The sequence below is a fragment of the Aethalodelphis obliquidens genome, unplaced genomic scaffold (assembly GCF_003676395.1).
Source record: "Aethalodelphis obliquidens isolate GAN/ISIS:26980383/991018 unplaced genomic scaffold, ASM367639v1 scaffold66, whole genome shotgun sequence".
Taxonomy (NCBI): Eukaryota; Metazoa; Chordata; class Mammalia; order Artiodactyla; family Delphinidae; genus Aethalodelphis; species Aethalodelphis obliquidens.
The window spans coordinates 4323135-4467313 of record NW_020838010.1 but is presented as its reverse complement, the minus strand read 5'-3'; the positions used below and the strand labels follow the sequence as shown (position 1 = coordinate 4467313).

The 144179-nt window shown below is 37.8% G+C and overlaps 2 protein-coding genes and 1 pseudogene across 2 annotated transcripts; 2 read left to right on the top strand and 1 right to left on the bottom strand.

Annotated features, from left to right (window-relative positions):
* The first annotated feature begins 30563 nt into the window (after positions 1 to 30563).
* Positions 30564 to 31686, top strand: LOC113611005 (short transient receptor potential channel 5-like). Its single transcript, XM_027089555.1, has one exon. It carries the CDS (start codon positions 31134 to 31136, stop codon positions 31605 to 31607), a length of 474 nt encoding a protein of 157 aa, XP_026945356.1. The 5' UTR covers positions 30564 to 31133; the 3' UTR covers positions 31608 to 31686.
* Positions 31687 to 48237: 16551 nt separating this feature from the next.
* On the bottom strand, positions 48238 to 122977 carry ALG13 (ALG13 UDP-N-acetylglucosaminyltransferase subunit). The gene is given in 30 exon segments (XM_027089530.1): positions 48238 to 49157; positions 60851 to 61034; positions 62796 to 62836; positions 66870 to 67055; positions 75208 to 75376; positions 76656 to 76727; positions 80432 to 80487; positions 80584 to 80616; positions 83111 to 83231; positions 83600 to 83756; positions 83942 to 84055; positions 84632 to 84878; positions 85634 to 85761; positions 86787 to 86887; positions 87212 to 87276; positions 88898 to 89006; positions 90303 to 90378; positions 92510 to 92672; positions 92873 to 92954; positions 98043 to 98115; positions 99528 to 99574; positions 100334 to 100384; positions 102414 to 102497; positions 103054 to 103195; positions 103197 to 103425; positions 116694 to 116775; positions 117935 to 118046; positions 120554 to 120692; positions 121724 to 121886; positions 122869 to 122977. Coding segments are annotated over 30 exon segments (3570 nt in total). The 5' UTR covers positions 122950 to 122977; the 3' UTR covers positions 48238 to 48894.
* Positions 122978 to 142699: 19722 nt separating this feature from the next.
* On the top strand, positions 142700 to 143814 carry LOC113611004 (heterogeneous nuclear ribonucleoprotein A1-like; annotated as a pseudogene).
* The last annotated feature ends 365 nt before the right edge of the window (positions 143815 to 144179 follow it).

Below are 144179 nucleotides of genomic sequence, written 5' to 3'. Positions count from 1 at the left end.
CCATCACCTGTGAGTACCCTCTGTATTAAATCTCCATGCTTGAAAGGCTTAAAGTGATTTCTGTTTTTCTGGCTACCCCCCAAGCAGTACCTATCTGATTGCGTTGTTGTGAGGTTGATTTAGAAATTACACATTGAGCTGAGCCTTGAGGTCAAATCTGGAAAGACAGAAAAGTGAGGCTGGCTTTCAGATCTCATTTCTGGCAGGGAAATAGCTTGCACACCAGCAAGGATTGGCCTGGTGTTTATGGGGGGGCAGTAAGAGTGTAGGAGCTGGCCTCGCTCCTTTCTACCTCCCATTCTTTGATTCCGCATGAAAATATCTTCAGATGGGAAGGAAGTCTTTCCTGTGCCAACAGGAAACATGTCCCAGCAAGGAGGAGAAGCATGAAGCAGAGTTACATCTCTAGGAGCTGGATGATGAAGTTTAGAGCCTGCCTTTAGAAAAATAGTTTTTAAAGATGGGATCTGCTTTTGTGGCTTCCCACATCCCCATGCTGAGCCCTCATGCTGCTGTCTACCTGGCTTAGCACAGCACCCCGGGTTGACTGCCTTACCTTACCCAGACCTTACCTGGACAAGCCCCTTGCCTCTACCTCTAGTCCCAAGCTGAGGTCTTTCTCAGTTTCCTAAGGCTTAGAAAAATCAGTAACAAGAATACAGTGAATATCTGGCATAGATACAAGCCTTTATTAAATCCCAGGCACCTTCTATCTCATATCATTATAACTACTATAAAAAATGGTTCTGAAGAACCTAGAAGCAGGACAGGAATAAAGATGCAGACATAGAGAATGGACTTGAGGGCATGGGGAAGGGGAAGGGTGAGCTGGGCTGAAGTGAGAGAGTGGCATGGACATATATACACTACCAAATGTAAAATCGATAGCTAGTGGGAAACAGCCGCATAGCACAGGGAGATCAGCTCGGTGCTTTGTGACCACCTAGAGGGGTGGGATAGGAAGGGTGGGAGGGAGGGAGATGCAAGAGGGAAGGGATATGGGGATATATGTATACATATAGCTGATTCACTTTGTTATACAGCAGAAACTAACACACCGTTGTAAGGCAATTATACTCCAATAAAGATGTTAAAAAAATAATAACTACCATTTATTGAGCACTTATAATGTGCCAGACATGATACAAAGCACTTTTCATGAATATTTTCTCATTAAATCCTTACAACTACCTGAGGTAGGTACTATTAACAATTCAATTTTATAGGTGAGGAAACTGAGGCACAGAGGTCAAAGTGACTGGCCCAAGGGCACACTCTTCATAAGGGCCCCAGCAGGTCTGTCTGATCCAAAGTAATAATGAAACCATACCTCCTCCTTTCCTGCCTGCATCCCAACCCCTCAGGCCCTGGTGCAAGCCTTCCACACAACCTCAGACTCCCCCCAGCTTCACCCTTCTACTTGGTTCACTGACTCACAAACTCTCCCCTGTCTTCTAACCAGAGGGATCCTCTAAGAAGACTTCTCCTTGTTTCTGGAGACTAAGTGACTTATTCTGTTTTCCTCAGCTGAGATTTCCTGCCCCCCAGCCCCCAACACAGACACACACACACACACACACACACACGGTCTCCTTTTCTTTCCTTTTTTTTTTTTGCCCACCAGACTTCAAACTTCTGGTTTCTTCTTAGTTCTGTCCCTAATACCCCCAGCCTCCCCAAATGAACAGACAACCCACCTGAAATCATCACACCCACAGAGGGTAAAAAGTTCAGAGCTACGAAGCTTATTGGCATGACAAGAACTCCTCGTTCAACTTACACATCCTGCCTTGGGCCCTCTCAGCCCTGTTCCCTCCCAGACAGCTCTTGGATGCTTGAAAGCCTCACTTGAAATTATACCCACACCAGCAAATGGACTGACTATCCACCCTCCAGCTTCAGGGGAGGAGAGAGGAGCATTCTCTCCGCAAACGCTGCAGGGGGCGCCAAAGGCTGACTTTTCAGACTTCCAGCCCTGCCTGGGCCTGGCCCTCCCCCTGGTGGTCTAACACAGAAATGGATTCCTGTTGATTCTCATCAACACCCACTCGTGGTTTTGTCAGCGAGCTGTCTGAGAGCCCGCATCTGCTGGGGATGAGAGCACTCTGCCTCAGAATAGTGAGGGTTATACTTTGGCAGGTCTCTGCTGAGCCCTGGATGCCTGCCTGCTGCTGCCTGGTAATGATTTTGGTGCCCGACAAAGATGCAAGTGGAAACGGGAAGAGGACAAGTGAAGGGAAGTGGGTTTTCTTTCCCTGTGCTAAAGGACAACCAAACAGGGCAGATGCCTGGGCTGCTTCTCTGCATCCCAGACTCACCTGTCCTGGATCTTCATCAGGAACATCAGTAGTTGTCATGGAGACTCTATCTTGGGTAACTCAAACAGAAACAGGACCAACTATGTAAGTGATGGGTAGGGTCTAATGTCCAAAGAATACCTCTGCTCTTCTGCTAGCTGATTCCTTTACTCCTTCATCCATTCACTTAACAGTAACTATCTCTTGGATGGATAAATGAACGAATTTAACAAATGATTATTGAGAGACTACCATGTACTCTACTACGTTCTTGGCACTGGGGATACAGTAGGTAACAGGGGAGCAAGAAAGATGTGGTCCCTGTTCTCATGGGGTTGACAGTCATGGAACTGCAGTTTCAAGTTTCACTATTTGCATTTCAATTCTTTACTTTAAGATGGCACTTTACCTTTTTCAGGTCATGGATTGCTTTGATAATCTGATGAAGCAAAACATGCATACAATTTAGCATAAATCTCAGAGGACTCATAGACATCCTCCCACTGTCCTGCTGAAATCCCTCACCTTAGGACCTTGTCCCCAGTTATAACGCAAATATGTTTTAAGTTGTTAGTAGGTGACTTATGACTCAGGGTGAGTTCAATCCCTTACTGAGATCAGGTTTTCACGGGGAGCCAAGCGAGTGAGGAAAATGTACCTGAAGAAGACTGGAGATAGGACACCAATAAGAGAAAGAGATTGGAGGCACTGGAGGAAAATGTCACCATCATCACAATTTTGCAAAGGATCAGGTCTGTGCAACAGTCCCCAAGCCAAAGGTGCCTTCAACCACTACATAAAATAACAACTATGGATGGACAACATGGAAACAAGCTGAGAAGACCTGGCCTTCCTATGGATTGGTCTCTGAATGTTCTCTTCATAGGCTACAAATAATATTGGTGGAAAAGTCAAATGTCCGTGGCCCAAAGGCCATGGTTGAGGAATGTGTTCTTCTTGGCTTCTGCCTTGATCCTTGTTCTGGGCACCAAGAATCAATTGACTGGAAAGCTATCTGATACAAATGTTCTTTAATTTCTGAGCAGCTTGAGGTTTAGAAACTAAACCTGAGATCTGAGTGATTAATATTAATTAGGTCTCTCTCTTGCTGTGGTCACCAGAGCCCTGTGTTGTAGCCCGGTTCAGCGTGAGAGACAGCCTGGGCCAGGAGGTGGCCTTTAGCTACAACACAGAAGCCAAAATACCCCAGAGGAGCCTCGGAGGTTACGACCTACTGCAATACTCTGCTTTTTACTTGAGATCTGACAGCAAAATTACATTATGTCAGCTGTCAAGGTAAATCTGCCTTTGTTTAAAAGAGGAACATAGAAGCGATCTAAGAGTAGAAATGGGGTGAGGGGAGGTAATTATATTTCTCTTTCTTATTCTCCTTTCTTCCATCATAGGATTATCTTGCTTTTTCCTCTGTTCTCTTTCCCAATTTCCCCTGTTTGAACTTTTAGAAGTACCTGGGCCTATAAAACTGTGAACTAATCACAAAGTCTCGATGAGAAATATATTTATCTCAAAGCTGCTCTTAATAAATGTGGCATATTGGGAATCACCCATAGTGAAAGGGAAGTACGATAGGCCTTCTCATTCATTAGAAAATCAGCGCCAATTATTAAAGAAGTCTTGAATGACTGGAATTAGAATCCTCTCACTGACTCCATCAGAGTTCCCATTGGCCTAGCCCTCCAGACTTCCGGAAGCACAGAGAAGTTTCCATCACCCGATGAATCTTCTAGGAGGTTATGCCACAGTGTTTTTCTCTTGATACTAATGCAGAGATACTTTATACTGGAGTCCCTCCAGTCTTAACCAGGATACATGGTCTGACACATAGTAGGCTCTCACTTAATATCTATTGAATAAATGAACAAAGTAATGATTTTTTTCTAATTCTTTTCTTTATTTTTGGCCATGCCACACGGCTTGTGGGATCTTAGTTCCCCGACCAGGGATCAAACCCAGGCCCCCGGCAGTGGAAGTGCAGAGTCCTAACCACTGGACCGCCAGGGAATTCCCAAAATTAATGAATCTTTAATGCATATGACTTCCCAGAACATTTTAAAGTGTGAAAATAGAGCAACTGACAAGCTGACCAAACCTAAGCTTATTGTCCTCTAGCTTAGGGGTTGACGTTTTTTTCTCTAAAGGGGCAGATAGTGAATATTTTAGGCCTTGTGAACTGTAAGACCACTGTCACCACTATCCAATGCTGTTCTTAAAATGCAGAAGAAGCCATAGAAAATACATTAAAAAGTGGGCATGGCTCTGTGCCAATAAAACTTTATTTATGGGCCCTGAAATTGGAAATTCATATAATTTTTGTCTCAAAAAAATTTTTTTTAAAGATTTAATTTTAGTTTTGGCTGCATTGGGTCTTCGTTGCTGCACGCGTGGGCATTCTCTAGTTGCGGCAAGTGGGCTCAGTAGTTGTGGTGCGGGCTCTAGAGCGCAGGCTCAGTAGTTGTGGCGCACGGGCTTCATTGCTCCACAGCATGTGGGATCTTTCTGGACCAGGGATGAAACCCATGTCCCCTGCATTGGCAGGCGGATTCTTATCCACTGCGCCACCAGGGAAGTCCCTGTCTCAAAGAATATTATTCTAACTTTTGATTTTTATTCAACCATTTAAAAATGTAACAACCATTCCTAGCACGCAGGCTATCCAAAACCAAGTGGCAGGCCGACCATGGTTTGCCAACTTCTACTCTAGTTATTTCAAAATATGTCTCTTTCTACCTTTGTAGACCGAAGCTCTGTGAAGACAGGGGCTCTGCTTTAGGTTTTCTTTACATTCGCCTGATGCCTAGTAAAATGTGGGACACATAGTAGGTACCCAACACATACTTCTTCACTAATTGATAGGGAGAAGCTTGGGAAAATCTCTGATCTATAGTTTGTCAACCATGTTTTAAAAAATACATAATGTGAGTTTATATCCTTTGCAAGTGTTTAGTGTTTGGAGTTGAATAAATTGTATGGCAATGGGGAGGGGCATTATCTAACTGAAAGGAAATCTGCCTAGATGATGGATTTCATAATTATAGTTAATACCTTGCTTTATACTCTACTAAGCACACTTGCGTATAGTGTCTTGTTTGATCCTCACAAGAACTCTGTGAATGTACGCACGACTATCTGCATGTTACAGGTGAGGAAACGGGTTTCCAAAGGTTGAGACTTGCCCAGGGTTCCACGGCAAGTTTGTTCATTCGTTAATTCATTCTTTCTACAAGGACTTGAGCATCTGCTATGCGTAAGGAGTTAGGTCAGGGTGAACTCAGGCCCAGTGACTCCTCAGGAGGTGATATTTACAAGAAATCTAAAAGCTAGAAGTATGGCCTGGGAGGTTAAAAGGAAGCTCCCGATCAGTGAGGCGGGAAGTTAGACGGCACATGCTATGACAATCTGAGTACGTGAGACCAGTAATAATCCCACATGGGGACAGACCTGTAGATTTTTCCACAACCAGGTGATAAGACACACCTCTCACTTCTTCCCAGGCTCAGAAATGGAAGCCCTGATGGGCTTAGTCTCCGTTATTTCTGAAAACTGCTGGGTGAGCTCAGCAAATCCCCATGCTCACCACCATCTGACTGCCTCTGTCCTCCCAAAGGAAAAGCTTCCTCACTCCCCAACTGCAAGATGCAGGCAGGCAGAACAATCTGTGCCTGCTTGACTGAAAGGTTCTATTTACCTTTCTGGAGACGCCCAGAAAAGGTGACAAGCAGTTCAGTGGGTTTCAGGACTGCCACATCTGCTATGAATGGCGCTACCAGAATTGTGCAGTGTCTGACCTGCAGCGCTGAAAGCAAGAACCCTGCAAATGTCACTTCTGTAGCAGAGAAACTGAAGGAAACAAGCAGGAGAGAAACCGGGGCAGGCAGAGGCCTGGCCAAGTGTATATAGAGGGATCTGTTTGTCAAAATCTCGGAACCGTGGTCAGGCTCCGTTTCTGTTTCTGTCATGTAGGAGAAAACATGCTGCTCGTTGTGAAATCCCACTCAGTGCACTTCCCCAAGCGACAGTGTACCTGAGCACTTAAGAGCTATGGTTCTAGAGTCAACTCAATCCAGATTTGTTTCTAGCTGTGTGTCCTTAGACAAATGTCTTCACTCTGGTGAGCCTTATTGATCAAATGGAAATAGTAACAGAACCTACCTCAGCAGGCTGTTGTGAAGATGAAATAAGATGATATACTTGAAAACCGATACATAATATTACTGATGCTCCCTTCACTTCATATCTGCCTTTGGCTCTCCAATTCATTCCTTCTACAAAAATCTATTGTACACCTGCTCCACGCCAGGCTTTAGGACTGCAGAACTGAAAAGGACAAAATGCCTAATTTCAGTGGAATTTTCTTCTAGTGGGGAGCCTAAGAATAAGCAAACATAGGCGAAACAATTCAGGTGATTTGTGGCAATTGGTATGAGAGAAGAGAACAGGGCGCTGTGAGATAGAGTAACGAAGGCACCCGCTCTAAATTGGTGGCTCAGGGAAGGTCTCTTTGAGGAGATGATATTTGAGCTGAGGACTAAGAGATAAGAACAAGCCAGCGCTCTTCTCCTATCTAGGAAAAACACAGCAATCAAAATATAAAAGGGAAAAAATTTCCCCCAATCCCTCATGCCTTCCTTCACTCTAGGGAGGCTCTTGGAGGAGTAAAGCGTTGAGTTGCAATTTAATTGGGGACGTGAGAGAGGGCACAAGGAGCGTTTGTTTCGGGGTATTGGTGAGCCCAGACCAAGGCAGGAGAGTGAGGAACAGACACAGGGATTTGAATGAGGATGCGGAGAAGGTCAGGCTCCCTAGAGCTCCTGATGGGGGAGGGGGTGTAGCAGGATGTCAAAGAGAGCTTGAGCTTTCCAGGCGTTAGCCCACTGAATCCTGTGAGGAATGCTCCTGTTTGAGCACTATACCCACAGATAGTAAGTGAACCAAGTGAGTGGCAGATTTGAGTGGAAGCTAGGGTCAGAAGACTTGGATTCTAGAGCTGCTTTACCACGAACTAGATGTGTGACCCTCAAGAGGCAATTTCTCTCTCCAGACCTCAGTTGCCACATCTGCACTGGATAATCGATGTCCTGACAACTTCGCAGGTGGGTGTGAGAATCAAATGAGAGAAAGTATGTTAAAGTGCTTGGGAAAGCGTAAAGCTCTAGATAAATGTAAAGAACTAGCTGTCTGATGTCCCATTCCCAGAGGCAAGCTAAGAGGTTGAACATTTGGCATTTCATTTTCTGGTCCATTATGTTTGAAACTGGCCAGAAAGGCACTTATGTAGAGAAGACAGTAGCTCCAGAAAGCACTTAGAGAGTCCCCATCCCATGACGGCCAGCACCCCTGGTCAGGAGGGAGGGAGGACAATTCTTTCACCACGTGAGCTCACTGTGGCCTGGGAGTCCAATTAGAGCTTATTTCCTTTGAGAACCACTGAAATATCACAGGAATATTTGTTTGCAGTGACAGAGTGGAGGCCTACAGAAAGCAACATGGTTTATTTCCAAGTCTGAACTAGGATATACTTCTTTTATGTTACCCAGAAGCTTCTACAGTGCTGTTCCTTCTGACCTTGCATAGGCTACGGCATCCTGCTCCCAACTTCGCTCTTCATCCTATTCCTCAATCAAAACTTACCCATACTGTGCTCTACTGAGGCGCCACCTTCCTCATATAACAATGGAGAGTGGCGGTGTCTACTGGGAGAGAACCACATTTTAAAATTTGTATCATCCAATCTCCCTGAGGCCTTTTTTTCTTCCCCCCACACTCCCAGCCCACCTTGTAGTAAGACAGGGAAGACAAGAAGAGGAGAAAAGCTGAAACTCTTCTGCATGACTACAGATGACGTAGTGAGGGACTGAAGAAGCACTGTGATCCTATTGGTTGATTTCATGAGAAATTATGAATTAAAAACTGCCCAACTTTCATTCTGCCTCTCAGAAAGTAGATGATTTATTTGAAGGCAACAGAGTGGGTCAGAGGTGGAGTGCGGAGGAGGGAATTCCGGGAATCCAGTGCCCTCACTGATTTGTTTCCTACTTTTCCTGCCACGTCCCTTGGAATCAGAGTGGGAAAGATAATTAAGCTCTATTGTTTATAACCTGTGTTGTTTTCATGAGCACACTTGTGTTCCATACCCTAAATGGTCTCTAAAGAAGACCCAGACTACTTGTGAGGACTTTGCAGGACCATTTTAGAAGATGGAAAGCAGATCCTTCTGCGTCTCAGGGACCTAAGGCACTGGATCAATTTGCAGTTGTCTTTTGTTCTGCCACTTTCATTGTCCTCAGTACGAGACAGCCTGCTAAAGACAGCACGGATGGGCCTGGAGGACGTTATACTGAGTGAAATAAGTCAGAGAAAGACAAATACTGCATGATCTCACTTACATGTGGAATCTTAAAAAAGAAAAAAAAAGAAACTCATAGAAAAAGAGAGAGGATTTGTGGTGACCAGAGGCAAGGGGTGGGGGGGAGGGGGAATTGGATGAAGGTGGTCAAAAGATACAAACTTCCAGTTGTAAGATAAGTCCTGGGGATGTAATGTACAAATGACAACTGTAGTTAACACCACTGTATATGGTATATTTGACAACTGCTAAGAGAGTAGATCCTAAAAAGTTGGCACCGCAAGGTATCTATATGAGGTGACGGATGTTCACCAAACTTATTGTGGTAATCGTGATGTATATGTCATTATGCTGTATACCTTAAATTTCTACAGTGCTGTATGTCAATTACATCTGACTAAAACAGAAAGAAAAAAATAAATTCTGCAGAGAATGTTAAATAAACATGATCACAGCATCCCCCCCAAAGAAAGACCAGAGAGTGCCAAGCCTGAGTAACCACCAGGCAACCCCTCCCTTCCCATTCACTAGCTGAAAGGTCATCTCTTTGGCTGTTCAGTGCACACGTTAAGAATGCCTAGGGAGACTATCAGTTACTAATTCTGCCTTTGTTCCTCCTTCCTTCCCCTGTCATCTCTCCATAGTAGCCCAGTAAGCCAGTTTTTTCCATATTGCTGGGCGGCCTAATAACATTATCTTCGGGGGTGCACAAATTATACCTTCTACCTACTGTCCCAATGACAGAGGGATGTTAGGGGTTGGCCATGGGAAGACAGGGACAGGTAGGAATGAGGAAGACCTGCTGTTTCATTGCTTTGGCCTGCTGAATACATCTGGACCAGCAGGCAGAATCCCAGAATTAGTGTTTCTGAAAGGATGGTTAACAATCACCTGTGTGAAAATCACCCAAAGAAGCTTGTGAAACAGTGTAGATTCTCGAGCCCCCCCCATCCCCACAGCATCAGTTTCTGCAGGTCTGAGGTGAGACCCAGGCATCTGCATTTTCGCAAGCACCCCAGGCGAGTCTAATAGCCCCTGAAATTTGAGAACTGCTAATGTAAATAAATCTTGAGTAGTTCATTCGACTTCAATGACTACGCTCAACCTCTCTACTCTTTCTGACTTTTCTTACTATTGCCTCTCGGGGGAAAGTTTTTCTCCCTCCATCTCTGCCTGGAGAAATCCTGCCACTCTCTCCAGGCCCAGCTCAAATACAACCTCTTTTGTCGCTCCTTCCCTGCTCTCTGGTCTCTGTCTGCAAACAGCTGGGATTGCTCATGAAGCAAGGAGATGGGGGACTGGTTGGTATCAGTAATGACATGTGAGGGGAGCTGGGACCCTGAGGATGGGAGAGCTGGGTGGAGCTAGTGTGTGGGTTCTGAGCTTTGCCCTGAGGTTAAGCACCCGAATTTGTGCACTGGAGCTGAGGTTGTTACAGGGTCTGGAAACTTTGTAACCAGTAAAAAAGTAACACCAAGTCCTTGAGAAATCAGAGCGGCAGTTTCAACCACCTAGCAACATAATTGGGGGAGGGATTAGTGGCCGTTTTATTCCTCGGGGTGGGGCAGGAGGCAGACATAATGGCTGCTCAAAGGACAACTGCAAGTCGTCAGGAGGAAGGAGGACCTGTTTGTAACACCCACTGAGGGGTCTCTTGCAGTCTGGGGCTATTGGGGGCCATCAGTACTAGGGTACAGGAAGTGTTGGGGGCAATGGATGGGCAGGGAGCTGAAGCTGGAGGGAGGGCTCTCTTTTTGACCTTTATGTTTTGCAGCTGAGTTTGTGTGCTTGGATTGAAGTTACCACAGGGCTCTAAACGAGATAAACCAATATCAAAGTAATTCCCAGGAGGCCCCAGAATGATTAAAACAGGAAATTCTAGCCACTTAGCAGCCTTGGGGAAGAGAGGCAGGTTGCTGACTACTTAGCAACTGGCTCGGCACTAGACCACTGCACATGCGCACTAAGTTGGAGGCGAGCGCATGGCGGGGGATGGTAATTCTCGCTGAGAGCACTTTCTCTACTGCAGGGCCTCCAAGAGGTTGTGGGAGGTCTGGACCACTTCAATATTTTGAAGATCCCTTTCTAATGTTTAAGTGAATGAAAACAAAAATGGAGTTACAAAAACGATGATATATTTTAAATGCTTACATCTTTTTAAAATTGCCCTGAGGCAAAACCACAATACAGTATATGTCTAGGGAGGTCCAGAAATCTGCATTTTTAACAAATGCCCCATATGATTCTGATGCACACCAACATTTGAGAAGCATGCCCTGAATTCCAACAGAAGAAAGCAGTCCAAAGTGAGGTAGACTTCTGTTGAGATGCCAGGGAAATGTATTGTCTCACCTCAACATGGAGTGTGTATGTCATGGCAATTCGTATTGCTTTCCCATCGTAGGGAAACAGAGTTAGTCTTATGCCCAGATGAACTAAGCAGCTACTAGTTAATGGGAAGGATGCCAAAATATCCCCCTCCTCAATATACACCTCCAACCAGCCTGCCAGTGGGCCCAAGACTCCTGGAAGTAGCTTTCCTCCTTAAAGGCTCTGCTCTGCTGTGTCTCTGCCTGTCACTCTTCCTTTGCATTATGTTTTAAAGCTTTCCAATTTGCTAGAACAAGATGGTTGCTGGCAGGAGATCTGAGAGAGTGCATAAGAATTTATCAAAAGCTGGTAGGAAATTGGCCTTGTAGTTTGATTGCAAGAAAAATAACCTTGAGCTCGGATTTGCTGAGGAATGTGAAATTGAACAGACATGTTCACTTGACCTAGCTGTGGCCATGTGTTCAGGATCTGAGCAAGTCAACAACATTTGAGGGTATGATCTACAGTCACAGTACATTACACTGGCACTGCAAAAGGAGCTACATAGAAGCTCTCGCCTGCTCTATAGGAGCTGACGTTATCAAAGGCAATGCAGGACACACACATGATTAGAACATATATGTAAGGCTATGTGTCATTAAGGTCACATCACGGTAGCACGAAAGTCCTGAAAATTTTGGAAACTCGGAAGAGGAAGAACCACAGGCTATGATTGTGTAGGTTATATCTTACACAAAAGCACCCAGGCAGGCGCTGATGATCTCGGAGAATGTTCAAAAGTCATAGCTGGGTATAGAGGGTAGGGCAGAGTGTGGGAAAGGGCATCATCACCAAACAGTGAACATTTTAAAAAGTCAATGTCGGATTTGTCTAACATATAAGGTGAAAGGCTAGCTCCATATGGATGAATGAAAATCTCTTGGGCATCATACATTTAGTGAAGTTTTAGACAACTATGACTACAAAAACCACATCTGTAATCTTACGATTCAAAGTAGATCAAGGGTTGAAAAGAAAACAGATTTCCACATTCCAAATTATAATGTTGTCCATATTATGCACTGCTAAAATCCCAACACCTCTCACCTAGCAGGCAGTCAATATATACTGTTTGAATGAAAGAACGTCTGAATGAATAAGTATCTTATTCATCACTTTACAGCTCACACTGTTTAACCAGTCCTGCCAGGTGGTCTGTTATTTCCCAGTCTTCAGGATTCAGGTGCTACCTCTGTATTCGAATTGTGTTCTGTGTGGTATTCCCACCACCATTAGAGGACAGTCATTTTGCTATACCCAGCATCTAGCAGAGTACCTGCAACATAGTAGTTGTTCAACACAAGAATCAAAAAGTGAATGGTGAGGGCTTCCCTGGTGGTGCAGTGGTTAAGAATCCGCCTGCCAATGCAGGGGACATGGGTTCGAGCCCTGGTCCAGGAAGATCCCACATGCCGCAGAGCAACTAAGCCCGTGCACCACAACTACTGAGCCTGCGCTCTAGAGCCCGCGAGCCACAACTACTGAGCCCATGCACCATATCTACTGAAGCCCGCACACCTAGAGCCCGTGCTCCACAACAAGAGAAGCCACTGCAATGAGAAGCCCGCGCACCGCAACGAAGAGTAGCCCCTGCTCGCCGCAACTAGAGAAAGCCCGCGTGCAGCAACGAAGACACAACACAGCCACAAATAAATTAAGTTAAAAAAATGAATGGTGGGAATGCAAATTGGTGCAGCTACTATGGAGAACAGTATGGAAGCTCCTTAAAAAACTAAAAATAGAGTTACTATATGATCCAGCAATCCCACTCCTGGGTATATATCCAGAAAAGACAAAAGCTCTAATTTGAAAAGATACATGCACCCTAATGTTCATAGCAGCACTCTTTACAATAGCCAAGACATGGAAGCAACCTAAATGTCCATCAACGGATGAGTGGTAAAAGAAGACGTGGTGTATATAAACAATGGAATATTACTCAGCCATAAAAAAGAATGAAATAATGCCATTGGCAGCAACATGGATGGACCTAGAGATAATCACACTAAGTGAAGTAATTCAGACAGAGAAAGACAAATATTATATATCACTTATATGTGGAATCTAAAAATAGTACAAATTAACTTATTCACAAAACAGAAACAGACTCATGGACATAGAAAACAAACTTACAGTTACCAAAGGGGAAGGGAGAAGAGGGGTATATGGGGAGTGTGGGATTAACAGAGGCACACTACTATATATAAAATAGAGGAACTAGAAGGGTCTACTGTATAACACAGGGAGCTATATTCAATATCTTATAATAAACTATAATGGAAAAGAATCAATAAAAGAATATAGACATATACATATATATATATATGTATAACCAAATCACTTTGCTGTACACCTGAAATGAGCACAATATTGTAAATCAATTATACTTCAATAAAAGTAAAAATTTTTTAAATTTTAAAAATGAATGGATAGGTAGACAATGAATTGATACATGATAAATGAGTGGGAAAAGACTTTTGAGAGGATAATTTGCAATAACTTCTCTGCTAATTATTTACATAGTAAATCCCAATCTGAGGTCACCTGAGCACAAGGGTAATAGAATGGTATCACCTGGGGTTCTTGAGCTGTTTTTTTAAAATGTTTAGCCAAAATCATATCCTCACCTGATTTGAGTAAGTGCAATGAGTGGGCACCAGAAAGCCTCTTAAGCTAAAAAAGAAAACAAAAAAAACAACAACTATGGTTTACAACTTGGCCCATTGCATGTTTCTATTCTTTGTCAAAATCAGTTAGAAAACTATTTTTTAAAGGACCTAACTGCTTATTGTTTAAAACACATACAAACAAACAAAAAGCTAACTCACACAGGGATTTTAAAAAATTAAAAGCAGTGAGACCATTTCCAGATACCAGGACATCCAGCCCAATTTATTAGAAAATAGCTGAATACGCATAGGAGCTATATCATCATTCTCCCTTTTGAACTTATCTAGAGATGACAAGAATCTAAAGACCCTGTGTTTAAAAATGTGACTCACTTCATTTTAAGAAATACTTACCAAATACCAACTTTATTTCAAGAGCTAGAGAAACATTCCACAGATGAAAGACTGGCTATTCTGGGCCATCAACGGGTAAAATGAAAATTCAAAGTTCGTTTCCGGTATTATAGGCTCAGAAATGTAGGAGAAGGGATCAACAGCTATATAGCTCTTACTATGTACCAGGCAGTAGCCCAGGCATTTTACATTGACTTCTACAACAAATCAGTGTGATAGAGATTTTCCTTTATTTTAACAGCTGAGAAAACCATGACTCAGATTTTGATTGACTGCTCTGAGGACACACAGCTGATAAGTAGCAGAGCAGTACTTCAAACCCTGTTTTGTTTGACTCCAAAACCCCTGCTCTTTCCACAATGGCAGGCTGAATCTCACTATTTCATATTGCCCTTGCCTCCTATCTTCCTCTGCATTACAAGTTGCCTACAACAACATTGTCTCTCAAGGCAGGATTTTAGGGCAGTGATACTTACTAGAGCCATAAGTGTGTCTTAGTTCAAGGTCTTATCAAGGGCATTCAGACCTTGTGCAGGCACACCCTCTAATCAATTTGTAGAGAAAAAAAATCTATGTATCTTATATATTCTTAGGTTGACATCTAGATTATTCATCATAAGTTTAAACAGTTGCAAAGGATGTAATTTCTGGAATATGGTAAATATTGACATTTAAAATAAAACTATCCAATTACTCATTTAAACGTATCCAATGGAATCTGAATACCATAGTGATTTGTTACTCATAACCATGTATTTAAAAAATAAATGGCTAAACTCTTCTTTCTTTAAGGCCAGAGAGTTTACACCATTCCTTGCTCTCCTTGAATTCTTATTTGCATTCCACATCCCCACAGGATTTTACCCCAACGTTATAAATTTTTTGTGTTTTAAAGTCTTTATAAATTATTGATTACCTTATATTTCTTCATAACAGAAGTATAAATTGAATTTTAATTTTTTATTTTCTGTGGCCAGAAGGTAATAAATGTTGAAACATTTCTTCTGAATATCGTTATTATTCAATTATTAGCAGTACAAAACTGCTCAAAAGAACACAAATATAATACAAATTTTGATAAATAACAATTAAGCATAAAAATACATATTTACTGGAAATGAATGCATTTCTTAAAGATGTTAGTGGGGCTTTTCTTCCAGCTAGTTATTATAGCCACAGAATATTGAGTAATATTCAGGAACAAGATTCAGCATCAATTATATATTTAGTTTCCATTTTTATAAAAGCACTAAGAAAACTTTTTCATATCAATAAGCATATGTGAATGAATAGAGTTTTATTATGTCATTGTCACTCAATTTCCTTGAACTCTGAGTTAATGTCAAAAAGTTATACAATGATTTTTCATATTATTTTTAGGGAATTCCCTGGAGGTCCAGTGGTTAGGACTCTGCACTTTCACTACTGAGGGCCCAGGTTCAATCCCTGGTCAGGGAATTAAGATCCCACAAGCCACATGGTGAAGGCAAAAAAGCTTAAAATAAAAAAATAATATTTTTAGGGACTTCCCTGGTGGTCCAGTAGTTAAGACCCCGCACTCCCAATGCAGGGGGCCCAGGTTCCATCCGTGGTCAGGGAACTAGATCCCGCATGCCGCAACTAAGAGTTTGCCTACTGCAACTAAAGATCCCGCATGCCACAAGGAAGATCCCACACGTGGCAATGAAGATCCCGTGCCACAACTAAGACCCAGCAGAGCCAAATTAATTAATTAATTAAAAATAAAAAGATTGGTTCAACCTCATTAAAAATAATAATATTTTTAACAATCTGAAAACTTGCTTCGGTTCTCTTTAAACTTTATTGAAGGCAAGTAATTAGAAACCACATGACTTAGAAAAGGATTTTTACCCAAGATGACAGTCATTCAGTTTCTCAATTCCTGGAAAGTAATACTGTGGTAGGAAGCTTCTGAGATGGCCCCCAATGATACCCACTTCCTGATATTTGAATCCTATGCAGTATTCTCCCCTTGAGTGTGGGCTAGACCTATGGACGCCTAACAAATAGATTATGGCAAAAGTGATGTCACTTGAGAGATTAGGTTATAACAATGGCTTTTCTCTCTCACATCCTCGGAGGGAAGCATGCTGCCATTTTATGAGCTGGCTGATGGAGAGGCCCACTCCAGAAAGAACTGAGAGAGGTCTCTGGCCAATATGCCAGCAATGGACTATGGTCCTCAGTCCAACAGCCCACAAGGAGCTGAATCCTGTCAACAACCATACAACCATGCAAGCGAGCTTGGAACAGAATACCCTCTCAGTTCACGCTTCTGATGAGACCCCACCTCTGGCCAACAACTGGATTATACCATTGTAAGAGATCTTGAGCCAGAGGCACACAACTTGCCACACCCAGATTCCTGACCCACAAAAACTGTAAGATAATAAATATTTGTTGATTTAAGGTGCTAAATTTGGGGACAAAACCAAAAAGTCTTTACTAAGACTTGCCAAATAATTATTAAATGTACCAGTTACTGTTTTACCTAGAGGCACTTTGGTTAACCCAACATACTAAACAGAGTTCATGGAATGAAAAATAGAAATTTTATGAATTTTAATACAGCTTAACCACTAGAGCATTCTTTATGAAATGCTTTTTTCTTATCACATTTTAAATATAATTTTACCAAAATTTTGGAGCTTCAGATTTAGCAATTGATAAAAAAGATCTGTCATATAACCTAACTAGCAAAGCCAGTCATCATTTCCAAATCAACTGGATAAATCATATTTCTTTTGTCTCAAAAAGGATCACTTGGGCTTCCCTGGTGGCTCAGTGGTTAAGAATCCACCTGCCAATGCAGGGGACACGGGTTCGAGCCCTGGTCCAGGAAGATCCCACATGCCATGGAGCAACTAAGCCCGTGCGCCACAACTACTGAGCCTGCGCTCTAGAGCCCGTGAGCCACAACTACTGAAGCCCACGTGCCTACAGCCTGTGCTCCGCAACAAGAGAAGCCACCGCAATGAGAAGCCCCCGCACCACAACGAAGAGTAGCCCCCGCTCGCCGCAACTAGAGAAAACCCATGTGCAGCAATGAAGACCCAACGCAGCCAAAAATAAATAAATTAATTTTTAAGAAAAGGATGACTTCATTTTTCAATTCAATAAGTATATCAATACTTATTCCTATGATGATCATTTCACTTGTAAATTCTAGCACTAGGATGGACAAATTAAAATATAGAAGATAGGTAGATGGATAGATAGATAGATAGATAGATAGATGGTAGCTAGAGCATGCAGGCTTCTTATGAGTTTGTCATCTGGATGAAATAAAGTGAGTTCAGTATTTCTTTTAGCCCTATCTTTTTGCTTTACTTTCACAGAATTCTCTCTGAGTGATTTCTTTTTTTTTATCTTTGACAATAGCTGGAGAATGGAGAGGTGAGGTTGTTAAAACTGTCATCACTCCTGCCATCCCAGTATAAATTATCTCAAAACTCCAACATCAGCCTGTTTCTAATGCCAAGCCTCACCCTTAGTTTTTTTTAAAATAAATTTATTTACTTGTTTGTTTTTATTTTTGGCTGTGTTGGGTCTTCATTGCTGCGTGCGGGCTTTCTCTAGTTGCGGTGAGCAGGGGCTACTCTTCGTTGCGGTGCACAGGCTTCTCATTGTCGTGGCTTCTCTTGTTGTGGAGCGCGGTCTCTAGGCGCCCGGGCTTCAGTAGTTGTGGCTCACAGGCTCTAGAGTGCAGGCTCAGTAGTTGTGGCGCATGGGCTTAGTTGCTCCATGGCATGTGGAGTCTTCCTGGGCCAGGGATCGAACCCATGTCCCCTACATTGGCAGGAGGATTTTTAACCACTGCATCACCAGGGAGGCCCCCCACCCTTAATTCTTAAATGGGCAAAATATATGAATCAACATTTCTCCAAATAAGATACACAAATGGCTGATGAGCACATGATAACATGCTCAATGTCATTCAGCATTAAGGAAATGTAAATCAAAACCAGAATGAGATACAACGTCATACCCACTTGCATAACTACAAAAAAAAACATGAACTGTGACGAGTTTTGGTGAGGATGTGGAAAAATCGGAACTTTTATACATTGCTGGTGGGAATGTAAAATGGTGCAGCCACTTTAAAAAATAGTGTGACAATTCCTCATAAAGTTAAAAGTAGGGTTAGTATATAACTGAGCAATTCCACTCCTAGGTATGTCCCCAAGAAAATTAAAAATATATATCCACACAAAAACTTGCACACAAATATTCATAGCAGCATTATTCATAATAGCAAAGTGGAAACAACCCAAATGACCATCAACTGATGAATAGATTAAAAAGATGTAGTATATCCATACAATGAAATATAATATTATTCAACCATAGGAAAGAATGAAGTATTGGCAGATGCTACAACATGGATGAACCTTGAAAACATGCTAAGAGAAAGAATCCACACACAAAGGACAAATATTATATAATTCATTTATATGAAATGTTCAAAATAGACAAATCCATAGAAACAAAAGTAGATTAGTGGTTGATAGGGGCTCTGGAGAGGGGAGAGAGTGCTGGGAATTGACTGCTAATGGATACAGGGTCTTTTAGGAGTGATGAAAATGTTCTAGAATAGACAGAGGTGATGGTTTCTCAACTCTGTAAATGTATTCAAAACTACTGAATTGTATGCTTTAAAAGATGAGGACAGCAACATTGTTATCTGTGATATCTAAGAAACCACTGCCTAACATAAGGTCATGAAAATTATTCCTATGTATTCTTCTGAGAGTTTATTTTATGGTAACAGCTTTATTGAGATATAATCCAGATACCATAAAATTCATTTTTAAAAGCATACAATTCATGTTGTTTAAGGGTACAAACTTGCAACTAGTAGTAAGTCCTAGAGATCTAATGCACAAATATTTTTGATAACTGTATTGTAATAAATATTACCATGTTTTAACTGTATTGTAATAAATATTACCATGTTTAAAAAATATTTTTGATAACTGTATTGTAATATAATTTCTTTCTATGGTAATTCCATATATTTTGTTTTCACGTAGCCCAATTTATCTTTGAACTACTTGAAATTATTTAACTAACAGGAACGCAAAAGAGAGGATGAGTGTTAGTGCTCTTTGTTATATATTCATTTTATATATTTAAAGTAGAGTTATGTGTGCATATAAAATTTATTACTCTAATCATTGCAGCAACTCTTCCAATTCTCAAGTAACTTTGGGAAGAATTTATAATTTTACAATGCCTTAATAAAAGATGTTTCAACATCTCAAAAAAATGGTAATATATGTGCTTCTTTATTAACTCATGAAATAACAAAATCTAGCATTGAGTCTAATAAGTACCTTAAATTCAACCTAGAGCTTCGTTTTCCTTTTGAACTTGTTACTCACTTAACCCAAAGCCATTTAGTCCCTCCTAGAGAACATAGAGGTATACCTGATTTATCCATTAAGAGCTGGCTAACGGCTGTTCAGATACAGGCAATGGGAATCTCAGAAATCAACAGAATCCTCTACTTCAGTGGTTCTTTACCATTTGGGGGAGGGCAGATTCCTTTGAGAATATGATGAAAGCCCAGAAAAATGCAAAACACCCAATATTTCACATACAATTTTAATACATTTATTGACTTCGTTAACTTCATCCATAGAACCAGGTTTAAAAATCCCTATTCTGTGTGGTGCTGTTTTTGAACATGATCTGCTAATCCTTTAATATCATAGCTAAGCACTGCTACATTGGAGAGCAAAGTGAAAGTCTTCATAGAATATCTGAAAGGGCAAGGAGCAAATTCTAGGTTTCACTGACTGAATGTTCACTCAAAAACCACCCCAAGACAAATACTGTAAGGCATAGCTCTCCTTTTTAAGATCTCATGTGCTAGTAAAGAAATATTTTTTTCTCCCTTACACTGTGCACTTTTGACAGTGGAGACTATATTGTCTAACCCTCTTATTTGGCATTGTTTTAAGTTAAAAGTTTGTGGATATAAGTCACAAGTTAATGTGGCCTCTGAAACAAAGCTCTTACTGTTGTATACATATGATGGGGCCCAAGAACTTATTTTTAGAACATTTGAAAGTAAATTACCAATATCACACATTTCACACAAATATTGTCGTATATATTCAACTACATTATCACAGTACCATATCTCACTCAAGAAATTTAACATTGATACACTATAATTATAATTTGGAGTCCATATTTAAATTTCCCTTGTCTTTTCAAATGTGTCATTTACAGATGATAAACTGCAAGAACATTGAAGATGTGTCACTATGCACACACAGAGCCACTAGCAAAGAGTGAGAGACTTACTGATTCAAGGCATTTAATGAAATCCCTGTGCAATCATTATCTGACTACGAGGCTAACAGAGACTTCAATGGCTGCACATAACAAAGAATACAGATTTTACAAAATCAGTCAAGGATAGTCACTAAACAAACACTAAAAACTGAACTCTAGAAGAAGGGGATCAGATTTCCAGAGTAATCATATTAAATTGTTTAAAATGTCTAGTTTCAGCAAAAAACTACAAAACATCCACACACACACAGAAAGTATGGTCTGTACACAGGAAAAAAGATGTCATAGAAACAGTCCTTGAGGAAGCCCAGATGTTGGCTTTGGTAAAGACTGAACCAGCTATTTTAAATATCTTCAAATAACTAAAGGAAAACATCTAAAGAATTAAAGGAAAGTATGAGAATGATGTCTCACCAAATAGAGAATATTAATAAAGTGACAGAAATTATTTAAGAAAAGAATCAAATTGAATTTCTGGATTTGAAAAGTGCTATAACAGAATGAAAAATTCACTAGAAGGGCCTAACAGCAGATTTGAGCTGGCAGAAAGGATTAGCAAACTTGAAGATAATTCAATTACCATTGTCTAGACTGAGGATCAGAAGGAAAAACAGGATGAATAAAAATGAACAGAGCTTAAGAGACCTGTGAGACACCATTAAATGGCCAACATACACATAATGGGAGTCTCAGAAGTAGAAAAGAGAAAAAAAGAACAGAAAGGATATTTGAAGAAATAATGAGTAAAAACTTCTCAAAAATAGTCTACATATCCAAGAGCTCAAATATTTCCTAATAGGATAAACACAAAAAAATTCACTTCTTAGTCAACCTCTCAAAGACAAAGAAAAAATCTTGAAAGCAGGAAAATTAAAAGATAACTGATTTCCCATCAGAAACAATGGGCACTAGAAGTCAGTGTGATGACATATACAAAATGTTTAAAGCAAAAGACTGACAACCAAGAATTCTTTATCCAGCAAAAATATCCTTAAATGAGGGAAAAATAGACATTGTCAAGTACACAAAGACTGAGAGAAATAATGGCCAGAAGACCAGTCCTACAAGAAATGCTAAAAAGAGTTCTTCAGGCTGAAATGAAAGAACACTAGAGAGTAGGAAGAAAGAAAGAAAGAAAGAAAGAAAGAGCACCAGAAAAGGTAATTGCATAGATAAATATAAAAGACAACACAAATCTTATTTGGGGGGAACTTTTTTTTCTCTCTAACTTGAAAGATAACTGCATAATCCAATAATTATACGAGTGTTTTGATGGGGTTATAATGTATAATATATAAAGGAACAGTTTGTATATCAGTAATAGCACAAAGGAGGAGGGAAGGAATGGAGCTATATGGTTGCAAAGTTTTTACATATGATTGGAGTCAGGTTGGTATTAATCCAAAGCAGATTGTATTTTAAGATGTCAATTGTAATCCCTGAGCCAAGCACTAAGAAAATAATTATTTAATATAGTAAATTAAACAAGAGAATTAAAAGGTATATTAGAAAATATCTATTAACACAAAAGAAATCAATAATGGAGGAATAGAGGAACAAAAAAGACATGCAACATATAGAAAATGGCAAAATGGCAGATGTAAATCCTACTTTATCAGTAATTACTTTAAATGTAACTAGATTAAGCAAATCAGTTAAAAGGCAGAGATTGCCAGACTCTGTATAAGAGACACACATGTTCTAACTGTATGCTGTCTACAAGAGACACATTTTAGATTCAAAGATACAAATAGAATGTAAGTAAGAGTGGGAAAAGATATATGATGCAAACAGTAACCAAAAGAGAGCTAAGTGGCTATAATAATTATCAGACAAAATAGAACTTAAGACAAAATTTGTTACTAGAGAAAACAAAGGACATTTTATAACTATAAAAAGGTGAATCTATCATGAATATTTAACAATTATTAACACATTTCCACCTATCTACAGAGCTGAAAAATACATGAAGCAAAAACTGACAGAACTGAAGGGAGAAATAGAAATTTAACAATAAGAGTTGAAGAATTTATTACCCCACTTTCAGTAACAGACAGAACTAGATAAATGACCAAAAAGGAAATAGAATACTTGGACAACACTATAAGCCAACTAGACCTAATGGACATCTATTTATAGAACATGTCATACAACAACAGCAGAATATATGTTCTTCTGAACTGCACATGGAATATTCTCCAGGATAGATTATATGTTAGCTCATAAAATAAACCTCCCTAATTTTTTTAAAGGATTGAAATAATAAAAAGTATGTTCTGCAAACATACTTGGGAATATAATGAAATTAAATTAGATATCAAAAACAAAATAAAATTTCAGAAATTCACACATAAATGGATAGTAGAGAAGACACTGCAAAATAACCACTAGTTCAAAGAAGAAATCACAAAGGAAGTTAGAAAATACTTTGAGATGAATGAAAGGGAGAGTACAGTATATGCCAAGCTTCCTCAGAAACATTTATAATTGTAAATCTTATGTTAAAAAGGAAATAAGATTTCAAATCAATAACTTAAATTTCCACCTTTATGAAACTAGAAAAAGAACAGCAAACTAAGTTCAAAGCAAGCAGAAAGAAAAACATAGTAAATTGTTTATTAGTAAAATATTTATAGATTTAGCTCTCCATATTTAAGTCATGACTCATTTTGAGTTAACTTTTGTATTTGTGTGAAGTAAGGATCAAGGTTCTTTTTCTTTTCTTCTTGTGGAAGTCCAACTATTCCAAGACAATTTGTCGAAAAGAAAAGATTATCCTTTCCAAGTTGAATTGCCTTGACACCTTTCTTGAAAGTCAATTGTATATATGCATATGCATGCATTTATTTCTGGACTGTCTTGTTTTGTTCCATTGATCTTCAATGCCAATTTGTTCTTTTTCAAAATTAACTACTTTACATCTTTTGTATTTATATATAAATTTGAGAAGCAGCTTGTCAATTTCTTCAAAAATGCCAACTGAGATTTGACTGAAATTGTATTGAATCTCTAAATCAATTTGGAAAGAATTGCCATCCTAACTATATTTAGTCTTCCAATTCATGAATATGCCGTATCTCTATATTTATTTAAGTCTTCTTTAATTTATCTCAGTAATCTTTCACAGTTTTCAGTGTTAAAAAACATGTATATTTTTGTCATACTTATTCCTAAGGATTTTATATTTTAAATGAAACTGTTTTTAAATTAATATTTCCTCATTGTTTATTGCTGCTATATAGAATATGACTGATTTGTAACTGGTTCTGTTTGATAGATTTTTTTCTTCTCATTATGTGTCATATTTTCCTGCTTCTTGGCATTTGTGATAAATTTTTATTGGATACCAGACATTGTGAATTTTACCTTATTGGGTGCTGGCTATTTTTGTATTGTTTTAAATATTCTTGAGCTTTATTCTGGAAATAGTTTGATCCCACTGAGGCTTGCTTTTAAGCTTTGTTTGGCAGAACTAAATACACCTTTAGTCTAGGGCAGTTCTGTACAATAAAAATTTTATGCAAGTCACAAATATGTGCCACATATGTTACATTTTCTAGTAGCCACATTAAAATATAGTGAAGAGAAACTGGTAAAATTAATTTTAATTATATATAAATACATTACATATATATTATATTGATACCCAAACCAGAAAAAACAGTACAGAAAATTAAAAGTTATAGACCAATATCTTTTATGAACATAGACATGGAAATCCTCAACAAAGCATTAGCATATTGAATCCAGCAATGTATAAAAAGAACACACCATAACCAAATGGGATTTATCCCAGGAATGCAAAGTAATCCATTATATTAATAGTCAAAAGAAGCAAAACCCTATGATCATATCAATTGATGCAGAAAAAGTGTCTGACAAACTTCAACATACATTTATGATTTTTTTTTAAAAATGTCTTGGCAAACTTGGAATAGAATGTAACTTGCACAACCTGAACCACAGAACCTACAGCTGACTAAATGGTGAAAGATTGAAGGCTTTCTAAGATCAATTAAAAATGTATATCTGCTTTCAGTACTTCTATCCCACATTGTACTGGAGATCCTAGACAATGCAATAAGGGAAGGAAAAACATTAAAGCCATACAGATTGGAAAGGAAGAATAAAACTATCTCATGATTCTGTATAAAGAAAACCCTAAAGAATCTATTAAAAACTTGATAGAATAAAAAAATGAATTTAGCAAGGCCACAGACTACAAGGTCAATACACAAAAATCAACCATATACTAACAATAAACAATTGGAAAGAAATTTTAAAAGACAGTACCATTGTAAATTGTTGCAAAGGAAATGTAATACTTAGGTATAAGCTTAACAAATCATTATAGGACTTACACAGTAAAAACTACAAAACATGGATGAAAGAAATGACATACTCTGTTCATTGATTGGAAGATTCAGCAGAATAAATATGCTTTCACTCAGCATAAGGTTTTCAAGGTTCATCCATGTTGTGGTATGTATCAATACTTCATTCCTTTTTAAGGCTGGATAATAATAATAATGTACCACATTTTGTTTACCCTTTTATCAGTTGATGAATATTTGGGTTGTTTCTACTCTTTGGCTATTATGAATAATGCTGCTGAACATTTGTGTACAATTCTTTGTGTAGAATGTGTTTTCATTTCTCTTGGGTATGTAGCAAGGAGTGCAATTGCTGGGTCATATGGTAACTCTATGTTTAACCATTTGAGGAATTGCCATATTGTTTTCCAAAGTAGCTGCACCATTTCATATTCCCACAAGCAGTATGTGGATCTACAGATCCTCACCTACACTGGTTATTATTTGTCTTTTTAAAATTATTATATCTATCCTAGCAAGTATAAAATGGTATCTCATTGTGGTTTTGATTTGAGTATACCTAATGACCAATGATGTTGGGCATCTTTTCATGTGCTTGTTGGCCATTTGTATGTCTTCTTTCTGGAAATGTCTATTCAAGTGCTTTGCCCATTTTTAAATTGGTTTATTTGTATTTTTATTGTTGAATTATAATTGTTTTTTTATAAAGGCACAAGTCCCTTACCAGACATATGATATTTAATTACTTTCTCTTATTCTGTGGGTTTTCTCTTCATTTTCTTCATGGTGTCCTTTGAAGTACAAAGTTTTTAACTTTGATTAAGTCCAATTTGACAATTTTTTTCCTTTTGTTCCTTGGCTTTTGGTGTCATCTCTAAGAAACCATTGTTTTACCCAAGGTCATGAGGATTTACTCCTAAATTTTCTTCTTAAAGTTTTATAGTTTTTATCTATTAAATTTAGTTCTGTGATTCATTCTGAGTTGAATTTTGTATGTGGTATGAGGTAGGAGTCCAACTTCATTCTTTTGAATGTGGATGGACAGTAGTCCCAGCAAGCCCAACTGATTGCCAAAGGTGCAAAAGCAACTCAGTGGAAGAACAATAGCCTTTTCAGCAAATGGCAAATAGATACCCACAGGCAAAACAAACAAACAAACAAACAAAAAATCCTCCATGTAAACTTCACTCCTTAAGCAAAAATGAGCTCAAAGTTGATCATAGAGCTAAATGCAAATCTTACAACTATAAAACTTGAAGAGGAAAACATAAGAGAAATCTTCATGACCTCGGGTTAGGTAAAGAGTTCTTAGACATAATACCAAAAGCATAATCCATTAAAAATTTGATAAATTTGACTTCATTGAAATTAAGACACTTTGCTCTATGAAAGACACCATTAAGTAAATGAAAAGATAACACGCAAACTGAGAGAACACATTTGCAATTTACATTCCTGACAAAGAGCTAGTATCCAGAATATATTTTAAAACTATCTAAGTCCACCTGTAAGCAAGCAAAGTACCCAATAAAAATGGGCAAAGGATCTGAACAGACACCTCACCACAGAGGATATCTATATAGCACATAAGCATATGAAAAGATGCTCAACTTCATTCTAATTTGGGAAATGCAAATTAAAATCATAATGAGATACCACTACTTAATCTGTTAGAATAGTTAAACTTTAAAAAACTTGACAAATGCTAAGAAGGATACAGAGCAAGTGGTGAGAATGAAAGATGGTATAGCCACTCTGGAAAAGAGTTTGGCAGTTTATTATAAAGTTAAATGTACACTTACTTCATGATCCAGCAATATCACTCCTAGATATTTAAGCCAGGGGAATTAAACTTATGTTCACAGAAAGACCTGTACATGAATGTTCACAGCAGCTTTATTCACAATTATTAAAAACTGGAAACAACCCAAATGTTCTTTAATGGGTGAATGAATAAGCAAACTGTGGTACATCCACACAACAAAAAACTACTCAGCGATAAAAGGGAATAGATTATCGATACTTACAAAACCAGATGAATCTCGAAGATATTAATGCTGAGTGAAATAAGCCAGTCCCAGAAGGTTACCTACTGTATGATTCCATTTATATGACATTTTGGAAAAAGTAAACTAAAGGAATGGAGAATGGAGCAGTGGTTGCCAGGGGGGGTTCGAGAGAGTTTGATTACAAAGGGACAACATTATGGAATTTGGGGTGTTGATGGAACTGTTGTGTATCCTGATTGTGGTGGTGATTACATTAGTCCTTCCAGGTCTTAAAAATCCTAGAAATGTATGCCTGTGTGTGTGTGTGTGTGTGTGTGTGTATCTTAATTATGACAGTGCTTACACGGGTATATACACTCATCAAAACTCATTGAACACTTAAAATAGATGAATTTTACTCTGTGTAAATCATACCTCAATAATGTTGATTTTTAAAAAAAACAAAGTCTCTCCACACCAATCCTACTCCTTAAAAATAACTACTAATGACAATTTAGCGTGTACCTCTCTAGAACATGTAAGCATGTAATATAAAGGGGTTTTCAGTTGGATAAAGGGTATCATTTTACACAATATATATTGCTCTTTATCTTGCTTTTTTCACTTAGAGGTCTTATAAATATATGGACAAATGCATATATATGATATGTGTTTCTACATATAAAATGTTGATAGAGCTACTATATTTTTTAATAGTTTGATTATAAGTCATTTTGTGGATGTGACATCATTTATTTAAGCAGTCTCCCACTGTTGGATATTTAGGTTGTTGCCAGTTGTTTTGCTCTTACAAGCTGCAGTGCTAGCGGACAGCCCTGCGCATACATCTTTTTGCAAGTATATGGATAAGATAAATTTCTAATTGTAGGATTACTGCATCGTAAGGTAAGTGTAATTTGAATTTTTATAGCTACTGACAGATTGCCCTCTGTAGAAGCAAGTAGAACTTTGAGAATGAGTCAGGGGTGCATTTTGCATTTTGCCATCCCAAATCACTGAACTTCTCTCTTTCATAGGATCATGCCGATATTGAGTGGAAGTTTGCAAGGACGAAGCTCTGGATGAGTTACTTCGATGAAGGCGGCACCTTGCCACCTCCTTTCAACATCATCCCCAGCCCCAAGTCATTTCTATACCTTGGTAACTGGTTCAACAACACCTTCTGCCCCCAAAGAGACCCTGATGGTAGACGGAGAAGGCACAACTTGAGAAGCTTCACAGTAAGGCTTTTAAAAATTATGTTTCTTTGTAAACACAACTGTTTTCTCCTTTTCCTCCTTTGTAACATTCCCTATCTTGAACATCTTAAAACTACTCCAACCTACAGATGCTTTGGGGGTTTTTCAGGCAGTAGCTCCTGTGTCATGTTCCAGTCCTAACGTTTAGAAATATATTCGAGTGGATGGGCTGCTGGGAGACTGCTGATGTAACCTCTCTTGTCCGTTTTCAATGACAGGAACGCCATGCTGACAGCCTGATACAGAATCAACATTACCAGGTAAAGCTTCTTCATAGGGACTAAGCACAATAGTTCTTGGTCAGTTGTGTGAACTTGGACAAATCACTTACCCTCACTGATCCTCAGTTTCCTCGTCTGTAAAATAAGGATGATAAAACTTAAACTGTAGTTGTGAGAACTGAGTGGCGAGTATGTATATATGGTTGTGTGTTTGTGTGTGTGTGTGTGTGTGTGTGTGTGTCCTGGCACAGTGCCTGACACATTGCATTAAGTGGTAGCTATCATCATCACCATTACTAACACAAAGCAGGGTGACTATGTGTATACCATTCCCAGAGGCTAAGTTAAAAGAGGCCACCCCTGTAAAGGAGAAGTATAGATTGCCTCTAAGAAAAAGTATCTTGATTATGTAATTAGTGGACATTGAAATCATCAGACTCTGTGACACTGAAGACTGACTTTCTCAACTTTATAAAAGGAAGAAAAACTCTCATCTTACTAGGAAGGTTCAAGTTTAATCTAGCCTGGAGGGAAAGGATATTGACGTGACCATTCAAGTATTATTCTGCTCTCATTATTCCATGAATGTGTATCCCTGTTTACCTTATGCTTGGGTGGAAAATTTTCCTTTCGGGTAACTTTGATCTCACTGGCCCACTCTGCCACCAAATTTGGACACATAATAAATTCTTCATTTATCCAATGGACTTAACTGGGGGGTTTTGTAGAAAATGCCTGGATCCTGTGAGGATTTTCCAATGCAAAGACAGTCTAAGTGTATTTTATTTCCTGGGTATGTTTCTTATTTTACTGAGAGTCCAAGAAGGAAACTGAATGCTTCTTCATGTTTTTGTTTAAATTCCAGGAAGTTATCAGGAATTTAGTCAAAAGATATGTGGCAGCTATGATAAGAAATTCCAAAACAAATGAGGGACTCACAGAAGAAAATTTTAAGGTAATTTGATCATAAAGTGGTTTAATTCTTCATTCACATTTCTTAAGCATCATTTAATCTTCACAGTGTTTGAGGTTTCTGGTGATGGAATTTCAACAGCCTGTAATACAGCAAAACCAGCTACAATTCTTATTCTCTCTCTTAGAATAGTCTGTCATCCAGTAGATGGATAGATTTTTACCAATGTCTGTCACACCACAATCAGCTTTATGAATAATAAAAATATACATTCTTTTAATATTCTGGGTTTTTCTCAGTATGGGAATTGAGTGCTTTAAATGATATGGCATGGGTGTGTGATGAGAAGAAAGATAGCGAAGGGAAGATGCCTAGAGATTTAAAGGCCTTCTTTAAATAAGATAAAGACAAAAATTCTATTATTAAATCTAACATTTATGAAACCCTACCATTACACATTTTTGGCTGTCACATTGGGATGCTATTGGCATCTAGTGAGTAGAGACCAGGGTTGTTGCTAAAAATCCTACAATGCACAGGACAGCTCCCTACAGCGAAGAATTACCACACTCAACATGTCAATTGGTTGAGAAACCCTATCCTAGAACACATATATGTTTTCTAAGGAACATAAGAAGGCTGTTATCCTAATCCATAGACATAACTCATCAATTGAGGGCCTGCTATATGCCAAACACTCTGCTAGGTGCTGGGGCACAGTCATGAGCAAGATATAACCAGCCCCTACTCTCTCGTGGAGTCACACACAATAATAATAGAGGCGAATGACTGAGTATTCTAACAGGATCAACACAGGGTGCTGTAGAGACATAGAAATGGGGGGACACCCAACTGGGACTTGGGGATTCGAGGCAGGCTTTCCAGAGGAAGCCATGTTTAAGCTGAGGTTTGAAGGAAGAGCCAGATAAAACAGTTGGGGAGAAGAGTGTTCCAGACAGAGAAAACAGCACGTGCAAAGGCCCAGAGGCAAGAGAGAATGTGTCCATACAGGTGGACAGTAAAAAGCCTGGGGAAAGAGCAGGAAGGAATGAAATGGGAGAGATAGACATGTACCAGACCTTGAAAAACCTTGTAGTCTGTGGTATGGCATTTTTCCTTTTTCCTAAGGTCAGCGACAAGTTACTAAAAAGTGTTAAGCAAGAGGACGACATGATCAGATATAAACTTTTCAAAGATGGTTTTTAAAAGCGTGATCTAGTATCTAGGCAGCCAGTTAGAGATAGAAGACATTTCACAGGCACTTGAATAAACAAGGTCCCCTGGCCCAAAACAGCAGTCTCATCTCCTGACATTCCACTTCCCTAGTTTTATTCCTGAGAGTCCTAAAAGCTTTTTCCTCTTCAGTAGTACTTTTTTTTTTTACATCTTTATTGGAGTATAATTGCTTTACAATGGCGTGTTAGTTTCTGCTTTATAACAAAGTGAATCAGTTATACATATACATATGTTCCCATATCTCTTCCCTCTTGCGTCTCCCTCCCTCCCATTTAGATTCCAATGAGAGCCCTGCTCTAATACCCTCATTGTTGGTTACCATTTCAGTCTGTTGGCGTGCTCCTGATAGGTTCTGAAATCAACTTTACCAACTGCACATTTTTTTCCCAATGGCCCGCTCTGCCCACAGCATTGTTAATATGTTCTTCTTGTGCTTGAATAATGTGAGATTCTTCTGGTAGCTCATGTACCTTGTGATTTGCAGTGAGGCAAAACCTGGAACATTCCGAAGGATGCCCAATGTGCCTATTTTGAACTAAAGACCAAGCTTCTTAACATAACGTGTCTTCTCTCTTGCCCTAGGAATTAAAGCAGGACATTTCCAGCTTTCGATATGAAGTGCTTGACCTCTTAGGAAATAGGAAGCACCAAAGGAGAAGTTTTTCCACTAGCAGCACCGAACTCTCTCAGAGAGATGATACCAATGATGGCAGTGGCGGGGCTCGGGCCAAATCCAAGAGTGTCTCTTTCAATTTAGGCTGCAAGAAAAAAGCCTGCCATGGGCCACCTCTCATCAGGACCATGCCAAGAGTTGGTGGTGCCCAAGGGAAGTCAAAAGCTGAGTCATCAAGCAAACGCTCCTTCATGGGTCCCTCTCTCAAGAAACTGGGTCTCCTATTCTCCAAGTTTAATGGTCATATGTCTGAACCCAGTTCAGAGCCGATGTACACAATTTCTGATGGAATCGTTCAGCCGCACTATATGTGGCAGGACATCAAATATTCTCAGATGGAGAAAGGGAAAGCAGAGTCCTGTTCTCAAAGTGAAATTAACCTCAGTGAGGTAGAATTAGGTGAAGCCCGGGGCCCCGCTCAGAGCAGTGAATGCCCTCTAGCCTGTTCCAGCTCTCTTCACTGCGCATCCAGCATCTGCTCCTCAAATTCTAAACTTTTAGACTCCTCAGAGGATGTATTTGAAACTTGGGGAGAGGCTTGTGACCTGCTCATGCACAAATGGGGTGACGGACAGGAAGAACAAGTTACAACTCGGCTCTAAGTCAAGCCGGTATCACCTGTTCTGGAACTCAGAAAATTTCTGATTTCTTTCCTCTCAGAGGTGACATAGAATATGATTCCCTCACTGCCCCCCACTAGACAGGAGAGTGAAACTCCTCTTGTTTTCACCATCTTTTATAGCCACATTCTTCATTTTTTGTTCTTGTTATTATTATTACTATTATTTGCTTTTTATACCTACAAACACTAAGTCCATTTCAAAACCAACTGAAGGGGTGTTTGCCCCTAATCAGCAGAGGTGCAGTCGGGTGCTTAACCCTTTGGCTTTGCTTTTCTTACCCTTGCTTCCTTGAAGCTCCAGGTGCCACTTTGCTACTGTCGCTGCCGCACAGATTCCTGACCTTCCTCGGGATCTCACACCATTTCCCCACAGGGCTGAGGGCTGTGCTCAGCAGTCCCCACCAGCTATCAGATAAGGCAAACTAACTTGCCTATCTTTGTTGCCCTTCAGTGCTCCATGCTGCCCATTCTGGTTCAATGAACAGCATCAAAGGGAAACTGAATAGACTCCAAAGAACTGTCAGCTTGTGGTTTCTAGGTATAACTGGACTTCGTGTTGTTTTTGCTTTTAAATACTACAACTTCTCCTTATCATGGGGGCTGTTGAATTTGTTTCTTAAAGATTTGTGAGTTTCCTAATGTATGCCAATGAATATTTACCCCATAGTATATGTCATATCTAATAAGTTAGTGAATTCCTTTCCTGTGTTTGTGTGTTTCAGTTAGCTTACTACATTTTAAAATTTGATAGTATCAAGATTAGTATTTAGGATGTGTACTGTTTTTTAAAAACTTCTACTGTACTCTAATCAACAGTCACTACATCTCATACATTGGCAAGAAAAAATAATTAGCTGGTATATTTATAGGGTCCTATCTACTGTTGATAGTTTTAATCATCACTGCTATCAAAAGCATTTCTAAGATAAAAGCCTGGATTTGAAAATATTTTTTTAACAGAAAAATGACATCTTGTTGAGGTGTCAGAATCTGAAAACAGCACCTTCATTTTAATTAATTGCTTTCTGATAAAACAACAACAACAACAAAAAAACAATTTTAGGTCTAGATAACTTGATTCAAGTTGCAGTTTTAATGTTCAGTGGGGGCAGTGGAAGTGCGTGTGTAAACTCATGTTAGATATACAACATAACAACCCTAGTGAATTCATGGAACTATAGACATGATCCAAATTCTACTGTCTTCAAAGAAAATTGCATTATACATCAAAACAAATTATTTTCCACAGCTTAGGAGCACCTCATCAGAACACATAGGTAAATGTTAAAAAATGAAGCCCATAATGCATATGGTCACCATGTTAGATCCAGTAACCATCAACTGATTACCTGCTAAACAAGGGCGGTTCTTCCCAATGTTAGCACAAAGGTATCCCCAACTTACACAATAACACATGACCCGAAATAGCCCAAGGTCTGGGTCATGGTGATTAAATTAATGGGTAGCTCAAAAAAGTAAGAAACTTAATTAGTTGTCACCCTGTTCTTGTATTCAATAAATGTCAACAGTAATAGGAAACCATCTAAATTCATGTATATACTTTCTGGCAAAATTAAGTGAAATGAAGCTTTCTCAAACAATGCAAATACGCTTCCAAAATAGTTTTTGACAGTGTAGTTTCTGTTATTTGAATTGATTCCCATTCTAGCCCTAACTTTGGTGACTAACAAAATATTCTACATGAAAAAGACACAAACTAGGGATGATGGGGAAACAAGAGGAGGTGTTGAAGAACAAAGCTCAGATCCAAGAAAAAGTGATCAAGAGAACAAGCTGCATCAGGTCCATTTGGTAAGACATTATCACAAAATAATTCCTCGATCATGCCTAACGTGATCATTTACTCAAATCCAACTTCTCTCCTGCTTCTCTAAGTGGGACTATCATAAGTGGCCCTGACATCAGTAACAGGTTACTTTCCAGAAGGAAGGTTTCTAAAGTTACAGAGTCAACTTTCTCAACTGTCAAATTCACTTTGAATGATAAATAGCACCTGGGCTACATCCCTAACTCATACTGATGGCACCAGAAACCAATATATGGCCCTATATCATCAAAAAAAAAGAAAGTATGTCTTTCTCACAAATGCATGTACTTGTGATGACCTAGGTTTCATTGTTCCGGCAGTTACTTTATCGATTTGTTGGAAAACAAGGGTAGCCAGAGATAGAGCCATGGTCCAAAATACACTCTTCTCTCAGTTATGTTCTAAAGAGAGAATATGTGTAAATCATAATAGCCAATCTCTACTACTGAAAGAAACCAGTGTCATATTTCATGGGCAGTACATTCCTTTTCAGATCTTCTCAGGGTTACTGTCTTTATGACTCGGGCTTAAGATTTCACTAGCTGTGCTGAGGCCTAGCTATGTTGGGGATTGAAGCCAGTTAGCTGTTAAAGCTAATCACCTATTGTCCTAACTTCCGTGATGGTGACACCAACATTTTTATCAACTCTAACTCTAGTAGAAAGTAGGAAGGGAAGGAGATTTGTGTTCACCTCTCTAACCTCTGGATCAGCTACTATCAATAAAGATATTTCAAATCAAATGTTTAAGTATGTTCTCTGACCCCAGAGAAGGTATAAGCCAACTTGAGAGTAAATTTATAAACATAAAAGAGCTAAAAGAGAAACTTAGTGAGGATCTACTCAATTCTATCGTCTTATTTTACAAATACAAAAAAAAAAAAAAAGGAGGTCCAGAGAAGGATAATGACTTGCTCAAGGTCACAGAACCAGTCAATAAACCCAAATCTTCTAGATTATGGAAACAAGGCATTTATTATTAAGCACACATATTATGTTATACATAGGAGATGTGGAAATGGATTGGCCACTATAGATACCTTTTTGTTCATTTGCCCAAAATGCCACGAACTCCACAAATTTCAGACTGACATATTTATACGTAAAGTTAAAAATGTGTTCCAAAGTCAAATACAATTATAAATGGTACAAGAATCATTTACTTTTTGTCTAAGTATCTATACCAGGGTTCACCTCCATTACAGGTGAATTTCTTATCATTTCTGGCCACCTATTTTATTTGTTTGATTCCATCATAATTACATTAAAGCCTCCCTGATCATTAGTAAGGGTAAAAATATTATTGAATACAAAGAAAATGTCTGAATCATATTCAGAAATGGCCATTGTTGAAGTATGTCCTCCACTTCTAGCTTTAAATCCAGTGAAGTACAAAGAAAAAGGAATGATTCAAAATCATCATTTTTGGAAGATGCCAAATTTTATAGGCATATAAATCTCCAGGTTATACTTCTGTCCACTTATATGGAAATACTTGAAATTTTCTGGTTCTTTCTGCCTCTCATAGTAATTTTTCATTCCACTCTGACCTGATTTAGGAAATTTCAGCTAAGTCCAAAACATCTAAACATCTGTCTGCAATTTGATTAAAGACACACACACACACACACACACACACACACACAAACCCTACAGCCTCTACGTTTTGAATGACTTAAATAATGAACAAATACTTTTTCAATAAGAACTTTATAGTTATTATGGCAGTGTAAAACCTCCTCTGCAAATTTCATTGGGGACTTCACTGAAAAATATGAGTCGATACCTTAGCCAGATAATATAAATAACCATATGATGTTCATATTGCCTTGTGGGTAAGACTCAAGTGGTGTTTTAACTAACAGTTTAAGTGGCCCAGACCTTGGTTTGTTCAACCATCAGGTGAAAAGTACTTGAAGTTAGGCAGACATTCTTTCTTGTTTAAAAGTACACAAGAAAAACTGATCATGTTATTTTGGTAATCACATTTTCAAAACAGTGTTAATAGATAGCATGTATAGACATAGCCAACGTAAGTGGATGTAATTGTTTGGATCATTTAAAATACTCTTCACACCTACTTCTCACCTCCCTCCAACCCCGAACCCTGTGGCTTTGCCTCAAACCTGTGTGTATTTTAGATTCTTTGGCTTGCTTTATCTAGATAATTGTTCCAAATATCCACTTTGTCGGTGTAGAACTAGGCATTGGGAACAGAGTACCCCAATTCAGTGTGAGCATTACTTTAGTACAGAGAAATGCTATTTCTACTGTATTTCCAATGACCCTTTCCATCACTTTTTCCAACAGATGTGCGTTTTGGCTTGCACTGTTTTGGGGATGTTTGTAAAAGTGAGAAGAACCTTGTCTGTGCACACACACACATGCAATGAAACTTAATAGCGTTTGATCGCTCTGGCTTGGCCTTTCATCCTTTTTTGGTAATTACTAAATCATTTTGAAGGGAGGGGGAGCAGGGAGAACTTCAATGGAAAGAAAATTCCTGAGATGTGATGAGGAATTGCTAAAATGAACTGCCAAAGCAGCATCCACTGTAGTACAACTGTTAATATTGAGAGCTCTCAGGATTTGGGGTTTCTGGTTTGAAGAATAAAGCTTGTAGGTCAGAAGAAAGAACCTACCTGTAAAAATAAAAATATATATTTTTGGTGAATTAAGTAAGTCTGTATACTTCAGATTTACTGCATACTTGAGATATGACTATTCATATGTTGATATGTGGCCTAGGATTTTCATCTGTATGCTGCATGGTGGTCCAGAGAAGAAGGTGCTGGTAGGCGGTTTTGAGAGCTTTAAGAAATGGAATGTTTATTAAGAAACAAAGGAGTTGATTGCTGGAATGATACAGGCAGCTGGCTAGTAGTATTTTTAAGCTCTGGAGTAGATTTATATCTTTTTTTTAACATCTTTATTGGAGTATAATTGCTTTACATTGTTGTGTTAGTTTCTGCTATATGTATACATATATTCTCATATCCCCTCCCTCTTGCGTCTCCCTCCCACCCTCCCTATCCCATCCCTCTAGGTGGTCACAAAGCACCAAGCCGCTGTTTCCCACTAGCTATCTATTTTCCATTTGGTAGTGTATATATGTCAAATGCTACTTGTTAGTTTACTGGATCTGAGTTGTGGTCTTTTCCTAAAGATATACCATCAGTGCTTGTGGTACTTGAGAGACATGTACATATTAAGAATTATTAATGTTTAAATATAAAATTAAGTGGAATGCCCTTATGCCAAAAGCTTATCTGATGTGAAAGTTGTGACAGCTCTGTAGAAACTTCCCATTGCTACACAAATGAAAGGCAATTTGTATAGTAACAAAAAGAGCCGGCAACTTTTGATCATCGTAATCAACCTTCATAAATCCATGACTGTGGCACGCATCTGCCCTAACCTCATCCCTCACCCTCAAAAAGAAAAGCCTTCTTTACAATGCCAAATGACTTGATAGAACCACAGAAGACTAAATGAAGAAATAATGGTCTACAGCGTGAATGCCATTTTCAGCAACGTGCAGAGTATTTTGCCCTTTGACTTTATCTATGAGCAGGTTCCAGAGCAACCTAACATCCCAGGAGCTGCACTTCAGCACATGCACATACTAAGACATCACCCTTGGTGGCAGTGTGCCTTTTATTTTGGCCTATGGTAGCCAACCATCTGCAAGTACAGTTAAGCTGGGCTTGGCCACTGTGTCTTTTGCCACAATGTTCAACATACCCCACAATACACATTGCGACAGATTGCCTTCCAACCTAGAAACCCTCTTGACAGTTCTCTGGTCTTATACAACCTTTAAAACTGACCCTTGGATGACAAGACAAAAAAGAGGCTTTGGATTTTTGTGGGGAGTGCTTGAGGTACTTAGATGGTGTGGTAAAGAGGCAAACGGAAAAGCTTTCAAAGCACGGACTAGTACGGATAAGCACTTTAAAATGTAGGGCTAAATCACCATACTGTCAAACTTTCTAGATAACCAAATTGAGGTGGCGTTCCCCGATTCTTTTTTTAAAAATGTAGTTTCTGGATTAAAACATCATCATTTCTCCCTCAACAAAATCCAGAAGTGCAACAGTATATGAAAACTAGCTCTGAACAAACTGTAAATCATTTTTCAAAGGTTGAGTTATATTTCGGTTGAATTTCAGATCATAGCACATTCTCACCTTGTGACCACTGTATTCCTAAATTCAACACATCAGACTCATAGTAAGGTTACATTTTAAATTGTGCAATATCACTGACTGGCTTTTATAAATATGCACTTATGACCAATTACTGGAAGGACTGATTTCCCCAAATTTTATCTAAGAAATAAAATGAATTTGCCAAAACCCTACAGAAAAGAGAAATAAAAGGTAAAAGTGGGAGAGGGTAGTATGGGAGAACGCTAGATTCTATACCTGATGTCATATTTTAGCCTCAAAAATTTAGAATAAACATATAAAATGAGATTATAAAATGAGACTGATATTTTCATAAACATGGCAGAATTAATGTGCCCAAATTAATGTTGTTCTTCAAAGCAGTCACCTTAAGCTGCACCCATATTCGAATGCTGATATTACTCAAACCATTGTGGACTTCTGCTTTTGGGAGGATGGTCAAAATCCACAATACAACCTCTCAATACCCTCAATGGTAGAAAATCATAATCTTGTAAGATTAAATTCTTAGAAACAGTCAAAACTAACTTTAGATCCATATTTGGTAAAAATTGGGGCAATCAAGCTGAGTTCTACTTTTTCTGGTAAAAAAATATTTTTCAAGTGCTATCACACAATAGGCACCTTGATAGGCACAATTATAAAATACCAAGACAGTTTCTTGTGGGGTTTGTGAAGTGACCTGAAACTGCTCTTTGGAATCTAGTTTTTTCCTTATCAACGTTGAGGAATAATTTGTGTACAACTACCTGCATCCATTTAAAGTGTACAATTCAGTGAGTCTTCACTGTTGTATACACCGCTAGGACCACCACCAAAATCAAGATACAAAAATTTCCATCACCCCCAAATGAGGCCTTGTTCCTCTTTCAATTCTGGAATCTATTATAGTTTCAAACATGATTGGAACAGCGGCAGCCTTATTGGAGTAAGTTTACAGCCTCCCAAGGAGGAAACATTAAAGAACACCATATTTAGATATAGAATCTCCACTGATTTGGGAACAACCATGACTTAACCCTTGAAATATCTGTGTTTAAACAGTAAAACACATTCCAACTTCCAATGGCTTATGTTGTAAGTAAACTCAGTATTGGCTTCCCAAACCTTATTTGATCCATAAGAAATCACACTTTATAATAGAGGCTCTGACAACTAGACTGTTAGCAGGGAAAGGGCAGTAGGAAAAGCCCTGGCCTTCCCAGGAAATTGAGGGGAGGTTTTGGATTCAGGAGGAGCTCTGGTAACAGAAGTAGGAGGCGGCTCTAATGGGAGGATGGCAACAGCTAGCTGAATTTTCAGGTCATTTGAAAATCACATGTTCACACTAGGTAGTTCCCGTATAAGATCCAGTCATATTATTTGAAGTACAGATTCATCCATTTTTGGTCACATCTCATAGGACTTCCTTTTACAACATATATTAAGCAATCAGTTTAAATAACCAAAGCAATGTAGCTTGTAGTCCAATAAGCAGAGTGATAACTGTGTTTAGTATACTTGGGCAGGAGAAGCAGTCAGAATTCTTGAGTGTCTAGTAGGATTCATTGGAACGAATGGCACTAAAATGAATGTTGTGGGAGCTCATGAGGAAACCTCTAAACCCAAAGGGTTAACACATTAGTCTGTATTTTTCTTAATGTTAAAGGCAATCCAATTTGATAAATTAACTTAAAATTTTTAACTGGTCAAATTACTCTTCTAACATAGTACAAGTCAACCCATATGTTCTCTTATTTCAACTATAAAGACAAAGACCTTCTCAAGGACATTTCAGTTCAGATAGGGATAAACATCCTTCTCAAGTGAAAGCATTTTAATTTGTCTGTTTCTTATAACATAGGAATGCATACCAGTGGTAGGATTCAAGAATCACTATTTAAACTCTTCACAGGATTCAAGAGTTCTCAAAAACAGGTTGAAATTGAGGATGAAGAATTTCTACCTATTCAGAACAATGAATGTAGTTTGGAGCCAACATTTCCTAGACAATAAAGAATACTTTTAGAAAACAGGCAGTGTTTAATTCACTTTCTTAGCCTAGTTGGAGGCCCCAATCACACATCACCATACAGAAAATGTATGCATTGAACTTAAGGTTAAAATTGTATCTCCCGAGCTTAATCACAAAAAGGGGAAATTCCAAATGTGTTTGTGTAAATGGCATTTGGCTTTGCAGACTACTATTTTAAAAGCTAAAGCCTCCTTAAGTAACTATTACTTTTATTTAAATATTTTCTGTAGGAAGTGCAAAGTTACTGTCATTAAATGTGTTAAAAAGAATCTTGTACAATAAAATGATTTTGTGTCTTTAGCTTCAGTATAAACAAAAATAAAGCATTTACTTTTTTCCTCCAAAATGTATGGCTGCTCAGATTTAAGGTGACTGTTCCTCCCTTTTCCAACATAATCATTTATAGCCATCTATTATTAATAAACATTTGTGAACAACAGTGGATCTTACACTATCATTTAACCAGCAGACACACTTAAGGGAGACCTCCACAGTCCAATATATTTTGAAAAGTTCATGACTGAGAATAAACATTATTACTATCATTCTTTTATATTTCCCATTAAACAAAGCTGTATTAAATATTTAGAAAATTGAATAAGCATTCATAAAGAACTTTGAGATGATGACATGAAGGGACCAATACAGCTATAAAGCTATGGTGTACGACACTGACAAACCTCACTGGCCTTGTCCTGAAAACTTCTGAGTAACCAAAGAATGATACATGTCGTACAGAGCAGTTTCAATCTGTGGGTCAGTGAGAAGACACATAAATTGAGGTTAAGCTGGTCATTATTCAGCCAGTATAATCTGAGTACATTTGGGTAATATTTTCTGAAGTTATCAGTTGACATTTCTTTTAAAGTTTTTTCTGTAGTCATGGACTTTTCAGCAATTAACTTTCCCCTAATTAATTCAGATTCCTGAAGTTTTGTCTTTTATTTTAATTAACTTTTAGGCCACCAGAACACCGGTTAGCATACCAGAACAGCTTCACTTTCAGCCAAGTAACTCAGTTGCAAGTCCTGGCCTTTTTTTTTTTTTTAAAGTCATGGTTTTTTTTTTTTACATCTTTATTGCAGTATAATTGCTTTACAATGGTGTGGTAGTTTCTGCTTTATAACAAAGTGAATCAATTATACATATACATTATGTTCCCATATCTCTTCCCTCTTGCGTCTCCCTCCCTCCCACCCTCCCTATCCTACCCCTCTAGGTGGTCACAAAGCACCGAGCTGATCTCCCTGTGCTATGCAGCTGCTTCCCACTAGCTATCTACCTTACGTTTGGTAGTGTATATATGTCCATGCCACTCTCGCACTTTGTCACAGCTTACCCTTCCCCCTCCCCATATCCTCAAGTCCATTCTCTAGTAGGTCTCTGTCTTTATTCCCGTCTTGCCCCTAGGTTCTTCATGACCTTTTTTTCCCTTAGATTCCATATATATGTGTTAGCATAAGGTATTTGTCTTTCTCTTTCTGACTTACTTCACTCTGTATGACAGACTCTAGGTCCATCCACCTCACTACAAATAACTCAATTTGTTTCTTTTTATGGCTGAGTAATATTCCATTGTATATATGTGCCACATCTTCTTTATCCATTCATCTGTTGATGGACACTTAGGTTGCTTGCATGCCCTGGCTATTGTAAATAGAGCTGCAATGAACATTTTGGTACATGACTCTTTGAATTATGGTTTTCTCAGGGTATATGCCCAGTAGTGGGATTGCTGGGTCGTATGGTAGTTCTATTTTTAGTTTTTTGAGGAACCTCCATACTGTTCTCCATAGTGGCTATATCAATTTACATTCCCACCAACAGTGCAAGAGTGTTCCCTTTTCTCCACACCCTCTCCAGCACTTGTTGTTTCTAGATTTTTTGATGATGGCCATTCTGACCAGTGTGAGATGATATCTCATTGTAGTTTTGATTAGCATTTCTCTAATGATGATGTTGAGCAGTCTTTCATGTGTTTGTTGGCAATCTGTATATCTTCTTTGGAGAAATGTCTATTTAGGTCTTCTGCCCATTTTTGAATTGTGTTTTTTTTTTTTTTTTTTTTTTTGTTGTGGTACGGGGGCCTCTCACCGTTGTGGCCTCTCCCGTTGTGGAGCACAGGCTCCAGACGCGCAGGCTCAGCAGCCATGGCTCACGGGCCCAGCCGCTCCACGGCATGTGGGATCTTCCTGGACTGGGGCACGAACCCGTGTTCCTTGCATCGGCAGGCGGACTCTCAACCACTGTGCCACCAGGGAAGCCCTGGGTTGTGTTTTTGATATTGAGCTGCGTGAGCTGCTTGCATATTTTGGAGATTAATCCCTTGTAAGGTGCTTTGTTTGCACAGATTTTCTCCCATTCTGAGGGTTGTCCTTCCATCTTGTTTATGGTTTTCTTTGCTGTGCAAAAGCTTTGAAATTTCATTAGGTCCCATTTGTTTATTTTTGCTTTTATTTCCATTTCTCTAGGAGGTGGGTCAACAAGGATCTTGCTGTGATTTATGTCATAGAGTGTTCTGCCTATGTTTTCCTCTAAGAGTTTGATAGTGTCTGGCCTTACATTTAGCTCTTTAATCCATTTTGAGTTTATTTTTGTGTATGGTGTTAGGGAGTGTTCTAATTTCATACTTTTACATGTACCTGTCCAGTTTTCCCAGCACCACTTATTGAAGAGGCTGTCCTTTCTCCACTGCATATTCTTGCCTCCTTTATCAAAGATAAGGTGACCATATGTGCATGGGTTTATCTCTGGGCTTTCTATCCTGTTCCATTGATCTATGTTTCTGTTTTTGTGCCAGTACCATACTGTCTTGATTACTGTAGCTTTGTAGTATAGTCTGAAGTCAGGGAGCCTGATTCTTCCAGCTCCATTTTTCGTTCTCAAGATTTCTTTGGCTATTCGGGGTCTTTTGTGTTTCCATACAAATTGTGAAATTTTTTGTTCTAGTTCTGTGAAAAATATGGCCTTTTTAAAAAATAAATTTATTTTTGGCCACGTTGGGTTTTCATTGCTGCACGCGGGCTTGCTCTAGTTGTGGTGAGCAGGGGTACTCTTTGTTGCGGTGCATGGGCTTCTCATTGTGGTGGCTTCTCTTGTTGCAGGGCACAGGCTCTAGGTGCGCAGGCTTCAGTAGTTGTGGCACACGGTCTCAGGAGTTGTGGCTTGTGGGCTCTAGAGCGCAGGCTCACTAGTTGTGGCACACGGGCTTAGCTGCTCTGCGGCACGTGGGATCTTCCCGGACCAGGGCTCAAACCCATGTCCCCTGCATTGGTAGGCAGATTCTTAACCACTGCACCACCAGGGAAGCCCTGGCCTAATTATTTTAAGTGTGATTGGGTGTATAACATTTATACATTGGTTAGATAAAACAATCTGAAAAGCAGTAATATATCTGGAAAAGATGTGCAACCAGTATAAGCAAATTCCAACAACTCAATAATAAAAACACAATTTGAACGCATTTCAAAAAGGAATATATACAACTAGCAAATAAGCACGTGAAGAGGTGTTAAACATAATCATAGGGAAATGCAAATTAAAACCACAATGAGATACCACTTACTACCAAACCCACCAGAATGGCTACAATCAAAAAGACCAATACCACCAAATGCTGACGGGGATGAACAATTGGAATTCTCATATACTGCTGGTGGAGTATAAAATGGTACAATCACTTTGGAAAAATCTCCTTCATTTCCATACTAAACATATACCTAACCTATGACCCAGTAATTCCAAGAGGAATGAAAACAAATGCTCAAACGACTTGTACAAAAATGTTCACAGCAGCTTCACGCGTATCTAAAAACTAGAAATGGCTCAGGTATCCATCAACAGGAGAATGGCATTTTTGTACAATGAAATGCTGCTCAGCAATAAAAAGAACTATTGACACATACAACATGGATGAATCCCAAATACCTTATGTTGAAGAATCCTTACACAAAGGAGCACATACTCTGATTCATTTATACACAGTTTAAAAAACAAACTATGATAGGAGAAAAATCAGAAGAAAAAGCGGTTGCCTAGGGGACGGGGATCGGGTAAGCAGGGACTGACTGGGAAAAGCATGAGAGAATTTTCTGGAGTGATGAAAATGCTATCTTGATAAAGGTTTGGGTTTCACAGATGTGTGATTTGTCAAAATTCATTGCATCAAACACTTAAGATTTGTGCATTTCATCACATGTAAACTTTACCTCAAAAAGAAAAGAACCTTTAAAAAAGAACCTTTAACAAATACTGAACTCTAGTTAACAATATCCATGCTGAGATGTTTAGGGGTGAGGTGCATTTAAGTCTGCAATTTTCTTTGTAATCATCAAAAAATAGGATTTATAGATGGTTATGCGAAAAGGTTAAGTGTAGTAAAATGTTAATTATATGATCTAGGTAGTGGATATACAGATATACATTGCACACTTATTTCAACTTTCATGTTTAAAATTTTTCATAATAAAATGTTGGAAAAAAATAAGCAGTGAGTAAAAGAGCAGAACTAGGTTAACAAAAGCCAAATCTATACCGTGCTTCAAAACAAGTAGGAGGAAGAAAACTTCTTGAGTAGCTGAAGCTCTTTTAGCAGAGCTAAAAGAATGAAAGAAAATTAAAACAAAGTTCAACTGCTGATGCAAGCAAAGCAACTGAATATAAAATAGTTTGTTTTTCCGTGGGACTATATATGTGGTAGAACTTTTATTTCTTTTATTGTGGTAAGAACATTTACCATGAGATTACCCTCTTAAGAGATTTTTAAGCGTAAAATACAGTATTGTTATCTACAGGCACAAAGCTGTAGAACAGATCTCTGGAACTTATCTTGCATAACTGAAATTTATCAAGATAAAAATTGTTACTCTGATCTGTTTAATACACCAGCAAGGAAATAAAAGGTTTTTTAAGTCAAGAACTTTAATACCCTAGTATTAGGGTAGAATTTTTTTTCTATAATTCTGCAAATGATTTGAAAAAGCTGTACTATAGTTTAGAAAAAGCCATAAGATCTGCAAGAAAAGGTTTGTTAGTTGATTAGGTGAAGGGACTGATCACCTATATAACACCAATACATCAATAACTATTATTAATATTTGGCTAAAATGATCTTAACATTTTATTCATTGACTGGCCTGAATTCATAAGAATTGATTCAGTTTAATCTCAATATTGTAGAATTACTCTCCACCCCTCCTCTCATAAAAGGTTTAGCCAGTGGCAGGAGCCACCTACCAGACAAAAAAAAAAAAAAGCTCTTCAACACTAAAGGATTCCTGGTTTCCAAGCTCCCCTCTGGCAGCCATAAGGAGAAAAGTGAACTCAGAAGTGGTGGTGGTGGTGATTATTAGAAAACAATGAAGCAGTTAAACCTGAAGTGGTTCACTCAGCTCAATTAGTTTCAACTATAAATAAATGTCATGGTTTAATATAATTTAGTTTTACATGTAGCTAGTGAATATTCTTGAGAATTACAGGACTTTAAGAATCAGTTGCCTATACTATAGGCTTCCCCCAACCCCCAGATAGCTTAACAAGGGTACCTATGAACCTTATGTGACAGTGTCTCTAAGATCTTGTTTCTTTTCAGGATTCAAGGCAAAATGTTTAAAAACCTGAACTTTTACTAACTTTATAAACATTACCTCTCCAGATGGCCAGTTACCAAGGTAGTTTTTCTTCAACTATTATGAAAGATTTCAAACACAAAAGTAGAGGGAATAGCACAATGAACTCAATCTTCAACAGTTATTATTCAACAGTTACAAACATGCAGCTTATCTTCATCTATAAACCCCACCCCCCCCAGATTATTTTGAGATGATACCCAGATTTATCATTCTCAAGCAGTTTTAGTCACTCAGTAGGGTAGTTACCTAAACTCAGGTCCATCCTTTCCTGAAGCTCCATCTTTCCACATACAGGCACCCCACACATCCCTGAAACTGCCTTTGATGACTGAGGCAGGAGAGAAGACAAGTGTTCTAAATCAAGTTGCTCCAACTGAAATTTAACATTCTAGCTAAGATGGGGGAAACAAGAGGTTGCCTTTTGCTGTATTAGTTCTCCTGAATTCTTTTTATTATAAATGGAAATATAAATGGCCTCAAAGAGATTTCATGTAAAATGGACAAAATTTGACCCAGATTTAGAAAAATCTAGATTAAGTTCATGCCCTACCCTTCTCCAATGGACTATTTCATTATTCATGGAGATTTACGTCTGAATTAAGTTCTGAATGTATGGTGTTCGCATAAAAAAATCATGATTTGTTTATACTTTTACTTCCAAAGCTAATTAAAAGGTTATGCCTTGATTATAGGCTCTAAGGAAATGAAAGATGTTTTAAATTCACAAGTCTTGAATTTCAACAGTAAAACAGATTCAATATTTTCATCTGCTCTTAATCAAGGCAGAAAACCACAATTAGTTTTGAGAATAAATATACACAGCATAAAAATGAATTCTAATTGTTCTTCCTCACTATGGAAATGATCCAGCTTTCTACCTTTGGTGTAAACCAGATTTATCTCAGGAAGGCGGTGAAAGTAAAGGGTCCAGAACAAACCACAGTGCCTTTATATCCTCCTTCCCCCAACAATTCTCAATGGTTGAAAGTTGGGTATAACAACAGAAAAAAAGACAAAGATGTCTTTTGTAATATCAAAAGCAACTACAGAGGTTATATGTAAAAAGTCTACCACTGTGCTTATACTATAGGTTGATTAAACATGTTAAGTCTTAGGTTTTTTGTTTTTTGTTTTTTACCAGAAAGACCACTTTATTTTTAACCCAGAAGCTGCCTTCAAAAACCACTGCAGGGCTTCCCTGGTGGCGCAGTGGTTGAGAGTCCGCCTGCCGATGCAGGGGACACGGGTTCGTGCCCCAGTCCGGGAAGATCCCACATGCCGCGGAGCGGCTGGGCCCCATGAGCCATGGCCGCTGAGCCTGCACGTCCGGAGCCTGTGCTCCGCAGCGGGAGAGGCCACAACAGTGAGAGGCCCGCGTACCCCCCCCCCCCAAAAAAAAAAAAACCCCCTGCAGACTTCTGCTGCAGTACAGGTTACCTTCACCCTCCCAACTCACAAAACAATAGGAGGGTCAGGGCTCACTCCTTGATTATTTCTTAGAGAAGTGTGACTGTAAAGCATAAACAAGTGGACTAGTATGATTTAAACAGACCATTCATACCATTAATTTCAACACTGGTAACAACAATTAGGTTGATCCTGGGTTTTTAAGTTAATAATAAGCATCTCATTAAACTGCATTAAATTAGTAATGGAAATCAAGGCAAGGCAGCAACCTACAAGTTTAAAAAATAAACAAATCAACGGGAAGCCTAAGGCAAATGTACTTATCTCAAAACCACACAATTTCCAGATCCACATTCTCAAGATAGACTACAACCTTCTAAAACACTGCTTAGAAGCTAATTAGTGAACCACTGACAGTTGAAGATACAGGACAATCACTTGCTGTGAGTTATGTACATTTCAGAAATGCTGGCATATTTGAAAAATGTTGGAGAGGGGTTGTTCCATGTTTCAAACTTGACTAAAATAAACCTTTGAACATAAAACAATCTGCAGGCTGCACAAATTGAGAACCCAGGAGGTTAGCAGAAAAAAAGCTGAAACATTAATACAGAGGTTGTTAGAAAGATCAGTGCACTGTTGCCCATCTTTCTTTATTAAAGTTGTCAGATGCCAACTTGTAGAGCAAGGACTTGTAAAGATCCAGGATGCAAAACCGAAACACTACCAGTTCCATGTCTATTACGAAGCAGAAGCCTTAACTAATACACTGACTGATTTGAAGCTCATTGTTATCAATCATCTTGAGAACAGTATACTGAAGACAGGATATCTTCTTTGCAATGGATTCCACTCTAGTTCTTTAACCTGTTCAAGCACCTTGAGCCCTGAGTCTCAATTGGTTCTTTTTGCCTGGGGTATAGCTGAAAGGTGGGAAAGAACAGAATGGTTCACAAGCATAAATAACTTTTAAAGGAGGCAATATAAGTAGGTTTTGCGGCAACCAAAGAACACTTTTAAAATAGCTATTTGTAGGTGAGACAGAGCAAAGCATTCATGATGAATTACCCCTCAGAGGAGAACTGAATGCATAGAGAAAATCTTGTAGTCTTTGAGTAGATGAAAGAGAGAGAAGGGAGAAGGCAGAAGGGCTTATAAAATGTGTCTCACAGAAAGCTGAAGACAAGGCAGGCCTGAAGAGATACAAGATAAATCTAAACAACAATTTAAAGATTCAACAACCATTAGAAATATAGGACAATGAGAAAGTAAGTCTAGATTAAAGTTCCCTAAGAGAATTAACAGATTTTTTTTTAAAAAACAGAAACACAACTTAAAGGGACATTCTTTAGGGAAAAGAACTGGATATGGTAGTATGCATTGCAATGTCTTGAGATTAAATAACATTTCAACTGACCCTGCCAATCCATGCTATAAATTCACATTTTCTGGCAACCAAAATACTAGGGGGAAAACATATGGGAACAATCAAATGTCTGGTACTCTGTGCTGCCATGAAAAAGCAAAAGAAAATCTCACTCATTTTAGCAATTTTAAATGCTAATTTTTATTTACTGCTAAATGTGCAAAGGACATCAATACTGTGCAGGAAAATGGTTACATAAATCCAATATTAAACAACAGCACATGGGATAAATCTAAAGCAGAGCACCATGTGCCTTCAGAACTGATTAATATCATAGAACACAACTCAGATCAGACAATTCTTAAGAAACCTGAAGAGCACTCTCACTTAATATTAAGCTAGTTACCCAGAAGCAAATGCTCTTGGTTTTGTTGTTTCATTTTCTAGGAAAAAGTAGTTTTTCCAATTTTGCATGGTTTAATATTATGTGTGACATCGGAACCAAGGCAACAGTTTGTAAGATTTACTCCATTTATCAATTGGTACCATCAGCTAATACAAAGTTGACAAGCTGGCTGACAGGAAAACAGCTGAATACAATGAAATATGCTCAGATATGGGGCTAGTTGTACATTCACCTCAATGTCCTTATTCACAACCCAAAGAAATATTCCTTTATTTTAAAGTACTATTTTAAATCAAAAGGTAAAATAATCTTAAAGACAGATACAACAGTAACCACTCTAAATCACTTAAACACTAACATAAAACACTTTTTAAAAACCAAACAATACGAAAAATGGCAGTGCAAGAACACATCATACTGCTGAATCTTACATATTCTGAGGTACACAATGAGAAGGTGAGGGAGGTGAAGCAATATAGGCAAGTGGCCCAGGACTCATAGCACCACGAATTTGAGAACCAACATATGCTGCACTGACTGGATGCCAGGGGGCAACACAGGGATAATCTGGCACAACAGGAAGGCAGGAATCAAAACCTGGCAAAGGTCGCTGCCCACAGGGATCTGACATCACTGGATAATAGAATGCTCCATGAGGGACAGATGCAGGGTCAGCATTTGGAAAAGTACCTGAAACAAAGAAAGCATACAGTACACTTCATATACAAAGATTCATTAACATCAACATAAATGGATGTTCTTACAGGTAAAAATGAAATTTAGCATTAACTCCAAGAAAGATCATAGCAATTGCAGCAGGAGCACTTTAGGTATGAACATTAGTGACTAAAACAGGCTACTAAAAGATAATATGAAAATTTTCTAACTAAAAAAATTAAATATAGGAAGATGGCAGAAGAGTAGGATGCAGAGATCACCTTCCTCCCCACAGATACATCAGAAATACATCTACACCAGTGGGAGGGAGATGTGAAGGAACAAAGGTTTCCACACACTAGGAAGCCCCTTCGGGGGTGGAGACTGCAGGTGGCGGAGGGGGAAGTTTCGGAGCCGGGGAGGAGAGCGCAGCAACAGGAGTGCGGAGGGCAAAGCGGAGAGATTTCCGCACAGAGGATCGGTGCCGACCAGCACTCACAAGCCCGAGAGGCTTGTCTGCTCACCCGCCGGGGTGGGCGAGGCTGGGAGCTGAGGCTTGGGCTTCGGTCGGAGCGCCGGGAGAGGACTGGGGTTGGCGGCGTGAACACAGCCTGAAGGGGGTTAGTGCGCCACGGCTGGCCGGGAGGGAGGGAGTCCGGGGAAAAGTCTGGACCTGCCGAAGAGGCAAGAGACTTTTTCTTCCCTGTTTGTTTCCTGGTGTGTGAGGAAAGGGGATTAAGAGCGCTGCTTAAAGGAGCTCCAGAGATGGGCGCGAGCCGAGGCTATCAGCGCGGACCACAGCGACAGGCATGAGACGCTAAGGCCGCTGCTGCAGCCACCAAGAAGCCTGTGTGCGAGCACAGGTCACGATACACACCTGCCCTCCCGGGAGCCTGTGCAGCCCGCCACTGCCAGGGTCCCATGATCCAAGGACAACTCCCTCGGGAGAATGCACGGCACGCCTCAGGCTGGTGCAACGTCATGCCGGTCTCCGCCGACGAAGGCTCGCCCCGCACTCCATGCCCCTCCCGCCCCCCCCACCCCGGCCAGAGCAAGCCAGAGCCCCCAGATCAGCGACTCCTTTAACCCCGTCCTGTCTGAGCGAAGAACAGACGCCCTCCAGCGACCTACACGCAGAGGCGGGGCCAAATCCAAACCTGAGCCCCGGGAGCTGTGCGAACAAAGAAGAGAAACGGAAATCTTGCCCAGCAGCCTCAGGAGCAGCTGATTAAATCTCCACAATCAACTTGATGTACCCTGCATCTGCGGAACACCTGAATAGACAACGAATCATCCCATATTGAGGAGGTGGACGTTGAGAGCAAGATATATTATTTTGCCCCTTTTCCACTTTTTTGTGAGTATGTGTATGCTTCTCTGTGAGATTTTGTCTGTAGAGCTTTCCTTTCACCATCTGTCCTAGGGTTCTGTCCATCGGTTTTTTTGTTTTGTTTTACTTTAAAAATTGTTTTCTCTTAATAATTATTTTTTATTTTAATAACTATTTTATCTTACTTTATCTTATCCTCTCTTTCTTTCTACTTTTTCTCCCTTTTATTCTGAGCCGTGTGGATGAAAGGCTCTTGGTGCTGCAGTCAGGAGTCAGTGCTGTGCCTCTGAGGTGGGAGAGCCAACTTCAGGACACTGGTCCACAAGAGACCTCCCAGCTCCACGTACTATCAAACAGCAAAAATCTCCCAGAGATCTCCATCTCAACACCAACACCCAGCTTCATTCAACGACCAGCAAGCTACAGTGCGGGACACCCTATGCCAAAAAACTAGCAACACAGAAACACAACCCCACCCATTAGCAGAGAGGCTGGCTGCCTAAAATCATAAGTCCACAGACACCCCAAAACACACCACCAGACGGGGATGTGCCACCAGAAAGACAAGCTCCAGCCTCATCCACCAGAACACAGGCACCAGTCCCCTCCACCAGGAAGCCTACACAACCCATTGAACCAACCTTAGCCACTGGGGACAGACACCAAAAACAACGGGAACTAAGAACCTGCAGCCTGCAAAAAGGAGACCCCAAACACAGTAAGATAAGCAAAATGAGAAGACAGAAAAACACACAGCAGATGAACGAGCAAGATAAAAACCCACCAGACCTAACAAATGAAGAGGAAATAGGCAGTCTACCTGAAAAAGAATTCAGAATAATGATAGTAAAGATGATCCAAAATCTTGGAAACAGAATAGAGAAAATGCAAGAAACATTTAACAAGGACCTAGAAGAACTAAAGAGGAAACAAGCAACGAGGAACAACACAATAAATGAAATTAAAAGTACTCTAGAAGGGATCAATAGCAGAATAACTGAGGCAGAAGAACGGATAAGTGACCTGGAAGATAAAATAGTAGAAATAACTACTGCAGAGCAGAATAAAGAAAAAAGAATGAAAAGAACTGAGGACAGTCTCAGAGACCTCTGGGACAACATTAAACACACCAACATTCGGAGTACAGGGGTCCCAGAAGAAGAAGAGAAAAAGAAAGGGACTGAGAAAATATTTGAAGAGATTATAGTTGAAAACTTCCCTAATATGGGAAAGGAAATAGTTAATCAAGTCGAGGAAGCACAGAGGGTCCCACAGAGGATAAATCCAAGGAGAAACACGCCAAGACACATATTAATCAAACTGTCAAAAATTAAATACAAAGAAAACATATTAAAAGCACCAAAGGAAAAACAACAAATAAAACACAAGGGAATCCCCATAAGGTTAACACCTGATCTTTCAGCAGAAACTCTGCAAGCCAGAAGGGAGTAGCAGGACATATTTAAAGTGATGAAGGAGAACAACGTGCAACCAAGATTACTCTACCCAGCAAGGATCTCATTCAGATTTGATGGAGAAAGTAAAACCTTTGCAGACAAGGAAAAGCTGAGAGAGTTCAGCATCACCAAACCAGCTCTACAACAAACGCTAAAGGAACTTCTCGAGGCAAGAAACACAAGAGAAGGAAAAGACCTACAATAACAAACACAAAACAATTAAGAAAATGGGAATAGGAACGTACATATCGATGATTACCTTAAATGTAAATGGATTAAATGCACCCACCAAAAGACACAGACTGGCTGAATGGATACAAAAACAAGACCCATATATATGCTGTCTACAAGAGACCCACTTCAGACCTAGGGACACATACAGACTGAAAGTGAGGGGATGGAAAAAGATATTCCATGCAAATGGAAATCAAAAGAAAGCTGGAGTATCAATTCTCATATCAGACAAAATAGACTTTAAAATAAAGACTATTACAAGAGACAAAGAAGGACACTACATAATGATCAAGGGATCAATCCAAGAAGATGATATAACAATTGTAAATATTTATGCACCCAACATAGGAGCACCTCAATACATAAGGCAAATACTAACAGCCATAAAAGGGGAAATCGACAGTAACACATTCAGAATAGGGGACTTTAACACCCCACTTTCACCAATGGACAGATCATCCAAAATGAAAATAAATAAGGAAACACAAGCTTTAAATGATACATTAAACAAGATGGACTTAATTGATATTTATAGGACATTCCATCCAAAACAACAGAATACACATTTTTCTCAAGTGCTCATGGAATATTCTCCAGGATAGATCATATCTTGGGTCACAAATCAAGCCTTGGTAAATTTAAGAAAATTGAAATTGTATCAAGTTTCTTTTCCGACCACAACGCTATGAGACTAGGTATCAATTACAGGAAAAGATCTGTAAAAAATACAAACACATGGAGGCTAAACAATACACTACTTAATAACGAAGTGATCACAGAAGAAATCAAAGAGGAAATAAAAAAAATACCAAGAAACAAATGAAATGGAGACACGAAGACCCAAAACCTATGGGATGCAGCAAAAGCAGTTCTAAGAGGGAAGTTTAGAGCAATATAATCCTACCTTAGGAAACAGGAGACATCTCGAATAAACAACCTAACCTTGCACCTCAAGCAATTAGAGAAAGAAGAACAAAAAAACCCCAAAGTTAGCAGAAGGAAGGAAATCATAAATATCAGATCAGAAATAAATGAAAAAGAAATGAAGAAAACGATAGCAAACATCAATAAAACTAAAAACTGGTTCTTTGAGAAGATAAACAAAATTGATAAACCATTAGCAAGACTCATCAAGAAAAAAAGGGAGAAGACTCAAAGCAATAGAATTAGAAATGAAAAAGGAGAAGTAACAACTGACACTGCAGAAATGCAAAAGATCATGAGAGATTACTACAAGCAACTCTATGCCAATAAAATGAACAACTTCTTAGAAATGCACAACCTGCCTAGACTGAATCAGGAAGAAAAACAAAATATGAACAGACCAATCAAAAGTAATGAAATTGAAACTGTGATTAAAAATCTTGCAACAAACAAAAGCCCAGGACCAGATGGCTTCACAGGCGAACTCTATCAAACATTTAGAGACCAGCTAAAACCCATCCTTCTCAAGCTTTTCCAAAATATAGCAGAGGGAGAAACACTCCCAAACTCATTCTACGGGACCACCGTCACGTTGATACCAAAACCAGGTAAGGAATGTCACAAAGAAAGAAAACTACAGGCCAATATCACTGATGAACATAGATGCAAAAGTCCTCAACAAAATACTAGCAAACAGAATCCAACAGCACATTAAAAGGATCATACACCATGATCAAGTGGGGTTTATTCCAGGAATGCAAGGATTCTTCAATATACACAAATCAATCAACGTGATACACCATATTAACAAATTGAAGGAGAAAAACCATATGATCATCTCAATAGATGCAGAGAAAGCTTTTGACAAAATTCAACACCCCTTTACCATAAAAACCCTCTAGAAAGTAGGCATACAGGGAACTTTCCTCAACATAATAAAGGCCATATATGACAAACCCACAGCCAACATCGTCCTCAATGGTGAAAAACTGAAAGCATTTCCACTAACATCAGGAACAAGACAAGGTTGCCCACTCTCACCACTCTTATTCAACATAGTTTTGGAAGCTTTAGCCACAGCAATCAGAGAAGAAACGGAAATAAAAGGAATCCAAATCGGAAAAGAAGTAAAGCTTCACTGTTTGCAGATGACATGATACTATACATAGAGAATCCTAAAGATGCTACCAGAAAACTACGAGAGCTAATCAATGAATTTGGTAAAGTAGCAGGATACAAAATTAATGCACAGAAATCTCTGGCATTCTTATACACTAATGATGAAAAATCTGAAAGTGAAATCAAGAAAACACTCCCATTTACCATTGCAACAAAAAGAATAAAATATCTAGGAATACACCTACCTAAGGAGACAAAAGATCTGTATGCAGAAAATTATAAGACACTGATGAAAGAAATTAAAGATGATACAAATAGATGGAGAGATATACCATGTTCTTGGATTGGAAGAATCAACATTGTGAAAATGACTCTACTACCCAAGGCAATCTACAGATTCAATGCAATCCCTATCAAACTACCACTGGCATTTTTCACAGAACTAGAACAAAAAAATTTCACAATTTGTATGGAAACACAAAAGACCCCGAATAGCCAAAGCAATCTTGAGAATGAAAAACAGAGCTGGAGGAATCAGGCTCCCTGACTTCAGACTACACTACAAACCTACAGTAATCAAGACAGTATGGTACTGGCACAAAAACAGAAACATAGAATACGGTCACCTTATCTTTGATAAAGGAGGCAGGAAGGTACAGTGGAGAAAGGACAGCCTCTTCAATAAGTGGTGCTGGGAAAACTGGACAGCTACATGTAAAAGTATGAGATTAGATCACTCCCTAACACCATACACAAAAATAAGCTCCAAATGGATTAAAGACCTAACTGTAAGGCCAGAAACTATCAAACTCTTAGAGGAAAACATAGGCAGAACACTCTATGACATAAATCACAGCAAGATCCTTGTTGACCCACCCCCTAGAGAAATGGAAATAAAAACAAAAATAAACAAATGGGACCTAATGAAACTTCAAAGCTTTTGTACAGCATAGGAAACCATAAACAAGACCAAAAGACAACCCTCAGAATGGGAGAAAATATTTGCAAATGAAGCAACTGACAAAGGATTAATCTCCAAAATTTATAAGCAGCACGTGCAGCTCAATGACAAAAAAACAAACAATCCATTCCAAAAATGGGCAGAAGACCTATACAGACATTTCTCCAAAGAAGATATACAAACTGCCAACAAACACATGAAAGAATGCCCAACATCGTGATTAGAGAAATGCAAATCAAAACTACAATGAGATATCATCTCACACCAGTCAGAATGGCCATCATCAAAAAATCTAGAAACAATAAATGCTGGAGAGGGTGTGGAGAAAAGGGAAAACCCTTGCACTGCTGGTGGGAATGTGAATTGGTACAGCCACTATGGAGAACAGTATGGAGGTTCCTTAGAAAACTACAAATAGAACTACCATATGATCCAGCAATCCCACTACTGGGCATATACCCTGAGAAAACCATAATTCAAAACGAATCATGTACCAAAATGTTCATTGCAGCTCTATATACAATAGCCAGGAGATGGAAACAACCTAAGTGTCCATCATCGGATGAATGGATAAAGAAGATGTGGCACATATATACAATGGAATATTACTCAGCCATAAAAGGAAACGAACTTGAGCTATTTGTAATGAGGTGGATAGACCTAGAGTCTGTCATACAGAGTGAAGTAAGTCAGAAAGACAAAGACAAATACCGTATGCTAACACATATATATGGAATTTAAGAAAAAAAATGTCATGAAGAACCTAGGGGTAAGACAGGAATAAAGACACAGACCTACTACAGAATGGACTTTAGGATATGGGGAGGAGGAAGGGCAAGCTGTGACAAAGCGAGAGAGAGGCATGGACATAAATACACTACCAAACGTAAGGTAGATAGCTAGTGGGAAGCAGCCGCATAGCACAGGGAGATCAGCTCGGTGCTTTGTGACCGCCTGTAGGGGTGGGACAGGGAGGGTGGGAGGGAGGGAGACGTAAGAGGGAAGAGATATGGGAAAATATGTCTATGTATAACTGATTCACTTTGTTATAAAGCAGAAACTAAGACACCACTGTAAAGCAATTATACTCCAATAAAGATGTAAAAAAAAAAACCTACCTAAGGAGACAAAAGACCTGTAAGCAGAAAATTATAAGACACTGATGAAAGAAATTAAAGATGATACAAATAGATGGAGAGATATACCATGTTCTTGGATTGGAAGAATCAACATTGTGAAAATGACTCTACTACCCAAAGCAATCAACAGATTCAATGCAATCCCTATCAAACTACCACTGGAATTTTTCACAGAACTAGAACAAAAAATTTCACAATTTGTATGGAAAAACAAAAGACCCCGAATAGCCAAAGCAATCTTGAGAATGAAAAACAGAGCTGGAGGAATCAGGCTCCCTGACTTCAGACTATACTACAAAGCTACAGTAATCAAGACAGTATGGTACTGGCAAAAAACAGAAATATAGATCAGTGGAACAGGACAGAAAGCCCAGAGATAAACCCACGCACATATGGTCACCTTATCTTTTTTATTTTTTGCGGTACGCGGGCCTCTCACTGTTGTGGCCTCTCCCGTTGTGGAGCAAAGGCTCCGGATGCGCAGGCTCAGTGGCCATGGCTCACGGGCCCAGCCGCTCCGCAGCATGTGGGATCTTCCCAGACCGGGGCACGAACCCATATCCCCTGCATCGGCAGGCGGACTCTCAACAACTGCGCCACCAGGGAAGCCCCAGTCACCTTATCTTTGATAAAGGAGGCAGGAATGTACAGTGTAGAAAGGACAGCCTCTTCAATAAGTGGTGCTGCTAAAACTGGGCAGGTACATGTAAAAGTATGAGATTAGAACACTCTCTAACACCGTACACAAAAATAAGGTCAAAATGGATCAAAGACCTAAATGTAAGGCCAGAAACTATCAAACTCTTTGAGGAAAACAGAGGCAGGACACTCTATGACATAAATCACAGCAAGATCCTTTTTGACCCACCTGCTAGAGAAATGGAAATAAAAACAAAAATAAACAAATGGGACCTAATGAAACTTCAAAGCTTTTGCACAGCAAAGGAAACCATAAACGAGACCAAAAGACAACCCTCAGAATGGGAGAAAATATTTGCAAATGAAGCAACTGACAAAAGATTAATCTCCAAAATATACAAGCAGCTCATGTAGCTCAATAACAAAAAAACAAAGAACCCAAACCAAAAATGGGCAGAAGACCTAAACAGACATTTATCCAAAGAAGATATACAGATTGCCAACAAACACATGAAAGACTGCTCAACATCATTAATCATTAAAGAAATGCAAATCAAAACTACAGTGAGGTATCATCTCACACCAGTCAGAATGGCCATCATCAAAAAATCTAGAAACAATAATTGCTGGAGAGGGTGTGCAGGAAAGGGAACCCTCTTGCACTGTTGGTGGGAATGTAAATTGATACAGCCACCATGGAGAACAGTATGGAGGTTCCTCAAAAAACTAAAAATAGAACTACAATACGACCCAGCAATCCCACTACTGGGCATATACCCTGAGAAAACCATAATTCAAAAAGAGTCATGTACCACAATGTTCATTGCAGCTCTATTTACAATAGCCAGGACATGCAAGCAACCTAAGTGTCCATCAACAGATGAATGGATAAAGAAGATGTGGCACATATATACAATGGAATATTACTCAGCCATAAAAAGAAACAAATTGAGTTATTTGTAGTGAGGTGGATGGACCTAGAGTCTGTCATACAGAGTGAAGTAAGTCAGAAAAAGAAAGACAAATACTGTACACTAACACATATATATGGAATCTAAGAAAAAAAAAAAGGTCATGAAGAACCTAGGGGTAAGACGGGAAGAAAGACACAGACCTACTAGAGAATGGACTTGAGGATATGGGGAGGGGGAAGGGTAAGCTGGGACAAAGTGAGAGAGTTGCATGGCCATATATACACTACCAAACATAAGGTAGATAGCTAGTGGGAAGCAGCCGCATAGCACAGGGAGATCAGCTCGGTGCTTTGTGACCACCTAGAGGGGTAGGATAGGGAGGGTGGGAGGGAGGGAGACGCAAGAGGGAAGAGATATGGGAACATATGTATGGGAACATATGTATATGTATGACTGATTCACTTTGTTATAAAGCAGAAACTAACACACCACTGTAAAGCAATGATACTCCACTACAGATGTTAAAAAAAAGTAAAACTGAAAAATTAAATATATAAACGTATGTACAATGTGTCAAATGTATTCTACCTGGAGAGAGCTATGTTCCTGGGATGATTTAGATATCAACAGACTACACTAAGAAACGTTCTCTAGAGTCATTCTTGTCAATTCAGTTTTTATAAGAGTTCGTCACAATTATGTTTTCTAATAGTTTTGCAGTATAACACACACCATCCAAATAACCATTTTGTATTATTTTAGCAATTAAAAACTCAGGTGTTTTTACAGTCTTGTCTATACTTGAAGGCAAAACTCTGAAGACCATCCCAAAAGACCAAACTTTTAAGTGTCATCTCTTGAATGTCATGAACACGCTAGCATCATTTAAAATTTACAGCACTTTCACTACCATGCACCAGTTTCAATGGAAATAAATAGATGCTGTTCTGACCTTATTATAGTAACTATATAAATATTTTAAAAAAGGAGTCCCTCATTACTTGGGATAACTTACGTTCGTTTTGTGAAGTAAAGACTGGCACTGTCTCATGTTTACTACAATAAAAATAGTTCTATAAAAGGTACATGGAACAAAAATGTAATAAAGGTTGATACTTTCATTTTTATTACCATGGGCCACATCACAACACCACATGAAGAATAAGATTCTATAGTGCTAATATTCTAAAACTATTAATACTCTTTAAGGGAGGAGAGAAAGAAAATTCACATTCCTCACATGCACCAGAACAGTATACTTATACATATAAGGTTTCATATAGTTCTTATAACAACACTGGAAAATCATAAAATACATTATTTCCCACTTTACACAAAATCAGGCTTAGGGAGGTTAAGTAACTTAGCCAAAATCACAACCATCAAGTAGCAGTTGCTGGAATGGAAAACAGATTTGGTTAGGTTAGTCCACATCGTTTCTTCTACCTCCTGCTGATTCTAAGAAGGGCAGTCCAAAGATCCTACTCTAAATCCTTGAAAATGCCTCCCCATCTATATTATACTGTGAACTTATAGACAAAGCAACCATCCTTATGGTCTGGCACAGAGGTCTCAAACTTTTTGGTCTCAGGATCCCTTTACACTCTTAAAAATTGAGGATCCCAAATAGCTTTTGTTTATGTGCGTTCTATCTATCAATATTTACCACATTAGGAATTAATCTAAGTTAAAAATATTATCTCATGTAAAAATAAACCCATTATGTTAAACTCATTTTCCATAAAAATTTGTATTTTCCCCCCAAAAAATTGTGAGACCAGTGGCATTGTTTTACACTTGTGCAATCTCTAATGTATGGCTTAAGAGAAGACAGCTGGATTCTCATATCTGCTCCTGTATTTTATCTATTATGATACATTTAGTTTGAAATATATTAAGAAAATCTGGCTTCATACAGATATGTAGCTGGAAAAGAGAGAAGTCTTAATAATTAGGCTTTTCAGATAATTGTAGATATTCTTTGATGCTACACCACAACTAGGTAAGTGGTAATTTCTTAGAGGTCAGTAGCAATGTGGACTTTTCATACTTTGTTAACATTAAAATCCATTGTTTTATCTTGCATCTTGGATAGATATTTTACTAAATCATGCACAGGTAAGATTATACATTGGTAATTGGGAAAATATTATTTCACTGAGTTATACAGATCTACCAAATGTTGACACATTTCATTATACAATGTAAAACACCACATTCATTAATAGCCCCCCACCATCTATTTTATTAGAAGAGTTAATGAAGTATTGGAAGCTGTCAAGCTCATGGTGGTAGATAAAAATTAGAATTTTGGATAACATGTATTTGAGTGCTGGAATTTTTCTCTTTGACAAAAAATACTATCCGTTGCTTTTCTCGAAGTGATAAGGCTTAGGTGTTCATTTGAGAAAATGTCTGCCGGATCCCCAAGTCTGAATAACCATAGTCTGTCTATCACTCTTTCAAGTAAAAATAGTGTTCCATGAAAAGTCAGCTAGTTTAGCTCGAAACTCAAGCTTACAACCCTTTTCTTTAAAGTTAATCACTATACGTCAGTATGCAGAGAGCTTTATGAACACTTCCTATTTTGTCATACAGAATACTAAGTACAATTATTGAAAGAATAAAAATTTAGTAAAATAAGAATGTCTTTGATCAAACACAAAATAAATAAAACTGGCATTTTTATATCATGAGTGTGAAGACGCTAAGTACTAGCACAGTTTGGTGCCCCTGCCTTGATTTGTGCTTAGGTGCCAGCTATTCTACCCGCCACTAATTTTTGCACCCTTAATGCAAATCTAACACAGCAAAAAGGGACAAAATCCGTGTATTATGATGAATACTTTTAGCCTCATGGATCCCTTGAAAGGGTCTCAGGGACCCCAAAAGGTTCACATACCATGCTTTAAGAAATGCTGGTCTAGTATAATATCTGAAGGCTATTATTAAATTACACACAATAAAATCCAATTGTCTTTCTTGCAGGGAATCTCATTACATACTTACCATGTGCTGATACATCTGCCTGTGTGCCATCTCGTCTCCCCACCTCACTGTATAATTGAGGAATGGTTTGATTCACCAGAGGTGACGGCTCAGTACAGACTGGATAATTCTCTACATGAAGCTGCTGCTGCTCCTGCATCTGTGGCATACAGACCATGGAGTGCCACAAGCTGTGGTGATAGCACTTGGGCAAGAAAGGGAAAAAACACTTTACTATTCCTTTTCTTAAACTAGTACCATTCTTCACTGAAAAAAAAAGTTGGGCCATGATTTCCAGGTGGGATAACAATGACTTTTGAACTAAATGATATGACATTTAGAAAATCTATTCTCTATAACAACTTTAAGATCTTTCGCAGCCTCTGTATCTCATACGTGGACCTAGGAATTATTTTAGGAAAGCACCCTAAGGAAATTAGAGATATACACAATGATCTGTATACAAAGGTGTCTGTTATAGCATTGTTTTTAAAGGCAAAAAAAATTAACGACCTAAATATTCAACAACAAGAAACTGGATGAATGAATTATGATATATCCATGATGGAATAAAATACAGGCAGTAAAAAAAATCATGGTGTCAAATATTTAAGGAAAAAGTGTTCATATTGTTTAACTTAAAAGTTTACAAAATTACATAGTATAGTCCATATTTTATAAAATAAATAAATAAGCTGTAAGGAAATATACCAAAGTATACAGTGATTATACAGGTGATTTTGGTTTTCTTTACACATTAGTATTTTCCATATGCACCATAATGGATGCTATTACTTTTAATATTAGAAAATATTAAAATATCTATTCTACAATTCCTTGTATTCCCATGATGTAAAATATAGGAGACTATATTGTACAACACGGGGAATACAGCCAATATTTTATAATAACTATAAATGGAGCATAACCTTTAAAAATTGTGAATCACTATACTGTACACCCGTAACGTATAATGTGGTACAACTATACTTAAATTTAAAACAAACAAAAATACTAAAAATAAACAAATAATAAACTGCCTCCACCTTGTTTCCACAGGTGACTATAATAAACAAACATAACTGAAGGGGCAAGCACTTTATTTTTTCAATTCTTGAAACTGCATTTAGGAAATATAGTCTCAGAGAACAAAAACCCACTCTACTACTCTTAAATTATAAATGTGTGCCAGTCAGTAAAGATAGTTTTCTGGAAATGATATGTCCAATGTTTTAGGGAAATCAGTGTCTTGGAAAATCTGAGTATTATCCAGGAGACTATCTGGTTTACTATGTCATATGCCAAATCTTAAGATGCGTCATTCCTTTTCAGAAAATGTGTCATCTTATTATATCAGAAGTGTATTTCAGGGGGAAAATGATCCCTGAAAGTATAAAGTAAAAGGGCTCTTACCTGAAATCAGAGACACCTTTCAGTGATATTAAGATATCTGTCAGTACTCCCTTTCTACAACTCAGGGAAGTGGTAAAAATCAGTGTTTGGCAAATATCGATGAACACATGAGTGCTTTAAAAATAATACTGCTCTTTAAATGTCTTTGAATTAGTCGGATTACTTTTCACATAAAATGCAGAAATAGCCACAAAAATGTTTTAAGTAAACAGGATAAATAATCCATTTGTTATTTCGAGATAGAAAAACATAGTGAAGGGTTGGCATATGATGTTAAATATGGAGGCCAATATATGCTGAAGTTGTACTTCATAGGGCCCCCACTCATGACAGTTTACAACTCTTTTATAAGAGAAACTGAAGTATTGGGAGGTTAAAGTAGAAAACTGACCTGTGTCATCTTCAGAGATATAAAGACAGAAATAAATCTTTTAGGTCCCTCATAGTGTTCTTGGGTTTTAAGGTTCAAGAGTCTGATTATCAAAACGGCTTACGTTTTTAAGTTAGAGGTTTGTTTTTTTTTTAATCAAAGCAATTTTAACAGGACTCTTACCTGCAATCCCAGATTGAAATAGTACTGCAAAACTTTAGCATCTAAAATTAAAAATTTAAATCTTAGTGACTAGATGACATAAACAATTAAAACTTACCATTTAAAAGCTCTTCTCCTTCAGTATTAAGGTAGATACAACAAATGTTGTCTTCCCACATCAACACTACCCTCAATTCTACCTTATAGTAAATGACCATTTACCTACTACTATAGCTAAGATCGTTTTCTGAGCCAAGAAGGTTTAATCAACAAATACAGATTTTATTTCTATTCTTAATATTAGACAGATGTTACAGGAATACTACTCTGCAAATATTTAGAGAGACTCTAGTAAAGGCATTTTCTTGCTTGTCTCAAGACTAAAATTTTACTTTAATACAAACCTACTACAAAAGCAATCATGTTGGTCTTCAGAGCTAATACATAGTACAAACTAATGTTCTACAAATGCCAAGATTAGTGATGTCTACTAAGATAACTAGCACTGTTTGAAACAATTCACCTTGTCTTTATTTAACATGACTAACATACCACCACTAGGACTCCAAAAAGAGGAGGCAATGAGCAAGGTAACTCGAAATAAGTTATACTGTAAGGGGATAAAATTTCTTCAGACACAAAACTTTAGAGTACTTTACAAATGAACAAAATGTAGATGTATGAGAGAAGAGGGAATAGCCTTAGCATTTCAAGTATATCTCTAAATATATTTTTATTGATAGACCTGGGATTCACATATATTCTTATAAATAAGATAATGTAACTTGATTCCACTAACAAAAACTCTCAGAAAACCCCTCTTTCTTAAGTTGGAGACTCCCAATACATACAAATGTATTTACTGCCACTTTAAAAGAATGAGCTTGTATTTTGACTATTACGTGGGAATACAGTATAAAGCGTAATGCTCAAGCTAAAGAATATGAAAAGATGACAGCAGGAAGTAAATCCACAAATGGCATGGGATTCCACCCCTTGGTATTCACATACATCCACACAAAAAATCCATAGCAGTATTATTCTCAATAGCAAAAATGTGGAAACAACTCAAATGCCCATCAACTAATAGATAATAAAATACGGTATATCTATATAATGGAATGTTATTATATAGAATAACATTCATAGAATGAAATACTGACACGTTACAACATGGATGAACCTTGAAAACATTATGCCAAATGAAAGAAGCCAGCCTACAAAAGACCACATATTGTATGACTCCATCTACATGAAATGTCCAGAACAGGCAAATCTATAGAGAATAGTAAAAAAAAAAACAAAAAAAAACCAAAGCAGAATAATAGTTGCCAGGGTCAGAGAGAATGAGGAGTAACTGCTAATGGGTACAGGGTTTCTTTTTGGGGTGATGAAAATATTTTGGAATTAGACAGTGGTGATGGTTGTACAAATTTGTGAATATACTAAAAAGCACTGAATTATACACTTTACATGGATGACTTGCATGGTATATGAATTATATCTCAAGCTGTTAAAAAAAAAGTGGCAGGTAAGGACTATAAGAACTCAAAAACATCACTTTGAAATGCAACTGGGGGGTGGGATCATGAAAATGATAGGATTTAAATAGGAAGTTAGATGGAAGAGTAGAGGGGGAGAGAATTTGAGTAGAATCACCATGACAGCAAAGGCTTAGAAGTAGAAAACCAGATGCATGGAGTTCTTGTAAAAGTAGAAGGAGATAAGGTACAGTTTTGGAAAAATGACCAGCAATTTCTTACAAAACTAAACACACACCTATCTAGGCCCATCAATTCCACTCCTAGATATTTTCCCAAGGGAAATGAAAACACATGTTCACAAAGACTTTTACAAGCATGTTCATAGCAGCTTTATCATAACTGATCCAAACTAGAATATAGTCCACGTGTCCCTCAACAGGAGAATGGACAATCAACAGGAGAATGGACAAACTGTAGAGTACCCATACGACGAAATACTCAGCAATAAAAGCAAATAGACTACTGATAATATGCAGCAACATGGAAGAATCTCAAAAAACATTACATTGAGGTTAAGAAGCCTTCCATAAAGAGTACATACTGTATGATTATATTCACATGAAATTCTAAAACAGGTAAAACTAGGGCAGAAAAATATCAGAACAGTGGTTGTCTCTGGGGGGAAGTAGAGATGGGGTAGGGAAAGACTGGGAAGGGGCATGAAGGAACTTTGTGGGATAATGATGTTTTATAACTTGATGGGGATTTGGGTTACACAGGTGCATGTACGCATCTGTCAAAACTCAGCAAGTGTACATTTAAGATTTGTTCATTTCGGGCTTCTCTGGTGGCACAGTGGTTGAGAGTCCGCCTGCCGATGCAGGGGACACGGGTTCGTGCCCCAGTCCAGGAAGATCCCACATGCCGCGGAGCAGCTGGGCCTGTGAGCCACGGCCGCTGAGCCTGCGCGTCCGGAGCCTGTGCTCCGCAACGGGAGAGGCCACAACATGAGAGGCCTGCGTACCGCAAAAAAAAAAAAAAAAGATTTGTTCATTTCATTATATGTAAACTTTACATCAAAAGAAAAAATAGGGCTTCCCTGGTGGCGCAGTGGTTGAAAGTCCGCCTGCCGATGCAGGGGACGCGAGTTCGTGCCCGGGTCCAGGAGGGTCCCACATGCCGCGGAGCGGCTGGGCCTGTGGGCCATGGCCGCTGGGCCTGTGCGTCCGGAGCCTGTGCTCCGCAGCGGGAGAGTCCACAGCAGTGAGAGGCCCGCGTACAGCAAAAAACCCCCAAAAAAACGAAAAAATAAATACCAAACTCTAGTTAATGATATGAATGTTCAAGTTTTTAATGGGGAAGAATGATGTCTACAATTTACTTTGAAATGCACCAAAAAGATGGATTAATTGATGGACAAAGAGATGGACGGAGGAAAAGATGGAGAAATGCATGCTAATGCAAGTATAGTTAACTGTTAACAACAGAATATAGGTGGTGGATATATGAATATTCATTTTAAAATTCAAATTTCATGTATGTCTAAACATTTTCAAAATAAAATGCTGGAAAATGCAAAATCAGCATTATGTGCTGAGAAGATCTTGGGCAGGGGTAGGTAGGTGAGGGGAGAGGAGTAAAGGGATCATTGTTCAATGATACATTATTAATAAAATAGAAAACCAAGGAAAAGAGTCAATGTTTTGCATGGCCTAAAGAGAAGAAAGAAGGGAGATGAAGATGAGGAATTTCACTGTAGACAGACTGAGTCTGAAATAAAAGTAAGAAAGCCAAGTGAAAATGTCTAGCAAGTAGGTAGAAGCCAAGGCCAGATAGATTTAGAAATCATCCACATAAAGTTGATAATCAAGTTTTAAGGAAGGGAAGAAGAACAGAATGGAGTTGAAGATCCTGGTGACTACCTTAGGGGCTGAAAAAACCCAAAATAGAATAGAAAAGCAGCTAGAAAAATCAAGGGAATGTTACAGGAAAAAAAAAAGGTATGAATAAGCTACAAACAACTTTCGACTACAATTCTCTTTTGAGATACACTGCTAAACTGAGGGGTAACAAAAGACTTCCAATGGAAAGCTACTCAGTTTAATTAAGGAAACAACACATGGCTGAAATCCAAGGCAGATCAGAGCCCCCCCCACCCCAATTCCTCCCCCCAAAACCTTTTCCAATTCTTCAAAATTCAGTTGGAATCTTAAATATCAAGAATGCAACAATTTCATGCACTTGTGGTAGGCATTAAATAAAAGAAATGGAGAAAATTGTGTTATCAACTCCTGCTTTTCAAGAGAAATTATTGAGAGCAGATATCCAGTTGAGAATCTTCTTCAGGGCAGACATGTAGCTACCTTAGAAAAGCAGCGTGAGTCAGCTCAACCATACACTTCTTGATTATGCAGAAGATATTCTCAGCTTTCAGTTCCTTCTTTCCTTAGTCATTTACCTAGCATTATGCTCTCAAGTCAATTTCCGTTTGGTCCACCACCCTACCCTCATTGGTCAACCAAAGAGAGATATGCTCTAAAATTTAAAATTAAAAAACCAAAAAAAAAACCAGACCTAAATAACTCTCACCCAAGTCTCAAAATCTACTTACCTTGAGGCAGATCACTGCCACATGGATCACAGGAATAAGGTGGAGGTAGTGATGGTAAGTTTGAAGTGTCTGTCACCTCAAGAGAAGAAGGAGGAGGAGGTGGTGGTGGAGGAGGTGGAGGTGGTAGAGAGGCAGCCACAGCAGGAATAGGAGCAGCCAGGTATGGATAGGATGCTGAAGCAATGACTAAAAAGGAAACAAAACAAAGTAGCAATGTACAGCTGTAACATCTTATAAGCAGTAGCTCGTCCTCTATTTCTTTTGTGTTCCCAATATGGTCAAGCAACTCTGGGTCTTATGGTTTGACTTAAAAACAAAAACTTAGGGCTTCCCAGGTGGCGCAGTGGTTGAGAGTCCGCCTGCCGATGCAGGGGACACGGGTTCGTGCCCCGGTCCGGGAAGATCCCACGTGCCGCGGAGGGGCTGGGCCCGTGAGCCATGGCTGCTGAGCCTGTGCGTCCGGAGCCTGTGCTCCGCAAAGGGAGAGGCCAAAAAAGAGAGAGGCCCGTGTACAAAAAAAAAAAAAAAAAAAAAAAAAAAGAAGGTAAATTGCACATATTCTTTTAGACATGCCAGTTGAAAAGTAGGAGTTCATTACAAGTTATTTTGAGTTAAGGAAATTACTTGACATTAAAAAGGAAAAACAACTGTAAACTACAGAGGCTTGACTACCAAGATTTTGAACATCAGCTAAACATGTACGTAAATAAATACTACTAATGCAAAATTTTTACTGAGCTTAATACAAAGTTAAGGATGTTTTCAGCCATCTGCCAAATCGCAAGATGTAGAAGCTAATAAGAGAGACTAAATTGCACAGATTACAGATTTAAGCAGTCCTTGAAGGTTTCTACTTGGTAGCATCAGAGGAATATAGAGAACTCTAAATCGTAACAGTTCCATTTCTAAGGACCTACAGAATCTAAAACAGACAGGCTAGATGAACTATCTTATCCCTTTAACTTTCTATAACTGTTACTATAGTTTAAAAACCACAGTCACTTAGGAGTTTCACAGTTTTTGACATAAGAAATTCAAATACAATTATGTTTAAATATCAATACATTCCTCTATGATGATAAAGGCAGCAATGTGGTTCCAACCTAGTGAATATAAATTATCTCCACATATACATACTATGTTACATAAATTTGTTAAATTTTTTGATACCAACCCTTCAAGTTTAATTGAACATTTTAGCTGACTTAGAAATTCCAGTACTCAATTTTATCACTGTGTTGCCTGCATTATAATTTTACCCCTGAGAAGTATAGAAAGTTTGGGCTCATTGTTCAATAAAGGTTTAAATTTGGAGTTTTAGAACACTTAGTTTAGTAAAAGAACAGTCCACACAAGCTGAATTTGTTATTCTGGTAATTTAGCAAGAGGAATTTAAGGCCAAGTATTACAAGTAATCCACATTGCTTTCATTCATCAACAAATATACTAACAACACATTTATTTATACCCTTTATACAACTACAGGCTAATAGTAATAGGAAATCTAAATCTTAGGGTGATTTAAAACTTGATAACCAACTCTTTTGGGGTGATGAAACTGTTCTCTTGATTGTGGTGGTAGTTACACAATGTTATGCATTGTTAAAACTCATAGAACAGGGCACCAAAAAAAAAATTTTACTGTATCTAAATTAAACAGTAAATTTAAAAAATTTGCTCAAATAACTTTCGAGTTTTGGAGTTTTGTCATGCATGTAGAAATCTCCACTTTTACAGCTTTAGAAGAGGATTTAATTTTTAGAACACTTCCAAATGCTCTAAAGATTCATGGATTTGTTTTCTATAAAATAATGGCTTCAACAAAGCCACACTCTTATTCCTTTTAAACTAGCACTCAAATCACACCATTTTTTTCAAAAACAACTGGAATAAGTTCAATTAGCTAAAAATAGTAAAATGTGATTACGATTACAAGGTAAAAACCAAATACTAGACATAGAGGTAGCTAAGTAAGTTCTCCTGGGCCTGAGAGAATCAAGGACGGAAGAAATTTGGAGGTTACTTTGAACTCAACTTTTTTTTTTTTTGATAACTTAACATTACATTAAAATTAAGAATTTCTCTTCATCAAAAGGTACCACAGGAAAAATGAAAATATCAACAAAGTGAGAGAAAATATTTACAATACATATAACTGGTAACATATTAGCATCTAGGACAAACCTCCGGTTTCATTTGTCATGATTAACATATTGGGCGCAATAATTCTTTGTTGTGGAGGCTGTTTTAGCATCATCCCTGGCCTCAACTTATTAGATGCCAGTAGCTCTCCCCTGCCAAATTGTAGGACCACTGAAAATGTCTGCAGAAATTGTCAAATGTTTCCTAAGGGGCAAATTCTCCTCCAGCTGAGAATCACAGATGTAAACTAAGTGAAAAATGAAATAAGTCACGCAAAGACAGATACCCTACATCAGGGGTCCCCAACTGGTCGCGGCCTGTTAGGAACCGGGCTACAGCAGGAAGTGAGCAGCGGTCGAGCGAGCGAAGCTTCATCTGCCGCTCCCCATCGCTCCCCATCACTCGCGTTACCACCTGAAGCGCCCCCCCACCCTCACCCCCATCTGTGGAAAAACTGTCTTCCGTGAAACCGGTCCCCGGTGCCAAAAACGTTGGGGGCCAATGCTCTACATTATCACTTATATGTGGAATCTAAAAAATAAAACAAATGATTATAAAAAAAAAAGAAACAGATATAGAGAACTAGTGGTTGGTTACCCGTGGGGAGAGTGAAGAGGGGCAAAAAAGGGGTAGGGGATTAAGAGATACAAACTACTATGTATAAATTAATCAACAAGGATATATTGTACAGCACAGGGAAATATAGCCATTATTTAGTAATTGAACTCAACTTTTTTTTTTTTTTTTTTTTTTTTGGGGGTCCCGGGCCTCTCACTGTTTTGGCCTCTCCCATTGCGGAGCACAGGCTCCGGACGCACAGGCTCAGCGGCCATGGCTCACGGGCCCAGCCGCTCGGCGGCATGTGGGATCTTCCCGGACCGGGGCGCGAACCCATGTCCCCTGCATCAGCAGGCGGACTCTCAATCACTGTGCCACCAGGGAAGCCCTCAACTTTCTTTTAAAATGCATATTATAATACGTTCCATAAGAAAAAGCTTTTAAAACTTCCAGTTGCTCTAGAGATGCATGAGCATCTAATTCGCAGACTTAAAAGGGCTCTATGGGCTTACCAGGTACAGTTCAAGTGATGGACCCAGAACAATGGAAGCAAACTTTTCTAAAAGTGAATGGAAACCAATGAAATTCATTCAAAAAGCTTATTTCCTTGTCCATGCAGCTGCAGTCTGCTTCAGGACATTTCAGAAGAGAACGTGAATATACACAGTAAGACTCAGCTTCTCTAGAGATCAAAGGGCAGGGCCAGTACTAAAGTGCAGTGAGGTGCAAAATTTAAAGGGCCACCAAATTAAAGCAAAAAAAAAAATTCATGATGACTAAAATACCAAAATTATAAAAGATATGATCTAAGCTTGCACTTGCATGACCACAAGAGTGAGTGCCTCACTCACCTCACCCTAAGCCTGGCCCACAGTTCCTATCTTTTAAAAAAACTTTGATACTTTGTTTATCATGGATTCTTTTTTTGCATTAGTTTTGTTTTTTTTTAATAGTGCATTAAAGTATTATTTGTCTTTATCACTGTGGGGTTTTTTTTTGATACTCCCTTAAATTTTGTACCCAGAGCAGGTAAGTCACTAGCTCTGGCCCTGACAAAAGACTTGGAAACAGTTACCAAAAAACTCAGTTAACAGGATTTAATGCCTATGAAGACAATCATAATAAAAGCAATCATGGCATCTAGTTACCTGGCAGATAGGAAGTGACTTAAAGGAGGATGGGATGGGGCTGCCAGACAGACACATGAATAACAATGAGAAACCTGAGTTGTATCTAGAGGACAGGAACGACAAAGAGCAACTAAAAAGCAGCCATTACTTATTAGAGTTATAGTTGAGGTTCACAAGTGGCTCAACAAAAAGTAAAATGAAGGCCATACACATTTTTAGAAGTATCTACAAAAAAACATAAATCTGGCATTTAAAGGGTAATCTTTCAATGATTCTACATAAATGGGGTATTACAATGCCTGATTTCACCTGTCACTTGTTTTTTAAGCTCAGACATCTGCTGGAAGCAGATAGCCAACGTGTTCCCCTACAATTAGCACAAGTAGTAAAACCAGTATCTCCATTAACATTTCCAATGAAAAATTTCTGTGGTCATTAATGAACATATATTGCATGTTTTGTTCCAGGCACAGTGGCTAAGTACTTAATTTTTACATTATAAATAAAACAGATACAAAAAACAAATCAAACGAATTATTTTCAGGTGGTCACTATCCTTCAGGTGGACACTATCCAGGTTAAGAAAGAAAACTTTGCCAGCCATTTCAGAAAACTTCCATGCACTCCATCACAATCACCACCCTCTTACCCCCACCATAATCAACCACTATCCTGACTTTCATAGTAATCACTTCTTTGTAGTTTTAAGTGTTTTGTCACCCAAATGTGCATCCCTACACAGTTTTTAAAAACTGTATCTTGAACCTCTTTTAATCTATAGGTCCTTTCTCCATCCCTGTCATTTCCTTTCAATTTGTCTTTTGAAGACCCCTTGACCTGTTGAGTTTCCCAGTCTGGATTCTGCTGATTACATACTCATGGTGCATTTCAATGTGTTCTTGTATTTCCTGCAAATAGGCAGCTAGATCCAGAAGACTAGATCAGACTCAGGATTGATTCCTTTGGTAGTCTATAGGTAATGTCTCACTATCTTTGCAATCTTAGCAGCTATTGCTGTTTAATATGCATCCATTCAGTAACGACTGCAAAATGATTACATTCTGCCACTTCTTTTTCACTGATTAGAATACTAATATATAGAAATATTTCCCCTCATCTACTATTTGGTTACCCCGTATTATAGTTCATATAAGAAAGGCAGGATAAATACTTGATTCTTTCACTTTACTGTCCCGTTTTCAAGAACGTAAACTGGTTTCCTAACATCCTCTTAAGAGAACCAATTCTTTTTTCAGTTATGTATTCTTTTCAGATTATTTTCCATTATATGTTATTATTAGATATTGATTACAGTTCCCTGTGCTATACAGTAAATCCTTGTTTTTTAATCTATTTTATGTATAGTTGTGTATATATATATAGATAGATAGACAGATAGATAGATAGTTGTTAATCCCAAGGGAACCAATTTTTAAAATATCATCAGGAACTTTTAAATATATTTGACATGTTCCAATCTATTGCAATTATCATCATTGAAGCTCAAACTGTTCCATCTTTGGCCAGTGGGAACCTCTTCAAGATGGCTCGTGAGTCCTTTTGACACGACCCCCAGTACCTGTTGATAGCTTCCTTGCTATCTAGCATGACAAGATGATCCAGGCTAATCCTGAACATTTCCTGCCCAGACCTGGAACCAGAAATTTCTCCAAAAAGCTGTTTGTTTCTGTTTAAGTGAGAAGCAGCATTTCAACGTCACAAACTGAGTGCTAAAGATACTCATTGTTTCTGAGCCTTTTCAGTGGACAGAGCTAGGAAATACACAAATTTAAACATAAAATACCTCAAGTTCATACTGATACTTCTAATTCAAATGTGATACCATAAAAGTTTCTCCTTAACCTTTTTTAGTACATGTGTATTACCTTTCTTCCATACTAAGATCCCAATTTGCAAGGACACAGAGGGATAAAACTGGAATATCCCATACTCATTTGTTTTAGCCAACATTATAGTCTCTGAATAACAATCTAAGTATCTAGATAAAAGAACCTGATGTGTTTATTGAAAGCATTAAAAAATGCTTGGCACATGGTCTCTCAATTCTCCCATTTTTAAAAATAGCTATACTGTACCTATATTGTTCAAATATAAGGCTTTACATAGTATATCATCAACCTCTCAGCCCTCATTTTGTGTTAAGTATATATTTAATACTTACAATCAGGTCTTAAGCTAATGTCTTTTATTGTTTCAGTGGTCTAAAAGTCAAAATCATTCTCCAATACACTCTGTTCCTCCAATACAACTTCCTGTGATGGCAGAAATATTCTGTATCTGTGCTGTCCAATACAGTAGCCACTAGCCACGTGTGGCTTTGAGCACCTGGCATGTGGTTAGTGTGACCGAGCAACTGAAGACTTATTTTACTTAACTGTAATTAATTAAAATTTAAAGTGTCATACGTGGCTAGCAATTACCTTACTTGACAGCGTATCTTTATTAGATTCTTCAAGAAGGGCTCATGCAAATAATATTCTCTGAATTCTTATACATTACCCTTTAAGCCTGAAAATGTTTGACTGGATATAAAATCTTTGGTTCACATATCCTTTCATTATCTTAAATGTTACTCCATTTTCTTGTAGCATGAAGCATTGCTGTCAAAGTTTGACGATTATCATTTTATTTCCTTTATACTCCATAGGCTCTTTTTCTTTAAAGCCCAGTTGTTTTACTAGAATATCCTGGTGTTGGTTGCTCTGGCTCAATATTCTGCAGAGCACTGTTTCAGTATGTAGTTTTAAAGTTTTTTAATTTCAGGAAATTTTTCTGAATTATAGTTTTTAGTATTTATTCTTTTCCCTTACTTTGGTTTTCTTCTTTAGGAACTTCTATCAGTGTTGGATATCCTTTGCCTAACTTCAATATGTCACTTTTGAATCTTTCTCTTCGTTTTTTTCATTTTAGATTCCCCTCTTTCTTACATCTTTCTCTTAAAGCATTATCTGTTGTACATACTTGGTCATGTCCTTTATAGTTTAGTCTTCATTACCGAAATGACTTTCTTCTATTTCTAATGCTTTCCTGAGTTCTGTCACCTCATCCGAGTTTTTCTAATCCTGATTTGTTATTTTTAACATTTTGTGTTATTTTATTAATGTCTTTACCTCATTTTGAAATAGTTGTTGGTTTAGTTTAAGTTCTGTTTAGTGTGCACATTCTGACATGCTTTTACTGTCTAACAGGGATACTATTCTGTTTTCCTCTTAAAACACCTTTGTATGCAACCTTAGTGCTTTTCTTTCATTCATTTTTTTTAACATCTTTATTGGAGTAGAATTTCTTTACAATGGTGTGTTAGTTTCTGCTTTATAACAAAGTGAATCAGCAATACATATACATTCATTTTTATGTGAAATTATTTTTTATGAACTCTAGAACGAGATGAAATACAAGAAAGCGTTTCTAACTTCTTAGGGATCTCTATTGTTTTTGTAGTGTTTAAAAACATGACTGCTTTCCAGGATTCCTTGGCTCTGTTCTCTCAGCTTTAGTCTGGACCTGCTCTTTCCCTATCCTCATCAACTTTGATTCCACTCCCAGCAGTTTCTACCCAGTGAGGAATATTATCCTAAAAGGTAGCCCTGCCAGGTCAGTTTTCAGAGTTCTTAGGGGCAAAACTGTTCCACGTCCTTTAGTCCCTTTACCATGTACCCAAAGCACTCACCTAGTATTGGAGAGGTCAAATCCCTTCCCAGTCTTAGCTGTTCCTTCCAAATTGGCTGCCCCACTGTCCAGTGAATTCTTATTAGTTCTTTTGGGGTTCTTCTGTTCTCAGGTCCATCAGACAACATCCCCGATGCTTCTGTCTTATTGCTCCCACATTGACCCTGACAGCATGCAGGTCTTGTGACTGATGGTTTGTCCCTACCTGCTTAAATTCTGGGGTTCATGGGGAGACCTTGTCCCCTAGTTTTGTTGTTAAACATTGTCCCATGGGTATTGGTTTTGCTATTTCCATTTTTATTTGGGGACGCAGACTGAAAAGCTATGCTGTTGCTGCCACCACGTCCCCAGAATTCTGCTGAAAATTTTAAATTATATTAACTCAGTGGAATTTCACAACCACTTCATAAATTGGTACTATCAGTACCTCCAAGCTCACAGATAAGAAAGGTTCAATAATTTGTCCAAAATTACATAGCTAGTAAGTTGTAAAACCAAGATTCTAACCTGGATCTCTTAAATTCTAGAGCCAAACTTTTCAGGAATTAATTCTGTGAAGTGTGAAATACCTTTACCTTAATTTCTGTATAATAAAACTTAACTTGAAGTTTAAGAAACTAGTACAAGTCCTCTAAATTTTCAATGGGGTTAGCAAAACAATAGCTATGAAATCATACCAAAGCTAAATTTGCAAGAAAAAAAATTGAAATTTAATACTGGAGATTAAAGTAATCTTATCTAATCACTAGAATTGTTGTATGGGCATGTTCATGAATAGAAAAAGAGGCTTCCAAAGTAAGGAACCACTAATAACCTACCTGGCCTGCCTTGTGTAGGTGGAGATACAAATAGAGGCTGTATAGCATTCTGTGAGGAAATTGAAGTGGTACTACTAGCTTGATTAGCTGCTGCACAGTTAGGTAAGACTGGAGCTGGAACAATATTTGCACAGGAAGCTGCAACTGCTGCAGAATTCACCATCACCACCTGTAAGTGTGGAAGAAAGTTTAGAACTCTAAGTTTGGTTTCACAAACAATATTGGTCTCTTATCTGATCCTAAACTTCAGGAAATAGTATTCTAATAACTAAAACACCAAGAAGCCAATATTTATGTAAACCTAATACAGGAAGGTTATTTCTTTTAGAAGACCCCAGATGACTTTGAGAGATTTACTTTTTTATTTTAATATTTTTCTGGAAAGGTAATACATTAATATGATTCAAAAACCAAGTATAAAATTGTATACAATGAAAAGTTTCCTCCAACCCCTGTCCTCCATCTGCCTAGTTCCTCTCTCCACAAACAAGTAACCTCTGGGTTTCCTGAATACTATCCAGGAATTTATAGTACATATTTATTTTTACATGCATCTATGTTTCCCCACACACACTTAAAAAAAAAAAAACAAACAGAAAATGTTCTTTGCTTATTTTTTTTTTTAACTTCGTGAGACTGCAACTTGTTTCTCTGATTAGGCCACAGCATCCAATACAGGGCTGTGCACAGAAAGATGTTCAATAAATGGTAACAGATTCTTCTTCATGAACACCCTGTCCTCACCGTAGTCTCCATTTTCTTATTACCCACTGCAATGTGGCTGCTACCCTCTCTGGTTCTCAGAAACTGTATTCAAAGTCACAGTGGTCTCCATGGCAACAAATCATAGTAGACTCTTGTTAGTCCTTATGTTGCTTTACGGCTTGGCAGCAACTGACACTTGACTATTCCTTGAAACATTCTCTTCCTGGGGCTTCCATAATAATACACTCTCCTGCTTTTCCTCCCTCCTTGGCTATTCCTTCTCTACCCATTTTCTAAATGGTGATGCACAGGCTCTGTTCTAGATGCTGTTCTCAATCTCTTCCTTTTTCCAGGATGATCTTATTTACTCCTACGGTTTCAGCTACCTTTCTGATGCCAGCTTCCCATTCTATAAGAAAGCTTTACATTTTAAGTTTCAGGAAATGGCACAGACTTGACAGGTAATTTATATTAACTCACTCATTATATAAGAGGTTCAGAGTAGACTGAGTAGTCCAATGCCAGCACACAGAACAGTGTCTGGAACACAGCAGATGCTCCATCAATTTGTTAATAAATTTACTAATTCTTGTGCCAGGCACCAGGAAGTACAATAACAATTAACATAAGAATATAAGCAGCTTCTTTGAAGTATGATGAAGGGCAGAGAACAAAAAGAAAAAATTCATTTTCTTCTGTTTAGGCCACTGCAACTGACTGTAAAATAAAACTATAAAGATTACCTTCTGGGGGTAGTTGTATGAGGTAACTGTATCATGAGGAGACATAGGACATGGTCTTCTATCCTGAAGAGACTTTAATGAATACAGAAGTACAAATAAGGGGAAATCAAGAAATTAAACAATACATCAATAAAAGATCTGCTTTGTTTCAACATCTCCTAAAGATAAGTGAAAGTGATCTGTCCTAAAAGTATTCAAATTTGGAGGTGGCTACTATGATAATGCTCCAAAAGGTATCACCCTAGTGCCTGACTTAGGTGGCTGTTCTATTTCCCGTCTACAGAAATCCTGACCATATCCAACTCTAGTCCCAATGTAGATACTAAAATGTAATGGAGAATTGTAATTTAAACACTTTCTCAGTGTCCTCTCTTGCCTTAAAAAGCTCAAAATCAGTAGGGCCAGCAACAGTGTTGCTAAAAGAAAGCATTCCATCAAAAGGAACAACTTGGGACAAGGGTGGATAACTGGTTGGTCAGCTGCATCCTACCTAAGCAGGATGTAGTATAATCCAAACACCATTCCCCTTTGGCTCAAGACCTTGTCTTTGTGAAAGTAACAATGATTTTAAAAGGCTCAGAATTATGCATGACAGACTGTCATGACAGAAAAATAAACTAGCAGCAGAAGCTGGTAATAAGGACACAGAGGAAATCAGGTGAAACAATCACAGGAAACAAGAGGAACCACATTGGGACAAAGACAAGCCCAACTTAACATGGACCTAAGAGTGCATGTTTCGAAAGTCTGTGTTGAAGTACAGCCCAAGTACCGGCCAAAAAGCAAACTTTAGCCCTGGCTCAGAAGGCCCAGTGTGAATTCTAAACAATTCTAGAGAAGGATTTAGGCGAGAGTTGGGCGTGGAATTAAGAAGAAAAAATGTTCATAGTTTCTTAGAAGGTTCTGTGCCTGGAAATCTTTAAGTCCTGCATTGCTCTTCTCCCCTCAGAATGCTGTGAAAAAATTACTTAGAAAAATTACTTAGAAACTTGGTGACTGGAGAGTGGGAGTGGAGCATGTCATGAAGAGATTGAAACCTACTGGGGATGTATGATAAAGTAAGTTCAGAACAAAAAGGAACACGTGACAAGTGAGATTAAAGAGACAGAAAGAAAGTGTCTACTCCTGTCATCCCTGAAGGCGAGATTTTTACTTGCTTTTTCAACTTGGGTGGCTATTTCAAGAAATGGTGTAAAAAGCATGTGATATGAGAATAGTAATGACAGACTGAGAGGAAAAACTATTTCTCTAGCAGGGGCAAAGGAAGGAAAGGAGAAATAATGGGAAGAGAATAATACATCACAGTTTTCATCACCTTCCTAAGATGTATTGCCTAAACAGTAAAAACAAAAATTCAGTACATGAAGCTATCAAAGTTAAGATTAATCACAGAGAATAGAGGGTAGTCATTCAACTTCCTCACAAATATTCCAGCTCTCCTCCTAGGTACATGGGTAGGTTGCTCTTCCCGGCCTCATCTAATTAGGTATGGGCACATGACTTGTTTGGACAATGAAATATGAGCAGAAATATTGAGAGCCAGTGTTTAAATTCCCTATCTTCAGCTCTGCCAAGGTGACTGTGAAAGTACATGTCCATCAGCCTGGGTTCCTGAGTGACTCTGATGAACAAAGGCCTGCTACCAACCTGCACTGGACCTATAACATTAGCAAGAACAGCTGTGTTAAGCCGCTGAGATTTTGGTGGACTGTTGCTGCAGCGTAACCTAGCTTGACCAAAACAGTAATTGGTAACTAAAATTAGGGTGCTGCTGTAACAAAAACCTAACTTGAGAAGGAGATTATGAATTTGTAGCTCTTAAGGGAAGAGGTTTGGAAAACAGAATGTTAGTTTTGTGTTTTGATTACTGCTGGCAGAGTTTAGCAAGGTATTTTAAGACAGATGTGTACAGAAAAGTAGTTTGTAGGCAGGAATGAAAGGGAATAGAGTCCTTGATACTAGGACTTGTAGGGTTTGGAGAGGCAACCGCTTCAACTCAAAACTCTAAAAGATAAAACTGATAAATGCTTTGAACAACAAAGAGAAGGTAAAACTCGGCCTTGAAGGAAGACTCAAATCATTGTTAAAATATGATTGCACTAAAGTATCTCAAAGCAAGAGTCCCATTAAGGATATAACACCCAATGAATCCTTGCAGTTGGACAAAATGGCTCATGGAAAAGTATTCAAAGGTATGGCTCTTTCATCAATGCCTGATAAGCTAAAGGTATTTGCAATCAAGTAGAGACAGGGATAAGAATGCAAAGAATTATAGCAAATCTAAGTAGTATATTTATAAAAAAGAATTGTCAGTATGGCTATTGGCAAATGAAACTAATAGGAATCAGAGAAGCTGCACAATAAGTTACTCACATAGCCAAAGACACCATGAGCAGAACTAAAACTATCCAACTGAGATAAAACCACCCTTGGGCCCTCAATTTTCAATGAGTAAGAAGCAGGCTGAGAAAGCTGCTCAGTTGCCAAGAGGGATTATTCTCCAATGCCTACTTCAAATATAGCCAAGGAAGGAAGGGCCTTGGAGTACTCAAGAGCCCCAGAAAACAACGAACCAGGGAGCCTCTCCAGGGAACAGTCCCCATGCCTAGGTTGGGGGCCCTCAAAATGTCTGTCCAGCATGATGTCAGAATTGCTATGGGCCAGTAACTGTTTCTCCCATTCTGCCTGCATCTGAATGGGAAGTTCTACTGCAATTTTTCAGTCCCTGCTCTACCACTGGAGATCGGGTGTGTAGCGGGTAAATAACTTTGTAGATTTGGTTTAGGCCTCCAGATCAAGAGGAGCCACATCTGGACCAATACAAAGAGTACTACACACTTCCCAGAAACCCTGGGCTCTGAGCTTAATCACACTGAAGGGGATTTTGGGGTTGCCTCTCGTGAGGTGGAAGGAAGTATTTTGCCTGTGGGAGTTTCCACTGAATGTTGTAATCCTTAGTGCTGTTAAAATATTTCCAACTTTTTGACTTCTAGGCACAGAGAAGTTAGAGCCTTCAAGAGAAACATGCTCTGGCCGATGAAAAAGAAATGGAGGGCTTCCCTGGTGGCGCAGTGGTTGGGAGTCCGCCTGCCGGTGCAGGGGACGCGGGTTCGTGCCCCGGTCCGGGAGGATCCCGCGTGCCGCAGAGCGGCAGGGCCCGTGAGCCATGGCCGCTGAGCCTGCGCGTCCGGAGCCTGTGCTCCGCAATGGGAGAGGCCACAGCAGTGAGAGGCCCGCGTACCGCAAAAAAAAAAAAAAAAAAAGAAATGGAAAAGAAAGTGATATGTGTCGTCTCCAGGTAGAAACTGTAAGAGCCAGTGCACCATTCACTACCTTTTGTTTCCTGCCTTAGCAATCATGGATGGAGCTTCCATCAGCTTAAGTCCCTAAGCAGAGTCCTCCTGCAGACCTCCACTACACATGTAGCATAACCAAGAAGTAAACTCTTGTTATATTAAGTACCTGAGATTTATGGCCCATTGTTACTCTGTTAGAAAGATCATGATAAAATCCTCTAAAAAAATCATCATCGCCAATGTTCAAATTTCCTCTTGTATCAACACATATTCGGAACATCTCTATGATAATTTCTAGAAGGGGTGTGATCTCGGATGAGTTAATTTCTGGGCCTCAATTTCTTTATCTACAAAATGGGAATGATACCCTAATACCTCATAGGATTGTTCTGATTTAAATACATTTATATGTATAGCACTCAGAACAGTGTTCTAGTACACAGGAGCTATATGTGTTTGTCATTATTATTAAATACCTACCAAGTTTGCTGTAGATTCAGTTGTGCTGTAAACACCTGAAGTTTCATAGTCTTGTTCTAGAGGATACAGCCAAAGTAAAAATAATGAGCACTATTCTATAGTTTGAAATTTTATAAATAATGAGTATCAGATTTTACCTAGATCTCACTGACCTGAAGGATAAATATATTCTTCATGATATCCCCCTAGAAAAAAAAGACAGAAAAAGTGTGTTTATGTAGGAATTCTTGCTCAGAGAACCAGATGGCCAGCACTTGCTTCTTCTCAAGTTTTATGGATATATGTTCAAAACTAAAATGTATACATCCTTGAAACAAGTGATTTGAGCTTTCATACTACTCAACAGATATTAAAGCCAGAGACTGGCTGTAAACAGTACAAATTTCTCCTTTGAAAATTCCCTTAGTTCTTAAGAGTTCAGACAGACGTGAAAAACCCACTTGCGTCCAATTCTGGTGGTAGAGTATGGTGATTAACTTCACTGGCTCTGGAGTTAGGACTGTCTAGATTTGAATCCTGATTAACTATATCACTTTAGGCAGGTTATTTAATCTTTCTTAATTTCTTCACTGTAAAACAGGGTTAACAGTACCTAGCTCACAGTGGGGTGAAAAGAACACAGCATGATGCTTGGCATATAGTAAATGGTGATTATAAAGTAATCTGAGTATAATAACCAGTAGTTTGCTTAGGTGAAAGTTAAAGGAATATGGCACGCTTCATCAGTTTTTCAGCCTGATTCAGGTAAATAATACATTTACAATCAGTTTGTTCTCAAAATATGGCTTAGAGGACTGAAGTACTTTGCTCTAAGATTGCTACACCATTGAAATTCAGAGAAAGTCAATCTTCAACTGGATAGTTTTCCAGCAAATAACACCCCAAAGGTCAAAACTGGATTGATTCTTAAACATGTCACTTATCCAACACACATGCAGGTAACCCTCCAGACAACAGGATTTAAGGTGAGAATGAATATTTGGTTACTCTGAATATGCCACTATAGGTGAACAGTACATATGAAGATACCCACTGTGCTAAAAGGAAAAGTAAAAGGGTCATCCTGAGTAAAAGAGCAGAGAATACGCATACTCAGGCACATGCATGCACACTAAGTTCTTAGAAATATCTATTTTCTCCAACATAAGTAGCAGAAAGAATATCACAAGAAAATACATTGACCAGTAAGTCAAATCATTCAGACTGCCTCTTACCTCCTTAATCCACCCAATTCCTCCAGAATTGTTTCAGTAGGCATATTTCATTTTACAGAAAAGTGGTAAAAAAAAATAAGCACACCCAATGATGAGAGGCACTCTAACAACTATAAAGGTTATGTATACATGCTTTAGAGTCAGATAAACCCAAATTCAAAATTGATCTCTGCCAGTCACAAAGGACCACATATTGCATGATTCCTTTTATATGAAATGTCCAGAATAGGCAAATCCATTAAGACAGAAAGCAGACTGATGGTTACCTACCACTAGGGGCAGAGGGAGGGGATGCTGGGGGGTAATGAGGAATGACGGCTAATGAGTACAGGGTTTCTTTTTCTAAAATTGATTGTGGTGATGTATGCAACTTTGTGACTATACTAAAAACCACTGAATTGCACTTTAAACATTGAATTGTACACGTTAGGTTAATTGTATAGTATGTAGATTATATCTAAATAAAACTGTTATAAAAAAGATTAAATCTCTGCCACTTACCAAAAGTATGACTTTGGCCATGTCATTTACCCTCTGAACCTCAATTTCCTCATATAAAAAATAAAGAAGGGCTTCCCTAGTGGGAAGAATTGGTTAAGAATCCCCCTGCCAATGCAGGGGACAAGGGTTCGAGCCCTGGTCCAGGAAGATCCCACATGCCGCAGAGCAACTAAGCCCGTGCGCCCCAACTACTGAGCCTGCACTCTAGAGCCCGCGCGCACCAACTACTGAGCCTGCGCTCTAGAGCCCGTGCGCCCCAACTACTGAAGCCCGCACACCTAGAGCCCGTGCTCCACAAGAGAAGGCACCGCAATGAGAAGCCCATGCACCATAACGAAGAGTAGCCCCAGCTCGCCGCAACTAGATAAAGCCCGCACGCAGCAATAAAGACCCAATGCAGCCAAAAATAAATAAAAATAAATTTATTAAAAAATTTTTAATAAAAAAATAATAAAATAAAGATACCATATTCCTCAGAGTGATAAAATATTATATTGCTTAGTACAGCACATGGCCATTAGAACTCAATGAATAGTAATGTTTATAGATCAAGTAGATTTCTTTGGGCAACGAAATTATTTCACAGCAGTCTTGTAAAATAAGAGTCACATGAAAAGCCTAAAATAGTTATACAAATGGCGAGGACAACATGAATAGTTCCTCACTAATAAGGAACAGATATTTTCCATACTGAAATCTCACCAAATCAAAACTCACTGAAGACCTATGCAGAGAGCTGAAAGTTTTAACAATGTAGTGGCCTACAGAAATAGAAGTCTGTCTTTCTGAAAAATACCAAGACATCTTCAAAAACCTAGCAAGCTCTGATACAAGAACTGATAACTCTTTCAAAATGAGTTGCCAGACAGAGTGAGACCACCCCCCCAAACCAAAACTTTAGCCTTGTTGTGCTAATACCACAAGAATCATCTTTTAAAAAAATATTTAACTGGAACTGACTCACCATTGTCATTCTGGCCATCACCTTCCTCTGAATTCAGAGTCTGTTTGCCTGAGCTATGTCCTCGCCTTGCAACATGGTATCTCGAAGTAGCAGGAACCATTGTAGAGGGCCCTCCATGATTCTGTACCAAAGAAATACACACATACACATGCAGTTCTCCCTATATAGTCAGAGAAAAAGCTATAAATATTTTAAATTTACTTTAGAATCAAAAATATGTGAGGAAATAATGATCAAGAAAACAGAAGATTTTAGCCCATACTTATATAGGCAAGATTATTTGTCCACCTCTACTCCTCCTCTATAAGAACAGCTTAAAAACACATTCTCTGCAATTTTTAAAAGCTCTAGGATGAAAACTCATGTTTTCCAGGAGGGGCTTTATTTGGTCATTTGTAAAACAGCTAAAATGTATCCATATTACCTTCACTTAAAAAAGTACAATAAAAAAAGTAAATAGCTTTTTGAGTAAAATTTTGACCTACTTACAGGTAAAGTTGGATAAGCAGTCTCATCCCCTTCTTCAACTTCATAAAAAGTAATGGTTTCTTCCAAGCCCCTGGGTATCTGTCCATTCTCTGGAACAAAGCTAAACTGGCACTCCTTATTCATACAATGCATCTGGCGGTGACTACGTCTAAAGGAACTTAAGTAGTTTGCAGAGTGAGAAGGGGAAAAAAAGATAAAGTATGGTAGTAACTTGTTTCTAATTTCTAAGTAACAGTTCAAACATCTCAATGTTGACACTTTAAATTTTAGTCCATATATTTACTGCACAGCAACAAAGTCAGACTCACTCATTTTCTCTTTCAACACTTAAAATTCACTTACCGAGATCTATAAGAGAAGTTATCATAGCTCTGGCAGCACCTTTTACCTGGGCCAGGGTAAAAAGCAACTTTAGGGCTTGCCATGTTGTGCCTGTTTATAAAGCGAGGTGAATCTCTAAGAATAAAGGGGAAAAAAACCAGAACTCTTCATTTACTAGTGCTTGAGTAGTCAGTCTTTGTAGTTAAATAGAATTAACATATCCTTCTAAAAATGACCACATAGAAAGAGCTTTGCTTTCCTCACTACTGACATTAGGCCTATTCATTTTTTTTAAATTGCAGTATAGTTGCTTGACAATGTTGCGTTAATTTCTGCTGTACAGCAAAGTGATTCAGTTATACATATACATACATTCTTTTTTTATATTCTTTCCCATTACGGTTTGGCCTATTCGTTATTGACAGACACAGTGCCATATACATGGCACTCAGCTTGATGGCATTCTATCTTCTAGGATCTCTTCAACTGCTCCATCGTATTTTCCTAGACTATGAGAATACAAATCTTCAATAAATTTGACAAGAATTTAAGTATACATCAGTTCCATCCGTTACGCTCCCTTCAGGCAGAGATTATAAAAGAAATCTAAACTATTAAGATATTTCTAAATTCTACTGTAATTCTGCCCAGGAATTATTTCCAATGTCTAAACAGAGATGTACATTATCTTGAAAGTCAGTTAAGACCTACCTGGGCATGCCATATCCCCGACCTTGTCCCTGAGATGAATGTTGAGGATGAAAATGTTCATTAGACGTAACACCGCCAGCTGTCTGTGAGTAGTGCATTGGAGAATCATGCCCATAACGCATACTGTGCTGAAGCCTGGGTGGGAGGAGGGGGTCTCCCCTGCTGTAAGCCATAGTCATATAAACCTCTTTCCCTCTAATTTTCTTGAACATCTTCCTCCGTTGTTTCACGTCCATCTCTGACATAGCTTTCAAGCAAACAAAGAAGCAATAAGCTTCAAAACCAAAGCAAAAGGTCCAGTGTCTCCCACAAATGTCTAAGACTCTCAGATGTTTTACTTAGGAAAACCATATGAATACAGGGAAGGAACTTCTGTATTTTCAAAGGATGTACTAGGTCTTTCATTCAGAAGGGCAAAACCAGCAAGTAACTTCTGTATCAATGGACATCTCAGCACTACCTTTAGTATAGGCAACTTTGGTCATCAAAACATAGAGTCGGTCATCCAGTCATCTACGTTACTGTTATCCAAAAAATTATATCTATTAATAGACATATTAAGACGGCTGCTTCCAGCGTCTCTGGCTGCTTCTATGAGGTGTTTTCCTAGTTCTTTGAGAAATCTTTTCCTTCAAGTTTTAGAAATTAAAAGCCACTCCACCTTAAGCTTAAACAAAGTCACCTAAACAGTAGTTCTCAGCCAGGGACAATTTTGCCCCTCCCTTTCTTGAGGCACATTTGGCAATGTCTGGAGACATTTTTGGTTGTCATAACTTGGAGAAGGATGCTGCTGGCATCTAGTAGATAGAGACCAGGGATGCTAAGCATCCTACAATGCACAGGACAGCTCCCTACAACGAAGTATTATCCACCCTAAAAAGTCAGTAGTGCTGAAGCTGAGAAACTCTAACCCAGAATAAGACTTAATGTTCCAGCTTTTTTTTTTTAAGTGCAATGTAGGTAAATACAAGAGGAAAATAATAAAACCTTCAGCATACAAACCCATTTCTGGGACACAGCCCCAGGAAATTTTCTGGTAACCTCTTCCTTTCCTACTGGGTATAACATTCCCGGCAGGACCAGGTGTCACTTGTGTAACTGGTTTTAAGTTAGCCAGTGGAACAACATACCTTAAACGTAAAGATACCACCATTAAGCCATTGCAACACAGACTTAATTCTCATTTGATACATATACCTGATCCCTCCTGCTTCATTTTCAAGTGTTTTCTACTTAAACCTGTTAACACTAGCTTCCTCATTGAGGTTTTCTTTTTATGTTAAAAAACCTAAGAGCAGTTTGTACAATTTCACAGCTGTCTGTGGCACATATCATGCTCAGGAGGAAAGACTGTGGTAGACTAATTTACAAATATTTGTTGCCTCTCCTTGAAGAAGGATTATATTTTCTCACCCCATTGACTTTAGGCTTAGTTATGTAACCTATTTTGGCCAGGAAAATTTGAGCAGGTGCTTTAAAAACCAGCACACAGTTCGTCATGTTTTCATTTTTTCCCTGCCTGTGATCCTGGCAGCATATGTCTGGATAGAGCCATTGTCAACCTGGGTCCCCTTTGCTGACCTACTATGAACATGCTAAATGAGCAAGAAATGAACTTTTAAGTTGCCAAGAGTCTTTGGTTGTTAGGGCAGCATTACCTACTTTAATGGTTCTCAAAGTGGACCAACAGCATTAGCATCACCTGGAAACTTGTTAGAAGTTCAAATTCTTGGGCCCCACCACAAACTTACTAAATCAAACTTTGGGGGTGGAGCTCATCAATCTGTATTTTAACAAGCTCTCCCGGTAATTCTGGGGTATGTTAAAGTTTGAGAACAGATGGACTAGCCTATCTTGATATTGGCAGAGGCTCAGTTAGCAAACTAGCTTTCCAGTTAGTATAGTTTTATATCAGAATTCTGTTGTACTTAGTATTTCTAGTAAGTTGGCTATTACCCAGGATTTTGAAACTTATGCATAGGTATACTGAAATTTCACACTTCACCATATGCTTTTACAACTGACGATAAGTCACCTTAGGCCAGTACCAGATATAACTTTGGTTCTCTTACTAGCATCCTGGTAACTCTCAATATTACAAAAAGGCATCAAAAGCCAAAGATTTTAGTAATTCAACAAATTATTATATCCTTACTTGTCTGCCAATTCTTCAATGAAGACTGTTACAGAATTGCTTTCATTTCCAACTTCCTGAATATGAGCATTATAATATCTTCCGCCTGATTCCAAATGAACCTGAAAGAGGGGAAGAGACAGTAAGAAAACATCTAGTCTCGAGGCAGATCTGGCTTTTGCCAAACAAAAACACTACTTCTCCTCCCAAGTGAAGTTCAGTATCTACTTATTAAGGCAGTTGATAATCAACACTGCCAGTCCAGTTCAATGGAGGCTGCACATGCTGAAACAGTGTTACATCTAATCACAAGTTTGTAATTAAAATTTAACCAAACATTAAAAAAATCCTAGCATTTTGTAAATTAGTTTTGTTGAACTCATATTAATGACTAAAACCACAATCTCAGAAAAACAAATTACTGATTCTTTAAAGAAGGAACTAACCTGACATTTGTCTCCCAAATAGTACTGTCTCCCAGCATACTCCATGTAATCAGATTTTTGAAGTTCTATGAAAGAAAATGAAGATTCAAGCTCAATCGAACTGGTTCCTTTGCTGTTTTACATCATTTCATTTTCTTATTTACTTTTACCACAGTGTTTTTGACAATGCTACCACTGTAAGCTAAAATCTGGAGGGAAAATGTCCTAAAGGGTCATTCCATCACTCTTGATGGGTTATTCTTGTGGTCAATCTAAGGAGACCTGCCAGAATAGTTTTGTGCTATAAAACACAAACAGGTGGAAATTGGGAGGTTGTAATCTTAGAGTTGGTCATATACCAACAAGGTACAGTTTGAAAGTAACACACTTCAATTTTTAAAAAAAAGGAAAAAAAAACCACTGTGTAGCTTCTTCAAAGCAATACAGTTTACCCTTGAACAGCACGGGTTTAAACTGCATGTATCCACTCATATGCGGATTTTTTTCAATAGTACTACAAGTACCAAGGTTGTTGAATCTGAGGATGTAGAACTGAGAATACAGAGGAACTGGGAATGCTGAAGGCTGACTACAAATTATATCTGGATTTTCAACTGCTTAGGGGGTCAGCAGCCCTAACCCCCACATTGTTCAAGGATCAACTGTGTTTTCATTGTGTTCCACAAGGTATTAACCTCATTCTAGATTATTAACTATACCTAGGTTCACCGCCGAGGTTCAAGGAGTTGAATATGAAACATTAAAGGCTACCTTGATGGCAGAACTTTATAGACCTACTTTGATCAACTTAGTTATCTTATAAGGGGAGAGAAACAATTACTTATTTCAAGGGTTGGCAAACTTTCTCTGTAAAGAGCCATATAGTAAATATTTTACAGTTTGTGGGCCATAGGCTTCCCTGGTGGCGCAGTGGTTGAGAGTCCGCCTGCCGATGCAGGGGACGTGGGTTCGTGTCCCGGTCTGGGAAGATCCCACATGCTGCGGAGTGGCTGGGCCCGTGAGCCATGGCCGCTGAGCCTGCGCATCCGGAGCCTGTGCTCCGCAACGGGGGAGGCCACAACAGTTAGAGGCCCGCATACCGCAAAAAAAATAAAATAAAATAAATTAAAAAAAATAAAGTTTGTGGGCCATACAGACTCTTGCAATTATTCAAGTCTGTCATAAAACTTTATGGACACTTAAAATTGAATTTCATATAATTTTCATGTATCACAATACACTGTTCTTTTAATTTTTCCCTGACACTTAAAATATAAAAACCATTCTTAGCTCACAGACCATACAAAAACAGGTGGCAGACTGGATTTGATTCACAGGTCATAGTTTGCCAACACCTGACCTATTCATCTATCAGTGAGGGCAGTCTTGACACATTAAACCTAAGATGAACTTATTTCCACTTACAAGTTTCTGGTACTCTTAAAGTTATCTAAAGACACACAGTCTTTGCACAGTTGAAGTCCCTGATGAACATCAGACTCTAAAAGATCCCTCCCCAGTTCTAAACCTATTTGTTTCCTCCTTTGGATGTAAATCATGTATTGAGTAGGCTAAAAAGTACCATATAAACATATAAAAGTGGGTTTTTTTAATAACAGTGGTTTGAAAACACCTCTTATTAAAAAAATTTGCAAAATTATTCTAGATCTGTCAGGATTCAAAAATATCCTGTTGATGTTTCATTACCTTTTCTGCTGTCCAGCCAAACATCAAATTCTACATTACGATAGATTTCTGGATCCAGGGCTTTGAGCACCTTATAAGGGAAGAGCATCTTTGATGGATTTTCTGGAGTCTAAAACAAAAATAATCATGCTACAAACTCACCATCCTTAAGTCTTCATTCTATGAAGAAGGAAGAAATAAGGTTCTTTTCTTCCTTTTTTAAAACTATGTACATATAGGCCTTTCCTTCTTTATTAAAAGAAATAGGACTTCCCTGGTGGCACAGTGGTTAAGAATCCACCTGCCAATGCAGAGGACATGGGTTTGAGCCCTGGTCCGGGAAGATCCCACATGCATCGGAGCAGCTAAGCACGTGCACCACAACTACTGAAGCCCGCACACCTGGAGCCCGTGCTCCGCAACAAGAGAAGCCCCAGCAATGAGAAGACTGAGCACCGCAATGAAGAGTAGCCCCGCTCACCACAACTAGAGAAAGCCCGCGCACTGCAACGAAGACCCAACATAGCCTAAATAAATAAATAAACCTTCATTAAAAAAAAAAGAAAAGCCACAATAAATTTTACTGTATTTTTTAAAAATCAGGAGTCTAAATAAGCAATATGCAGAAATCTAAAAGGTTATAGATGGCAGAAGGGAAATACTGTCTAAAGCAGCCAATACTCAGGAGATACATAAATCAATGCAACACAGACCAGAATTAAAGATTCAGTCAGGGCTATTCAACAAGTCTCATCTTAATATGCATACAGAGGTGCAAGTGTTTCTGTACCCTAGACACCTAGACAAATCTGAAAAGGTTACTTCATTTTGGTCAAAATCTGCTACAATTTCCAAAAGAATTATCTTTTTCTTCTGCTTTCCTAGAATTTCATGGTATTCCATACTGTTTCCAAATTACCAGCACTTGGGGGCATACACAGAGATTGTTCTAGTAGTATTTGCCCTATTTAGCTAGTCTCAAACTGAAGGTCTGCTTGATATTAGACCTATACAGGTGGTAAAATTCCTCCTGTTTCTCCAACTAGGATTACTACCTATTTTCTGAGTAAAATAGGAATAAACCTTACTCTCTTTAATAACAAAAAGAAACCTCAGCATCAGAAGACTGATTACAAACTAAATATCTATTGGGTTTCTAATATTACTTTAACTTGAAAACAACAGCTTCTGAAATTTCTCAAGTGTTCAGAGTTAAATTTGAAAAAAATTTACAATTCCATAGGAACAAAAATTCAGAGAACATTAAGCACACATTTTACATTTCAGATCAAGACTTACACGAAGGAAAACATCAGCTCTTCCCCCACCCCATATAACTAAAATGGACCATCTGACATTAACTAGTTTAAGTTATGATACTGCAAGCCAAGATTATGAAAATTCTTTGCCCTAGAAGATCTCAAACCTTTGCTTCTTCTGTTCCTTGATTGTACCCCTCTGGTATATTTTCAACATTGCAGCAGGCACCCCACTCTTCAGTCCTAATTGAAAAGATTTAGAACAAAGAGCTTTATATAAATGCAGGAGCTAAGTCGTAAGTCTAATGACTATACCACCATCTAGTGGTAAAGTAGCTCAGTTCTAAAAATGAGGCAAATACATTTTCATCCCAGCATTTACATTTATGCTTCTTTTTTTTAAGTACGTGCTACAAATACCTCCTATATATTTCATACCTCCTGTGGGGACACAATCTTAAGATGGTCACTATGATCCCCACCTCCTGGTGTTCACACTCTTGTATGATTTCCCTCCAAGTTTGCGTCTAACCAATAGACAGGATGTATATCATTACACTATATAAGAATGTAGTGCCTGTCTTGCTGATCTCTCTCTCTTGCTGACTATAAGGAAGCAAGCAGACATGTTCACCAACCCCATGTGGCAAGGAGCTGAGGGTTATTCTGGCTGACAGCCAGCAAAAAGCTGAAGTTCTCAGTCCTACAGCTGCAAGGAATTGAATACTACCAAGAACCATGTGGATCCTTCCCCAAAGCTCCAGATGAGAACTCAATCTTGGCTAAAACCCTCATTACATTCTTGTGAGATCCTAAGCAGAAGACCCAGATAAGCTGGGCCCAGATTCGTAACCCACATAAATTCTGAGATAAGAATGTTGTTTTAAGCTGCCAAGTTTGTGGAAATACTGTTACGCAGCAACAGATAACTAATACACCCTGCCTTCCTACTACTTTAGTTTCTGTAAGCCTCAAGTTCTTAATACAAATAATCAGTGCAGAATGAAGCAACTTCTACCCTGATATATATGGTTGCCACCCCCCCCCCGCATTCCTTAATACAGTCATCCCTCGGTATGCATGAGGGATTGGGTCCAGGACCCCTGGTAGATATCAAAATCCTCAAGTTTCTCAAGTCCCTCACGGTCAGCCTTCCACCACCCCAGGTTCTGTGGATCGGGAGGGCCAATTGTAAGTTTTAAAAAACCCTCTTTATCAAAAAAAAAAAAAAGCATTAAACATTCAAGAAATAGAACTGCAAGACAACAAAAAGACAAGGTTATATCTGACTAGCACCAAGCCTATCTGAATTTCCAGACAGAAGAATCAGGGAGAAATATAAGACAACACCTACTTTATTATCTCAAAGTTTTTGACTAAATCTGTTCAATAATAGCTGCTTCCTCAGAGGCCACAATGTATACTCCTAGTGAGTACCAAAGGCAGACACTAAAAGCTCCTAAAACTCCCCTTTAGCCTGAGAGATTCTTTTCTACTAGCTGGATGTATGTGTCAAGTAACCACTTTGAACCTCAGTTACCATCTACAAAATGATGGTGCTGGTTTAGAATCAGGTTTTTTTCCCTCAAAGTGTGGTCCATGGCCTACCTCTATCAGAATACCTGGGTGTACTTGTTTAAAAAGTAGATCCCTGGCCCTACTCTGACCTCCAATTTTGAAGGGAGGCCCCAAAATCTGCCTAACAAGCGCCCTAAGTAATTCATATATAAGTTTGAGAATCATGCGATTATAGTTCCAAAGTCTCTTCTAGCAATTAAAGAACTGATTCTGGAGTCAGACTTGAGATATGTGTCAGGAGGGGGAAATTTCCCCCCTACCCGTCTTAAGTTCTTGTGGCTGGACTAATAATAAAATTGACACAAGACAGGTTAACAGGAGAAAAACAAATTTAAAACTGATTCTGACTTGGACCAAACCCCCAAAGCCTGAGCATTTCACAATGCAACATATCTTTTGGTAAAACTTCTCTTCCCCCATTAAAAAATGTATATCCCTGCACATACAAGCATACATACATACATACATGTGTGTGTATATACAGTTGGCCCCTTCATTTCAGCAGGTTCCACATCCACAGATTCAACCAGCCACGGATGGAACTGGTTGAATCTGTGGACACAGAACCCATGGATATGGAGAGGGCCAACTGCACATACTACACTGTTTTATACAAGGGACTTGAGCATCAAGCATTTTGGTGTTTGCAGGGGTCCTGGCACCAATCCTCCACAAATGCCAAGAGATGACTGTGTATAAATACACTAAGTCATAAGCTTGCCAGGTCCCTTCCACTTTCAAATGATACACAGAAACATGATGATCTTGTAGTTGACATCCCCTTTCCCTTTATTACCTATCCTGAGTTGAACTCTTGTAGTTAATATGGACATCCCCACTGCTAGTCACAGCACTGTTCCTGTTCTTCTTGGAACCACTTCGAAACAACTTAACTGCAGTCTTCAACTCTTCTTCATCCACAACAAACACATCTTTATAGAGAATTTCATACAATACAGCTAAAGGAAAAAATGACCAAAACTCCAATTGTCAAAATAAGAATTTTTGTAACAATGTGAAAATAGCTATAACCCAGTATATGAATTCAATAGGTACCAACGAAGTTTTAAAAGAGCTATTTATGGTGGGCCACTCAATTTAAAGATCGGCAACAAATCATCTGAAAGCACACCCAAACATTTATAAAGCCTTCACATGCCTTGACAAACAGCTGCACTTGACTGAAATTGTTTTGAGTACACTGAATCGTAATGACCATTACTTGAACAGCAGAGTAGAATCTGAAGAAAAGAAAAACACATAGAACAATTAAGTGAATGTTAGATATCTTACAACCATGAAATACTTCAAATTAAGTTGCTAATCAGAAATTGATAAACTAAATGAATTTGCTTTTTAAAAAAAGTGACTTTCAGATTCTACATATGTGATATTATACAGTATTTGTCTTTCTCTGTTTGACTTATTTCACTTAGCATACATGTCAATCAAATCTCAGTAAGGCTGGGGAAAAAGTGAGTTTAGAATCCAAATACAGATAAATGAAAGCTGTATGCCACAAACAGATTTTCTTGACAGTGAGTTTTATTTTTTTTAATTTTTTTAATAAGCGAAAAGAATCTGAAAAATATATATATATGTACAACTAAATTACCCTGCTGCACACCTGCAATTAACATAACACTGCAAACTAACCACACTTCAATTTTTTAAAAAAGACATTTTCCAAAATGGTTGTGCAATTTATACTCATACTAGCAGTATATTAGAGTTTTAGTTACTCCAGGTTCTTGACACAATTTTTCATCCTTTTTTATTTTTGTTCATTGTTTGGAGTTGTTTTTGTAGTTCTTTTTTGTTCCTTTCTTCTTCTTCTGCTCTCTTACGAGTTGATAACTTTCTTTAGTGTTACATTTGGATTCTTTTCTCTATTATGTGTGTGTATCTATTACAGATTTCTAGTTTGTGGTTAGCATGAGATTTATATATAGCAATCTCTCTCTCTCTATATATATATATTTACACATGATTATTTTAAACTGCTGATCTCTTAATTTCAAATGCATTTTATCAATCCTGTATTTTTACTCTCCTTCCCTCATGATTACTGTTTTTGACATCATATTTTACATCTTTTTTGTGTATCCCTTAATGCTTATTGTGGATATAGATATTTTATTACTTTTGTCTTTTAACCTTCTTACCATCTTTGTATGTGGTTGACTTCCAAAAAGATGTGGTACATATATACAATGGAATATTACTCAGCCATAAAAAAAGAATGAAATAATGCCATTTGCAGCAACATGAATGGACCTAGAGATTATCATGCTAAGGGAGGTAAGACAGTGACTTTTAAATGTCAAGATTAAAATCACTGCTAAGGCAACACTGTGAGCCTCAATCACATTCCTGATAATATACCAAACAAGTCCCGATTTACGAATTTGCAAAAGATGGGAACTTTTACAAATTGAGCAAATAGAATAGGAAGCCTAACAGAAGTCAAACGACCCAGCTGAACTTCTAAAAATGGAGAAAACAGGTCAAATATCCCAAATTTAGATTATGGGGGGAGGAATTTCATTCAATTTATTCAAAATGTTATCCACTATATTGAATAGCAATATATCAATATGCTATATGGGAGCCTTCCTTAAAGAACTGAGGCACTGAGATGGCTATAAAATGAGTTAATCTCTTAGCTGATTCCTTCAATATCTAGTTTTTTCGAACAACATTCAGAGGTGAGGCTTACTAACCAAATTATTTCAGTAAAAATGCTCCCTGGCTCCATGTGATGAAATCTGTTTATATAACAGGTCCAAAACCTTTTTGAATTTTTCTTCAAAAACCTCTGTCTTGTGTAAAGGATGTAATCCCTAGTGATTAAGTCTATTTTATTTTGAAGCCATCTCTGCAAACAACCTGAGGTAATAAAGACAATTCTCTGTGATCTATGAGAGGATAGTGCCACCAAGTTTCCTTGGCAGAAAATTATCGTAAGCACTCTTTTTTTCTACTTTCCTACACTACCCTGGGCTAACTTCTCCCAATGAACAAGTTCTCTGACCACAGGTCTATTATTCTTCCCTAGTCTTTTTTTGCAATCACAACTCTATCAGTATAATCCATTTCAAAGTACTGAGAGGGAGTATCAAGCTAAAGTAACCCACAATAAAGTTTAAGTTGCAAAGTTTCACCCACCCCCAAGGGGTATTTGCATTTAAGAGGAGTTCATTAATCTAAAAGAACAGTGAGCAGATTTTGAGCTGAGAAGCCTTTTGTACTTTGGACTAGAAGAACTGGAAACTCCAACAAAGAAAGGTTAATAACCTGGGGCAGTTAGTAAGGATTAGTTAAAGGAACCCAGCTAACCAGAACTGATGACTAAATAAGCAGGAAAGAAAACAAAGATGAGTATACAATTTCTCTATTGAAGTGGCAAGAAGTTCTATTTTGATTGGAAGAGGCAAAACTAAGCATGATGGCTTTTATGTTCCTGGTGGTATCTCAACATAAAATAATAATTTTCTCATACATACTTGTGGGTGGTGTGTTTGTTGGGGGTGGGAAGGTGGGATGTAATGGCAGTAAACTAGTTAAAAATGAGGCAGATCTAGATTACTGATGGGGATAAATATCTGAAAAGAACAAGTGACAGAATGTTAAGTATGAGCCCATCTACATAAAAACTAATAAATGAATAAATACATAGAGAATGAAATTGGGATACCCACCCAAACTTAATAGCTGTTACTTTGAAGCACATGAGATTGAAAAGCATGAACAGAAACTTGACTTTTCACTCTACATTTCCAGATACACGTTTCACTTTGTTTTAAATATAGTGTTTTTCTATTCTTTCTAGATAGAACAAATTGGCTGAGTGAAAATGGCTAGTTTCCAGTAGCATTCACTTTGACACTGGATAACTATGTAAAATGCAGAATTAAGTCAGCTAAAAAGGTGAAAGGTACTAGGGTGAACATTAGGTATTTATTTCTTCAAAAATGTGCTCTAAAATATATTTTATGCAAAGCTTATTAATAATGTTCACTGCTTTTAATAAAGTCATTTTTGAAAATACAAACAATTCAAATATAAATCTTAGGAGCCTGAACTGATACAGCAACTAAGTTTTAGGCAAAGCAAGGTGTCACACAACAAAAGTACCCTGCTGCCACCTGGCTCTTCCATACTTAAATTTCAATACAAACTAACATTCGCTTTATACATTCCCAAATCAGACATATATACAGTATCCTGTGCAATGCAAATACCCAACTGCTGTTAAGTGTTAGCTCTATATATATGTATGGATGAGACTTACACATGATATTCTCATGGCTGCACACACTAAAAAGGTCTTACATTTCTGTATTCTTATGGTTCCCAATGGGTGATGTTTTCCCCTTAATTAGCTCAAAAATATCTCTGTAAAATGTATAAGACTCATTTGAAAACAGAGCTGTATAATTATAGGAACTAGGTGGTAGGAATATGGATGTTCACTATACAAATCTTATAATTTCTCTCTGTATGAAAATTTTCAGAATAAAATGTTGGAGAAAAAAAATAACTGCAGGTTTAAAGGTTCCTGGTAAAGATCTAACTGTCTAAATCTCATCTCAGACAATGCTGTGTACAGTTGCTAAAACACAATAGCTAACACGCCTCTTCCTCAAACAAGTCTGATTATGTCACACCTTTGCTTAAAAACTCTGAATTGAGTGTTTAGGGACAATTATACTAATGTCTGAATTTACTTTGAAAGACATCAAAACTTAAGATGGATTGATGAATGGATAGAGGGGTGGTTAGATATGTGACAAAACAAGGATATTAAATATTAGCAGTGGACTAAGTGGTGGGCTTATGGATGCTCAATGTAAAATTCTTTTCGCTTTTCTGTATGTTTGAAAAACCTTCATAATAAAATACTGGAAAAAAGCTTCAATTGTCTATTCTGTACAATGAAAAGCCAAATTATTGGCACAGCCTACTACATCCCTCTAGCCTATCTTTTCAGCACTGTCTTCCCCCCATCCAGCTACTTGGTCTCAAAGGGTCTCTTGCTTCTATGCCTTTGTATATAGTGTTTCCTCTGAAGAGACTGCCCTTTATACTTGTTAAACTCATTTTTTTTAATACTCCACTTAAATGTCACAACCACCATGAAACTTTCTAAACTCCCTAAAGCACAGTGAAGGGCTTTTTCTTATATGCTCTTTGCATATAGTTGTATTATAAAACATATCACTTCACTGTAGTTATTTACATGTCTGTCTTCATAGCCTCTTGAGCCCTTAGAGGGCAAGGATTTTGCTGTATTAACTGTGGTATCCCCAAAACCTAGTAAACTGCCTGGTACACTACAGGGGCTTAATGTTTACTGAACAAATTGGCAGTACCATCAGTAAAATAATTAACATGCCCCAATTTATACTTATGTTCTAAGTTATCTCTTGCATCCTATTCAGTCTTTTCTATTCCTAACGCCACTTGCCTAGTTCAGGCCTTCTGTCTAGATTACTGTAATATTCTAACAGTTCTACCAGTATCTAGTCTTATCTTACCATCAAAATGCTGCCTGAATTTTGCTCCATGGTATGAAACAAGACAAAACTCAAATACTGTGTAATTTACCTTCACTAATCAAATCATCTGGATAGAAGGCTTTTCTTAAAAACTTTTTGGAAGAAAAACTGTATGCTAAAAAACAATCTGTTTACCTGCTGAGAGTTCTCAACCAACTAAACAACCTCCTACTATTTTCCAAGCACCTTACTAGACAGTAGTAGCACATTGTCCCTGCACTTAAGAAACTTTCAGACTAATGAGAGAAACAGACATGAAAACATATACAAGGTGATAAACACTATACTTACCTGGGTGATGCTAGGGGAACAAAAAGGGAGGAAATAACTCCAGGGGAGGTGGTAAAGTTTCAAAGGAATTAACATTTGAGATACAAAGGAAAAGAGCATGAAAGTTGGACTCTCTGGACACATGATGTACTAAGGTTGAAGTACAATGAAGCTAGAAAGAAGGTTTGGGACCCTTTAGGTTACTGAATGTCTAGCTTCAGAGTTTGATCCTTATCTTCTAGTCAATGGAGAGTCAATTAGGGTTTTGGGTGGTTTTTTTCCTATTACAGAGGAGTGACAAGATCAGGTTTGTTCAGAAAGATAGCTAACAATACTTAGGCTGACTAACTGGAGAGGAAAAGGCTAGTTGTAGAAAAGCTTGGCTTTTAGACTGTGCTTATTTTTTCATTAATTAGGTTTAAAAGGATGATTTCTTAATGATAAGCTGGCAGTATCATTCAATTTTTTATTTTAGTAAACATTCACTTATCTTCTTACCTTGTCTTCATAGCCATTATCTGTGACATGAGTTGGAGGCCTGCCAGGATAGCGATAAAGAATGAAATCCCGACTACATGGGTAGAAAACAAAGATGGATGAGAAGAGACAATTCAGTATATGCAAGAAATAGTTATAAGAACAAAGATTTGTGCTTTTAAACTGCCTACCTTATTCATCTAAAATAACCTAAATGTTTAAGAGGATAAATATTAATTCAACATAGACAGCTAACTGTCCCTAAAGTCCTATGCATTTTTAAAATGTATCTTAATTTGAGGAGAGGAGGAATAAAGAAAATAAATTGCCAATTGTATGAATGTAAGTTTTGGAGGCTCCCATTTATTTAAAGCAGGTGTTGGCAAATTTTTCTTGGTAAAAGACCAGATAACAAACATGGTTTTTGCAGGCCATATGATTTGCTCAACTTCGACTTTGTAGCCTGAAAGCAGCCATAGGCAATGCATAAACAAATGTATGTGAAAGCTTTATTTATGGACACTGAAACTGAATTTTATATAATTTTCATATGCCATGAAATATTATTCTTTTGATTCTTTTTAACCATCTAAAAATTTTTAAAAAGCATTCTTAGCCAAGAGCCATACAAAATAACAAAAAGCAGGCCAATTCAAAAGGTTGTCCCTGATTTAAAAGCAACAACTGATTAGCTGCCTGCTCCATGCCTCTTCTGTACTACTTCTTGCTGGATTTAGTGAGGGATGAGCAGACTGCAAAACAGTAACTTGAACAAGTCCCCATACAAGAGGGTTCTGATTCTATCAAGGTATATGCTATCTCACCATCCTAAGAACTGTGAAGGAGTCTTATACAGATCCAACTCCTTAAATGAACAAGATTCCCACTAGCCTCTAACCCACATTATATAACCTACTGCTTTCAGAAATGCCACTTTCGCAGTTTTAAAGACCAAAACAGAACTTCCAAAGCAGTAGGGCAGTGTTTTTCAAATTTTTCCACCATTACTGCCTCTCTAAAGAGCCTTTAAAAAAAATACGTTTCTTAATTTCCCTATAAAATTTTAATACTACAGATATACTGTATATCTGTTTTCATACTGTGACCCTTTGAAGGATCATAAACCAATGTAATATCTAATATTTGTTGTCCTCAGGAAACAATTTCTACCCTCTTGGAAGTGATATTGCCCCAATGAGCACACATGTACAAAAGGCACAAAGTTAAATACACAAAAATTCTAAGATAAGTATTCCGATTTTCTACAGGAATAGTACTAGCAGTTCTTAAAGCCCTTTATTCTTCCATTCAAACGGACACAAATGTAGAAGTTCTCCACCCCAAAATTACGCCATTGACTTTGCTTAGACCACTTCATTTGACTATCAATAAATCAAATCTCAAATATTCCCAATCCTAAAGGGACTTTATTAGAAACCTTACACACACACACACACACACACACATGCTTTCTCTCTTAAAAAAAAAAAAAGAGATCCAACTTACTTATAAATTAGAGAAAGAGCTCTTATTTCCAGATGGCCAGCACTTTCCTAAACATAAACAGTGCATAAAGTTTTTAAAAGCATTCTGTATCTAGGAGGTAAAAGTTTTTGCAAGTTCAACAATTGTTTTTTTAGATGCTTAGCACTGTTGTAGGTGAAGAATTTGTACAACACACTATAACTTGCTTTGAGGCTTGGGATACTGTGATAGTTACTTATTAACATAAACTTATTCTGAGAAAAAATTGGACCTAAAGATCTTCTTAGTTAGCTATTAAGTAACAAGGACAGGAATATGGGAGATTTAAAAGACACAATAAAAATGTAATTAGTGTAAGAATACGAAGTTAGCAGGGTATTTAGTAAATGTGTTAAGTCCAGAACTATGGAATTAATTTAATCACATAAAATTATTTTTAATATGTTTAGGAATCTTACTCCCACATAAAAGAAGGATAACTACAAATCAGGAGAATTGTTTAATAAAAAAAATAATGACCTAGTAACATTCATTGCCACCCCCCTCCCCCATTAAAGTGAAAAGGCTTGGGTTAGTCCTGTTCCCAAGTAGTGTATACTCTTTCACTAGTCTATAGATGATAAAATTGTTAACACACAATTTTCAATATTCAACACAAAACAACAGGTCAATTCCCAGCCTCTAAACTTTTGCAAGAACTATTTGATTCAACACAGCTGGCTACTTAAGAAAATAGACTGGGCCTAGCTAAAGTGACACAGCTGAATGATACTTAGGCTACTATTCCAAATACTCTGAAAAGATTAAACCCCCATATTTGATCTTACCTTGGGATCTCCCAACCGTTCCAGGTATTTCTCAAAAGATCCCTCCACATACTTCAAAAATAAAACAAACTTGACTTAACCAAATACATAGCATTACTGAAATCTGATTATATTGCTGTTGTTCAGCTGAACAATTATGGTATTAAATGACTACTTTGCACAGCACCTCAAGAAGATTTGTACATACACAAAAGTTAGTGGAGAAAAGCTGGACTATAAGACTATCTCAGGAACTGCTCCTGGCTTATCCACATACCAGTGCATTTCATCAAACAGTATGCCTTTGGAGTTTCTTTTGAAATGCCAACTTAAGTAACGACAATTTTCATAAATCAAGCAAGCACAATAATTATAAGGATTTCAAATTTGACAGCAGACATGCATTTACAAAGTTAAACTGAGGAACTTTAAAAGGAATTTCACTAGTTTCAAACAAAGCACAGGCAACAAGGGAACTTTTTGGGTGATGGAAATATTTTGTATCTTGACTGCAGTAGCAGTTGCTTGACTATATTATTGCCAAAACTTAAAACACTAAACTTACAATGGTGAATTTTATGATATGTAAAATATACCTCAATAAAAATTAAACTCAGGAAATATGATATACATTTAGTTCCATGCATGTATATCACTAGACTTAAAAAACTATGTTAATTTTTCTCAGTTTCCTTTTTAAACAGTTTTGAGGCATAACTGACATACAATAAGCACACATATTTAAATGGCACAAATAAGTTGACTTACGTATGCACCCATGAAACCATCATGACAATCGTGATAGTGAATATATCCATCACCCCCGTAAGTTTCCTTGTGCCCCTCTATAACTTCACTAACCCCCAAGCAACCACTGATCTGCTTTCTGTCACTACAGATTGACTTGTATTTTCTAGAGCTTTATATAAAGGAAATCATACAGTATGTACTTTTTTGGGGAGGTCTGGCTTCTTTCACTCTGCATAATTAATCTGAGATTCATCCATGTGGTTTTAAAATTTTACAGACATCTTTGTTACTCAAAATGTGGTCCTTGAACAACAGCAAGCATCACTCAGGAATTTAACTGCTGAAATCTGGGGCCCCAGCTCAGATCTAGTGAATCAGAATTGTTTTTTTAACAAGATCCCCAGGTGATTTGTATGCACAAAAATACTTGAGATGCACTGCTTTACACCATGGTCTTGCATTTGAAGTAATTTCACAAATAATCCTTTCCCCAGGTGTGGTGACCACTAATTAACTTCAAGGTAATAAGCTTTAAAATCAAGAAGGCTTCATATAGTTTTAAAATTCACAGAAACCTGTTGAGAAAATTAAGAGTAAACCTCGAACAGCAGGCAAATACCCATAATATAGTCAGGAGAACAAATAGTACTGGAAGGGCTAGGAATGTTTAAAACAACAAAAAAACAAACAACAAAAAAAACAACAGCCACAGGAAAGGGCGCACTTCAAATCAGATCTTGATAAAACCTTATTTTGTTAACAAGAATTCAAATACTTCCAACGTATACGAAGATGCCTTCTAAAAGTTGTTTTAAAGTTAATCATTAGTGGCAGAGCTCCAATTACCAGTTTGTCACATGAAAAAGACATGTTCAGGAATAAGTTGTTTCCTTAGAGTTAAGTTTTACAAGATTCTTCAAGTTGACTGGCTGACAATCACTGTGCATAGAATTAAGAAAGAACACAAGGGGTTCCCATTTATACAAATTTAAAAATACACATTTAAAAATATTAACATAGCCAAACCCCTCGTGAACTGATTACTTGTTTAAGAGAACTGTGATATGGATAACAGTCACAATGTGACTTTTTGGGTGTGGGGGTGAATAAATAGTGGGAAGGATAAAGATTAACTTTCTTAATTTTTAATTAAAGTACAAAACAATCTAATTCTGGGAGAAGATCCAGAAGCATGCTACTAGCTAGGAGGAAGGAAGTCAACTGAAAATTAAATATTTGCTATTGAGAGGAGATTGCGGGATATAATATTCATGGGTAGGTACTCAAAATTCATTTCCTACCTGCTACATATTCTATGAGCAACTCTCCCTTGGGTATGTATTCTACTTACAGACTCAAACGTTTGTTGATTTTCTCTCATATATGAGACACAAGCCTTCCTGATTTCCAAGTGATGGACCTGGCTGCAAAACAACTAAAAAGAAGAGAAAGACCAGCTCACTGTCAGCAGTTATTTGAAACAGAAGCTTCTAAGTTAAGACTATGAAGTGGACACTCAAGTCCTCCCCTTATTCAGAACATACGTAGGAAACTGGGAAATTAAGTCCTGATCTTACTAAAATCTGTTTTTGTCATCTTTAGCGATACAGAAGAGGTATGATTCTGTCATGCCCCCCCTTTCTACTACTATAAATTTTTCCTTAGGCATAAAATTTAGGGGAAGAAGGTGCTGCTTATAAAGGATCAAGATACATTTCAAAGTTTTCTTTAACCCCATTACTTTACCTCTTACATTCCAAAGTGCCATTTAGAAAACAGAGAAGATAGCAAAGGCACAGCAATATATTTGAACTAATCAGCAAAGGCATGCACCAAGCTAATAAGTAGAGAGACCCTGATGTTTTAAATAGGGAAAAGGGAATTTCTGTTGTTCTGTTTGGGTGGGCTACAGGTCTTCTAGCTACAGAACTGTGCCAAATCTCAAACTCCAAAAACTCAGCATAGAGAAGATGTATTTGTTTTCCTTTTACCTGCTCCGAAATAGCCCGAAAGAGGCAAGAGGCATCCTTGGCAGTCAGCTTTCGAAACAGCCCTAAGCTGCCTAAGTATTCATCCATTGATGCCTCATTCAGAGACTTCTGGCCGCAGTACTTTTTCCATCCTTTATGCATTGTGCACAGGGGGTGGAGTTGGGGAGGGGGAGAAAGTAACACAGGTGTGGCAAGAAGGAAAAAGCAGGGTGCAGGTAGGAATGGGTAGCAGTAACAGGGCTTGCTTATGCAGGTATCCAGAAAGCAGCCCAAAGTCTAGGCACGAGAAGGCAGTTGGAGTCAGCGCTGCACAATCTTGGCACTTCTCAGGAGCAGGAGAAGCAAAGGGCTGGCCCAGGATAAGTCGGGACCCTGTGAAAAGAAGAGGAAGAGCCGATGCTCCTAGGAATAGAGAACTTGACTTGAGAAGGAGACGTGGGAGCGAGAAGGAACTTGCAGAGTTACCTTGTTGGGGAAGGGTGGGATTAACCCAACCAGCCCAAGGTTGAGAGAAGTATGCACAAGCAGCTGAGCTTCGGGACCAAAAGGAAGCCGAGTCTGCAGCTTAACTCAAGGCAACTGCTGCACGAGGTTGCAAAGGGACTGCAATAAGGCTCAGGTGTGTATGATGCAGCCCAACCCACATTACATTGCTTTAAGATCTCTGCCCGAATTTTCAACCAGTCTCTGCCCAAGTTCCCTGCTCCCATCATAGTTTCATGTAGATGAGAGGAAAAAAAAATCGGAACATAATTAACTGAGTAAGCGTTTGTGTTAAGACTACCTTAAGAAACAAAATGGGAGGGAGAGGGGGACTCCCTTGATCTAAAAGGGCAGAGGTCACAGTTCAAGCAAAGTAAAGGGCCAAAGCAAGTTATCTGGATATTTCAGGTATGATGTTTAAGTAATCTCATTTATTTCTCCTAAATAATAATAACCCTCTGCTGGGACCACAGAAATTAAATCCATTAGTTATGCTAGAAAACACTAATACAATTCTTGACTAATGTCTCCAAACTACCGTACAACATTTACAGAAAGAGAAATTGCAAAAAGTGTCTTTCTCTGAAAATGCAAACAATGAAAATTTAAAATGAAGCTTAATGGAAGAAATATCTTACCCACAAACTTGCTAATAGGCTACATTTAAAATGCTGTGGCACCACACTAGAGGTGTTGGACATGAGAGGCATGTTTCAATGTTTAGGGCACTTTTCTGGAAAAACTGCTCTTAATTCTGAGAAAACCAAAGTAAATACGACTGTACTTTTTGTAAGGTTCAAAAACAGCACTGGTCACTTGTATTACTTGATTTCACTGTCAAGTGTTATTTAAATGCCAAAATCCAATTCCGTTCTTACTTTTTCTAAGTGTTTTAAGAAATAAATAGATCTAAAGCTGGCTTTGGAGAAGCTGCAAAATTAAGCTGCTTTCAGAATTGTTTTTCTGGTATCTGTGGCTCCAGTAGTAATCATGACTGCCTCCAACAGGAAAAGCATCAATAATCAATTTTACAATTTAGGAATGAAATAAAAGCATGGTAGAAAAAATAAAATCTTGACTTTCTTTAGCATGCCAATTTGAAATTACCTTGACTAATTTATTTTTCAAAGAAACCGAAACACTGGTGCAGAAGTTCTGAAACATGGTTTGGGAAGAGGGATCACCATCTTTCTTTAAGACCATAAATTCACTGAGAAAAACTGAATTATAGTGAAAAAGTTAATTCATTTTTGGCATTTTTTACTTGTAGAGAAAAATGTAAATTCTTCATATTTATTGCTATTTATACTAAAAATATGGTATATAAAGCTTCAATCAATATTAACCCATACACTTCATTTTGAAAAAGGGAATAGAAGAAGGGAAAACTGGGAGAGGGAGAGAGAATCAGAAAATAGGTGAAAGAGCAGGAAACAAAGAGAAGAAAAATTAGAGGCAGGAAGACAAAGAGAGATAGAGGAAAGGGAAAGTAAACACACAAAGAAAACACACAGAAAGAGACCCATACAAATTCAGTCAATTGATTTTTGACAAAGGTGCAAAAGCAGCTCAATAGAGAAAATAGTGTTTTTATCAAATGCTGCTGGAACACCTGACATCCATATGCAAAATAAGAACAATGATCCTCAAACTATACCTCACATCTTCTACAATAATTAACTCAAAATGGATCAAAGATCTAAATGTAGAACAAAACTTCAAAACTTTTAGATGACAGCATAGGAGAAAATCTTCAAGACCTTGAGTTGGGAAAAGAGAACTTAGATATGATATAATAAAAGAAAAATTGATTAATTGGACTTTATCAAAATTCAGAACTTTTGCTCCGCAAATGCCACTATTAGGAGAGTGAAAACACAAGCCACACACTGGAAGATACATGTCTGACAAAAAAACTTTGTATCAAAAATATATAAAAGAACTCAAAAGTCAACAATAAGAAAAGAACAATACAATTTAAAATGGGCAAAGATCTGACTACACATTTCACCAAAGATATAGGAGCGCCTAATAAGCACGTAAGAAGGTGTTTAACGTCATTAGGAAAATGCAAATTAAAACCACAATGAGGGCTTCCCTGGTGGCGCAGTGGTTGAGCGTCCGCCTGCCGATGCAGGGTATACGGGTTCGTTCCCCCATCTGGGAAGATCCCACATGCCGTGGAGTGGCTGGGCCCGTGAGCCATGGCCGCTGGGCCTGCGCGTCCGGAGCCTGTGCTCCGCAACGGGAGAGGCCACAACAGTGAGAGGCCCGCGTACCGCGCAAAAAAAAAAAAAAACAAAAAAAAAACACAATGAGACATCACTACACACCTACTAGGGTGGCTATGATAAATAGTACAGACAATAACAAGTGTTAGCAAGGACGTGGAGAAACTGGATCCTAAGTAAAAGCAGCCAGATGCAAAAGGGGCATGATTCCAAAAGATATGATTCCATCTATATGAAATATACCAAAAGAACAAATCTACAGAGAAAGAAAGCAGGTTAGTGGTTGCCTAGGGTTGAGATGGGAATAGGTACTAAATGCAAACAGGCACAAAGGATCTTTTTGATGGATAAAAATGTTATAAAACTCTTTTGTGGTGACGTTTGCACAACTTTGCATAATCACTAAGAATTACTGAACTGTACACTTAAAACTGGTGATCTTTTAATAGCTTTATAACATAGTTCACATACCATACAATTCACTCACTTAAAAGGTGAATTTCAATGGTTTTTTAGTATATTTACAGTTGTATGTCCATCACAATTTTACATTACCCCAAAATGAAACCCCACATCCCACAACCATCAGCCTCCAATCCTCCTATCCCCACCAACTCCATGCAACCACCAATTTACTTTCTGTCTCTACATATTTGCCTATTCCGCACACTTCAAATAAATGGAATACAATATACAGTTCTGTGTAACTGACTTCTTTCACTTAGCATGATGTTTTCAAGGAGCACCTATGTATCAGTATTTCAATCCTTTGTATAGTTAAGGCAGATTTTATTTATCCATTCATCAGTTGACAGACATTTGGGTTGTTTTCACTTTTTGACTATCATGACTAAGGCTGTTATAAACATTCGTGTCCAAGTTTTCGTTTGGACATTTCTATTCTCTTGGGTAATACCCAGGAATGGAGTTGCTGGATCATATGGTAACTCTATGTTTAACCATTTGAGGAACTGTCACCACTTTCCACAGCAGCTGCACTATTTTCATTCTCATCAGTAGTGTATGAGGATTCCCGATTCACATCCTATCAACACTTACTGTCCATCTCTTAGATTACAGCCATCCTATGTGGGTATGAAGTGGTATCTTGCTGTGGTTTTGTTTTGCATTCCCCTGATGGCTAATAATGTTGAGCAGCATCTCTTCATGTGCCTATTGGCCACTTGTATATCTTTAATGAGATACTACTACATACATCTTAGAATGACTAAAATAATTTTTTTTTTAATGACAATACCAAGTGTTGACAAAGATGCAGAGCAACTGAAACTCTCGTATGTTGCTGGTAGGAATATAAAATAGTACAGCCACTCTGGAAAAATAGTTTAGCAGATTCTTATAAAATAAAAAAGAGTTGCCATATGACACAGCAACCCCACTTCTGGGTAAATATTCAAGAGAAATGAAAACTTAAGTTCACACAAAAACCTGTACATGAATATTTATAGAAGCTTTATTCATAATCATGATTCCTCCCAAACTGGAAACAATCCAAACATCCTTCAACTGGTGAATGGACAAACTGTGGTACATCCATACAACAGAATACTCCTCAACAATAAAAAATAATGAATTATGGATATATACAAGAACATGTGTGAATCGCAGATGCATTGTGCTAAGTAAAAGGAGAGATTCAGAAGGCTACATACTGTATGACTGCATTTATATGACATACTGGAAAAGACAAAACCATAGGAAGGAAAAACAGATTGGTTGCTGCCAGTAGTTAGCATTGTAGGAAAGGGTTGACTACAAAGGGATGACAGGAGCGGATTTATGGGTGTGGTGGAAGAGTTCTGTATCTTGATTGTAGTGGTGCTTACACGATTATGCATTTTTCAAAATTTATAGAACTGTACATGAAAAATGCTAATTTTGCTGTATTTAAATTTAAAAATAAATAAAACAAAAATAGTAGAAGGAACAGAATTTACAGTTGAGGAGCTCACAAAACAGACAAGGTTGGAGAGAAAAAACAAGAAAATTAGAGGATCAATTCAGGAAAGCCAATATCTAACTAACAGGAGTCTCAAAATGAGATGAAGAAAGCGGAGAGGAAGAAATAATGATGATGATGTATGGAAAATTTTAGCACTGCAGGATATGACTGTCTATATTTAGATTGAAAAGGTCCATGAAGTAGCCAGAACAATGAAAGCAAAAAAGATGATCTGCAATGCATATAACAACATTCTAAAGCTTTCTGAGAGGAAAAACAGGTCTTAAAAGATCACACATATGAATAGCAATAAACTTCTCATCAGAAGAACTAGAAGCTAGAAAACAATGAAGTTCAATATATGAGGGGAAATTATTTCCAACCTTGAACTCTATACACCAAGCTATCAATCAGATGGAAGAATAGAAGGCATTTTCAAACTTGAAAGATTTAAAAAAATGCGCCTTACTGTCAGAAAGCTAGTGGAGGATATCTGAAACCAAAACAAAGAAGTTAAACCACAAAAAGGGGTGGGGCACATAGAATCCTGGAAACAGAAGATTCAACAAAAGAGAAGCAAAAGGAATTTTTAAGATAAGGATAAAGGGGAAATCCCAGGAGGACAGACTTTTAAGCAGGACTAGATAGAGAACAACCAGTTCAGGTAAAAGAAAAGAGAACTCCAGCACAGACATAGTAAAACATAAATAATAATAAAAGTCATAGATAACCTAGCATATTTAAACATACTAGGAAAGATGGCCACCTCTGTTGGAGTTTGGGAATAGTTCTATAGAAAACTGAGCAAATGAAAAAACAGAAATGAGGTAAACAGTTTTATAGAAATGTAATCAATCAACACTTACTACATGGCTCATATGTGAATACTGTACTCAAAGAATCATAATAATGTCAACACTGAAAACAGATCTCACCATAACTGATAAACTAAATTTGTTTTTGTTTTTTAAATTTAAATATCACCTGTAGACTTCCCACTGTGGAAGCAAGGGAGGAGGGAGATAAAGCCTCTCTTCCACAGTAGGAAGTCTACAGATGATATTTAAATTTAAAAAACAAGTTCGAAAATATCACTTATAAAACATATAAAATAATGTAATATGGTTACCTACAGGAAGCAGGATTAGAGATGGGGAGGAATGGGACATAGAACTGCTGTTTCTTGTTATAAGCCTTGTAGAACTAGTTAAAATTTTATATATTTACATGTATTAAGAAATAATAAAATTAAAAATTCAATAAAGTGAGCAAGAAACACACTGGCATAATAAATTGGGAAAATAAATGATAAGTAGAATGTTACAGCTAAAAGGGACCTCTTATTTTACAGATGAAGAAACGGGTTTCAAATAATTATAAGCCTTACCCAAGTTTTCACATCCAATTGGCAATAGTACTAGGACTAGAACTACATATTGTCTCCTGATTCTTGTATAATTATTATAAAGAGGAACTGCATACTAAAGAAGAAAAGATATGAACAAGGACTCAGAGATGGTTAAGTACAAGTCATGTTCCCCAAATTAGTACAATAGGACTTTTTAAAAAAGACCTGTGGGACAATACTAGAATTCATCCTGTATATAACAGAAAGCAATTTCATAGTATTTAATAGTGTCCTTTGAAATATCTATTGCATTGAAATCCAAACTGGCTATTTTTCCACAGCAAACTACTCCAATCCTGCAAACCTCTAGAACAGTGGTTGGTTCTTAAGTGAAGGGCTTGAAAAAGGATTACCCCATGCCCAGAAATTCTGATTCAGCCAGGTCTGGGGTGGGTCCCAAGAATTTGCATTTCTAACAAGTTCTCAGGAGATGCTGATGCTGCTAGCCCAGGACCACACTTTGGGAACCAGTGCTCTAGAACAAGGTGTTCCACAAGTTATTAAGTATTCCTAAGAAGAGAGTTTCAAGGCCACCTACCATAATCCTGTCTTTGAGGTTCATATGCCCATTAGCAATATTGAAGGAGTCAAGGAATGCTAAAGTTACCTGCTTAACTTTGACCTGGTCTTTCCCGTAAGGGGAAAAATGGTTTAGGAAAAGGCCAAGTCAAAGTTAAACAGGTAACTTTAGCATTCAAGTTACTAATGGTTTTTAATGCGCTACAGCTACTGCTTTCAAATTTTCAAAGTTTAAAAAAAAAAAAAATTTTCAAAGTTTGAGAAATGTTACTCCAGGAATTTTTCTGTGGTCTAAATCTAAGGTTGTTGGAATAATTACATAAGATACTGCATGTCAAGTGCGTAGCACATAAGTGTTTAAGTACTGACTGCTGTTAACTGCTACCTGCCAAATAAAGTGGTTCACTAAGAAATTATTCTTTGGTCAAAAAAAGAAAAAAATATGGTAAGAACCAGAACAATTTCACCTAAATTCTTGAAAATAATGGGAAGAAAAATAATTGCCTTAAAGACCTTTTAAGCACTGTACTGTGGGTACAGATTAAAATAAAACAAATGGAAGAAAATTAAAATAATTTAAAATAATTATCATTTGACCTGTCATAAAATTGACGTGCTTTAATTTTACAACTACTTTCCATACTGTAATTCAACTTGAAAATGGGATTTGTTGTTTTAACTGGAATTGCCTATTTCTTCTTTCACTGATGAAGTAGGGAAATTCTTTGAAGTACAACATATAAATACTAATAGTTTTAATTCTAAGATAACACTCCTTCATGTCGCAACCAATTATATGAGGTATATGCCGGGAATTTTTTTTTAACAGCATACATTGTCTGTGACAATGTGTGTATATGGTATAGTTGCAAATGTATAATTGTAAATGTATAAAAATGATGCTTCTGAGTTATTTTAATTTCTAAGAGACAATATGGTACCGTGAAAAGAATATTATGAACTTTGTTATGCCACTTTAATCTCTGCATCAGTTTCCTTATCTGTAAAATAAAGGAGATGGGCTGTATGATCTCTAAGCTCTCTTTCCGGTCTAAGGAACTGTGATTCTCTGTGATTCAGTGGTGGGTAACAGATTTGCCCTCCCTTTAGATGATCAAATTTGTGATCAACATTAACCATAAAAATAGCTTATAGGGGGATTAACATATCATCCTGGCAAATTGTGAGGCTGTGGCCCACATAAAAATGAATGATAAATCTTACCTTATCAAACGAAATAAACAGACCTACGTTTTTAAAGGTAACAAAATTTGTAACTATATGTGGTGATGGATGTTAACTAAACTTATTGTGGTAACCATTTTTCACTATATACATACATCAAATCATTATGATATACAAGTTAAACAATGTTACCTGTCAATTATATCTCAACAAAGCTGAAAAAATTAACAATAGATACATGTATATAAGGACTTGTAACAACCTGCTGAAAAGGCAATTAGTATTTTTTTAAAAACATAATACTAAATCATTTAACTATTTTTAGTACCAAATAACATGGGGGCAATGGGGGAAATTGCTCTGCAACTCTACAGAACCTTTTTAAGGTCTTTCATTACTGAAAAATATAATGGTAAACTGTCTTTTTTTAAAACATGTTTTAACAGCACTCTGAAACTAGAACCTGTCACTTCCTTTCATGGTGAACATTTAAACAGAACTAGCAAAGCAAGGTTAATGAGGAAAAGAAATACAATGGTCCCAAAACAAAATTTGGCCAATACGGCCCTATTCAACCTCCTCAAGGAGACAATAAAGAAAAAGAACTGATTTCCCAGAGCAGTTATCCTTGCTCAGATATGCAAAACAGAAGAAACATTACCAAGAACCACTTGCTTTCATTTCCCTCTCTTCCCTACTTCCACCTGAAGCATTCTAATACAGATTAGAAAAAAAGGAAAACAGTATTCTTTAAAAATATATCATCTTGACACAGAAATACTGAAGGTTGCTTTCTGTTGTTTTTTTTAAGCTACTGCAGTGTCCAATCTGTCTATAGACAGACAGGGGATTGAAGAAAGGGAGAATAAAGACCAGAACATTCTTTTCTTTGTTTTGATGCACTGAAAAGACTCGGGCACTTAAACCTCTAAGTAAACTTCAATTCTCTAACTACAACCCCAACTAGAGACTGAATATGAATTTAAATATGAAATTCAATGAAGATTTTGCCTTCTGTATCATTTAGGACAATATACTGTGAATTCTAGGAAAATATCTCTAAGCCTATTCCTACTTCTTAAAACAAAAACTCTAACCAAGAGAAAATGTCTTATTTCAACATTTTTTATTTTCAAATATGCCACACAATTGTTTTTATGTCTTAGAAATCACCTATGAGGAAAGGTAGTTTTACTAATTCACAAATGGAAAAACTGAAATCCAGAAAATTACTTAGGCTGAAAATTTAGGAATGGTTTTCACTCCTAAATTTGGGGAGTGTATTATCCACCCACTTCATACAGTAGTGGAAAAACCACCACCATGTTCTGGACGAAAGGGGAAATGAACAGTAACAAAGATGCAATATATGGCCTCTCACAGACATCATTCTAACAGTGACTATCAGTTCAGCAAATACTTTAGAAGCACACTTAACAGTAAATGAGTAAATTACAACACTGTATTGCTTTACCAGATAGCCCAATGTAATATATCCTAAAATAATTACTACAAACGAAAATAATTTTCATTTAGTTCCTTTTATCAATTAGAAACAGTACTACACAAGACATTATGGGTTATAGATGCTGAGTTAAAGTATTAAGGTTAGTGTCAAAATGTGTTGTTTGGCATGTTTTAAACGAAGAGAAAAATTTATAATTTGTGTTGTATTATAAAAACTGGAAATTACTAAACTTAAATGTATTTAATCAGAGGGTTTAATTATAAAGGAGTCTAACAGTTACCATCAAATATTAATGAACAATGACCAAGGAATTACTGAAGTTGGCTTCCGTCTAGGGATTCTTAACCTGGGGCGGCCTCAAGGTACCTGTAAATTCCCTGAAATTCATAGCAAAATATGTATATGTGTGAGTAGAGAGAGAAGCAATAGTTTTAAGTATTTTGAAGGGTTTCATGACCCCAAAAAAGCTTAAGAACTACTGCCTCAGAAAGCAGGACTGTAGCCATCAAAATAAAATCATGACACTGGAATTCCCTGGCAGTCCAGTGGTTAAGACTCCGCACTTCCAACGCAGGGCACACAGGGAGGACATAAAAAAAGGAAAATTCATGACAGAGTGTCAATCATAATAGATAATTTCAGCCAGGATACAGTAAAAATTCATAAAGACAATAAGGATCTAGAAGTGAAATACTAAAATAGATGAGACATGATGGTATAAAAACCCCTCAAAATATTTTTTAAGAATCAATATCAATGTCAAGAAACATGTATTTTACTTTCCCGTTTGAAGCTAGATTGTTTTGCTCACCTTTTATCTAGCCACCAACAAAAATCATAAGAATTCAAAGAACTATACAAGACTGTGCTAGAATATTCATGTAAGGAATTAACCATTTAACAAGGAGTTAAGTGTGATTTGGTGGTTATCCTAAACCTTTCTCCATATAATCTTTTACTGGAAAACACTATAGCTACTGCTGTTTATAAACCTCTGATTTTTAACACCATGTTTGTCCGAAAATCCCCAACAGGTAACCGTTCTTTGACAGACCCTTAAATACCATTAGAACATTACATAGGATCAGCACTACTATGTTTTAGATGCCATTCCTATAGATGCTTGATCCTACAAACTTCACCATATAATGCGATGGTCACATCTTTCTCTTGAACAAGAGACATACTAGATATTTTGAAGTCAAGTCAAAGAGAGTAGGAAATGAATGTGTGCATGACAATGTTTCCTAGACCCAATACCTAACCAAGATGAGAAAAGAATACTAAGTTACAGAAGTGCGTTTATCATTTACGGATAACCAACTGTTTTTCAGGCAGAGGATACATGAATGTATAGTTCCTCCTCAACTATACTTAAGAGTTCCTCCAGAGCAGGATCATGTCTTGAGTCCTGCTGATGTAAAAAGTAGATTCTTATCATGCACTTATGTTTAAAAAAAAAACTAAGAAAACAAATAAATGGGCTTGAGCCATTTAGGAAGTAAAGCTGAGAGTACCTGGTGACCAATCATATATAAAGGGTTGGAGCTGTAACAATTAAAGCCTGGAAGACTGACTAAATGGTGACACCATTAACAGAGATAAGGATCTCAGAAGGATGAAAAGGAGAAATATGATTTTAGTTTGGGGCATATCAAGTTTAGGGTGCTTAAGAGAATTAACAGAGTGACACGACCTATAAGCAACTGGAAATACCATGCAGAAGCTCAAATCACAGTTGGGGGATGGATAGGGGAGTCAATAGTAGAAACCCTGGGAGTGATGAAAATACCAAGAAAAAAATATACAAGGAGGACCAAAAATAGAGCCCCAAACACAAACATTTACAGAGAAAACAAAAGAGCTGGTAAGTAAGTTGCAAACAGGTAAATGACTGGGAGTTTCTCCACAGGAGTTTTATGAGTAGTGATCAGTATGCTTTTAAATAGCAATGTAAAAACTGAAATAGGTTACATACCCATGGCTACCATACAATCTAAATTTTTTGGAATAGTCCCCTGATTTCAAATATACAGTCCTCCTGTCCCCATAAATGATGGAAACATACTGGAATTCAGTGTTCCAATTACAATTCCCAGACCATCTTTTGGATACTTCAGTAGCGTAACTCCTTTCCCCCCCCGCCCCGGGTACGCAGGCCTCTCACTGTTGTGGCCTCTCCCGTTGCGAAGCACAGGCTCCGGACGCACAGGCTCAGCGGCCATGGCTCACGGGCCCAGCCGCTCGGTGGCATGTGGGATCTTCCCGGACCGGGGCATGAACCCTTGTCCCCTGCATCGGCAGGTGGACTCTCAACCACTGCGCCACCAGGGAAGCCCAGTGTTAACTCCTTTTTCACATTATGCTCTGAACTCAGTTTCCTCATCTGCAAAATGCAACAACAGTAACTATTTCATAGAGTTATACTGTAAAGATTAAATGAGTTCATTTGTGTAAAATATTTCAAACAGTACATGATACACACTAAGCAGGCAAGGGTGTTAACTGTTACTGTTATTTTTCATTCCCCACTCCCCCATAAAAATACGGTACTAATTGTTCAGCAGAAAATTGATTACCACACAGCTATCAGGACCACCGTGTCCAAATCTTTCCCAAAAATACAATTTCAAGTAATCTGGCCATACATCCCATTTCTCAGACTACATGAAGATTTTTGGTCATCTCTGGTAATTTCCTATTTTTAATAAATCACAGGGATTAAGTGCTTATACTATAATAAAGAACCAAGAAAAATATCTATATTACTGTTAGTCATTCCTGACATCCTTAGTCTTGGAAAATTTCCTCAAATTATCAAAGTGGTATACATTTTTATATTGCCCTTTGTGTCCACATGATTTGCCTTTAAAAGCATACAAAGCAGTGCTCTAATACAGGTTCTTGGTGTCTAGAATCACTTGATAATCCTTTTTGAGATGACTATTTTTCAATGTTACAGAACTGTGCATCAAGTTCATCAGTTGTACTATCTTACCTAACACCAAATCCTACTCTTTCCTTCCAAATTATAAGCATGTAGTCATCTAAAATCCTTACTTCCCAAGCATACTATAACTTCACATCACTTTTCACCTACTCCAACATCAATCAACTTTCTATTACCTGTCCACCTTTGCACATACCAATGATGTGAATTTCTCAAACTACTAAACTTTCTCTTTCACTTCCTCATCCCTGGATATCTAAATACCTCTCAACAGAAAACTGCTACATAAACTGCATTGCACTTATACACTGATTTCAAACATCTGAAGCCCTGTCAGGTAATGAAACTAAACAAATTTTATTGGGTAAATATTTCAAATAGAATTTTGATTACCATGAATTTTTTCTTAAGGACCAATTAGAAATACCCTTCTAATTGGGCAATTAATTTATCCTAGCCTCTTTCCTCATCTGTAAAATGAATGGTTTGCACTAGGTATTTTTAAAATTCTCTACCAATTCCCAAAATCTACAATTCTTTGTCTTAAAGTCTTTATTTGTTCAATCTAGTATCAATGCTATACCGTGGCATTTTGCTAGATTCCAAAAACTCAGGAATCACCGGTTTCTAAGTCCCAGCTAAGGTTGCAATACACCAAAGGAAAACCCAATTTAGTGAACTGTGAAATTCCTTCTAAAATAATTAAACTTCTGAAAATGAAGAAAATCTCCCTCGGAAGGGATTAAAGTAACTAAAATAAATACTAGGCAAACAAATATAAAGAAACAAAAAGCTTACAACATATATTATGGTATGGTAGAAAGAGCACAGGACTGAGAGTCAAGAAGTTGCTTCTAGTGGCAGCTCTGCCAAAGGCTGTTATTTTAGACAAGTTGTAACCTCTGGCCTTCTTCCTCATCTGTGAAATGAAGGGATTGGACTACATGATCTTGAGGATTCCTGCCAAATCAAAATGGTTCTAAGATATCCTTTGATTTTTAAACCCCACAAGTGATATAAAATTTTACAAAGGTATAGTCAAGAGATGTCACTACACACAACTGACACCACTGGCTTAAGCCTCTGCTAAATGAAATAATGGAATCTGGGTTATGTGCTCTTGTGGGAAAGAAGCAGAGGATTTGGGGCCCTATGCTGCTCTTTAGTTGTCTAATGTTTGAGTAGACCCTTTCATTTGTTTCTGATTCTCTATGGTTAATCCTTCATGACATAAGATAATTAAAGACTGAGTGATCAACATAAATTTTAAGCCACATTTTTTCTCAAACTAGAGAAACATATTTAAAAGAGAGGCCAGAAAAGTGAAATTCTCTCTATGGATTTGAATAGGGCCTTTCCTACAGCATTAGGTTAACATTAATATACAATTATGATTATGGTGCTATGAATTCTCAACTGTGTATATTACTCACTTTTTAGGTTATTCTCAGCAAAATTTAATCCAAGTTGGTATCCTCCTGCTACCCGGCCGGAGTACTTCTCAGCCACCACCTTCTACCATTAGTAAGAATTTATTTTAATATTAGCCTAAGTAAAACACAATCAGGAAAATAAATCTACAGAAACATTATATAATGCATCCCAAGTAAAATGTTTAGAATATTCAACATTTTGGGATAATGCAATCAAAAATGAATCTTTATAGTGAATGCTCTATTTTTATGGATGAATTATATCTAAACTTTCTACCAGAAAACTATCAATACTTATGGATAATCTAGTTTATTTTATAGATCTTGAAACCACTCACCATAATCAGAATTTCATAAAGTATCTATTTTGAGTTATGTGAATTTTAAAACCATATATTTAGGCCATTACACACATCAGATCATTTATTCATTTGTAAAACTAACTTTATAAGGGCATAAATTCCTCTATGATGCTACAGTAAATGTTTCCACACCACTGTGAGGGGGGGTCCTTAAAAAATAACAGCAAGTCCTATTGGCACAAGTGCTTTTTGATTTACTCTTCTCAAACCAGTAAAGCTTTGACATTGGACAAGTTTATTTTTGTCACTTTCTATTCATATTTTACAGGAAAACAGTGAACACATCCACTCCACTCTATTCTTCACGATAACAGTAGTTTCTCGAAGTACAACAGATCAACTGACTTGATAGTTAATCTTTTTAAGGTAATTATTGAGCTTTTTATTTCACAGAACACAATCCATCATTTTTTTTTTTAAATTTGGCTCCTTGGATTATGAAGCTAAAGATTCTGACTCAAATTTTTTTTACAAGTTTGTTACTGTTTCATTTTTTACTCTAATATCAAATTAACTACATTTGAGGTTTTTGTCAAAGTTTTCATATTTAATTCATTTTTTTCATGATTCCAAATCCATTTGGGATTCTAGAATAAAACGTGTGAATGCTCACTACATATTTCTTTTACTAAAACATGAAGAATAAGGAAAAATCTAATAAATTTGTGAAACTGCAATTAGAATCTGGACCCAAATGCTAACATTCACACCATAAAATTTTCTATACATTCTACAGATGTAGGAGACTTATTAATTTATATTATTCTACAAATATATACTCTATATTTAATTTGATTTAACCACATTCCATAAGTTGAATTTGAGGGGTGTTTTTAAAGCTTTGAGAGTTTAGTGTTTAGTTTGAGTGTTAGGTGTTTATTTTTGTAATCCAACAACTTTATCCAAAAATGCAGAAAATTTTTCTGGCTGGCCAGGAGGAAAACATTTCAGTGTTGAAAAGTCCATTGACTGTAACAGCCCAGGAAGCATGCTAAAACAAAAGAAGAAAAATATTAGGTAATATGGGAGAAAATTCCATAATTCAATGCTGCCCACTTGATGACTGAATCTAACTTCCAAGAATATTGTGATGGTTCTCAACCTGTATATGTGAATTTCAATGTATTTTAATATTATAGGTATACACAATAATAATAAAATAATACAAAGCGCATTACATGTCAATAGCAATTCAACATTTTATCTTTTACATCAACTGAAATATTTCAGAAATGGTATTTCATGAAAGATGTGGTCACATGGCTTTGGAACACTTCTCATGACTGGGCAGATATAACTTGAAGCAAACTCAATTTATGAAAACAGAATAAATGAAACCAAAAGTAACAGCTGCAAGACAAGAACAATAAGCTGGGGAGACTACTAGACCATGCATGAAGATTGTGAAATAATTTTTGCTAGTAATTTACTACCATAAATCCATATATAACTAAGCAACATACAATCGCTATGCACGTTGGAAATAAGGTTCAGACCCACAACATAAAACTATTACTTCAGAAATTTAATTAAACCAGCCACTTGAATTAGAACAGACAATCATCCAGCCTACATTTGGGGCAAATAAATGATATACCTAAAATAAAAATACAACTAATTATTGATTCTCCTTATGGCATCCACGTGTGCAACTTTCTTGAAACTAATACAAGAAAAAAAGAATTCTAAAACTGAAAAAAAAATAAATAAATTGGAGATTTGTACAGCTCCTTTTTCAGCCTGAGAGTCAGGATGTGTCTATGAAATCAATGTTTTCCCCTTTTTAATGTACTAACATAAAAATCGAAGCTGATTTAATGTTTAGAATGAAAATACTCATCAAAAGTGTCTGGAAAAATTGACTTGCATAAACCAAGGAAGATGAACATTGATTCCTCTTCAAAAATGGTATTAACCCCTAACAATCTCAACTACCTAAGGACAGATATGCCCATTATCTGAAGCCCACATAATTCTGATTATCTAGCTTCTCCCCTGACTCACAATATTTTAAGAATCGCTTCTATATTACAAAGCCACCCTGACATTCCCTCTCCTCCATCATTATGGGGATTAGGACACCAACCATTGCTCCTGGAACAATCAATGAATCTGTCTCCTCTCAATGAGAATAGGAAACTTTGTCTGTTTTTGTTCACTGATGATGCCAAGTACCTAGAATAATGCCTGGCACACAGTATGTGCCCAATAAATAATGAATAAACAAGTATTTACTGAGTGCCTAAGACACAGAAGCAGTAATATTAAAAGAAAAGCTTATGTTCTAACCAGTTTTTTCTAAGGTTTATTTTCAAATTAATTTCAATTTATTATAACATAAGAAATATTCATTTTGTAATACTTCTATGAGGTCTTTTCTTTTTAAAACATCAAATTAGGATAGCTTTTAAAGTCCAACAATTGGGAATTACTGACCTGACCCTTTGGCAAGCTTCTAGTGTCTGAAGAAAAATTAATAGAAAACCAGCAATTTTCTTCATCCTTCTATTGTGATGTTGATCAGTTCTTGCTGAATTCTAATATACTTCTAGAAAATAATACTCCTTACCATAAAGCAATTCCTCTGCTTAAAATACTCCCATGGCTTCTTATTAAACACAGAATAAAATCAGAACTCTTCTGTGAACTATCCCCACCCAGCTTCATCTTCATACTACATTCTCTCCCTTGCTTACTGTACTCCTGCCACACTAACCCTCTGTTCCTCAAACACACCAAACTCCAAGCTCATTCCCAACTTAGGGCCTTTGCAATTGCTGCTGTTCCTTCTGCCTCTACAGCTTCACATGAGTGGCTCTTCCTGGTTATTCAGGTCTCAGCTCAAATGTCATATACCCAGTTATGCCTTCCCCGACCATTCTAATTAGTCTTCACCCCAGCTATCACATCACCACCCTGCCCTATTTTCTTCATAACACATTTCACCATATGAAATTATCTCGACTGCTTATTTATGAACTGTTTACTGTCTATCTCCCACCACTAGAACATAAGCACCATGAAAGCAGGGACTTTACGTCATGTTTAGCACTGTTATCCACAGCACCAAAAACAATGCCTGCCATGTATTAGATATAGTTGAATGAATGAATGAGTAAATTTAATTTAGGGATTCCAGTGGATTTACTGAAGGCAAAACCTTAATTAAAAATAAGCAAATGCCTTCCTTAAATAATGAAAAATAATGAACACAAAAGTTTATATTCTCAGAGACCTGCACACCCAGATGAATACACACAGATACGTGCACACACACACATTCAGATATTCACATCAATGAAATAAGCATAGACACTGAAAGAAATACAACACAGATATCACAAAGTAGAAGACAAATGATCAGGTTTTACAGGTGAGAAAATCAAAATGTTTGCTAAGTGGGAGAAGGTAAGAGATCAAAGATACAGGCAGGTTAGGCAGGTGGGTAAGAATAGCTAGGAAGGAATTAAGAGGTCAAATAATCAGTCTCTAGTATACCTGCAGGTACAGTAAAAGAGATGCCCGTCTTTGTGTAGCTGCTTTGCCAATTCCAGCTGATGATTGTTCATCAACTTTTCATTTATAACCACTATGAGTGGCTTTCTTTCTTCCAGAGTCTCCAAACAGCTTCCTGCACCTACAAAAATATACCAAATTTGTTAACACAGTTTAAAAAAAAGTTAGTGATTCACCAGGCCTTATAACTAGAACTCAAAAGATGAAAAATTTAGTTGGCAACACTACAAATCAAGCCTTTTAATTATACATCCAAAATGACAAAAAACAGTTATGAGTGGTCTCTAGTGTTACAAACCTGACTTGAAAAACACATTCTTTATCACTGCCAACAATATCAGTGCTTTGCAACTTGCCCTCTAGTAGTATGCCCTGGGCATGGGCCTTGAATCCAAATAAGATTCAGGTTCAACATACTGTACATGAAGCCATACTGCACTTCTATTCAAACACAAGTAAAAAAGCAAGCCTTCAGTAGTGACAAGCACCAATAAAGGAAAACTTTGACCACTCCTTATGAGTCTGCTTGTCAAAAGAGTCAAGGATAAATCTCCACAAACATGCATATATACAATATTTGGGTCAATTCAACTTTTAACTCTAAACTCATTTAGATAATTTAAATGGGAGCGAGGGGACTGCTAAGTGAGCAGACAAATCCTTTTTGGGTAGACGATACCAGCACCAGACTGTTATCTGCCTGCCGCTTACTGACTGGACAAATTACTTAACCTTTTAATAGAAATGTAAAAAATCTTCCAAAGCCAAATTCTCAATGACCAATCCGACCAATCAGATGGCTGAACGTTCCTGCAGACCTAAGCCCAGATACTAATTCCCACTGACAACTCTTGACACATGTCATTGGATAACTTATTTTGCTTGTGTTTAGGGTTTCTGTAAACCCTAAAGTTTACAGTTCTGTAAACTGTAAAGCTGGCCTTCAGTGATTGATTTCCCATTTTTCTATCACCCAGAATTATAAATTCTCTCCAGTAATGTTCCCGACTGCTATACTGCAATCAGTATTTTATTCAAAATGGCTACCGGTGAGTTACCCTAGTGATTTTATTTTACATCAGAAAGGTTCGAGTTTCTGTTCTTATTTGTTGTCTATCAAAAACCAAACCGGACAGTTCTACGGCACTTTACCGGCGTGACTAATAACAAGATCTGCTTTCTGAAGGTCTTCTTTCAATGAATCCTTGTATCTGTAAACATCCAGAATAAATGACTCCGTACTGAATGGTTCAGGTACCACCTTTCCTCTACCTATTTGTAGGACAAGTCGGTTGTAACCGAGGCTCTGGATTATCTGAAACGGGAAAAAAGAAAAAGCGGGCCTTTTAAACAGGCTACTGTAAAAACAGTAATATCGACAACAAACCACCCAATCGGAGCACGAGCTGCCGAATAAATAGTCGAACTGGAGCCCGTTAGTTTTTCAAATGGCTCCTTTTCCCCCCGTCCCGGGCCCCGACTTGGCACCTCACTAGCCCTAAGGGACCTAAACGCCCCAGCTCATCCCGTCGTGACAGAAATGGCCCAGCAAGAACTTGGAGACCAACGCAAAGACTCTGAAAAAGGCGTCGCAAACTAGGGAGGGAGAGCAAGGAACAGCGTCGTCGTAGCACACGGCTGGGACTGCGCGAACCACGAGCCCTAAGGAGAGGGCGCGCTCGGGGGATGCCGCGCCGCGCGTGGACGCCGGCCGCGAGGGTGCCTGAGCCGGAAGTAAGGCACGGCGGCCTCGGCCCGAGCGCGGCGGGGCAGGGCGCCGAGCGGACCGGCCGGGTCGGGCAGGGCAGAGCCCGACGGAGCGCGTCGACCGCGCGGCCCCAAGGGGCCAGCGAGGCGGGCACAGGCACGGGCCCGGGAGGCGGGCCGGAACCCCGGCTCGGAGAGGCGGAGCCGCTGGAAGGAGAGGCTAAGCCGGAAGAGAGGCGGAGGCGGAGAATCCGCGGAGAAAATACGGGAGAAAGGAGGAACCGGAAAAAGGACGGGGAGGAGCGGCCCGGCAAGGCTATAGGAAACGGGAAGAGGAGGCGGAGGACCCCAAGCACCGGGGGAGCTGGAGGAAGGCCCAGTCAGGCGCGGGGAGGAGCCAGCTGATGGGCGGCGGCACCAGAGATTGAGCTGCCAGGGATTCTTCCCGAGTGCAACCGTCAGGCAAGGTTACCGAGGTTAGCGGTCAGGCTGGTGGCGGCGAGCGGCGAGCTCAGCGCGGGGAGCCCAGCCGCCGCTCGCCTGCCTCCCGCTTGCCTCCCGCTCGCCTCCCGCTCGCCTTCCCCACTCACTTGCAAACTGTCGGGCGCCGACACACATGCAATAAGGTCGTCAAAGCTGGTGGTCCCTACAGTAACAAACACGCACTTCATCGCGCGTGACCCACAACCACGAATATCAAGGGCCGGACGTGACGTAGCGGACACCACGTGGACGCCGCAACGGCTCTAGGTGCGGGAGGCGGAAGTCGGGCGTGGCCGCCAGGGGGCAGCAGCCACCTGAACTGTGTCGCCGGGGATGAGTTGGGAGCAAAGAATGCTCCTGGCCTATGTGCGGGGCACTGTTGTAAGCCCTTTGCGTGTAGAAGCTCATGGGACCCTCACAGTTAAGGAGGTGGGCAATTGACAAATTTATTTTTTTCAAAAGTGGGGTTTAAAAAAATAATCATGAAGCCTCACACCCTTGTGTTTGCATCCTTGCTCGGGTACCACAGCTCTTTTAATGATATAGAAGTTTGGGATTCTTTAGCCAAGATACATTTGAGAGATGGTTTTACTTCAAGTCTGTTGAGGGCATCTGAAAAAAAAGTGCCTTTTAAAAATCGCTCATTAGCCTGGGCTCTTCTTCCAGCTGTGGTTCTCAAGAAACCAGAGCCCTACAGAGTCTTGGAAGCTGCAGAGAAACAGTAAGCTCCATTAGCAAGCATTGTGTGTAAAATAGAGGCTTTTTTTTTAACATCTTTATTGGAGTATAATTGCTTTACAATGGTGTGTCAGCCTCAGGCTTACAACAAAATAAATCAGTTATACATATGTTCCCATATCTCTTCCCTACTGCGTCTCCCTCCCTCCCACCCTCCCTATCCCACCTCTCTAGGTGGACACAAAGCACCGAGCTGATCTCCCTGTGCTATGCGGCTGCTTCCCACTAGCTATTGATTTTACGTTTGGTAGTGTATGTATGTCCATGCCACTCTCTCACTTTGTCACAGCTTACCCTTCCCCCTCCCCATATCCTCAAGTCCATTCTCTAAGAAAAAAAAAAAAGAGAGGCTTTAAGGCCTGAAGCCTACATCTCTGTCATTGAACCCATCCATTGAACCATTTAAAACGTAGAATTACCATAAATTTAAATTATAATAAAATGTAAAATTATACATTAGCATGAATAAATACCACATATGTATTATACTTAGGCAATCAGGTACGGGAGAGGCGATTTCTCAAGACTCCTCTTCTTTGTCCTACCACCATTACTAAGATCATTGCCTGCTTTATCTCATTCTAATGTTTTCTGTATTTCCTACTTAAAATTTCAGTTTAGCTAATATGGATGTTTTGCTCTGCCTGGTTAAATACAGAAGGGAAGGTATGAGAAGAAACTCTTAACACGAGAAGGATTAGAGGTGAATTAAGCCTAGAACATGGGCTAAAAAAACCTATTAAGCCTATTTCTAACAAGACTGTTTCTCTAAATCTTGTAGCTTGAGTACATGTCTTTTTGAGGGGTGGTATGCTCTACCCCTTTCTTGATACCAAATTTCATGAATTAATAAAACTAGTTTCATAATAACAATAAATGTAGAAAGATCATGGTTAAATAATAAAATATAAGCATATTTTCTGCCCAATAAGAGGAATAAAGTATGAATATTTATTGGAATATAAAGACAAAAAATATTCCAAAAATATTCTGTAATTCAGAAAGATCTTGTGTCTATGATATCTTTTCCTATATCTGGAAGATATAAATTAAAGGAGCACTGTTCTGATGAGCTCATAGAGAGAATAAGCACATACAGAAATTGAATAGTCTTAAATTTCCAGAAAATAAGAAAATTGAATATCTGATGAAACTGAGCCCCGCTAAAACAGTTTCCTTACCGAGTTAATGATTAATCTCTCTATTCAAAACTTTTTTCCCTTTCTTGTGCCCTCTGACCTCAATCCTATGCTAACTGAACACTAACCAACCAGAGTCAGGTGACTAAAGTTGCTGTTGTTATAGATATCATCATTACCTTAAAAACTCAGGCTGTTTCTCCAGGGCAAGATGAGCTCACAGACCCCTGAGCCATGGACCACATGGCCAGAGAATCCTAAACCAGAGACATCTTGACTCATGAAATCATGCTTAAGAAATGTCACAGAAATATCACAAGACAATGATTAATTCCAGTTTCTTTGTTCTTCCCCTTCAAAACATCTCCAACTCAGAGACCAAGATGGAGTGAATCTGAGACTTGTATCCCACTCCCTTGCTTGGTGCCCTGCAAATAAACCCTTACTTTGCTGCAAACTCCCACTGTCAGAGTTTGGCTTCCTGTGGCATGGGCACACAAGCCCTTGCTTGGTTACATTAATACTTTAAATGTTCTAGACTTTACTAAAACATCTTCTTGCAGAAATTGATGCAGAAACGATTTAAGAACCCAAGATTACATAATTGATATAAAATTTTGGTAATTAAGTCTTTTCTCTGTTTTGTCAGTGTTAAGTATGCATTTTATTTTACTTGGGTGTGTTTTTCCTAAACTTACACAGGCTTACTTATCAAATAAGTTAACATTATTTCTAAAAATGTTTATGATTATGAAAAACGTAAATTTCTTTTCAACTACATTAAATCAGCATTCTGACAAACTTTATTTCAACAGTAACTATGCTTCCTGGTATGCCAGCTTGAAGATAATATCCAGGATCTTTAAGCACCTTTTAAAAAAGTGTGTACTGGGCTTATTGGTGGCGCAGTGGTTGGGAGTCCGCCTGCCAATGCAGGGGACACAGGTTCGTGCCCCAGTGCGGGAGGATCCCACGTGCCGCAGAGCGGCTGGGCCCGTGAGCCATGGCCGCTGGGCCTGCGCGTCCGGAGCCTGTGCTCCGCAACGGGAGAGGCCGCAGTTTAGATGGGGTTGTTTCCTTTATTTAGTAATTAATGGTTCCACCTACGATTTGAAAGATTATTCTTTACCTTACATGTAATCTGCCTAAATAGCAAAGATTCTGTGTCTTACAAGAATAATCTTCTATCGCGTAAGTTGTCTTTTTGTGTCCCTGATTATTTAAGGGGAAAATACCCATAGAACGCGACTCTTCACTTACATTGTGTTACATTGTGTAACATTGTGTTACATTATGTAAATAGTGTTACATTGTATTTTTTTTAAACGCATTATTTGTACTTGGATTAAATAGGAAGGGAAGCATTGTTTCTCAGTCACTCATGATCCTACCTAATCAAGTGACCAAATCTCCTCTGACAACCCTTAATTTTGTCTTCCCAAAATCAGTTCCTAAATTTAGGACACATAAAATAAAATTTTCAGAATATATTACATACATAAAACTAAAACTTTTATGCGTAAAACCTCTAAGACTTCTCAGAGGGCCTTTGGAATCACAAAGATTTGCGCTGCCACCATATAAAAAAAGATACTGGAAATAATTAGGTTTGTTTAATTTGTTACTATAGTAAAGTTGCATGGGAAAAGTTGTCAGATCAGAAGGGACATTCAGCCTTTCCTAAATTACGTTTGTTTGGTAAAATATTAGTATAAAAATTTCAGAAATTGCATGCTTTACGGGAAGTCCCCAGCAATTTGTCAGTGCCCTCCATGATGGATGTGCCCTCCATAATACTGTTTTACCTTCAGGAATAACCCTCATCAAAACTCCTATGAAATAGTTACATACTGGACTCCAATACGGCTCCTCTATTTTGATAGAATTGGCAATAGTAATAAATTAACCACAGCCATTAAATCTCTTAATGTTCTTGTTTTACTCTAAAGCTTACCCGAAGATTCTACTACAGGCTAGAATTTGTATCTTCAACAAAGAAGAACAATCTCAGAGCCTCATGGAAAAGGACCTTACCAGGTACTTCACATGATTGCCACTTCAAAGAATAGACTTCTGAGTTGACATCACTTAGATAACTTTCAGACAGCACCAGTGGACTGAGGCAAGATTTCCAGGACTCTTTCTAATCCAATGAAAGGCTCAGAACACTACAGAGTCAGATAACCAGGAAGGATGTACTAGGCAATGCCCAGCCTTCTGTAAGCTACCCAGTAATCCTTTTCTTCCCCCCCTTTCAAAATCTTTCAGTTTTTCATGACATATGAAACCCAGGTTTTCTGACATGCATTTTAGAAGAAATATCATATATACTTGCCCAATAAAATAAACACAGAGCTATTGCTGAGAATCTAAAGGAAATATGGAAAATAAAGTAGCATTAGTTATCCTTATGGTTAGGGTGGTTTCATATTGGTTTTACATAAATGAGGATCTATTTTATTTTTTTTTATTTTTTTTTTATTTTTTTTTCTCTATTTTATTTTTTAAATAATTCAGAATGAAATTGTGATGAATGTTTGCCATATTAATTTATTCATATTCTTTTTATATTTTTCTGTTTCTGCTCTTGCTGTTTCCTCTCCCTCCCCATCAGTATGGTTAGCTAATCCTTCAAGATTCAGCAGAGGCGCAAGTTCCTCCAGGAAGCCCTTCTCTGACCCTTGTAAGGTATGTGCATTATGTGCAAATATTGTTCTTTGCCTACCTCTGTCATAATTCTTGATGTTTAAATTACCTGTATACTTTTTTCTTCCTCTGGAACGTAAAATCCTGAAAGAGTGGAGACCGTGTCTAAGTCATCTCTGAATTTCCAGAATTTAGTGCTGTCCCTGGAACCTAGGGACATAAAATAAATGTTTATTGAACTAAAAAAGAGTTACATTATTAGGTACCATGCTAGGCCCTGTGGGGAATACAACAATAAATAAAACATAGTGCCTTTTCTATCTCAAGAATATATGGTTTTGTTCATAGGCTGATCAAAGTTTTGTGGACTTATTTTTTTTTTAATTAATTTTATTTATTTATTTATTTATTTTTGGCTGTGTTGGGTCTTCATTGTTGCGCACGGGCTTTCTCTAGTTGCAGTGAGCGGGGGCTACTCTTCGTTGCAGTGCACGGGCTTCTCATTGCAGTGGCTTCTCTTGTTGTGGATCACGGGCTCTAAGTGTGGGGGCTTTAGTAGTTGTGGCACGCGGGCTCAGTAGTTGTGGCTCGCAGGCTCTAGAGAGCAGGCTTAGTAGTTGTGGCGCACGAGCTTAGTTGCTCCATGACATGTGGGATCTTCCTGGACCAGGGATCGAACCCGTGTCCCCTGCATTGGCAGGCGGATTCTTAACCACTGCACCACGAGGGCAGTCCTGTGAACTTTTAGAATTAAGAAACCATGGAATTCATTGGTTTTATTTTATGGACAGGAAACAGAGATTCAAATAGATTGTGATTTTTTCCCAAGATAATAATAGCAGAGGGTTGAATCCAACCCTCCAGATGCTTGTCAAGGCATACTATGCTGACTTATCCTTTAATGATGAGCCTACAGTATTGGTATCTATATTATAGTATAAAGTAATAACAGCAATATGACTTTTAAAGTCTGAAAAACCAGCAATGTTTCTTCTTAATCTTTTAAACACAGCACGTTATAGAATCCTTGAGCTGCCTAACTATTGTGTTTAGATTTATTTCTTTAATTTTTCATCATTCATCAGAAGTTTCTATATATCCTTTATTATTAAAGTAAATGTCTTTTATCAAAGCTGAGAAGTTGCATATTATAAAACATTTGTTTTTAATCTCTGCTTTGTGGATCCATTGTATTCTTGAAGAGTTGCCAGAACTTGACTCTCCCTTTGCTCCTCCCCCTTCCAAATATTATTGATGGTAATTGTCTTACTGTTAGGGACACAAAAATAATTATTTCTTGCCTACACTGGTCACATCAAAATTTTACTATAATAGAGTCAATTTTTGGAGAACCATAAAGAAAATTGTTTAATTTTAAAGAGCTAGCAGAATATGCTACTGCAAAATATGGCACGTTGACATAAGAATTATTTTGAGCTGAAGGCAATTGAGAAGAAGCAGATACAAGAAAAACTTTCTGCCCTACCCTTATTTGCCTAAAAGTGGTAGTTGTAAGGGTATGCACCTCCCCTCTGTACCAGGAAGGACAGAAGTTAACCACCAGAGACAGCTCTAGACCCTTACAGCCTGGAATCAGCATCAGAGGAACCTACATAACAAACTTTACTAACTAGCTCTTATGATCCGTTAGTTCCCCCATATATTTACCTTCTCCCAATTTGCCACCCCAAAAACTCAAAGTCCATTTCCTTTGTCTTGTCAGCCCTCTAAGACTTTTTTGTTATTTTAAGCTGCTGTATTAGGTCAAGCTCTAACCACCCCTTTCAGTTACTCATCATTGAGTACCTGTAGCGTATGCCTGATGCACATGTTAGTAAACTTCTGTTTGTTGTTCTCTTGTTAATCTGTCTTTTGTCAGTCTAATTTACAAGGCCCCACCTGGGGCAGGGTAGAGGGACAAAAAAGATTTTTTTTCCTCCTCTACAGTTTACTAATAGATCTTTTTCTTTCAACCATGTTTAAAAGATTCCAACTAGGTTTCCTAGTTTCTTCAAGATCCTAGTGAGTAGAATGAAATAATTCATTTACCCAAGAGTGTGCAAGAGAGCTGATAAAATCAAGATTCAAAAGGAAAAAGATATGAAAGAAAATATGAAGAAGCAGAAACAATGAGTTCAAATAAATCAGATCAGCGTCTTTGGCTTAGGTTAAAAAAACACAAGTATAAAATTGAGGTGTTAATGAATTGTAATGAATGAGAGTTGGCTGTACCACTACTTGAGTTATCACAGGCAGGGAAAAAAGCTAATTTTTATTGAAGACTCCTAATGTGACAAGCAATGTGGTAGACAAATTACATGTCTGATCTCTTTTTATCAGACTGAAATTGAAAGATTTTTACAAATCCTATCTGTACATGAAATTGCTGCTTATAAAAAATTACACTACAAATCATATCAAAACTACAATATTACTTAAATAATTAAAATGAACCTTTGTGATTTTTACCTCACATTCCTTCCTAGGCTACAAAGACAAAGATCAAAGACCATGAAATGCTCTTTTAAGTCACCTAAATGAAGCATTTAATTCTATTATTGTGACTATAAGACTAAGTTATACATCTTACTACCAAGTATTTTGGGAAGAAGGAAAAGACATTTATGTGATCCTAATTATATGAGTATATGCCTCCTGTATGGATCAGTGATGTTAATTAAGCCCCTGTTTCGTAAACTTATCATAATCAGCTTAACTACAAATGATAAAATGTTTGATTAAAGGAGACTATACTGAATGAAACATAATACCAGACATTGTTTAGAATCCATTATATGATAGAGGGCTAGTACTCAGATGAGACAAAAGATATTAAGACTTGGATGTTTTTCAAGAACTCAAGTTTTCAAAAAGGTCTGAGTTGTTTTATTTTGTTTTTACTTAATTCTCTATCTAATTTTTGCTAACTTATAGCAAAAACTACAGAATATAACATTCCATTCTCTATAAATTTCAGAGGTATGGACAGATCACTTAATAAAAACAAATTAATTCAAAAATATTCATTGAGCACTTACTATGTACAGGTCCCTCTGCTACACACAGATAGACTAGACAGCTTAGAATCAATGAAAACACACAAGCATGCAAATATGTTGTGATAAAGTGCAATAAAAAACTGAGCAATGCAAGAGAGAATAACAGGAGGGGTGGGGTGGCGTGGGAACCGACTTTAGATTCAATGGTCAAAGAAAGCTTCTCTGGGGAAGTGACATTTAAGCTGAGGCTTGAAAGATAAGGAGCCAACCAGGAGAAGACTGAGGGAATAGCCTTCCAAGCAAAGTGAATAGACTGGACAGGTCATCAGGAAAGGTGCTTTTCTTGTTTGAAAAGAGAAATGAAAAACGACAGTGTAGGTAGAGCATAATAGGCAAAGGAATCGTTGGCATGCAATGAGATTAGAGAGTTAAACAAGCCCTATAGGTCATAGCAACGATTTTTATTTGTATCCCTCAAGAATTGAGTAAGTGCAAATGTGCCAATATATGTAAGAGGATTTTTACCTATCATAAAAACTGTGCTTTCTAGATTAGAATATGCCCACAATGCATCTTAGATGAATTAAGCTAAGCACAAAAATGTATTGTTCATGGGAATAACTCACTTTTAAAGTAAAATTTTAATTTTATTAAATTGATACCATGTACATAGTTTTTTTTTTTAAATAGTACAGTAAAAAACAATAGTTCTCTGTCCTATCCCTCTCTGTTCCTGATTCTCACTCCAAAGGACAATAACTTTAAACAATTTTAGCTATTCCCTATAATATTTACTACCATGTTTCTCTGTATCGATAACACGCTTATATTGCTATGTCAACTGAAAAAAAACCACACAACCTGAAAGTTGCAAGTTATGTTTTATTCTGGGATGTTATTGAGGACTGTAGCCTGGGAAACAGCCTCTCAGATAGCTCTGAGGAACTGTTCCAAAGAGGTAAGGGAGGAGCCAGGATATATAGCAGTTTTTGCTAAAAGCAAAAAAACATGTAGTCGAATATCAAAAGTTACTGATAATCACAAAAAAACAGACATCTCAAGGTAATGAATTTAGTGCTTTTCTATGTATGGGAAGATGCAAGAGTCTGGGCTCATCAAAATTATTCCTTTGATATGCATCTTAACTATTTGGGGCCAGTATTCTGCTTTTCTCCATTCTCAGTTCCCCTCAGGGTGCACCGTTGGGGGGGGCTGCAGTGGCTGATGGTTTGATGGCTGCAACACCCTTTGTTTACTGAAATGGCAGGCAACATTCATTTTCCACAGCTATTTCTTGATTTTTCAGCTTTTTAGATAATATCTATTGACTTTCTATTATGAGAGGTGGCAGTTTGACTCTCTTATGTACCCATAAACACATACTTCCCTTCCTCCCCAAATTTTTGGTAAAATCAATATTCAGTGATTACTATGACTTTGTAAACATTATTCAGAGTTTAACCATGTATTGAGTTTGTTATTACATTTCCTATCCTATAAAAATTTTGTTCTGCTACATTTTATTTAATTTTTATTTGCTTAGGATTCTTTTTTCTGAATCTATCACTTACTCATACCCAAACAGGTCTTCCCAAGAAATCCATACAGCTCCTCTCTGTATGTTCAAATACATCAGGGTAACTATAACTTAATTTTTTTTAAATTAAAGATGTCTGTGATAGGGATTTTTATCCTGTTTCAGTTTGAGCTGGTTTATCTTTCTGAATAGCTGTCTTCCTGGGGTATCCTCTTACTGTTATCTTGAAAATTCCTTTTGCCTTTCTCTTGTATTGGATCCCATTTTCTATACCTTATGTTCCCCTCACTTTTCCTTTAACTTCCTCATTTTGGTGGACAAATGTCCTCCAATAACTTCCTGAGAAAGATGATAAATTTTTTCGAGATTTTTGCATGTCTGAAAACACCTTGTTCTAATCTCTCATCCAGTTGTTAGACTGATATAGAATTCTAGGTTGGCTTGTTAGTTTCCTATTGCTGCTGTAATGAATTACCCCAAACTTAGTGGCTCAAAACAACAAAAATTTATTCTATTTTGACCAGAAATCTGAATTCATTTTCAATAGGCTAAAGTCAAGGTGTTAGCAAGGCTGTTTCCTTCTAGAGGCCCTAAAGGAGAATCCTTTTCCTTCCTTTTTTCAGTTTCTACAGGCCACCTGCATTCCTTGGCTCATGGCTCCTTCCTGTATCTTCAAAGCATATCACTCCAACCCATGCTTCAGTTTACACATCTCCTTTTTTTTACTTTGATTTTCTTGCCTCCCTGTTATGAGAATTCTTTTAATTACATTGGTCCTACCCAGAAGATCCAGGATAATCACCCATCTCAAGATCCTTAACTTAATCACATCTGCAAAATCCCTTTTACCATGTAAGATAACATATCCACAGGTTCAGGGATTATGACAAGGACATCTTTGGGGGGAGGCATTATTCATCCTATCACAGTTGGAAATGATTTTTCCCTAAAAACTTGTCTTCTTGATTTTAGGGATACAGTTTAGAAGTTTGTTCCTCATATTATTGGTGATACTTTGTATATGACCTGTTTTTTTCTCTCAGGAAGCTTCTAAAATCTTTTGTTTATTCTATCTTCTGAAATTTCACTATGATGTATGTTACTGAGAATTATTTTCTCATTCACTGTTCTGGATACATGATAGACCTTTGTAATCTGATATTCATATCCTGCAGTGCTAGGAATTTTCCTTGTGTTATTTCTTTAGTAATTTCCTTCCTTCTGCTTTTTCTGTCCTCTCTTTCTGGAACTTCTTTTGGTCCAATTTGGCCCTCCAGTACTGAATCCTTGAACTTTCTCATCTTTTCTCTATTTTCCATTTCTTTTTCTTTTTGTTCTACTTTCTAGGAGAGCTCATCAATTGAAAATTTTTAATCTTCTATTGATTTTTAAGATTACTACTATATTTTGAATTCTTAAGAGCTCTTTCTCATTCATTGAAAGTTCCATTTTTACAGAACACTGTTCTTGTATGTTGAATTTAGTATCACCTCATTTCTCTGAAGATGTTATTATAGTTTTGTTTCTTTTCTCTTTGACTTTTGTTGCTGCTGCTGTTGTTGTTTTGATCTCTGTCTTTCATTTTAGAAAATTTACTCAAATATCTAGGGATTTGGTCAGCCATAAATATTTAAGAGTGGGGCACAAAAAAGAAGTTCTGTCTCCATTGTTGTGACTTATGGATTGTTGAGCTTCACTGGGGAGTAACTGGAAAGAAATTCAATCTTTTTAATGGGAGACCCCAAATATCAGTGTCTGTAGGGCTTTACACTTGTGTTGGTCAGCTTCTACAGAATCCTCCAGTCTGCTCAGCTGAAGATATCTTAGAAATCAGCCAGCAGAAAGGTGACAGAGGGCAGTCTTACTATTTAGTAAATAGAGATTCAATCCCCATTTTCACTAAAGTTCACAATCCAGCCCTCAGCTATGCCTATTGTTTCCAACACTAGAGCTTCTTTTCTGGAAAGATGTTTTAATTACCGTAGAAAATAAAACTTGAATTTTTCTTTTAACTGAAATCATTGTTTTTCTTTCAACTAAGTCAACAAGCTTCTTCAAAAGCAAGAAGCACCCATTGACCCTCCAAGCAGTGAAATAGAATGCTGTATTAAAACTTGAATCTTGTTTGAATGGATAAGGAGCTTTGGGGATGCAATTTTTCCTTATACATACTTTCAATCAATCCTCCTCTTTTTAGCTCTCCCTTCAACCTGTATCTCTGTATCTCAGAGATATCGAGTAACTTTAAAAACAACTCATCACCACCAGCCTTAGGTTTCAGCTTTTTCCAGTTTGTTAAGTAAGCTTAACATTCATCTCATCTATTGCTTTCCAGCTTCTAAAGTTTTGTCAACTTTGCTTGTCTGCTGTTGTCTTCTCTCCTGTTCTCTTTGTCCTTCTCTATTTATACCTTTTTTTAAAAATTCCTTTACTGTCATTTTAGTGGAGCTTCATGCAGGCGCAGAGATGAATGCATGTTTCTAATCTGCCTTGTTTAACTGGAAGTCTTATAGCACACTCCGTATGGAGAAATAATGCAGTCCAAACTAATAACATTAAAGGTGGAAGACTAAGAAGCCCACTTGCAGAAAGAAAATCTGTTTCTAATAAACGTGAAATAAGTAGTTCTATAATATATAAGCCATATATATGACTATTCACTGTACTGTAAAAGATCTGCTGCTACAGAAAACTGAGTTATATCAACTTTCAAATACTTAAAATTATAGGTAATTTAACTGGATACACAAACATAAGATATACGGGCTTGTCTAGTGTTTTTGGATACAGAATGCATTTTTATGAAAAATTGCCTCTAGACATTAATTGCCCTCATTGGGGAACCTTAAGAAGTATGCCATTGAGTGCCTAGTTGGAAAGACTCCTGATTGGAGAGATGGAGCTGGGAATTTAATGTAGATTTCATGAAATGAGTGAATTCCAGACACTACTTTAAAAATATTATTCAGACAGACCTTAAGTGTTAAAAAAAGAGTCTGCCTGGTCCTCCTCTATTCCAACCCTGACCACACACCCTGCCTATATGTAAATTTGGGAAAAGGGGTCAATGTAAGAGCAAAGAAGTGGGACTGCACACAATAATAATACTAATCGCTAATATTTATTAACCTTTACTGAGTGTTTACTGTGTGTCAGTAACTGTGCTAAACACGTTTTATGAATTATTTCATATACATGTTTAGTGATTATTTGACAAGTGAACTTAAACAGTAAAAATGGAAGGTTAAATAGGTAAGGAGGAGGAAAGGCGGAAGAATGCCTCCAAAGAGTCATAATATTCTCATTTCCTTTCCCTCTCCCATTCCTCCCCTTCCCAAGTGCTCTAGACTTATTTATATTCATGGCATAATTCTGTACACTATCCCTGCTTTTTGCTGTTCTTTCAGTATGTTAATACTAAATAGTTCATCTTACGTACTTGAATTTGAAGGTTAATGATTTGGAACTTCAAGCAGGAATTTTGATTCCAATAGTTCACTGTTTTGCAAAATATACCATCAAATATTTTGTAAGAGAGGATATGGAATAAAAGGAGAAAGAAAAGAGAAAGAAACCTGCCAAGACATTACTATAAATTTTAAACATGTTTTTTTTTTAAAGCAATATGGCTGATGTTTCTAAGTGATCAAACTTTCACAAAAACTCCTAGATAATAGCAACCTGTGATGATTTAATACACATTCAGTCAGACAAGCTACCAAGAATGCATAGGTCTGGAACATTTATAAAATTGGTCTAGGATTAAAGGAAATAATCTGGAGAGGAAATGAGAATTTAAATAATTAATTCTCCCAAAGATTAGTAAAATATATTTCAGCCTGCCAATTGTTTAAGATTGAAAAATTTGCATTTTTTATTGTAAAAGGACAAGGTATATTTCTTTTTTCTTACTTGATTGATATCTACTGAGTACCTACTCTCTGCAAGGCATTATGCGAGAAAGGATATTAAAAATGCCTAAACTGCGGTTTATCAAGAAGCTCATAATCTAGTGTTGAAGGTAAGACATATAGAAAAGAACTGCTATATTGTATACGGTATTATGTGACAAATACCATGTGAATGATGCAAAATATTTTGATTTTTCTGTTTTGCCAACTTGCAGTATAAACAGAATGAATTTTGTAGGTAACGTTCCATATATATGTGTTCCTTTGTATACTATTCATACGTGCTAACCTTTGACAACTGCTGCAAAACATCATTAAAACCAGTTTAGGTACAGCAAGTCTAGAAAAAGAGCTGCCAGCTAAGGCACACCAAGGGAAAAAATTACTGGTTTCAATGAGATATATGTGCATGTGTTTCTTATAGTGGAATGTATAACTTATTGATTGTTTAATAGAGTACATTCAGCCAGGTGTACTAGGTATATATTTCATTTAATTTTCACACTAATCCTATAAGATCAGTACTATTTTTATCCCCATTTTACAAGTGAGGAAACTGAGAATCAAAGAAATGAAGTAACTTGTCCAAAGTTACACAGCTGGTAAATGATGGAATCAGGAGTTGGACCCAGTCTGTTTAACCCCTAGTCTGCACTCCTAACCATTTAGCTCTGCTGTCTCTTTTGTGGAACATGGTAGTAGAGATATCTAGGAGATATTTAGGTGTCTGAGTCTGGAGTTCAAGAGAAAGGGCTAGGCTAGAAATGCAGATTATGTAGTCATCAGCATGTGTTATATATCCTCAAATATAAGGAGACCTCAATAAGAAGATATCAAAAAGTTTTTCTTGTCAACTGGATTATAAAAATGTTTAGGGATATAAATGAATGAGTTAAATATCTACTTAGGTTATTTAAAATTTAAATTTAGTAAAATAATTAAGTTCCATTATATAAATACATTGATTTAGCTGTATTGCTTTTATCCCCTCCTATTTCATGAAATATATAACTCTTCACATGTATTTTCAACATTAGTGTCTGCATTACCAGAGCCTATTCTTGTCATCTAACTGGTTTCCAGAGCTCGTTGCCTCACTTATACATAGAAAAACTATTTGCATCACCTTACTGTAAAGGAAATTTTATCCCAAGTCACAAATACCCATTCATATAACATCACGTTTGCAATTGTGATGTCATATTTCCTGGAGTAGTCACTACATTTGTATTAATATTTGTATTCAATTTGTATTGATATTTTATGTATATACATATGTATGTATTTGCTTGCTGATTTCTTTTTTTAAACTAACTTTGATGTAGGTTATTTCATGCAAACATGGTAGTGTTAATTGAAATCATCAGGATGGAAAAGTAGATAGAGCTTCAGTAAAAGAAAAAACACACACAACAACAAACAGACAAACAAAATACCCACTTCTCATATTTACTGAGATGTATTAAAAATCTATTCGGTAGGTGCTCTCATCCCTACAACAACCCAATACTATCCCTGTCATTAGGGAAAAGAAGGAGAGAAAAGTAAAACTAGATAAGCTGGGTGGTGATATTTGAATCAACAGTCATTTTGTATTAGAGTAAGTTAGAGAAGGAACTGTTTATAGTTCTGGCATGTATCTGCTCCTGAATCCCCATGGTGAGGCTGTTAGGTAAAGACATACTTAATATCAGAAGTCACTTTGACATTTAAAACAGAACCAATGTGATGTCATAGATCTTACTTCTAGACATTTTTAATATTAGCATAACAAAATTTTGTTTAGCAAAAACTTGCTAAATAAAAATGTCACATTTATTACCTTTTGAATCCGCTCTCTTTTCTTTTTGGTTAGTCTATCTAAAGGTTGGTAAATTCTGTTTATCTTTCAAAAACCAACTCTTAGTTTCATTGATTTTTTGTTTTATTATTGTCATTCTAGTCTCTGTTTCATTTATTCCTGCCCTAATTTTTATTATTTTCTTCCTTCTGCTAACTTTGGGCTAAGTTTGTTCTTCTTTTTCTAATTTCCTGGAGGTGTAAAGTTATGTTGTTTATTTGAGATCGTTCTTTTTTCTTAATGTAGGTATTTATTGTTTTGAACTTCCCTCTTAAAACTGCTTTTGCTACATCCCATAAATTTTGGTATGTTGTGTTTTTGTTTTCATTTGTCTCAAGACACTTTCTGATTTACCTTTTGATTTCTTCTTTGACTCATTGGTTGTTCAAGAGTATATTATTTAATTTCCACACATTTGTGAAATTTTCAGTTTTCCTCCTGTTATTGGTTTCTAGTTTTATGCCTTAGTGGTTGCAAAAGATACTTGATAGGATTTCAATCTTCTTAAATTTACTAAGGCTTGCTTTGCGGCCCAACATAAGATGTGTCCTGGAGAATGTTCCATGTGTGCTTGAGAAGAATGTGTATTTTGGTGCTGTTGGATAGAACATTTTGTATATGTCTGTTAGGTCCATTTGGTCTATAGTGTTGTTCAGAACCACTCTTTCCTTATTAATTTTCTATTTAGATGATCTATGCAATATTGAAAGTGGGATATTAAAGTCCCCTACAATGCCATTTCTGAACTGACCCCGTTATCACGATATAGTGACTTTCTTGTATCTTGTGAAAGACTTCAGCTGAAAGTTTATTTTATCTAAGTGTAGCCACTCCTGCTCTGTTTTGGTTACTGTTTGCATGGAATATCTTTTTTCATTCCACATTTTTTACCTTTTAAATCTGAAGTTTTAATATACTTGCTTTCGTGGTATTTTTCCCTCATATTTAAGTTACAAAAAACAGGCACCCATTCAGAGCAAATCACAAAATGGACACTTAATAAATGTTAAAAGAAACCAGATGTTTTCTAAAAGTGGCAGCTTTGCCCGTCTAGAAAAGGATTACTCTGCTTTTACCTATAAATGTTGTTAGCTTATAGTTAGAGAAAATCCACCAGATGGCAACCTCATCTGCATATGAAGCATGATGTGCAATTCTCTGCAACCCATTACAGGTCCCTTGAGCCAAATGCTCCCTAATTAATGGCTGATTTCTATTGTGATCCAAGTAAATGGATACTAGGTAGTCACTTGGCAGTGATTGTAGGAAGGTGGGGGATGTGCAAAATTGAGATGTATTTAGTATCAAGTGTGAAACACTTATATAACATTCTTTTTTAAATTAATATCAAAAACAGAAATAATAGTATCTATTTCCATGTTGCCCTCTACACATATTTCTAATTTGAAGCTAAAGGGAACCATGTTCATTTGTCCAGTGTATAAAGCTGCAGATAATGTTATTTCCCCATGAATCCCACATTTTTCTAGTTGGATTCCTTGTATTTAATGGCAGTCTGGTAGCTAGCTGGTTTATTGCTTAAAATGCAAACTGTCTTCTTTATTTCTAAAGCTGATAGTATGCAGAGAGTACTGCTGGGGATATTTAACTGTCCCTTATTGTTTTCTGTTTATAAACAACCTGCCCTGAGGTACTAATTAGGTGGAAGATATTGAATATACTTAGCAAATACTGTTGTGTTTTTCCATACAAATAAATCTGTGGTCAAGGTGAAAGTCATTCATAGGTTGGCTACATGAGCTGCAAATTTCTGAAAATATAAGTGATAGTAAAAGTTCAAGAAAAATTTTAAAAAAGGATTTGTTGAAAATTTTATTCCTGAATAGCTAGAGTTCTAATTGCATCTAACATTTCATTAATACATTCATTTCTAAAGTGGCATGTTTCACCTACCTTAAAATGCAGCTGTGTAAGACATCTGTTTGAATTAAATATCTGTAATACCTAACAGATTGCCTTTTCTTAGGACTATAATTGACTTTATTTTGCATCTGTATATTTTTCAAACTTCATATTTGAAAAATATGTTTTTTTCTCAGTCTCCTGGGTATTTTTAGTAACATTATTGAGGCATATTTTACATATCATATAATTCACCCGTTTTGGTGTATAATTCAATGATTTTTAACAAATTTAAGTCTCCTGAGTATTTTAAAAATGGTATAGATATTCCTAGATGCTATTCCACATTATATAACAAATACTCAGCATTTTGGCAGCTCATCAATCTTTGGCTCCTAACACACCTGCTTTTAGATATTGTTTACATAAGTGAAGGTCAGAAAATCTGACTCTTGAGTGGCTGAAATTTTGTTAGTGTGTGTCTCAATGCCCCATCTTCTAGATTGAGGAGGACACACTAGCATTACATTACAGAGTTAGAATTTGGCTTCATGGCCATAAAATATTAACAAACCTAGCCTTCAGTACTACCCAGACCGTTGGAACTAGTGAATACTATAGTATTTTAATTTGACACATGTGCGGTACTGACATTACATTAAAGCATTTTACAACACATGAAAGACTGTTCTTGCTTTTGAAGGATTTACAAAATAATTGGAAAATCTATCTGGGTATAAAGAGCCCTTCGGAAAAATCATTAGACTCCTTTCATATTCTTCTCTCTCTCTCTTTCTTTCCTAATTTCTCTTTCTCATTCCTTCTGTTTGCTGCTTCTGCCATCTAGATTTGCTCACGTGGCTCCAAGTTCAAATCATATCAGCAAAGTGTACACCAAAGCTGATGTCCATTTTCTATTAAATATTAGTTCCCTTCTTCATATGTTTGGATCAAAGGCTGTATTGTAAAACAGTAGAAAAATCTCCAGGTCAGTATTACTATTGTATCTTGCACTGATGCTGGTCAGAGACTGACGTCTCCCTCAGTTGGAAGAGTTTCTTTGACCTTGATGAAGAAAATCCTCCTGTATTTGAGTAAATAAATTCTTGAGTTTAGGGGATTTACGCCTATGTGCAGAGCAACTAAAAAGTTGAACAAATTGTCAAAAACAACCGTTTCTCTGGAAATTGACCCAAGGCTAGAACAAACCTAGAACTTCTGAACTTTGGGTAAGAACAGAGCAAGTCTATGGTGTACTTGCCTGAGTGTGATGGTTAATTTTCTGTGTCAACTTGATTGAACTGAAGGATGCACAGATAGCTGATAAAACATTTCTGAGTGTATCTGTGAGGGTGTTTCTGGAAGAGATTAGCATTTGAATCAGTAGAATGAGTAAAGAAGATCTCCCCACCAGTACGAGTAGATATCATTCAATCCACTGAGGGCCAAAAATGCAGAGGAACGGCAAATTTGCTCAGCTTGAGCTGGGACATCCATCTTCTCCTGCCCTCAGATGTTGATGCTCCTGGTTCATGGTCCTTCAAACTCAGACTTGGACTTACAGTATTGGCTCCCGTGGTTCTCAGGCCTTTGAGTTTGGACCGGAACTGCACCATCAGCTTTCCTGGACCTCCAGCTTGCAGACAACAGATTATGGGACTTCTCAGCCTCCCTAATCATGTGAGCCAATCTCTCATAATAAGTCTCTATCTATCTATCCATCTATCTATCTATATCCTATTGGTTCCGTTTCTCTGGAGAATCCTGACTAATACACTGGGCTTGCTCCAACTTACCACTTAGCACCACCACCACTCCCCACTCCAGCTTTGTTGGCACAGTAGTTCAACCATGGTGAGGCAGGCTGTAAAATAAAAGCTAGCCGCTTTGCTGCTGCCACTGCTGCTGCTGAAAGGAAGTCACCTGATTTAGAGCATTGTCAGATCTCAGTGGCAAGTGGGTAAGAAGGACTGCTAGCCTGAGGTTGCAGGACTGCTTGAGGCAGGCACTGAGCCAGCAGACTACCAGGGGATGTAACAGGGAAATCCAGGAAGGGAGACAGCCATAGTGGACTTGATGGGCAATCCACATATCCTGTGTATATGCCCACACATCCCTGGGCTACACGCCTATGAGAAGCAAAAGAGACCAGGAGAAAATAAAAGCTGGAGCAGACTTGTAAACAGTTTGAAGCTTGAACGTGTTCCTCAGTCCACCCACAGACTCATCAGCAGATAATGGATGTATACTGGCTGGAGGTGTTTGAGCAAAACCTTAACACTGAGCTATGCAGATATGGGAGCAACCCTGAGGAAGCTAGTCTTTAAAAATAAAAGCAAGAGAAAAAAGTCTTAGCAGAGCCGTCAGCAGCCCCACATTATAGTGGAGACAGAGGTCACAAACTTAGTTCAGGCAAGTTAGTAAACAACCAAGAAAATAATGCTAGCAACCATCAGGAGGCAAAATCAGAATCGAGAATTGTTAAAACATACAGTTGACCCTTGATCAACACGGGGGGTTGGGGCGCTGATCCTCCATGCAGTTGAAAATCCGCATATATCCATATTCGCCATTCCTCTGCATCTGCAGTTCCTCTGCATATGCATCCACAGATTCAACCAACCGTGTAGTACTGTGGTATTTACTATTGACGAAAATCCATGTATAAGGAGACCCAGGCAATTCAAACCCATGTTGTTCAAGGGTCAACTGTATTATCTAATATGAGCAGTATTACCAAAAAATTATGATATGCAAATAGATTTTTTAAAAAGTAAAGAAATGGATTCAGCAATTTAAATCATCCCCCCCACCCCCACACACAGAAAGCCCAGGCCCATGTGGCTTTTGTGGCAAATTGGATCAAATATTTAAAGGAAAAAAAATCACACCAGTCCTTTACAGACTCTTTCAACAATTGAGGAGGATGGAAGTGCTTCCCAATTCCTTCTGTGAGGCCAGTATTACTCTGATACCAAAGACACATATAAAGACATCAGAAGAAAAGAAAACTACAGACTGATATCCCTCCTGAATACACATGCAAGAAATCTTAAAAAGCATTAGCACACTGAATTCAGCAATATATAAAAAGGATTATAAAACACAACAAAGTTGGATTTGTTCCAGAAATGCAAATTGGAGAAGTATTAAAAACAATTAGGGACTTCCTTGGCGGTCTAGTGGTTAAGATTTCACCTTCCAATGCAGGGGGTGCAGGTTCGATCCCTGGTCGGGGAGCCATGATCCCACATGCCTCGCGGCCAAAAAACCAAAACATAAAACAGAAGCAATATTGTAACAAATTCAGTAAAGACTTTAAAAATGGTCCACATCAAAAAAATCTTAAAAAAGAAACAGTGAAGCTTTCTGCCCACGGATGCTGCCGAGTAAGCATTGTTGAAGTCTCTCCCCTCTACTGCCGTCATGTCTAAGTCAGAGTCTCCCAAAGAGCCTGAACAGCTGCAGAAGCTCTTCATTGAAGGTTTGAACTTTGAAACAACCGATGACAGTCTGAGGAGCCATTGTGAGCAATGGGGAATACTCACAGTCTGTGTGGTAATGAGGGATCCAAACACCAGGCACTCCAGAGGCTTTGGGGTTGTCACATATGCCACTGTGGAGGAGGTGGCTGCAGCCATGAAAGCAAGGCCACACAAGGTAGATGGAAGAGTTGTGGAACCAAAGAGGGCCGTCTCAAGATTCTCAAAGACCTGGTACCCACTTAACTGTGAAAAAGTTTTTTGTTGGTGGCATTAAAACAGACACTGAAGAACATCACCTAAGAGATTATTTTGAACAGTATGGGAAAATCGAAGTGATTGAAATCATGACTGACCAAGGCAGTGGCAAAAAGAGAGGCTTTGCTTTTGTAACCTTTGATGACCATGACTCTGTAGACAAGATTGTCATTCAGAAATACCACACTGTGAATGGCCACAACTGTGAAGTAAGGAAAGCCCTATCTAAGCAAGAGATGGCTGTTGCTTCATCCAGCCAAAGAGGTCACAGTGGTTCTGGAAACTTTGGTGGTGGTCGCAGACGTGGTTTTGGTGGGAGTGACAGCTTTGGTCATGGAGGAAACTTCAGTGGTCGAGGTGGCTTTGGTGGCGGCCACGGTGGTGGTGGATATGGTGGCAGGATGGCTATAATGGATTTGGTAATGATGGAAGCAGTTTTGGAGGTGGTGGAAGCTACAGTGACTTTGGCAGTTACAACAATCAATCTTCAAATTTTGGACCCACAAAAGGAGGAAACTTTGGAGGCACAAGTTCTGGCCCCTGTGGTGGTGGAAGCCAATACTTTGCCAAACCATGAAACCAAGTTGGCTCTGGAGGTTCCAGTGGCAGCAGGAGCTATGGCAGTGGCAGAAGGTTTTAATTACTGCCAGGAAACAAAGCTTTGCAGAAGAGGAGAACCAGAGAAGTGACAGGGAAGCTACAGGTTTGTGAAATCAGCCAAGCACAGAGGTGGCAGGGCCTAGCTGCTACAAAGAAGACATTTTAGACAATACTCATGTATATGGGCAAAAGGAACTCAAGGACTGTATTTGTTGGGTTTTTTTGTTGTTGTTGTTTTATATGTGTATAACTTTTTTAAAAACGTCTTTATTAGAGTATAATTGCTTTACAATGGTGTGTCAGTTTCTGCTTTATAACAAAGTGAATCAGTTATACATATACATATGTCCCCATATCTCTTCCCTCCTGCATCTCCCTCCCTCCCACCCTCCCTATCCCACCCCT

Coding starts and splice junctions, on each gene's coding strand:
- LOC113611005 (XM_027089555.1), top strand. CDS start 31,134: ATGCCAAGAGTTGGTGGTGCCCAAGGGAAGTCAAAAGCTGAGTCATCA.